General features: G+C 39.2%; 1 protein-coding gene across 2 annotated transcripts; it reads left to right on the plus strand.

Annotated features, from left to right (window-relative positions):
* The first annotated feature begins 7,382 nt into the window (after positions 1-7,382).
* Positions 7,383-96,524, plus strand: ARMC3 (armadillo repeat containing 3). 2 transcript variants are annotated; one of them, XM_068538630.1, is made up of 18 exons: positions 7,383-7,430; positions 15,790-15,907; positions 22,668-22,793; positions 33,944-34,012; positions 34,258-34,433; positions 36,809-37,003; positions 39,212-39,395; positions 45,085-45,237; positions 45,352-45,457; positions 68,487-68,736; positions 72,229-72,365; positions 73,192-73,360; positions 75,765-75,865; positions 76,561-76,662; positions 77,066-77,182; positions 90,454-90,654; positions 92,482-92,644; positions 96,315-96,524. In XM_068538630.1, exons 1-18 carry the CDS (start codon positions 7,383-7,385, stop codon positions 96,522-96,524), a joined length of 2,625 nt encoding a protein of 874 aa, XP_068394731.1. The 2 variants fall into 2 exon arrangements, with proteins under 2 accessions (XP_068394731.1, XP_068394737.1); XM_068538636.1 differs by having other exon boundaries at positions 77,087-77,182.
* The last annotated feature ends 26,401 nt before the right edge of the window (positions 96,525-122,925 follow it).

The raw sequence follows: 122,925 nt of genomic DNA on the forward strand, positions 1-122,925 counted from the left end.
GGTTTATAATGTGTGCTGAATTCAGAGCTTCACCAGGCTTCTGAGAAGGCCTAGAAGGAATGACCAACCCAGTAGCAATGAGCAACGCTAGTGTTTAGATTATGGTCTCTAAATTTCATTTTCCACTGTAATGAACCAGGTCCAAAAATATTTCCAAATTATATATATGATAAATGACCTGTATCCAGAATGTATAGCAAATTCTTGCAACTCAGTAATAAGACAAACAGCCCAATTAAAAGTAGGAAAAATATTTGAACAGATGCTTCACAAAAGAAGATGCAGAAATGGTTAACAAGCACAGAGAATCAGCTCATCATGATTAGTCATGAAGGAAATGCAAATTAAAACCAGAAGGAGATAGCACTACATACCCAATAGGAAGACTAAAATTAAAAGGCCTGACAATATCAAGTGTTGTAGGGCATATAAAGCAAATGGATGTCTGACTCATTGCTGATGGGAATGCAAATATAGTATATAGTTCCTTTGGAAAACAGTTTGGCAAGTTCTCATAACATCAAACATACACATGGCATAAGATCCAGAAATTACACTCTTGGGTATTTTCCCAAGGAAGGAGAAACATATGTTCACACAAAAACCTGTGTATAACTGTTTAGAGCAGATTTATTTATAACAGTCCAAAACTGCAAAGAACCCAAATGTCCATCAACCAGTGAATGGATGTTGTACATCCATGGAGTGCAACACTACTCAGCAATAGAGAGAAACAAGCTATTGACACATGCAGCACCATGGACAAATCTCGAAAGTATCTGCAAAGTTTAAGAAGTCAGACTGAAAAGGTAGTGTATTGTGTGGTTCCATATATAAGATGTTCATAAAAATGCAAAATTAAAGGGAGAAAAAACGGATCAGTTGTTCCCATGGAAGTGGGATGGAGAGAGAGATCTGACTTCAAAGGGGCATGAAGGAAATTGAGATGATGGAAATGTTCTATATCTTAATTGTGGTAGTGGTCACACAACTGTAAACATTTGCCAAAACTCATCCAACTGTATAAATAGGCTCTCAAAAAAATAGACATGTGCAGTAAAGACTAAGTCTGTGGGGAAAAACAGAATCAAAACAGCAGTTTTAATTATTTCATGAAAACCCTTTACAATTTGTTATAACACTGCATTTTCAGGATGGGCTGGTATGATGTATTGGCTCAGAACATGACTGACAGTCAAGCTGACCTCAGCTCAACTCCTGGCTCTGCCATTTATCGATAGAGTGACCTTATGTCAATTACTTCATTTGTATCTTACAGGGTTATGGTGGGGGTTTAATGCTGCATTCTAACCACTTTATAATTGCCTGGCTCATAATAAGTATTCAATAAATATGAGTTATTTGAAGAATATTTAGAAACAGCCAAGGTGGGGAGACACACACATTAACAAACGAATTACAGTATCATGTGAAAATAGCAGAAATAGAGCAGGTATAAGGTACAAAATGAGAAATGTTTATTATGTTTGGAGAATTAAGACTTTCTGGAGGAAATCATGACTAAAATAAATTTTGAAAGACAGATAGGTTTCAGGTTGATTAGGAGAGTTAAGGGCATAAAATGTCATGGTGTCCTTGAAGAATTGTGAGCAGTTTGCTATTTTTTTTTTTTTTTGAGTGATTAGAGAAGTTATTGCAGTAGGGAGGAGTCAGCCAGAACAAGGTCTTGAATGCAAATTTAGGAATCTTATTGCATCTCATCATGTATGTGGTGGAGTGACTGGGGACCAGCGAGGAGAGAGACAAATTACAAAGATTACCTGGGTCATCCTGGAGAAGATGGACTGAAGCCAGGAGAAAGTCAGAGGACGGGAGACGTGTCAGAAGGCTTGTTTGATGAAATCAAGCAAAGGATGGTGACACTCTGTACCCAGGCTATGGCAATGGAAAAGTGAGAATAAATTCAAGAGAATCCAAATAACTGCATATGAGGGAGAATAAGTCTAGAATGACTGTCAGACTTCATGCTTGGGTATCTAGGTGGGTGGTGGTACCCCCTGATAAATAGAAAAATGTTTATATTGGGAAAATAATGAGTTTAGGTGGTAAACACCTGTGGACATCCAGGTGGAGCTTTCCGTAAAAAGAAGGATACATGATATAAAATACAGGTAACCAACAAGGACCTACTGCACAGGGAATTATACTCAATATTTTGTAATAACCTATAAGGGAAAAGAATCTGAAAAAGAATACATACATGTATGCATATACATATATATGTGACTCTCTTTGCTGTACACCTGAAACTAACACAGCATTGTAAATCAACTATACTTCAATTTAAAAAAAAAAGGCTATATGAGCCTATAGCACAGTACTGGAGTCTGGTGGGGAGCTATGTATATGGCATTTGAAGTCACAAAAATAAGTAAAATCACCCTGAAAAAGCTATAATATAACAAGAGAACCAGGGACAGATCCTTGGGAAATATCAACATTTAAGGCTGTACAGAAAGGACCTTAAATAATGCTTATGAAACTAGGAGGATCAAGGAAACCCAGGAAGGTGTTTCAAGTATGAGGTATCATCAAGAGTGTTATTTGCAGCAGCGATGTCAAAAAAGATGAAGTCTAAGTAACAGACAATGGATTTGGGTAGTTGTAGTGGTAGGACCAAACCAGATCACTATGGTTTGAAGAGTGAATGTAGGTTAAAAATGTGGAAGTATCAAATGCAAGCTACTTTGGGGGAAATTCATGGTCAAGAAGAGAAAGAGAAAAACAGAATGATAGCTAGAAGGAGCTACAGGTTCAAAGGAGGCTTTTTGTTTTTTGTTTTTTGTATGAGGCAAATGAGAGACTTCACAGTATTCATATACTGAAGGGAAGAGAGAGAGAGGCTGAAGATACAGGAGTGTATTATTCAAGGTCCAATCAGGAGACGGAAATCACATGTTATTTGACCATACAAAATCTAATATAAAGAACTGTTAAATATGTATAAAGTTGTTTATCAGGTAATTGAAAAGGTAAGAAGAGGACATAAAGGGATAGGAAAGAAGCAATGGTAAGAAGCATCTAACACTCTTAGGACTGGGAGGCCAACGGAAACAGGTAGCAGATGGAGTTCAAAAAGCCTGAGGGGAATTCAGGAGAGGGAGAGATTTTTTGCTAAGATCAATCAAAGAGTATTTTATGAAGATGGCATTTGAGCTGGGCTTCATTATGCAGAAATGAAAGAATATTCCAGGAGTTGTGCAAGTTGCCCATGACCTCGCAAATGGTAGATGCTTAATAAATATTTGTTGAATAGATGAAATGATGAAGGAACAGAGTGAGCACAAATCTAAAGGAGAAAAGCATGGAAAAATTTGGGGGAACAGTAAGTTTGGCTGGGGCTTGTGTTTGGGACAGGGGTGGGCTGCACAGATAGAACGGGGGGGGCGGGGCAGATGGCTTTGAAGAGCAGGCTAACGAGCTTAGACTTTATTTTAGGAAGCCGCTCAAGTCTGAGTAGGGGAGTGACATGACTAGAGCAATAATTTCCGGAAGGTTGATCTGTGGTACCAAGAAAGCACTGGAAAGAGAAACCGAAACCATCACTTAGAAGGCAAAAAATGATGACCTGGATTGGGGTGACAGTAAAGATTTAAGAGAGGGAATAGACAGGGGACAAAAAGTGGAGGGCGGATTGATTTAAGTGCTCATTGGAGTTGGGGGTGGAGGGCGAAGAAGGGAAACTGAAGTTCCAGGCTATTGGGAGGAATGGCAGAAAGAGGAAACAGCTGTAAGAGGAGGTTCTGAATGGAAATGATACGTTCTGTGGGGACAGACTGGACACCCTCGTGCATGGAAAGTCAGCAATGCAGGTCGGCAGCTCGGCGGAGTCCGGGCAGCAGGTGGCGATTTGGAAGTCACCTCACAGAGACTCTGGCCGAGGCCTGTCGCTGGAAGAACGCATCCGCAACCGCACCTCAGAGTATGTGAAACCATAGCCAGTCCTCTGGCCAGCTGCTGAGGCGGCCCTGTCTCCCGATTTACACTTGTCACTAGGGCTGGCCCTCAACAACTGGAAGGAGAGGATTCCCAGTGTCTATCCTGCCCCGAAGCCCGGGACTTAGGAACAGAGGGCGCACACAGCTCCTCAGGTACCTACCTCTACCCGCGAAGGGGAAAGGGGCGCCGCGGGAAGCCGAGCGCGCGCTTCCACGGCCGAGGCGCACGCGGGCGCGGATTGCGCAGGCGCGGCCCGCTGTCGCCTAGCAACCAGGCACAACAGTGGACTAGAGACGCGAGCTGGCTGCAGCCGGTGCAGCTGGCCAGGTCTGAGAAGCCGCTGCCCGGCGGGATCTCCCTGCAGGTAAAGGCGGGAGGGCGGCTGCACCGCTACCCCTGCGGTTTGAAGAGAGGCCCAGGGTAGAGGCCCCAGCAAACTTTGGGGAAGGAGTTAGTGCCCCGCGTGTGGAGGGCATCTGGGGCAACTGAGGGAACACCTTCTAAGGACCTCTGGGTCCCTGCCTTACGCCCGCAGTGTTAGACTGTGGTTCCCGTGGATTTCATAAGCGTGCCGGCCGCCTCCTATCTAACAAATAGGTGACAAAACTGAGGCCCAGAGTGAGGATCTGAGGGTCTAAGATTCCGTTACTTGACTCTGAGCAACTCAAAAAGTGGGTCCCCAATTGCTCTAGCCCTTCTCCTCAAAATAAATCTCGTTAGAAAATGTTTAAGATCGCATAGGCTGAAAATTCACAAAAAAGATCAATAAATTCGTGAAAAAATGTGACTCCTTTCCAGTAACCAAGAAGATGCATATTCAAAACAGATTTGTTTTCATGTCCAATGCCGTGAAGTTCATACCTTTTCACCCAGTTATTTTACTACTAGGGATTTCTCCTAAAGAAACAGTTGCAGATGTAGATGAAAATTCTACTGTCTAAGGATGTTCATTTGCAACCTTGTCCATAATTCCAGAAAACTGGAAACAAATGCTCAACAACCGGGGACTGGCTAGATGGTGGATTTTAAAATATTATTTTAAATGACATGCTGATCCACTAATGATGATTGAAGCAATAAATGGAGAATGAGAGTTCATGAACTTGTCCATTAGTTTAAGAATTTAGTAAGAAAATGGTCCCAGGAAGGGAAGTTGAGAATAGCAGATAGAAATCCAGGTAAGATGGTAAAATCGCTATAGAAAATACACAAAACATGAGCTATATCCAAATAGTGCTGATCTCCCTAGACTTATTTCTGAGTGATTTTTTAAAAATTCCATATTCCCTTCCTTGTTTTCCAAATTCTCTGTAATGAAATGTTATACCTTTATAAGTGAACAGTAGACACAGAATTATACACTTAAAAATGGTTAAAATGGTAAATTTTATGTGATGTATATTTTAGCACAATAAAAAAAATCAATGGGCAGGTGGTAAAACAGTCAAGGAAAACAAGTTTAGTTTGCTCCAAAAAGTCAAAGAGATTTATTTTCTTAATTTGACGTCTCTGTAGCTTTAAAGGGAAATGAGTCTTTAAAGAATAAAATAAGGTAATTTAGTTGTATCACGTTGATTTTAAGTGAAATGTTTAACTTACAAATTAAAAAAAAACCTTAGGGTCATCTCTGGGGTTCACTGCCCCTGGACTATGTCAGCTGTGTATTTTCTCCCCTATTAAACTGTTATATCCAATACGGTAATAAAAAAAACAAACGAAATGCTTCCTACTTCACCATATTGCCGAGGACCAGTTCCATCTCTGTAATCCTGTATGTTTAGGCTATTCCAGCCTCTGTATTTTTCAGTATGCAATTACTCAAAACCACTATCCTGAAATGGGGAAAAATAAGTTCCTGAGTGAAAATCAGATGACTTCAAGTAACTTTCTACGGGTGTAATTTACTTGCTTCTTGAATGTTATTCATAAGGAATTCTTTTGTAAAGCAAAGGCTGCTATATCTTGGAATTGGTTATAAAGAGCTGTGAAATCTCTTTTTCCTAGAGAAATCATAGGTCAGATTTTCATCTGTCCAGAATAGTCTGTGTGTCTGCCTGAAACATTATAGGCACAAAGTCTAGGATCTCTGTGCTTTTCAAGTATCTGTGAAAGAAAGATATTTGGGATCTGAAAAAAAGCATTTGGTCTAAAATATGAAAAGAAAATTCAAAAATTAATATTAAGTGTTTTATTAATATTAAAATTACATTTGAAAACAATTTTCTTATTTTGCAAGAATTTCCAGGTGTACAAACTGATGAGTCATTTCAAATGCAAAATGTCAAATCTTTTTTATGATGAACATTATATTTAACAGGGGATGTGGGTGTATTTTAATGTTTTAACATATTAGGTATAGCATGAGGTAGTGCACAGCATAAGCTTGCCCAGGCCCTCAAGGATCTTGAAATTTATGTGACTTGAAGTTAGGGACCTGGAATAGATGTCTTTCAGAAGTCACTATGAGTTTCTATGAACATGTGGCTTTTTAACTTATGTGATCAATTCTTGGAGTTGCTTTTGTCCCTTGGCAAGCCATCTGAACTAACACTGACATTGTAGATTCTCTCCAAAGATTTCCTACTTCCCAAAATTTTCTTGAGACTATAGTAATTTCCTTGAGACTAGAATATACCATCTGAGATTGCCCTAATACCAAACATAACCCCACAAACTCTCATTGGAGAAAACATGAAAGATTTCTAGGGTTACTTTAACAGTCACCAGCATCTTGGAAAGTTCTCTGTACCCAGGTGGAGTTAGTAACCCCAATTTCCCTTGAATACATCTTTTGAGATTCTCAATTACTTTTTTATTGAGCTATGGAATACATTAGAGAAAACATTTTTTTATCTGGGAAAATGACACATATGTTCACTTGGTCTTGGTAGATCTTGGATATCATTCAGAAAATAATTACCCCCAGGAACAACAGAGTTAATGATTTTTATAAATGTCAAATGCCCAGTATGTACCAGACACTGTTCTAGGTGCTTGGGATAGATCAGTGCAAGAAAGCAGACAAAAATCCCTCCCTTTGTGGCAGAACATTCCTGCAGATCTCAAAAGTAATTTAGATTTGGTCTCCCAAGCCCTACACAAGTGAGCTATAATCATGGTAAACCATTACCTGTTATGTAAGTAAAATTTATGTCATTAATGTATTCTCCTTCTTTCCAAACTGGAAGCCAGGACTAATGCCCAACAATCTTATCAATAAGTTCCTTTAAAATTGTGACGTTTGGGATGTAGGTAACATATTTGTATATGTGCAATAATTTCTACATGTATTGCCTAGTTTCTTTTTAGGTAAAATTTAGAGGACGAAGTACATCTCCTCCTAGGAATGCAGGTAACTGAGAGATTTGTACATATACAATGTACAAATGACATTTTAACCATTTGTGGCATCTTTTTCCAGAATGGGTAAAAAGATAAAGAAGGAACCAGAGCCCCCTCCCAAGGATGTGGTAAGTTTCTGATTTGAATACTAGCAGCATGTTAACAACCAGTTTTAAAAATAAACTGTTGAAACAGTTTGGCATGTACCACTATATACATGAGTGCACGGTGGCAGAAGTCCAAAGTCTGACTAATGATAAGATTAGTCAGAGAAATCTAACATTATGTAAACAAACATTTACAACATTGTCATTACCTGATTAGCACAATTAGAGAGTAATTATTAGCTTTTCCAGTATGTGGATGGCATGTTTATAAGCCTAGTTAATGAACAAATAGTTTTGGTTTGTTCTTTCAAATACTTTAAATTGACATTTGCCAGTCTCTCATTAATGTTAATTATCCAAATGAATTTTAAAAAATGACTGGAAGTTATGCTATAGCTATTAAGTATGTATGTGAGGTTGTCTTAAGATGACTATTTGGATATTGGAAGTCCTGTATTTTCCAATTCTATGGAGAAAAAAATCTGTGTTCATCACCTTTTTCTCTTTCCAGTGCTTGAATAATGCATTCCCCACAACACAAAACCTTGTCTCTCCCTTTTAAAAGCAGGGTTCAACAATGTCCAATAGGTTGGTCATTTGGGACAAGGTGATCTTAGAAGTTGTAAAATAATTTAAAGTGATCATGGTAAATAAGCATGGATCATACAGAAAATTATTTCCATAGCGGTAGTGATTGTAGAAGTAAAAAATCAGAAGTAACAAAAATGTTTTATAATAAAAACTTAGTTAAATAAATTATTCCATTTTGATAAAATGATGTCACTGAATATTTGATAGCATGGGAATATGATCACAATATATGAATTAAAAAGCTATGATATAAAGAGAAAAGAAATTGAGTTATTTGTAGTGAGGTGGATGGACCTAGAGTCTGTCATACAGAGTGAGGTAAGTCAGAAAGAGAATAACGAATACCATATGCTAATGCATATATATGGAATCTAAAAAAATGGCACTGATGAACCTGGTGGCAGGGCAGGAATAAAGACGCAGACGTAGAGAACGGACTTGAGGACATGGGGGGGAAGGGGCAGCTGGGACGAAGTGAGAGAGTAGCACTGACATATATACACTACCAGATGTAAAATAGATAGCTAGTGGGAAGCAGCCGCATAGCACAGGGAGATCAGCTCGGTGCTTTGTGACCACTTAGAGGGGTGGGATAGGGAGGGAGGGAGGGCGACGCAAGAGGGAGGAGATATGGGAATATATGTATACATATAGCTGATTCACCTTTTTGTACAGCAGAAACTAACACAACATTGTAAAGCAATTATCCTCCAATAAAGATGTAAAAGAAGAAAAAGAACCCATCTGAAAAAAATGGAAACTCACCAATTTTTGGTTTCTGCTATGCTTACTGGGATACTGAGTTAATCAGTTTATAAGAAACTACTATTCTTGAATTGTAGTTGTTCTACAGAAAGTGGAGATACAGAACCTATTCTAATTACAAAAAAAAAAAAGCTATGATAAAAAATTAAAGCAGGGTTTTATTGTCTCTCTTTAAAGTTTATGAACTACTGATTATGTTAAAAATAGAAAATGTCCTCAATTTTCAATTTAAAAACATATTTTGAAACAGACATTTGGTGTGGTTGTCTTCAAATAAAATGTGAATGAGAAAAAATTGTGTATAGTCAAAAGACTCGCAGGATTTTACTGTTTGAAAGAATCTGAGGTTAGTGCAGGAATCTTCCCGACAACACTGGAACACTGTGGTTACAAATATGACCTTTGTCCCAGCTCTGCCTCTCATAAACTGTTATTTTGGTGAACTTGCCAAATTTGGCCAAGTTATTTCAGCTTTTTTTTTTTAATCTCTTAAATGAGAATTGTCATGTCCAAGTCATTTTGGTTGTTCTATCGATTACAATGAGAGTACATGAAGTTCACAGTGCCTAGCACGTAGAAAACACTCAGTAAATAAGACCTGTTGTCCTGCGAATCCTTTAGATTCTGCTACACACACACACACACACACACACACACACACACACACACACACACACATCCCTATATAACTCCTGTATGATCCTTCAATGCAGCTGGAAACAGAGGCTACAGAAGACCTGTCTGTCCAGGTCTAGGAAAGCTTTGCAGAGAAGGTCACTGTGGTCTCCTGATACAGTTCATCAGTCTGGCTGCTCTCCTTTGGACATACCCCTAAAATGTTCTAAATTCTCTTAATTTTTCATTGCATCTTATTTGCATTACCCTTCTTTTTGCTGCAGAATAGCATTATTGACATCCTATTACTACCAGAAAGTGGAGTCATGAACACAGTATTTGACGACAAACACTTTCTGATTAAAATTAGAATTAAGGAACTATTAAACAATAGATACATTTGTCTAATACACGCTCCATAATTTTATAATGTCTTGCTGGTGTTGTCCTCTGCACTCCAGTCCTTGAGGAGCACAATCAAGGACTGAGAAACAATTCCGATCCTCAAGTTAACAAAAATCTAGCTTTTGATTCCTTGGGTCACAGCAGTCTTGAGGGCAGCCAAAGGCATGTGTAACAGTGACCGTTGCTCTCTGACAATCCCGAGGATCCTTCCAACCTTCCCCTACTCTAATTTTATGTTAATAAAGCTGATAGAGTAGTATTAAAGTATCTAACTGCTGTTCTGTCTTATAAATTCTAATACTTCAAAACACTATAGCACAGTTTAAACTATCTGAACTTGGAATTTGTTCCGAGGTATACCTCTTCAAAGTCTGTGAAAGGTTTGTTGTACACATTAGAAATAAAAACCAGATTTAAAAGAGGGATATATAACTGCTTGAGAAAATAACCTTTTCTGTGTCAAGTCATGGCAATTTGCCATATATATCTCCTAAAACATTGTTTCCAAAGATTTTTATTTTTATTAGTCTTTCATCTACTGGTTAAAATGGGTAACGGGGACAGAAAAAAAGAGTTAACGGGGACAAAAAAAAAGGGTGTTTGGTGATAAGGTTAAAACAAAATGCTCCCTTTGCTTTTGTTAGTATTCTCATTGTCAAAGCATACACTAATATGTGCATTTATGGTTTATTGCTCTCCGTTTCTTCTCATAAAGGAGAACACTAGCTAAGAAGATGCCTGAATGGGGGGAAGATATGGCTTGAATAACCAACACAACTATATTATGCTTTCCCAAATCATTTCCAAGTCTGGCTGAAAGGTTGTTTGTGATGCTTTAACAAAAGGCAGACTTTTTCTGTGGACTGATTGCACGAAAGAATTATTAACAGAAACAACGTTAGTAGGCAATGTTTGGTATAAGGCATGATATTCGGTTACTGAGTATGGGCTCCAGGGTTATACTGTCAGAGTCTGAATCCTCACCTCATCACCCACCATCTGTGATCTGGGGCAAATCTCCTAACCTCGGTATTCCCCAGTGAGGATGTAATCATGTCCGCTGCATACCCACTCACAGCAGTGGGGCAAGGTTAGAGAAGTAAAAGATGCTTAGAACAGTGCCAGGCATTAGATAAGAACTTAGTAAATGTAATTATTAATGATGTAGTTGAGGGTGCTGTCCATCATTGTACAAAACTGTTGAAGTTTGCGTGAACTGTCCAAGGAGGCAGGGGTATCAGCTGTGAGAGCCCATCCGGCCACTGAAGTTCCCAGAGGCCTAGAGCACAGCCATCACGATTCATGGTCAGGTCTTCGAGTTTAAGAGCACAGAAATTTTATTCTCTTATGTTTCAGAGGCAGTTGAACTTTAGTGGGTAAATCCACAGTATTTAAACTCACAAGAGACTATGATTTGGCCTTGGAATCTTACTGGTTAAGTATCAAGTCAACTGAACATTTATGTTAATGGGTCAACGCCTTCCTGTTAGGTGCATACAGGGAACCAAGCATGGTGGGTGTTGAACCAGAGGAACGGGCAATAGTGGAAACTGCTCCCTCACCTGGACAACCAAACCCAGTTCCCTGGACGAGTGGGATGTCCCCAGGGTCTTGTTTTTCTGGAACCTTTTCATCAGCCTCAGAACTCAACCTCTAACTCTGTCATAGACTGCCAAAACTGCCATAGACTTTTTTTCTAGGAATGAAGCCTCTTAGGGACTTTATTTTCCTGTCTTTCTCCCTCGTCACAGATATATGTATAAATAACATACATATACAAAACTGTATAAATAAATATCGGCTTGCTCACCTTGCTCTAAAGATTTGCTATTTTGATTCAGGTTGTAAAGCAAATGAAAGGCCATTTTAGCGGTTTTCATTTTAACCTTTACCCTTTTGCAGATTTTAAGTGATGTCTAGAGAGTCTGTACTAAAAGTTCATGCTCGAGTGGTGCAGTCTACTTCCTGCTGTTTATCTATCTCCCTTTTCCTGTGCAATTGGCTCCTCGTGATCGGAGACCACTGACTTGGTAAACACATTCCAACAGAAATCAAAAAAGCCTTTTATTTGCACTTACCGGCAGCATAAAAATCACTCAACTCTCATGATTTATCTCTTTTCACTGAGTTCAGCTTTATAATTGTATGTTCTTTTAGACTTGTGCTGTCTAATACAGTAGCCACTGGCCACATGTGGTTATTTACATTTAAAATAACTAAAATTGTATTAATTAAAATCAACAATAAAAAATAAAATGAAAAATTCAGTTCCTCAGTCTCATCAGTTACACTTCAACTGCTCAGGAGCCACGTGGGGCTTGTGCCTGCCATATTGGACAATGCAGGATCAGAACATTTCATCGTTGCAGTTCTGTTGGGCAGCCTTATCCTAAATAGTCTTATTTCCTTAACAGAGGTAGAAAAGCATCTCTACACATATATGGCTTCTCTAATTGACTGGGTTTAAAACTCAAAGCTTAGCCAAAATGCTTCCCCTTTCCTTCATTCTCTTTGTAAATAATTTTGGTTCATCATTTATTCAGTACAGAGCACGAAATTATAATTTCACAACCAGCTTGTTGGTGACTGACTATGAGTTCTTCATGGGAAAGCAAATGGAATCTGTAATTACAGCACAGGATTATATATTTAGTCATGTGGCATTCTTTTATAGCTATCATTTTATTCTCGGCGCCCTTTTTAATGAAAAATTACTATAATGCCGCAGGCTCTGCAGGAGAAACACATGTCATGCCAAGTTTCTCCACTGTCTGCCAAACACTGGTATTTCTCCTCCTTTGACAGCTCTTACAGTGGTAACTCTCACGGTCTCAAACTTCCTCTTAAGCTTCTTGTACCCCCATCACCTTTTTCTTAAGGATGACCAGAAGATATGGCAAAATACCGAAGCATTTTCTGAACCACTGAAGGAGCATTAAAAGATACTTAAATGTATTTCCACCTACCCTGCTCCTTTGAGAATTGTAGCCATTCTGTGGAGATCACGACAAATCTATGCTTCAACATAGTTTACTCATTCACGTGCTCGTAAAATCAGCTTTAAAAATACTGAAATATCAGAGGTCTCTGAAGTGGAAGTTCTAAAATGGAAGGAAAGGTAACCAGCCAGGATGCTAGGGAAACTGACTTAAGTGGAAAAGGTGATCTAAGGCTTTGATTCTCAAGGGTTTGGTGGTGGGTCGGGGGCCTTACGAGGGTAGGATGGTGACTGTGGACTCTCTCCCTGTAGAATGCACACCAAAAGTTCTGCACACAATTTCAGAGAGACAAGCTGTCCCTGGAGCCCACTGATGGCTCCGTGAACCTCAGATTTGGAATCTTCTTTTCTGGCATCAACAGACAGTACAACAGTTAAGGCACTTCAAGGCCACATGTATAAAACAAGAAGTCTCCAGAGGCACTTTAATATATTCCTTTATAGACATTATAAGGATTCCTTTATAGACATTATTGAGGATTTCCATATATTGGGTGTTGTTCTAGGTAGTGAAGATAGAGAAATAACATAATCTTTTGTCTGAAGAAAGTCATTCATTTACTGGACAAATATTGAGTACATACCATATGCAAGTATTCCTTTACATCCTGGGCATATAGATCAGGCCTCAAGGCAATTTACATTCTAGTGGGGCAAACAGTCAATTAGCAATAAGGTAATTCAGGTAATGATAAGATCAATGAAATTTTACCTGAGTTTTGTTGAAAAAATCTAGAATTTTAATTCCAAATCAAATCATTATTAACTTTTTTTTCTTATTATGTCATTACTTCAGAAATCCCTTCTTAAGAATTACACTGTGATTCAGACCATCATTATCATCCAGTTTAAATGTCAATTTATCAATTTATTGATCCACCACTACTGTGTTTATATTTTGTCCTCCCCAATCTTGGCTGAAGTATTTGCCAAGTAATTTGTTTACGTGTACAGTTGGTATACTTGTTGAGTTTGTGAATGCCTGAACATGTCTTTTTCACGTATGAATGATAACTTAGCAAGGTATAAATTTCTAGAGTCACAATCCTTTCCTCTGAACTTTGTTGATTATCCCCAATAGAGGGCTGGTGAAGGGAAGGTCTAGGTCACTTGCTGAGGCCTCATCTTTCCTTATTTTTCAGTAATATTTCTGCTTCCTATTTCATATTTTCTATTCAGTCAAACTCCTATTTTACGCACCATAAATGCAGCATTCATTCCCATTTTAAACCTTCCTGGTGTCATTTTCCCCATTTGAATATCCTTCCTCCTTATCTCAGCCTACCCCATTGTATCCATTCTTCAAATCGCATCTAAAATTCTACCACCACCGCGGACTTTTCTCCATTTATCCCAGTTCAAATTAACTCCCCCTTCCGCATCACAACATTTATCGTCTCTGTCATATGTTTTTGTACTTCATAGAATCCTAGAATTTTATATCTGGAAGAGATCTGAGAGATATGATCCAACTCCCTAATTTTTCAGATTAAAAAAGACGTGGTTAGTGAGCTAGTGATGACTCCAAGTGCTCTGGCATTCTGGGGCTACCCCTTAATGCCTATCTAAGATGTTTCTCAAGCCTCAATCACCGGGTACTTTTAGAAGTTCTTCCTTCAAATTTCTCTGGATTTCCAGGCCCTTATGCTCTCCTGGTCAGTGTTGCAGACAGCATCCTAGCCATTGCTCTAGGCTCTGCTAGAGGCCATTTTTTCCCACTGGTTCATGTCACTGGAACCCGTAAGTGCCGCAAGACTGGTGCATATGGCAGACTTTTACTGAAGATTTGTCTCCCAAAAAGAATTTAAGAGGCTTGAGGCTTTGACAACTCTTTCAGCTTCTACTACAGAGCTAGACATGCACAAACAACAGCTTCAATTTGGATGTTAGATAATGCTGTCCTAAAATCCAACAGCCATTTTCCCTCCAAGAGGTATTTTTATCCCAGCCACGTCCTTTCGGGTCATTGCTTACTGCCATCTTCTCTGTTTTCACTCTTTTAACCGCACACAATTATATCTCCTTATTCAGAATAATCTATCTCTCCATCCCCTACCCAAAACTGAACATCAATTTTTGCTCTATCTCAAAACACATTAAGATGTGCATTTAGAAAGGGCCAACACAAAGAACCAGGTAAAGCTTTGAAATTCAAATTTTTTTCCTTTAACATAAGCAGAACCTCCTCCTCCATGGTCTCTGGAAATGGAAGAAAAATAGTGTAATAATTTGTTTTCTCCTTGACCAAACAAAACCCAGGGGGGTCATGCATTTGTTATTGTTCATTTCAAGTCCACATGAATTCTCAAGATCTCACAGCAAGATACAGGACTTCTTAGAGTCCTATACTTTTTCTTTATACTATATTACCTTTTCCCCTGTTCCAGATTTTATCCAGTTTTATATTTGGTGATATGCTGTTATCTTTTGCTTTTTAGTTGTTTCACATATGTAATTCCTGCTTTTCAAGAAAGGGTGTAGTGGTTAGAAAGCAAGTACTGATCACTGAGACTGTCAGGGCATCTAATACATACAGGTTCTCAAGGATTCTTGTGTATTGACTAAGAATTATACTAATATATGTTATTTAATGAGCATCTATTATGTGCCGGACAATGTGCTAAATAAGTGCTTTACATACATGATCTCTAATCCGCTTAATCCTTTGCAATAGGTATTATTATACCCATTATTCAGAGAAGGAAACTGAAATTCTAACAGCGTAAGTAACTAGTTTGGTTCCCCATGGCTAAAATGAGAGACTACACCTGCTGGATTCCAAAATACTTTGCTCTTCCCTCCATACTCCAGGAATTCCAAAGCCGCCAATGTTGACAACCGTGATGGTTTTTAAATAAAAAATTTACAATGCACTTTGTGGGCAGTAACCACATCCTTTTTGTAAGATTATGTTCTCTTTAAGTTTCAAGACACCACTCATGTTTTATGTGCTTTTAAAGCTCGCATGTGGCTCTGATATTTTTCTCTTTGATGGATCTCTTTCAGTTTGATCCATTAACAATTGAAAGCAAAAAAGCAGCAACCGTGGTGTTAATGCTTAATTCTCCAGAAGAAGAAATTTTGGCTAAAGCATGTGAGGCCATTTATAGATTTGCTTTAAAAGGTTTGGATTTTTTTCAGTTTATCTTTCTAGTTCATTAGTTTCTTAAAAATATTTGCTACATAATGGGCACTTTTCTCCCCAGTCTTTAACTTACTTCCTGTCTGATGAATTCTTTCAGACAATCAGAATATCATTTAATGCATCACCTGAAAGTAATATATCTCCCTATGTGCCTAACCTAGTCTTAAGGAGCAATTTAGTCAATTGGTAGAATAGTCATTTTGAAGGCTTTATTGCAGTTTAAAAAACTGTAAATGTCACAGGAGCTGAAAGAGCTCCTAAGGATCAAAGCTGGAATAATTTGAGCAACAAAATAAACAAAGTATTAGATTTATAGCCCTATAATTTATATTAAAGAAGAAAATAAATATCCATAAGTCTATACAGACAAATAAACGATTGAATAAGTAAATAAGTGGGAGAGAAAAGACCAATCTCCAATGCAGAAGAATCCCAATTTATGCAGATACTCTGCCCTTGAGGAGGTGGGATGCAACTTCCTATTCTTTAGGGGCTGTGCATAGTGACATCTTTCCAAAGAGTGCAAGATGGACACAGGGGGAAAAGAGTAAGTTTGTAGCAGAGAAACCCGACAAACACTACCTCTGCCAGGTGATCAAAATCAACATCAACAGAGATAAGTCATTTGATAATAAGTGCCCTTGACATGACATAATGAAAATGGCACTTCTATGTTATTTTCCCCCAAACCTATAGCCCCAGTCTAAATATGATTTTTTTTTTAAATAAAACAAATTCCAATTCAGGGACATCCTCCAATTACCTAACCAGTACTCTCAAAGCTGTCATAGCTATCAAAAACAAGGAAAGTCTGAGAAACTCTCATAGCCAACAGAAGCTAAGGACACACAATGACTAAATGTCATGGGGGACCTGGATAGGATGCTGGAACAGAAAAAGAAAAACTAACAGTAAGGAAATCTGAATAAACTGTGGAATTTCATTAGTAATAACATATCATTACTGGTTCATTAATTGCATCAAATGTCCTTACTAACGTAAAATGTAAAATGACAGGGAAACTGGGTGTGGGACACATGGGAAATATCTGTATTATCTTTGAAATTTTTCTGAAAAACTAAAACTGTTGTAAAATATAAAGTTTACTAAAATGTTGTAAATGTTACGAATTATATTCTATTGAAAGACTTGTTCATAGAGGATTTACAAACATAAGAGACAGTTACATTTTAGTTCATTCCAAGTGGTGATAAAATTAGACTTTTATTATACTATGTAACATTGAAATTGGAAATATTTGAAGAGTTTAGTGTAGCTTGGTATTTTTAACAAAACCTTCTTAAACTAAAATGGGAGCAATTTGATTTTAAAGAAATGGTACTTTAAAACATTGTTTGGGGGACTTATATGAGAGAACAACAAATCATTCAATTAGCAAATGGTAAAATACTCACCTAGCTAGTCATCACCATCACCTCACTCTAGGCATCACTGGGAATTCTGATAAAAACCAGAGTGGTTCTGGAAGGTATGGTTCATGAGTAGATTGTGTAGAATACTGGGTCAAATTTCAGGGAGACATTGGATCATGCTTCTATAGCACAGAGTCATCGCATGTCATCTCTTTTTATATTGTAAGTTCGATGTTCAGTACTAGCAGTATTTTCTGAAATATTTTCGTAAGTTAAATGATGGGACTTTGCCTTCTTGCCAAGATGAAGGGGCCAGATTTACCCTCCTTACCAGAACAAGTAAGAAAACAGAAAAATATACGAAGTAAGAGTTGGCAACACACTGTATATCAGGCCATGAAGGACAGCGACCATTGAGAAACAGGAAACAAAGGAAATTAGCCCTCTGATTGCCCCAGCCTATTGATTTCAGAGAGTTTCCAGGTCATAGCCCAGGAAGGGGTAACCTGTTCAGAGCCTGGTGGACTCTCTGAGTTGAGACGATAGACCTGAAAATCCAGGAAGATGAAGGCAGCAAGTTTTCAGGAAAGAGTAACAGAGAGGAAAGAGTTGCACAGAGAGAGAACTCAGGAGTTCTGTAAAGGGTCCCACTCAAGTGTTCAGCTTGATCCACATGTATATGTGTGGGGACTACTTGAAGTCAGACAAAGCACCCAACAGGCTTAGAGGTAACAGTGCCTAGCGCTCACACAGGGTCAGAAGTAGTGCCTGTTCGCATCAGCCAGACTGCAAAACCTCAAGATTCATGGAGAACTGTGCAAGTACACAGAAGGGTCTTGCCTCAATAGTTAGAAATAATTAGGCCTAGACTGAGCCCTGTTCTAGTACTATCAAATAAATATTTTAAAAGCAAACCCGAAAGGATCAAACTTTCTCCAGATAACTGTGTCCCAGAACAAACTTCAAGGTAACAACAATATCCATTGCCCAACTAGGTAAAATTCACTATGTCTGGCACCCAGTTAAAAAATTACCAAGTGTGACAAAAAGCAGGAAAATACAATGCATAATGAGGATATAAATCAATTTGTAAATCAAAACTGACCCAATGTATGTGTAACTTGAGTCTCTGAATAAAGGAGTGAGGAACAGAATAAGTATTTGAAAAAATAATTGTTAAAATTCCCCCCAATTTGATGAAAACTCTAAGCCCCCAGATACAGGAAGCTTAAAGAAACTGAAGCACGATGAATATGAAGAAAACTACACCAAGGCACATTATAATCAAATTTCTTGACAAGACTGATAAAGAGAAAATCTTAAAAGCATCCAGAGGAAAAAAATGTTACATTCAGAGGAACAAAAATAAGGATGACAACAGATTTATTATCACAAATGATGCAAGCAAGAAGTCAGTGGAGCAATATCTTTAAACTGAATCAGTTTTCTGTGCACCTGAAACTAACACAACATTGTAAATCAACTATATTACAGTAAAAGTTAAAAAAAATAAAAAAAGTACCAGAAAAAAAAATAAAACTTTCAACCTAGATTTCTACACCCTTCAAAAATATCTTTTGAAAACATAAGTGAAATAAAGTCTTTTTCAAACATTCAAAAACTGAAATAGTTCATTGCAAGCAGAACCACACTACTAATTGTATTAACTAGGTCCTTCAGGCAGAAAGAAAATGGCACCAGATGGAAATATGGATCTACACAAAAGAATAAATATAGAACACTAGAAATGGTAACATATAAGGTTTTTTTTGCTTAATGTTTAAATCACTTAAAAGGCAAATTGGTTATTTTAAACAAAACTAACAATCATATATTGTACAGTCTGAAACATATGTAAAAGTAAGATATATGACAACAGAACCAAGGTAGAAAGCTGAAAAATGGAAGTATACTATTATAAGTGTACTGTATGTGAAGTAGTATACTACCACTTGAAAGAAGACTGTGCTAGGACATATACTACAGACCCTAATGCAACCACAAAAATAACAAAGCAATGATATCAAATAAGCCAACAAAGGAACAAAATGGAATCATAAAAAATTCAATTCATACAAAGAAGGCAGAAATGAAGAAAAGAAAAACAACAATGAAACACATAAGAAATAAGTAACAAGATGGTATATTTAAACCTAACCATATCAATAATCAAATTAAATGTAAATGGTCTGAATACATCAATTAACAGGGAGAGAGTGTTTTATTAGAAAAAAAGCAAGACCAAACTGCATGATGCCTTCAAGAAATGCACGCAGAATATAATGACACAAATAACCTGAAAGTAAAAGGATGAAAAAGGATATCCTATGCTAGCACTAATCAAAAGAAAGCTGAAGTAGCTATATTAATATCACAAAAATAGACCAAAAAAAGAGTGGTGCCAGAGATAAAGATGGCCATTTTATAATAATAATAAAGGGGTCAATTAATGAAGATGCTACGAAAAATCCTAAACAATTAATGTACTTAATATCAGACTTTCAGATTACATGAAGCTAGAAATGCAAGGAGAAATAGACATCTACAATTATAGCTGAGGATCTTGATACTCTTCTCTCAATAAATGAAAGACCCAGTAGACAGTAAATCTGTAAGGATATAGAAGATTTGAACAGCAATATAAATTAATTTAACCTAATTTATATTTATAGAACACTCCAAGAACAGCAGAGTATACATTCTTTTCAAGTGCATACAGTACATTTATCAAAATGGATTATATTCTGGGCCATAAAACAAGCCTTAATAAATTTAAAAGAATTCCAGTCATACAAAATATATGCTATTCCATATTAGAATTAAATTAAAAATCAATAACACAAAGAACTCTGGACAATCACTAAATAGTCAGAAAGCAAATAACACACTTCTAAATAACCTGTGAGTAGGAGCTTCCCTGGTGGCGCAGTGGTTGAGAATCAGCCTGCCAATGCAGGGGACATGGGTTTGATCCCTGGTCCAGGAAGATCCCACATGCTGTGGAGCAACTAAGCCTGTGCGCCACAACTACTGAGCCCGCATGCCGCAACTACTGAAGCCCGCATGCCTAGAGCCCATGCTCCACAACAAGAGAAGCCACCGCAATGAGAAGCCCGCGAACTGCAATGAAGAGTAAACCCCGCTCACCCCAGCTAGAGAAAGCCCACGTGCAGCAACGAAGACCCAACACAGCCAAAAATAAATAAGTTACATAAATAAATTTTAAAAAATAATAATAAATAAATAACCTGTGAGTGAAAGTAGAAATCAGAAGGAAAATCCAAATTAAAATGAGAACACAGCATATAAAAATTTGCAGGGGGACTTCCCTGGTGGTCCAGTGGTTGAGACAATGCTCTTCCAATGCAGGGGGTGCAGGTTCGATCCCTGCTCAGGGAACTAAGATCCCACATGCCACATGGTGTGGCAAAAACAAAAACAGAACAAAAAAAAATTTGTAGGATGCTACTAAAAGAGTATTTAGAGAGAAATTTATTGCACCTGTTAGAAAACAAGAACGTCTCTCAAATCAATGACCTGAGCTTCCACTTTAAGAAAATAGAAAAACAAGAGCTAATTAAACCCAGGCATTAGCAATAAGGATATAATATATACCTGAGCAAAAATCAATGAAACAGAAAACAGAAAAACAGTGGACAAAAGCAGTGAAATGAAAATGTCTAGCCAGGTTGATAAATAAAAAGAGAGAAGACAAATTATTGATATGAGGAATGAGAGCATCACTACAGCTCCTATAGATATTAAAAGGATAATCTAAATGTTATGAACAATTTAATGCCAATAAATTCTACAACTTAGATAAATTGGGCAAATTCATTTTAAGACACAAACTCTCAAAGCTCATTAAAGAAAAATAGATAGCCTGAATAGCCCCTTATCTATTACAGAAATGGAAATCTGTAATTTAAAAATCTCACAAAGAAAACTTTAGGTCCAGATGTTTTCACTGCTGAACTCTGCCATACACTTATGGAAGAAATAATACCAGTTATACACAAACTCTTTTAGAAAACTGAAAAAGATGGAATATTTCTCTATTGATTCTATGAAGCCACCATTTATTTAAGTATCCTAAAATTTATCCTTAAATTAAAATTTATTTGGGACTTCCCTGGCGGTCCAGTGGTTAAGACTCCGTTCTTCCAATGTAGGGGGCGAGGGTTCCATCCCTGATCAGGGAACTAAGATCCCACATGCTGCGTGGCACAGCAAAAAAAAAAAAAAAAAAAAAATTTATTTGACAAAATATTTTCATCTAAGAAATCCACTTTTAGAACCCCAATAAAATGCAAATATTATGGAAGGTTTGAGAAGGACGTTTGTAATAGTCAACAATGCATATTTCAACAGATTCTTATCAAGTGACAGATTTAACCATTTAGATACAGGGCAGTTCCACAGGCTATAGGAAGGTACAGTCTGTGTTTAGAGAACTGAGTTATCAGAATGAACCTATAACTTCAAGTATAAAATATTTTAATTTTATGAGAAAACTGAGGCAAAATAGTTTAAAAGACTTTATTTTACTCAAATTAATTTTGAAAATGAAATATGCATTTTCATAGCTGGTGAAATTGAAAAGCTGAAATTAATCAGGACCTAAATATTATTCCAGACTTTGAAGAATGATATCCCACTTATTGGGGTAGGGATAAACTGCTTTTACAGTTAGGCCAGGTGCTGGCCTTCACTGACCTTCTGGTTCTGGGGCTTCTTGCCACAGTTAAGGAATCCCAGTAACCCCGGTGGCTCCGCTTTGTGTGTGTGCCTCCATGCTGGCTGCAGGCAAACCCACTGGGTGAAAAACGAGCACCCTAAACTCCACCACACTTGAATTTGAAGTGGGGACTCTGTGTGTTAATTTGTATAATTAATTATGCAAGTAAGTATTATTGAGTGCCCATTACATGCCTGGCACTGTGTTAGGCACGAAGTTATGAGAGAATAGAACAGAAAGGGTATCTGTCTTCATGGAAAGTTAAGTAACAGGGATGTAAGCGAACAATGCACGGAGATCGTTAAGTGGTATGAAGGAAATAAAGCAGGATAAAGAGATCAGAAAGACTGAGATGTAGTGATGACATTAGGTAGGGTGGTCAGAAGAGACCCCTCAGGAGGTTCGGTGTGAGCTAAGAACCAAATGAAGAAGCCAGCTTTGTAAACATCCAGGGAAGGGAGAGTAGCAAGTCCAGGATACCTGAGCTCTAAGGTTTATTCTGAACGAAATACGTGTGGAAACAGAGGAATGTGAAAGACAAATGGCAAATAAGAACTTGGAATGTCACAAAGAAGAATTTTGATGAGATTGCTATCCATGTCTGATTTTATTTTACCTGTGATGTCAGGTGAAGAAAATAAAGCAACCCTCCTTGAACTTGGAGCTGTGGAACCGTTAACTAAGCTGCTCAACCACGAAGACAAAATTGTGAGAAGAAACGCTACTATGATATTTGGAATTCTGGCTTCTAATAGTAAGTATCCGCTTTTAAAACTAATCAAATAATCTCACATGATGCATTATACTTTTAAATTTAACCTTAAGGGACTCACTTTAATTTTATTTAAGCTGACTTTAATGTTAACAAAAAAGTTAAATAAGTGTAATGTGCAACAAATGTATGATTTCATATTTTAAGTGATATTTTTAAATATAAAAATATGTGCACATATATCCATGGAAAAACTCTCAGAGTTGGTGATGTAGTATGTTCCAGTCTTACAAGTTAGGAGAACAATCATTGTCTCTTAAAATTAAAATAGTTTTTTTCTTGAGTTAGGATAATGTAATTTGAATGTCTGCCTGTACAAGTTACACTTCATGTGTATTTCATTGTAACTGAAGCCCAGAGTAAAAAGTTTTGATACACTTATTTTTTGAAGCCGCAAGCTATATTTTGCCAAAAAAAAATTTAGATACGTATTTACTCCTTAAATCAGACCTATTACTTGCTTTAATATTTTCACATATTTAATATGGTGGAATAACAGTATTACTTGAAATATGCTGTCACTTCTATTAGAATATCACTTTGACTAAAATCATGCAATACAGGCAGTCCCTGACTAGTGAACAGGACGTGTTTTCTGTTTGTAAGTCATTTTCATGTTATGGTGGTAGATTTTCGAGTTGGCCAACAAAAGCCTTGTTATTTATAATAAAAAATGACTTTCTTGGTGGAGACTGAATTCTGTCACGAAACTCGGGCTGATAGGAATAAACATGTCTCTATCATGGCACGTGGCTAAAATCATCCTACCTTCTCCTTTTTACCATTGTCTCAGCAAGCACACAAGCACAGATTCCTCCTCCAGCTTCCTGCACTGTCCCAGCTCACATACCCTGGACCCTCTGTGATGCAGTGGGGGCCCCTCATTCCATGGTGTCCAGCAGGGACTGTGGCCTTGGTGTCTTCAGAGACAGTTATGAGTGGAGGAAGGGGGAAGGGAGGGGAAGGAGAGCCTTCTCTGGCATCTGTGCCATCACAACCTCAGCTGCGGAGACCACATGAACAGCACCTGCAGTGTTATGGGGTTGGCGGGGGCACTTTGCAGTTAGTGGAAGGGTTTCTGGTGGAAACTCCAGGAGCTCTAGCGGTGGCTGTGCTGCAAGGCAGGGGCTCTGGGAGTATCTCCGGGAATGACAGCAGGATGAGGACAGTCAGCGGGCAGTGGATATTCCACCAACGTAGATTACAATAACACTAGTCAACACTTACAAAGTATTTACAATGTGCCAGGCACTGTCGTACATAGTATTTATATATTAAATCGCTTAATGAGGTTGGTGCTATTATTTCCTTTACATATGAGGTGACTGAGGCACAGAGAAGTTCAAGTAGTAATCATTTGTATTGTGGGGCCTTCATAAATCTGTCTCTGGGGTTGTCTGCAGACTAATTCTGCCATATTGAATGTGCCATATAGAATTATGTATAACCAAAACAGGGAAAATATTTAAATTTCTTCCGTTTTATTCTGCGTACATACCACAGAGTTTGAACACCAAAGGTGCTTAGTAACACCCCACGTGCAACTCCTTATTTTATTTATTTTAAATTATTTATTTATGTATTTATGTATTTATTTATTTTTGGCTGCGTTGGGTCTTGGTAGCTGCATGCAGGCTTTCTCTAGTTGTGGCGAGCGGGGGCTACTCTTTGTTGTGGTGCGCGTGCTTCTCATTGTGGTGGCTTCTCTTCTTGCAGAGCACGGGCTCTAGGTGCACAGGCTTCAGTAGTTGTGGCACGCAGGCTCAGTAGTTGTGGCTCGCAGGCTCTAGAGCGCAGGCTCAGTAGTTGTGGCGCACGGGCTTATTTGCTCCACAGCATGTGGGATCTTCCCAGACCAGGGCTCGAACCAGGTCCCCAGCATGGGCAGGTGGATTCTTAACCACTGCACCACCAGGGAAGTCCAACTCCTTATTTTAAACATAAGAAAGATCCCTTGAAGGATTGGGTTCCTTGCCCAAAGTCATGCAGGTGGCTAGTAGCAGAACTGAGATGAGAGCTAAATTACAACTTTACTCTCTGACTCATAGTTCAGTAGACCTTCTATTCACTAAATCTTTTATGATCCTTAACATTAGTGTCCATGCTAAGTCAGATTCTCCTTCTAAATGATTTAGAAAGGAGAGTTATAATTTCCTGTTTACATTTATATTTTCAATTTAATATCCAGGTCTCTATGATTTTTTTCCCTTTTTTATGTTCTTAATTTCTATTATTCATTTTATTTTGTATTTTCATCTTCTAATATATACGAGTTTATCATCTGTGAAACCCTACAATTAGTTTGCAAATTTTTCTGAGTAGGTTTTTAAGTTGAATTTCATGAGTTTCTAAAGGAATCTGTGGCCCCCAAATGTTAAGAATACTGTTACATTTGGGTGCTAAATGAGATGGCTCCCTTAGACCTGTCAAACCACAATCTGTAAGCTGGCTGGCTGGGCTGTAACCAGCGCTAGAACCAGTGCAGTCTGCAACTGCAAAGCTTAACCATGGAAAGAGCTTTGCTGTCTTCAAGGTCTCCACTGAGTGCTTGGGTCTCAAGTATACTGCATGAACTTATCAAATTTCTTTTGATTCTGTGAAGTGGGTGAAAAAAAATCAAACCATTATTGGGATTAACTTACCTGATTTTCTATTTGAACTATCTGATGACATGGATAAAACACATGGCATCCTCAACTGCTTGTGGAGCTCCTTTTTTGGTAAGAGAGCCAACACAATAGCTAGTGCTTCACTTTTCATACATGTCCAAGGAAACTTGGAATAAAAAATGAGCAACAAGTCATTTGACCTAAATGCAAAGTCATGTTTCCAGACTAATATGTAAATAAATGCACCTCTGAAGCTGCATGGTTAAATCATCATCTTTGGGCAGTCTTAAAATAACTGATGCTTCTTCAGAAATTTGTATTTTCATATGGTTTTCCACCACTATGCTCATAGTGGATGAACCAACAGGATGTTCCAACATTCCACGTGCTAAAGGATTGCTATGAGAACCATCTTTCCCTTTTGCAGTTGCAAATAAATTCTTTTTTTCTTTTTTTGCTAGAGTGATTGAGCTATGTGCTTGTGCTATGCCTGGGTCATTCAAGATAGGAATTTAAATTACTTTGTTAAACCTTTTTATCAAACGGGAGCTGCTATCTTCTTTCACCTTCCAGTTTGTATTTAGTTCAATGAGGCCATATCACAGAGACTCATTTAATGAAGAGAGAGAGTTCAGCTAAAGAGAGAGTTCATTAGGATCCTCGTGAGGAGAAGTAGCCTTGGAAGCCCAGACGTTACATTACTTAAGGCAGCGGTCCCCAACCTTTTTGGCACCAGGGACCAGTTTCGTGGAAGACAATTTTTCCACGACCAGGGTCGGTGGGAGGGCAGGGGATGGTTTTGGGATGATTCAAGAGCATTACGTTTATTGTGTACTTTATTTCTATTATTATTACGTTGTAATATATAATTAAATAATTATACAACTCACCATAATGCTGTCAGGAGGTAGAGCTCAGGTGGTAATGCGAATGATGGGGAGCGGCTGTAAATACAGATGAAGCTTTGCTCGCCCCCCACTCACCTCCTGCTGTGCAGCCCGGTTCCTAACAGGCCACGGATCGGTACCATTCTGTGGCCCGGGGGTTGGAGACGCCTGACTTAAGGCAATATGAAGAGCTTGCCATCTTAGGAAAAGGTTGATGTAAAAAGAGTATACAAGATCAAGAGTAAATTAGGTGGTCAATATTATGCAACAAAAAAATTGTGAATAAGAATTAATCCAAGAGCATGGGATATCTTTCCATTTCTTTTTTTAAAAATTTATTTACTTTATTTATTGTTGGGGGTCATCGTTGCTGCACGCAGGCTTTCTCTCTAGTTGCAGCGAGCAGGGGCTACTCTTTGTTGTGGTGCGCAGGCTTTTCTCATTGCAGTGGCTTCTCTTGTTGTGGAGCACAGGCTCTAGGAGCATGGGCTTCAGTAGTTGTGGCATGCAGCTCAATAGTTGTGGCACACGGGCTTAGCTGCTCCATGGCATGTGGGATCTTTCCGGAGCAAGGATCGAACCTGTGTCCCCTGCATTGGCAGGAGGACTCTTAACCACTGAGCCACCAGGGAAGTCCCTCCATTTCTTTGAATCATCTTCGGTTTCTTTTATTAATGTTTTATAGTTCTCAGCATATAAGTCTTTCACCTCCTTGGTCAAGTTTATTCCTAAGTACTTTATTTTTTGGATTTGATTTTAAAATGGATTGTTCTTTTTTTACATTCTCTTTCTGATATTTCATTGTTCGTGTAAACAAATGCCACCAATTTCTGTATGTTAATCTTGTATCCTGCTACCTTGCTGAATTCACTTATCGCTTAGTTCTAGTAGTTTTTTGTGTGGAGTCTTACAGATTATCATACTAAGGGAAGTAATTCAGAAAGAGAAAGACAAATATCATATGACTCCACTTACATGTGGAATCTAAAATATGACACAAATGAACTTATCTACGAAAGAGAAACAGACTCCCAGACATAGAGAACAGACTTGTGGTTGCCAAGGGGGAAGGGGGTGGGAGAGGGATGGATTGAGAGTTTCGGATTAGCAGACGCAGACTATTATGTATAGAATGGCTAAACAACAAGGTCCTACTGTATAGCACAGGGAACTGTATTCAATATCTTGTAATAAACCATAATGGAAAAAAATACGTATATATATGTGTAACTGAATCACTTTGCTGTGCAGCAGAAATTAACATAACATTGTAAGTCAACTATACTTCAATAAAATAATGTTTTTAAGAAAAGGATGCAGTTAAAACAGATGGCATGGGAACTACAATCCTGCAGCCTGTGGAACAAAAACCACATTCTCAGAAAGATAGACAAGATGGAAAGGCAGAGGGCTATGTACCAGATGAAGGAACAAGATAAAACCCCAGAAAAACAACTAAATGAAGTGGAGATAGGCAACCTTCCAGAAAAAGAATTCAGAATAATGATAGTGAAGATGATCCAGGACCTCGGAAAAAGAATGGAGGCAAAGATTGAGAAGATGCAAGAAATGTTTAACAAAGACCTAGAAGAATTAAAGAACAAACAAACAGAGATGAATAATACAATAACTGAAATGAAAACTACACTAGAAGGAATCAATAGCAGAATAACTGAGGCAGAAGAACGGATAAGTGACCTGGAAGACAGAATGGTGGAATTCACTGCTGCGGAACAGAATAAAGAAAAAAGAATGAAAAGAAATGAAGACAGCCTAAGAGACCTCTGGGACAACATTAAATGCAACAACATTTGCATTGTAGGGGTCCCAGAAGGAGAAGAGAAAGAGAAAGGACCAGAGAAAATATTTGAAGACATTATAGTCGAAAATTTCCCTAACATGGGAAAGGAAATAGCCACCCAAGTCCAGGAAGCGCAGAGAGTCCCATACAGGATAAACCCAAGGAGAAACACGCTGAGACACATAGTAATCAAAATGGCAAAAATTAAAGACAAAGAAAGATTATTGAAAGCAGCAAGGGAAAAATGACAAATAACATACTAGGGAACTCCCATAAGGTTAACAGCTGATTTCTCAGCAGAACCACTACAAGCCAGAAGGGAGTGGCATGATATACTTAAAGTGATGAAAGGGAAGAACCTACAACCAAGATTACTCTACCCGGCAAGGATCTCATTCAGATTCGATGGAGAAATCAAAAGCTTTACAGACAAGCAAAAGCTAAGAGAATTCAGCACCACCAAACCAGCTCTACAACAAATGCTAAAGGAACTTCTCTAAGTGGGAAACACAAGAGAAGAAAAGGACCTACAAAAACAAACCCAAAACGATTAGGAAAATGGTAATAGGAACATACATATCGATAATTACCTTAAACGTGAATGGATTAAATGCTCCAACTGAAAGACACAGGCTTGCTGAATGGATACAAAAACAAGACCCATATATATGCTGTCTACAAGAGACCCACTTCAGACCTAGGGACACATACAGATTGAAAGTGGGGGGATGGAAAAAGATATTCCATGCAAACGGAAATCAAAAGAAAGCTGGAGTAGCCATACTCATATCAGATAAAATAGACTTTAAAATAAAGAATGTTACAAGAGACAAGGAAGGACACTACATAATGATCAAGGGATCAATCCAAGGAGAAGATATAACAATTATAAATATATATGCACCCAACATAGGAGCACCTCAATACATAAGGCAACTGCTAACAGCTATAAAAGAGGAAATCGACAGTAACACAGTAATACTGGAGGACTTCAACACCTCACTTACACCAATGGACAGATCATCCAAAATGAAAATAAATAAGAAAACAGAAGCTTTAAATGACACAATAGACCAGATAGATTTAATGACATTTATAGGACATTCCATCCAAAAACAGCAGATTACACTTTCTTCTCAAGTGCGCACGGAACATTCTCCAGGATAGATCACATCTTGGGTCACAAATCAAGCCTCAGTAAATTTAAGAAAATTGAAATCATATCAAGCATCTTTTCTGACCACAACGCTATGAGGTTAGAAATGAATTACAGGGAAAAAAACATAAAAAACACAAACACATAGAGGCTAAACAATACGTTACAAAATAACCAAGAGATCACTGAAGAAATCAAAGAGGAAATCAAAAAATACCTAGAGACAAATGACAATGAAAACACGATGATCCAAAACTATGGGATGCAGCAAAAGCAGTTCTAAGAGGGAAGTTTATAGCTATACAAGCCTACCTCAAGAAACAAAAAAAAATCTCTAATAAACAATCTAACCTTACACCTGAAGGAACTAGAGAAAGAAGAACAAACAAAGCCCAAAGTTGGCAGAAGTAAAGAAATCATAAAGATCAGAGCAGAAATAAATGAAATAGAAACAAAGAAAACAATAGCAAAGATCAATAAAACTAAAAGCTGGTTCTTTGAGAAGATAAACAAAATTGATAAACCATTAGCCAGACTCATCAAGAAAAAGAGAGAGAGGACTCAAATCAATAAAATTAGAAATGAAAAAGGAGAAGTTACAACAGACACTGCAGAAATACAAAGCATTTTAAGAGACTACTACAAGCAACTCTATGCCAATAAAATGGACACCCTGGAAGAAATGGACAAATTCTTAGAAAGGTATAACCTTCCAAGAGTGAACCAGGAAGAAATAGAAAATATGAACAGACCAATCACAAGTAATGAAAATGAAACTGTGATTAAAATCTTCCAACAAACAAAAGTCCAGGACCAGATGGCTTCACAGGTGAATTCTATCAAACATTTAGAGAAGAGCTAGCATCCATCCTTCTCAAACTCTTCCAAAAAATTGCAGAGGAAGGAACACTCCCAAACTCATTCTATGAGGCCACCAGCACCCTGATACCAAAACCAGACAAAGATACTACAAAAAAAGAAAATTACAGATAAAAAATCTTAAAAAGACCCCGAATAGCCAAAGAAGTCTTGAGGGAAAAAAATGGAGCTGGAGGAATCAGACTCCCTGACTTCAGACTATACTACAGAGCTACAGTAATCAAGACATTATGGTACTGGCACAAAAACAGAAATATAGATCAATGGAACAAGATAGAAAGCCCAGAGATAAACCCACGCACCTATGGTTCAACTAATCTATGACAAAGGAGGCAAGGATATACAATGGAGAAAAGACAGTCTCTTCAGTAAGTGGTGCTGGGAAAACTGGACAGCTACATGTAAAAGAATGAAATTAGAACACTCCCTAACACCATACACAAAAATAAACTCAAAATGGATTCGAGGCCTAAATGTAAGACTGGACACTATAAAACTCTTAGAGGAAAACATAGGAAGAACACTCTTTGACATAAATCACAGCAAGATCTTTTTTGATCCACCTCCTACAGTAATGGAAATAAAAACAAAAATAAACAAATGGGACCTAATGAAACTTCAAAGCTTTTGCACAGCAAAGGAAACCATAAACAAGACGAAAAGACAACCCTCAGAATGGGAGAAAATATTTGCAAACAAATCAACGGACAAAGGATTAATCTCCAAAACATATAAACAGCTCATGCAGCTCAATATTAAAGAAACAAACAACCCAATCCAAAAATGGGCAGAAGACCTAAATAGACATTTCTCCAAAGAAGACATACACATGGCCAAGAAGCACATGAAAAGCTGCTCAACATCACTAATTATTAGAGAAATGCAAATCAAAACTACAATGAGGTATCACCTCACACCAGTTAGAATGGGCATCATCAGAAAATCTACAAACAACAAATGCTGGAGAGGGTGTGGAGAAAAGGGAACCCTCTTGCACTGTTGGCAGGAATGTAAATTGATGCAGCCACTATGGAGAACAGTATGGAGGTTCCTTAAAAAACTAAAAACAGAATTACCATATGATCCAGCAGTCCCACTACTGGGCATATACCCAGAGAAAACCATAATTCAAAACGACACATGCACCCCAATGTTCATTGCAGCACTATTTACAATAGCCAGGTCATGGAAGCAACCTAAATGCCCATCAACAGACGAATGGATAAAGAAGATGTGGTACATATACACAGTGGAATATTACTCAGCCATAAAAAGGGATGAAATTGGGTCATTTGTTGAAATGTGGATGGATCTAGACACTGTCATACAGATTGAAGTTAAGTCAGAAAGAGATAAACAAATATCATATATTAATGCATATATGTGGAACCTAGAAAAATGATACAGAGGAACCTGTTTGCAGGGCAGAATTTGAGACACAGATGTAGAGAACAAACATATGGACACCAAGCGGGGAAAGTGGCGGGTGGGTGGGGGTGGTGGTGTGATGAATTGGGCGATTGGGATTGAGATGTATACACTGATGTGTATAAAATTGATGACTTAAAAAAAAAAACAACAGATGTCATGAAGATACTCTGGGAAGGAAGGTGCTGGCAGTTCTGAAACAAGCTAGAATTGTAGGTGTCACACTGCTTGCCTAGAATGTGTTTATGTGGCCCAACCACAGGTCCAAGTTGCCATATCTGAGAGGGTTCTCTGCTGAGAAAGAAGGGGACAGAGACCAATATTATATTTAAAGTGACAGAAGTAGCAGGTTATCCATTATTTCTGCTGATTTAACCTCAAGAACAGAAGGATTATTTGAACAATCTGGTGTCAAATAGTTGAATAACAAATTAATCAGCTATGCCACCAATTTACAAGAACTGCCATTGAATCTGAATGATCCATTGAGCCTTAAGAAAGTGGTGTAGTGGACAAACCTACTAGATATGTTGTTGAACAGACCTGGGCTAAATTCATATGTAGAAGTGAATTTCGTGGCCCAGAGAATCCTCTGATGAAAACTTTTAACTTGTTTGGGCACACCAAGGGGTGGTGGCACATATAGGTGCAGCAAGGGGGCCTCTCCCTGTGGGAGCAGATGCTTCCTGCAAAGAAACACAAGGAGCAGAGAGTACACAGGGCCTGAATCATCCTGACCTCATGGTCAGCGTTGTAGCAGAAACTTTGAAGTAGATGGAAGATTATTTTGTATACTAAACGGAGAGTGTACTTGGAGATCTAAAAGCCCAGAAATGCTTTTCTTCAAGCATGTAAAAATAGGGAACTTTGGTACAGCCTTCCAAAAAATCATTGCAGACAACAGAGACTGGACTCATAAGAGTGAGAAGAGAATGACAGCATGCTTTTCCAGAGGGGGCACCTCTGCCTAGTTTACCAGGACACTTGGAAGGATCTGACTGTTATGCCATGGCTATTATTTCTTGACCTGTGGAGGTAATGTGTTTTTCAGAGGAGTTTCGACTGTAAAATGAAGTCCTACACTTCCCCAAAACTCAATTATTCTTTTGTGCTGAAAGCCTATCCATGTGCATATATAGCTAGCTGTAAGTTCGCTAGCCCTCTTTGAGCCATTCTGAACAGAACAGAAAGAAAGAAGTTTTGACAGGTTGAGGAACAGCCATATCCCTGAATCCCACAGGAAAAGGTGTCCAAGAAAAGGCAAACGTATCCAGCGGTTAATTCCTGAGACGATCTGCTTCAGCTGCTGCAAAGTGAATTTTTCCAAACTTCTGGTAAGACTAATTTTGGCTTACAGAAGAGAGAATCGACCAAGAAGAGAAACTGCAAAACTGAAGTAGCAGCTATGCCTTATTTCTCAGAAAAAGGGGGTTAAGGATGGCAAGAAAGAAGTAGGGGCATAGGGCTTCCCTGGTGGCGCAGTGGTTGAGAATCTGCCTGCCAATGCAGAGGACGCGGGTTCGGGCCCTGGTCTGGGAGGATCCCACATGCCGCGGAGCAACTACACCCGTGAGCCACAACTACTGAGCCTGCGCGTCTGGAGCCTGTGCTCCGCAACGAGAGAGGCCGCGATAGTGAGAGGTCCGCACACCGCGATGAAGAGTGGCCCCCGCTTGCCCCAACTGGAGAAAGCCCTCGCACAGAAGCGAAAACCCAACACAGCCAAAAAATAAAAATAAATAAATAAATAAAATTAAAAAAAAAAAATCCTACTTTAAAAAAAAAAAAAAAAGAAGTAGGGGCATAATTGTCTAGCTTTAATTAGGCTCCTATAAATAATACAAAAGTGAACTTTAAAAAATTAATATACTTATCTTTAAGCATTTTTGGCATTTCTGATAAGCAAATGGAACATATACAAGATGTATTTATGGGAAAAGGCTGAGGATAATTCTTATTTGCATTTTATACTAGTTTTATTAAAATCTAAATTTAAAAATATCCTCCCAACAAAACAAAACAAAACAAAAAAAAGAATTACTGTTATATCATAAGCAAGTGTAGGGCACAGTAACTCAACTTTACTGATGGTGTTCTAGGCACTTTCATGCATTTATGGTTATCTTTTCTAGTGTTTTGGAAGGTCGTACAGCTGAGCAATCAAGGAACATCGGCTAGAGTCTGTCTGGGGTCAGACAGACCTGGGTGTGAAACCCGTCCCCACCTCTTACTTGCTGTGTGATTGTGAACCTCAATTTCCTTATCTGTAAAATTAGGTAATCATAGAACCTATCTCATAAGGAACTATTCCACAGACATTGCCATTATTATTATAATTAATAAACATTAATATTCTGTTTCTTCTTTTGTAGATGATGTCAAAAAATTGTTAAGGGAGTTAGATGTCATGAATTCTGTGATTGCTCAGCTGGCTGCAGAAGGTAACTCTGCATCCTCCATCTATCAATATTTCAAAAATGGGGAATGGTTTATCTTTCACATCTGATTAAAGTACCGATTGAAAATAGTTTTTGAAACACCAATTTTGTATTGTCATTAAACTCTCTCAAACCAAGATGGGCTCCAACCAAGGTAAGATCTGTGGAGCTTTGGTTTTCACAGCGTGCTTTAACGTAATGGTTGAATAAGCCTTTACATACTTGTGTTATTTGTTTTTGATACACAGAGGAAGTAGTTATCCATGAGTTTGCTAGTCTTTGCCTAGCAAACATGTCTGCAGAGTATACCAGCAAAGTGCAAATATTTGAACAAGGTGGATTAGAGCCTCTCATCAGACTGCTAAGCAGCCCAGACCCAGACGTGAAGAAGAATTCTATCGAGTGCATTTACAACTTGGTCCAGGTGAGATTAATTTCTAACAATGAGTTTTGACAAAAGCTGGTTACAGAATTTATTTTCCCATTAAAAAAAGGACAAGGCTGCAAAAAAAGGTCCAGTTTTAATTAATCACTCCTTCTCAGTACTATTTAGTAGTTATCATTCAGAGGGGAAAAAAAAGGAAGTTTAGAGTCGATACCTTTCAGTTTTCACGTTTTGTAAGTAATTGTTCCCCATAAAAGGGCATTTAAAAAAATAGAATGGCTTGCAAATTAAGGCAGGATTATACTAGGTAAGTACTATTTCTTCCAAAACAGGAAATCTAATATTAGTGTTGAACTAGTTTTGACCTAGGCAGTTACCTGTTGATCTAATCTTGGTGATCCAATTGGTTGTATCATCTGCTTTACGCAATGTACCAAGATTTTGGATTCGGCTTCTTTGTTGGTGAAAAGTTGAGTTTTGCTGAACAGAACTCATCATTCACAGTTGCAAGATGCTACCTCACTGTGCTGCTTTCCTTCATAATGGAAGAAACACCCTACCCGCCCTTGCCCACAACCTGTCCTGTCCTCTGGCCCCTCCCCTCCAATCCCCAACCCAGCACACACACCCTCACACCCCCAGCAGGTCAGCTTGCTACCACTTTGGACAGCCTTCTCTGCTTCTTTTCCTGCTCAGGTTCCTGAACAATTCCCACACACGTTTGGTAAGCTTCAGATCAACTGGAAGTACAAGACACCATTTTAAGTAGCCGTCAAGAGAATGTGAAAGAAGAGATATGGAAGCAAAGGTGAAGGAGGGTTCATTGAGAAGCAAAGTATCTAGACAAAATATATAGAAAAAGAGGACAAAGGCACTCATGCCAAAAGGCACCCAAAGCATGCAACCCTGGCCCTGGCATGTCCTTGCCACGTAGCTGGGCCCCCACTGGTGTTACCTTTACTCTTCCTGAAGAGCAAGTGCAGCCATATCCCTTCTCTGGTGACTTTACTTCATCCTATAGGCCTAAATAATCCTGCAAACGTGTTTGTGTGTTTCATGCCAAGACTCCTCATTAAGTCTATTTCTCTATATTTTTTATCAAGTGGAAATGAAAAGACTTACCTCCACTATTCTTCATAACAGAAGGACTAGTTAATAACAGTGTATTCATTTCCTAAGGCTGCTGTAACAAAGTACCACAAACTGGCTAAAACAACAGGAACCTATTCCCTCACGGTTCTGGAGGCTGGACTTCTGACATCAAGGTGTCATCAGGGCCGTGCTCCGTCTGGGACTCTGGGTAGAATCCTCCCTTACCTCTTCCCAGCTTCTGGTGGTGGCTGTGAATCCTTGGCGGTCCCTGGTTTGCAGCCTCATCACTGCAATCTCTCCCTCTGTCGGCTCTCTCGCCTCCTGTTATAAAGACACCAATCTTATACGGACACCACTAATTACCCACCCTACTCCCCCATGACCTTAGCTTAACTAATTACATCTGCAACGATCCCATTTCCAAATAAGGTCACATTTTGAGGTACTGAGGACTAGGACTTCAACATATTTTGGGGGTGGGGGGTTACAATTCAACCCATAGCAAGCAGCAACCTACAGTTTTTATGTCTGAAGGAAGCTGACTACGAGAGGCCAGTTGAAGGACAGACAGAGGGAAGATAAGCTGGAAGTGGGGCCTTTTCTGTATTTAATTCCATTTTAAGTTTACCCTGTCTTGATTTAAAATGTCATGATTTAGTAGTCAGAGTTTGGGGGCTTTTCATGACTTTTTTGCTTTGTTTTCTCTGTCGCTCACCCCAACGACCCTCCCTCCACCACTCACCCAGGATTACAGGCACACCATGCAGAGCGACTTGTCTGTACTCTAATGACCCCTTGATCTTGTAAACGTCTTAAATTAAGGTCATGTGTCAGAACTAAACCTGATGTAAATTTGCATGCACAGGTCCTGCCAACAGCACTGCATGCAGATTAGCATTTTATAAACCATCCATTTGAATGACGATAATAAGGAATTGATACCATCATTTCATTTTATCGACTACTATTTGAAACAGGGTATAGCGTGTGAAAAGAATTTCATTATGCATAGATTTTATTGTGATGCTGTTTCTAGTAAGAAGAATTTGCTGTGTAATAAAGAAACAGTAGCTGCTGAGAAGTCATAGATCATGCCTATTTCCTACTATTGACAAGGTCTGTATAGTTAAAATGAATATTTTGGTGTTGTCAATCCAGGGTTTGCTTGTATTTGTTTGTGAGTATTTTGGAAGCAAATCCAGAATAAAAGATGGGAACATTATAACTTATAATGTTCTTTGTTAGAAAATAGAATCTCTCCATTCTTGAGACTGTATTTTGCTTTAAAAATCACTTATTTGAACATTTATATTTCCTGGCAGGATTTTCAGTGCCGAGCGACACTTCAAGAACTAAATGCAATCCCTCCTATATTAGATCTCTTGAAGTCAGAATATCCAATTATTCAGTTGTTGGCGCTCAAAACCTTAGGTGTTATTACAAATGATAAGGAGTGCCGGGCAATGCTAAGAGACAGTCAAGGAGTGGACCACCTTATTAAGATCCTAGAAACTAAGGTACCTGTAACATTCATTCAACTCTCTATGAGGAGATGTATCTCTCCTAAGTGTTGTTATAAAATACAAATTATAGAATATTTTTTTAATGAAATTTTATTATATTTAAGCATGATGCTAAGTAGAATGGACTAATCTGCTTATTGCTACATAGTTTACCAGCACAATTAAATCAGACTAATGGTAGAGGGCATTCTAAAATAATTTAATTTTTTAAAATCTTCTAATTTAGAAGATTTAAGATTTTTAAGTTTTTGTTTGTGAGCTTATGTTTTCTTGAAACACCTAGAATTAGTCTTTTAACCTTTGTCTGCCCCAGTTTTCTCTAGGGTAAAGCAAGAAGAGTCATTTACCACACATGATGGAGGGTAACCTGCTTTACTCAGTCTACTGATTTAAATATTAATTTCACCTAAAAAATGCCTTCACAGAAACATCTAGAATAATGTTTGACTAAATATCTGGATACTGTGGCCTAGCCAAGTTAAAACATAAATATTAACCATCACAAGTCCATCGCTAGTCAATCTGGCATCAGTACACAGCTCCTAAATCATTAATCTCCAAATAAAGACAAAAACAAGATCATACTTCCACTTAACATGGTCCAGCTGTCCTGTGTACAACCAAAAACACACTGTCCCCTTCCCCATAGGAGGATGCAAAGTCCTTGGATGATGTTTACTCTTCTCCTTGACATCCCATAAAGATGTAAAATTAACCGTACTTAAATACCATATTGTAAAGGCAGTACATCCCATGTTGCCTGAGGGGATAAGAGAGAGAAGAAAAGGATATTTCATACGCGCACACACACACACACACACACTCATAACAAAATAAGGAAGCAATACTCATGACAATTATAGTCCTCTTTTCTGTAACTGATCACATGGTTGTAGTTGGTATTTATAACTACCTTCTTCCGATACCCATTCCATATTCCCCTTGCCCTCAGCAAGCACCTCAGCTCATCTTGATTCTTTACTTGATGTGGTGACCCAAACCTTCATTCCTCAAGAGCCTGGACCATTAGTAGTGGTACCCAGATTGGGTCATTATAGTTTTCCATCAACCTTAATCACAGGGTATGGTATTACCAAGAGATGCCATAAGGGACCCCCTGTATTCCAGGCATAGTCTTCCTCACCTCTGTTGTGGAGTAGCAGTCCAATTTCCCTTGGATAGGTGGGCTCAATCACCCCAGTCAGCACAGTAACTCTTCTTTGCCTGTTGATTCGGAGCCATGAGGCTCCCAAAGAGGCCAGGTGGCAGTCTTAGCTTTCAGTTCTGTGGATTCATTGTTGTGTCTCCGGATGGAAGTATCCCTCCCTTTGGATCTAAGATTTCTAGATCAGCAGAGCATGAGGTTACAGGTACAGGAAACAAAATTTTTGCTACTGAATTGTCATGGGTAATAGTGAGTGGTGCCACTCCCACATCCACTCCTTGGTTCCTGGGAGTAACAGCAACATATATTGGATGCTGTTCCAGAGAATATATAGCCCTGCAAGTTATTGCCACTTAGCTAGCGCTGTCACTGTGTCTTCCGTAGGCCATTCTATCAAGCCAGCTGCTTCAGGATGGTAGGGAATATGGGAAAGCCAGTGATTTCTGTGACCATCTGCCCACTGCTGCATTTCTTTTGCTGTGAAGTGAGTTTCTTGATCAGAACCACTGCTGTGTAGAATACCATGGCAGTGGAGCATCCTTGCTGTGATTTCTACCTTAAATTTCTAACTGTTCAGAAAAGGCTTCAGTTTTCCACTGCTATGGGGATTCTGGAGATTCCTCAGGCAAGAAAGCTACACACTCACAATACCTCCCTCTACCAATTGGAGATTTTAAGGAATATACTTTCCTTCAGCTTCTGTCTGCTTTTTCAAAAAATATTTTCTTTAGATTTTAAACTTGTTGTCGGTGGAAGGCTGCTTGAGCAACAACACTTGGATACCATTACTGGAAGTTTCCAGCAACTATTTTTTATCTGTAAAATATGTTGGAATAGGGGAAATGAGAAGAGACGGGACTAATGGTCAGGGAGAGAGATGTCACGTTAATAGACAGAACTGTTTCCTTGGGCCTCTGTCACAACAAAATTAATTACATTATGTTCTGACTGACCTGAGTCCCTCTTGTAATAAAATTTGGAAAGTATGGATTGCTTTTATTACACTTTTCTAAAGTTGTGTTTGCTTTTATTGTTAGGAATTGAGTGACCTTCATATAGAAGCGCTTTCCGTGTTGGCCAATTGCCTTGAAGATATGGATACCATGGTGATGATTCAGCAGACAGGGGATCTTAAGAAGCTCCTGTCATTTGCAGAAAACTCTACAATTCCTGATATTCAAAAGAATGCAGCAAGAGCAATTACTAAAGCCGCTTATGATCGTATGTCTCAGTTTGTATAAACTAAGCATACCTATCTCCTCCTGTAGCCTTGATTTCAATTAGTACTAAAAAACGCTAGAGCATTTGTCTGCTTTTAGATGGTCATTTGAGGATAGTGCTATACTTACTATTTAAGATCAAAGTTCATCTCAATGCTAATAAGTAAAAGTAGAGATTGCTTTGTCAAGGATTTAATAAACTCAATATGATTTAACTTTAACCTTTTTTTTAAACAGTTCATTCCTAAATTAAGTTTTAAGCTTTTATTTCTCCTGATTTTGAAATTTTCCAGAATGTATGCACTCTTTGTGATACCGAAAACGTCATTTCAATAAATCCACATTTGGAATGATATCTATACAGTAATTTCGAGTTGCAGCTGGAGTCTAGCTGTTCCATGTTGTATAGCTGTGAAAAATAATATGCTCATACTATACACAAAATACAATTTTCATTTCACTGGCAAGCTATGTTGACATAAATCTGTAAAATATGAGAGATTAATTACATCATGAACACTGAAGATAAAATTATAGTTTCAATTTATGTATATTTGGAGTATTTTATTTAATAAAAGATGTGATTTTATTTTCCCCCTTCCACATCACCCCTCTTTATAAATGATGACAGCTTTGACTAGTTTAAGTGATTTATATTCTAAACATATATACTCACATCTGTATATATGTCTATGTGTATATTATGGGAAACATTTCCTTTTCAACCCATACTGGCTTTCTTCAAAGTTTTAGTGCAGTATGCCAAATTTCACCTCCTAGTACAAAGTCAGTAGAGAGGGGCCTCGTGACTTACATCACACAGGCCAAATCTAAAGACAGCCTGTAAAATTAATTTTGGCAAAATTGCTTAATTCAGAATTCTCCCAAAAGGAACTTAGGCCTTGTCATTACCTGGTCAGTTCTGTTCTCCACCTATCTCAGGCCTTCTTAGTTATTTGAGACCAGATGAGAGGGCAATGGAAAAACATGAGCAATGTCAAAACTAAAATTTTTACGTATCTCAACTTCTCTTTGGGTTTCGGCCCCTCTCGTGATACAAGTTTCGTGAGTTTATTACCCATCACGCGATACAGTAGTGAAAAGAGCACGGGGTGGAGAGCTCTTGCACTCTAGTTCTACTACTAATTACGCTACTGGCACTGCAGTGACCTACGGGTGTGTCTGTGAGTGAGCTACAGCCTATCTGGATCTGTTTATGAATTCATTTATTAATGTTTATTAAGCCCCCAGTTTGTATCAACAAACCCAGGACAGGAAAGTAAGCAGGCAGTCGCGATGCCGTGTTAAACGTGCCTGATGATGGGGGAACAGGATCCCCCAGGAGGGTCCACCTAATGCAGACTCGGGTCAGACAAGCCTTCCTGGAACAGGTGATTTACAGGCTCGGACCTAGAGAAGATGAGGGAAACTGGCTGGGCAAAGAAGGTCCTGGTGGGTTGGGGAGGCTCAGCAGTGCTCTGAGGAGAAGGGACAGTGTGTAATGGCCAGAGAGGGACAGAGCGTGGTGAGTTCCAGAGCCGAAAGTTTTCAGAATGGCCAGTGAATAGATTGCAGCAGAAAACTGAGAGTCAAGGCTGGAGAAGTAATGAGGCGCCACGTGCTAATGGGCATCACGAGCCAAGTTTAAGGGCTTTGGACTTTATTTTCATGGCAACAAAGCACCCCTCAAGTGACTTAGAGAGGGGAGGGAACCCTACAGATTTTCACTTTTTAGAGAAAGAGCACTCTTGCTGCAAAGTGGAGAAGAGATTAGACATGCGCAGGACCAGATGCAGGAAGACCGGGAAGGAGACTGCTGCGGTGATCTAGGTGAGAGGAGGAGGGGTCCTGAAACAGAGCCGAGGTGGTCGGGATGGACTCGGAGGCGTTTGCAAGGAGATCCAGCAGCACGGTGCTTGAGGGTCCATATGGGTTTGTTGAATGACTTTGTGGGTTGAGGGAAGAAGAAGGTGATGCCAAGGACAAGGCCTTCTGGCTTGGACAGCTGGACGTAGAATGGTGCCACTCACAGAAATGGGGAACTCAAGAAGAGCGGGTTTTGATTGAAGGAAAGGAGATGAGTTCTGTTCTTTTTTGAAAAATTGTAAAATACACATAGTATAAAATTCACCGACTTCACCATTTCTAAGCATACAGTTCAGTGGTATTAAATACATTCATGTTGTTGTGCTACCATCACCACCATCCAGCTGCAGGCCTCTTCGTCTCACAAGCCTAACCCTCTGTACCCATGAATAAATAACTCCCCCGTTCTCCCTCCCTGCAGTCCTTGGAAACCACCATTCTTTCTGTCTCTGTGAGTTTGACTACAAGTACTTATATAAGTGGAATCATACAATATTTGTCCTTTTGTGATTGGCTTATTTCACTCAGCATAATGTCCTCAAGGTTCATTCATGTTGTAGCATGTGTCAGGATGTCCTTCCTTTTTAACTCTGAAAAATATGCCATTGTATGATTATATCACATTTGTTGATCCTTTCATCCGCTAATAGACACCTGGATTGCTTCCACCTTTTGGGTACAGTGAATAATGCTGCTATGAACATAGATGTACAAATATCTCTTTAAGCCCCCACTTCCAATTCTTTAGGGTATATACCCAGAACTGGAATTGCTGAGTCATACAGTAATTCTACGTTTACTATTTTGAGGAACTGCCATACTGTTTTCCATAGCAGCTACACCATTTTACATTCCCATCAACAGGGCACAAGGGTTCCAATTTCTCCACATTCTTGCCAACACTTGGTATATTCTGTCTTTTTTTCTTTTTTTAATAGTAGCCATCCTAATGGGTGTGAAGTGGTATCTCTTTGTGTTTTGATTTGCATTTCCTTCATGTTTAGTGATGTTGAGCATCTTTTTCATGTGCTAAATGGCCATTTAAAAAATCTTCTTTGGAGAAATGCCTATTCAAATCCTTTGCCCATTTTTAAACTGGGTTTAAAGTTTTTTTGTTATTGAATTGTAGGAGTTTTTATATTTTCTAGATATTAACTCCTTATCTGATATCTGACTTGCAAATATTTTCTCCCATTCTGTGGGTTGCCTTTTAACTCTATTGATTGTGTCTTTTGATGCATAGACATTTTAAACTTTGATGTAGTCCAGTTTATATTTTCTTAACTCCATTCATAAGTAGGTTTTTACAAATGTTGCTCCTTATACTGTTCCGTATTCATTTATAACATTCTCTTTTTACTTTCCATCATCATAAAAAATTTTTTTGTAGGCTAGGGTTAGGGTTAGCATTGTCATTGCATGTCAAAAACACAGCTGAAACAAAAACACATAATATACACTCTTTAAGTTTTGTTTGCTGAGTAAAGTTTTAATATGCACCCCTAAATCTGTATGCCTTTGACCTGGCACCAGGAGGAGGAAGGTGTTAACTACCATGTTGCCATGAGGTTTATGAACTGGCATTAACATCTCAGCAGGAGCACAGGTGGCCCACTAGCAACTTCTGAGAATGGGTAACGAAAAGCATCATTACATACAGATTTATTTTCATATACAAAACCTCATGCTTTTAAATTTAGTGATACTGAACAAATGTTATTTTTAAAGGACATTATTCTATTAGTAGCATAATTACCTTGCCATCTTTATTTTCTGTGTAATTAACACGTAAATACTTCTCAGTGTAGCAATTCAATGAGGGTACTTGGTTAATATGTTAATTCATCTTTTAAATCCATTATAGCCACGCTGCAGTCAGCACTTTTGAGGTTTGGTGAACACAGCTGGATTTTGAGAACACTCCCAGCAGCGTTGAGAAACTAATTGCCCACAGTATTTAAATTATTTTTTTAAAATTATTCCAATAATTGTTTATACACTGTTTTTTTATTGTAACCATCACATACTCCAAAGTTAGTCTTTTCAAATTAATTCTTTTGGTCGATTTTCTTGATAGAATCCACTCAGAGTGTTCTGTTTAGGAAAGCTGATTGAGCATCATCTCGGAAGTCTTAATTATAAATCTGAGCATTTTAAGTCAGAGATTCTGGAAAAGTTTGAGATCTTGTTTATTCAGGGAAAACTAATAAGGACTACATATATTTTAAAACATTTTAGGGGCCATATACTTGAGATTTAAGTATTAATCGCAGCTTTTTAATGAAACAGTTATGGCCTGACTGAATTCCAGTTTTAAATGAAAGGAGCAGGGATTAAAATGATAGGATTACAGGACATGGTTCATGATTGGTTTAAGACGAATGAACAGAAGTGTTAGTGACTTAGCTTGTGCCAGTGATGGCCAGATTGCTCAGGCATACATCTGTGTATCAGAGGAACAAAGGCCAAAACAGTATTTGCAAAGGTGGTGACATCTGACCGTGATACCGCTTCTGTGAAAAAGGTAATTTTTAAAAATCATTGTTGAAAGAAGACAAAAATCAATAAAAGTGGAAACCTAGTTGCTATAATTTCTGAAGATATCTCTGGGAAAAAAGTTAATTAAAATATGTACAAGTAGTGAATTATTTCCACATGTCAATGTAATCTAAGGTAGTATCAGCAGTTTTTGCAGAGATCTTTATCCTAACAAAATATTCTTCTCTTGTATATCAACATCCTAAGAGCACATATCACACATTCTTCCATTTTAATCATTTACATTGACTTTATAAAGGTTAATTAACAAGAACCAAACCTATGACAAAATTTTCTTAAGAACTGTAAATAAATTAGCAAGGAATTATTTGTAAGCTGTTTCTTTTCCAACTTGTCTCTGGTTCTATTATAGCATTAAAACTGAGTTTGGTTTAATATAGATTTTTTCTAGTACATGCTTTTAATAAATAGTAATTTATTTAGAATTAACTGTAGAACACAAAACAAAAATTGTTTAATGTTCTAATTTAATTCAATGCAGTATTTGCTTTTGTATAGTGATGAGATTGTCATTTATTAAAAAATCAAACTAAATAGAGGAACATCGGGAACAAAAAGAACATTAAAAATACTTTGGTTTTGGTTTTAATTTCGTGTTTTATAGTGGGGTTAACATCATGGTATGTACTTAGAGTCATAACTTTGTTTTCAAACAGAGCTGTGCTATGTTTATGTTATTTTATGTTTATGGCAACTTAGCAATTAAGTAATTATTATAATTTTTGCTATGTCAGCATGTATTGTAACAAGATAAAAGATGATCATAAATTCCTTAAGACTTGGGATCATATCAATACTTTATTACTCATTTTGACTTTCTCCTCCTCTCCGCTCTGCTCTTGAGCATCCAGCTCACAGGTTTGTGCGTCTTAGGCATTCTTCAAATATAGGGCTTTGTATTTAAAATAAACATGTTTTTGTATTCAGTGAGAAGACAGCGCGTGTGAACACAGCACCATGACAGGCACATGATTGATGTTAAATAAGTTCTTGCTAAGTCTGAAGCTTGCCTCTTTCTTATTATAGAATTTTCTTTGCCATAGTATTGATATCATATGAGGGAATATGAAAAAAATGCAATGCCCATAATTCACTTTGCATAATCACTGTGTTCTAAAGGATAAATAGGTATATATTTTAGACTGTGACTAAAGCTAACAAATAGTTTGAATTCCTATCATATTTTGGATGGGGAAGTCTTTATACTTGCACAGTTTTTGCAGCAAAATTCTGATTTTTTTTTTTCCCCTTTTGGTTTATGAAAGCTGAAAATAGAAAACTTTTTCACGAACAAGAAGTTGAAAAATGCCTTGTAACCCTTTTGGGTTCTGAAAACGATGGAACTAAAATTGCCGCTTCCCAAGCTATTTCGGCAATGTGTGAGAATTCGGGCAGCAAAGAATTTTTCAATAATCAGGGTAAGCAAATTGGAAAAGGCCACTTTGAAAAATGGAAAAGGCCATTTTTAGGTTGCCATATTCTAGTTCACATGGAGGTCTGTAAAGTCACATTTTATCTTTCTTTTTCTGTAGGGATCCCACAGTTAATTCAGTTACTAAAAAGTGACAATGAAGAGGTAAGGGAAGCTTCGGCCCTTGCCCTGGCGAATCTGACCACTTGTAATCCCGCTAATGCAAAGTAAGTACAAAAAGACTCATTCAACAGGGACTTGTTTATGGGATATTTAACAGTCCAAGATGTGCTCACTGTAATCTCCTGGCTTTCAAGGCAGTTTACATATTCTTTCAGATGCTTCTATGTTGAGTTATTTATTCCTCAGGAACCCTTATGAAAATAAGAGTCAGCAGATAAGCCTGTTTTCCAAAGACATTACAAAATCTCGAGGGTTTCTGGGCTTGCTGGGAAAATGTGCAGGCCATTTGATGCAGGTAACAGGCTAACTCTTGTAGAAGGTTCCAGAACAAAGAAAACTGGCTAATGCTGGAAATATTAAAGACATTCTACAAATATTGGTAAATCAAGAAAAAATTTTTAAAGAACCAATTTTAAAAGGATATAAACATTAGATAAATCGAGAAACATTTTAAAAGTTCATTGAAAACAACATATATGGGTAAATACTTATGGAGAAGGGTTGAAAAGGAATGTCCTCCGTATTCCAAACACTGTGGCATGTGATTTATATTCATTTAAATTTTTAATTGTCTAGATACTCCATCTACTAATGAGGAAACTGAAGCTCTGCAAGTTTCCCTAATTTTCCTGGGTACACATATTCATTCAACTAGATGAGCTGGAAATTAAAGCCAGATCTCTTAGACCCCAAAGCCTTGCTATTTCCTCTACAGAAGATACGGTTGCCTTATGAAACAGTAAGAATTTTTAGAAGGCAACTTTCATAAATAAAATGATTATTGCCATTTGCGATAACATGGATGGGCCCTGAAGATATTATACTGAGTGAAGTAAGTCAGATGGAGAAAGACAAATATTCTATGATTTCACTCTTATGTGGAATATAAAAAACAAACCAACAAAATAAATGAACAAGCCCAACCAAACAAAAGCAAATGCATAGATACAAAGAACAGAGTAGTGATTACCAGAGGGGAAGGGGCGGGGCGGGGCGGGGGGGAGTGGGAAATGGGTAAAGGGGATCAACTGTATGGTAACGGATGGAAACTAAATTTTTGGTGGTGAGCACACCATAGTGTATACAGAAGTAGAAATATAATGTACATATGAACTTATATAATGTTACAGGCCAATGTAACCTCAATAAAAAATAAATCTAAATAAATAAAGAAGAGTAAAAAAATTCTATTTACCTTCCCTAAAATGGTATGAGTATTAGTCAGGGTTCTCTAGAGAAACAAAACCAATAGGAGATATATTTGTAAGATTTATTATAGGGATGGGCTCATGAGCTTATGAAGGCTGAGAAGTCCCACGATCTGCTGTCTGTGGCGTGGAGAACAAGGTTGTAAAGGTCAGTCCCAGTGTGAGAACCAGGAGCACTGATGTCCAAGGAAAGGAGAAGATGGCTGTCCCATCTCAAGCAGAGAGCAAATTCACCCTTCCTCCTCTGTTCTGTACAGTTCCTCAATGGATTAGATGATGCCCACCCACGTTGATAAGAGGGATCTTTATTCAGTCTACGGATTCAAACGCTGACCTCTTCCAGAAACACCCTCACAGACACACTCGGAAATAATGTTTCACCATTATTGACTGGGCATCCCTTAGCCCAGTCAAGGTGACACATAAAATTAACCATCTCAGTACGTTAGTTTTTAATACCCATTTATTATTGTTTTGTGGCATTGTGGCTAAAATGACCCCTTTCTTACTTGAAATAAATCCTCCTCCATCCCCATCATATAGTTCATCTGTCTCTTACCCTTTCTTTCTTTTTCTATACTCCCACACAAATATTTTATAAGACCTTAATGGAATGACTAAAAATCTAACAATGTCCAATAGAAACGTAGCTGAAATGCATAAGCATCAAAACAAAATTATGTTCCTTTAATAGCTACAATCTTTGACATGATAATTTCCTAAATTCAGGGCCATCATCATCTGTATGAAAGCACACACATTTCTAGAATATTGGGTCATAGTAAGTAGCAATTTGAAAACAACATATTCAGTGATTTTTCCAGTGTAGTCATGCCAGTGCAAAAATCTTATGACACAAGAACACTTCTATCTCCAGTGCATTTAGATTTATATATTATCTAACATACTCTAAAAGGCCTCCAGTGTATATAGCTCTCTTGATTTGATGAGAGTTTGCCTGGTTTACATCGTTTTATATAAAATCATAGAAAATTAGGATGGTAAGTAGTTCTAAAAGAAGCTGCCTTCAGATCTTCTCTCTCAATTATCTATTTATGAGATTTTTGTCTTCTGCCAATATAGTTCCATTTTGTCAACACAGGGAGGTCAATTAGGACTAAATGCTGCCTGACTTTTCCTCTATGACAATCAACCTTATTTTTGTAATTTTAATTTATTTTTTATAAATTTTAATTGCTGTTATTTCTTTAACCTATTATGTATCGTACATTGTGATTTCTTTTTTCCAACTTATGTTTGGTGAGGGAAATGGGACATGAGTGAAAGTGTTTTATGGATTTTTTTTGAGGTCTATATAGCTTTTACTTTGGACTTTTTGAGCTAAAAGATACTGAATATTAATGGTTTTGAGGAGGAAATAGAGTCAGGTTTGACCTGTTTGTGCCAAATGCTGAAAACTGGGGTTGAAAAAGATTTTATAGTCAATCAAAAGGAATGAACACAAACAAGCCCCATTGTCGATCCTTCTAGGGTGGTACTTACTGAAGCTAACCACAGCAGAAGAGACAACAAAGATGACTGGTTATTTGTAGTAAAAAAATGTTTCCTACTCAGATCATTTTTAAAAAATTATCTTAAACTCGGCATTGGTGCGTGTTTCCAGCATCGATTTTTAGAAGCAGTCCATTTCATCAGCTTTCCTAGCAAAGTACTAGCTATAGGAGCAAGGCTGAGTCCCTGCCTCTGCTGCTGGGTAGCTGGAGCTGGGGGTTAGAAATAGTTAGAAAGTTGCTTTTCCACCACACCTAAGTAGTAAGAGAAGAAGGCAAAAACCCAGAGCTATTGTCTTCCAGGTGCATTTGGTAGCTGTTTGGATACCTGATAATTGCTAGCCCTTTTTTTTTTTTTTAATGCAGTTAAGCCCTGAGAATTCTAATTTTCTTTGTTAAAATGTAACCCCTTCCCCTATACTTCTATCTCAAGTGCCTAAAATGGATTTCTAATTCTTACACTCAGGGTACCTTCTGGAGCTGGAGACTCATTTCATGAACTGAGTAATAACTGGCATGTTATGACAACATATAATGCTGGTATAATTTCCTTTATGTAACTGAGTTTTGCTTGGAAAGTTGTGGGTAAATCAGAATTTTCTGAAGTAAAGAAAAAAATCAACCAGAGGAAAGAGGAACATACTTTGCTGTGACTCTTTTTGCAAAACTGGCAAATGCTTTTTTAAGTCAAAGTATTTTTATAATCTGAAAACATAATTTTATAATATACATAAAATAATTTATAATCTAAAATACCTGGATTCAGATTTGCGCTCTTGGAAGAGAAAACAACCCAAATGTAATAAAATAGTACAATGATGAGAAATTTGGTAGCAATGATAAATAAATAACCAGGCCATCCATACCCCTTTGTGGAAGATTTTCAACTTGAATTATAAGTATCTCTTTAAGTGGTACCAAAAGATCTTGCCAAATTGTTATTTTCTGTGAATGAGGCTTCCTAGATAAAGTCTTCTAGATACTTGAAAATTTACTTCTATAATCAACAAAGCTTTTAAAAATTTGTAATGAGTTTGAATCAAAACTTTGCGGGGGTGGGGTATGGTTATCATTTTGAGTAAGTGGCTATCGGACGCTCCACGGTGCTGTCGTCAGGGTCCCTTAGGGAAAGTGCGTGCTTGCCTCCTCTCTGAGTATAGCCTCCAGGTGGGGTGCCTTTGGGGTTGGTGCATTTTATTGACTCCTACTGGCAGGCTGGCAGTGTTAATATTCACTGCTGTCTGTAGATCTGATTGGCAGGCACAACCCTGCCAAGGTTCTCTTCAGATCCCTTCCTTTCAGTCAGTGAAAAGCTTGGATACCAGGTAACCAAGCTTTATCAAAGTTTACATAAAAGCAATAAGGGAGGACCTGAGGCCACTGCTCTAAGGGGTGTTTTGGTCTTCACAGGCCATTTCTTTCTTCCTTTCTTTTTTTTCTGATAGTTCTCAAGTGTGTTCTGGATATGTGAAGTCTCCAGGTATTGAGTTATGGATAAGTGAAATTGTAGTTTAAAAAAATAGTTTAACAAACACAAATCCCTTTACTTACAAACAAGCCAATGTCAGAGAGTAAAATGATGAAGCATAAAATAGATAATAAAGTATGTTCTGAAAGTACATTCACCTCCCAGAAGTGTTTTGCTTTAGGCCTTTTGTATGACCATCCTCTCTGCGTGGAATGTTCTTCTACTCCAGGATGCCCACCGCTCAGTCCCTCACCCCCTCAGGTCTGCCCAAATGTCCCCTCAAGGAGGCCTGTGGTGACCACAGTGGTTACAACTGTACCACCCACACACATACTCCATCCTCCTTTCCTACTGCCCTTTTCTCATAACTCTTATCATTTTCTTACATACCATACAGCTCACTCATTATGTTCTCTGACCAGCACCCAACACCTTTGTCTGTTTAATTCACTGACACACACCAAGCATCTAGAGTAGTGACCATCCCATAGCAGGCTTTCCGGGGGAAATACAACCAAAACGAAAAGGACAGTGGAAAATAGAAGGTCTATCGGACAATGCCCATAACTTAAAACAGAAAGTGATCATCTGTATTGTGTTGTTTGTTTTCACATAATTTGGATCACAAAGTGGAGAGCAATTTAGCTCTAAGAGTCTTCTAGCAATACTTTTCGTTCTTTATTATCTGCAGAAAAAGGTCACTCAATGTGGACAAAAGGCAATGAATAAGAATAAAAATAACTATTTGAGGGTATAGGAAAAGAGGACAAGAATAGCCAGATTCACTTATTTAAAGTGACAGGGGGAAAACAAGTAATATCATTTTTAAGTGAATAAGTAAAAAGTGAGGTTAAAACAACCCCCATAGAAAGAAATAGATAAAAAAGGAAACCAAGAAGCAATAATGAATTTTATACAAAAATGTAATCCACTTAGTTAATTTGGACACCATTATGTTTTTTGGTTCACTGTTAATCTTTCTGACAATTCTCAATTTATAATACTTTTTGGAAAGGAGAAAGTTGTTCGCTTTTGAAAGAAGAAGTACTATTTCAGCTAAATTTCATGTTATATTTACCTTGCACTCTTTTATCCAAGTAGTCATATCAAAGTTTTATATTATTTATGCAAGTACTGAGAGAATTTATTCTTGGTTCACACTTTCTGAGGGGCAGAGTCTACATATTATAAGAATATTTTATACTATTAATTTATAACATCACTGCCATCTGTTGGATCTGATCAGAATTAGAGTTTTTAAGTTATTCCAAGAATGAAAAGAGTTCAGTGCTTTCCATTTCCCAGTGCCAACACTAAATAAATTTTGGCTATTGGTAAACAATGAAAAGATTAGAAAATAATACGATTGTTGACTAGGTATTTTTCAAAACATACAATTATTTTAATAAATAAAACACAATGAATAAAATTAAATTATAAAAAGTAATAACTACAATTGACACGTATACACTACTGTATATAAAATAGATAACTAATGAGAACCTACTGTATAGCACAGGGAGCTCTACTCAATGCTTTGTGGTGATCTAAATGGGAAGGAAATCCAAAAAAGAGTGTATATACATATACATATAACTGATTCACTTTGCTGAACAGCAGAAACTAACACAACATTGTAAAGCAACTATACGCCAATAAAAATTAATAAAAAAAAAAAGAAGTGGTATATATACATAATGGAATACTATTCAGCCATAAAAAAGAATGAAATTTTGCCGTTTGCAGCAACGTGGATGGACTTGGAGGGCATTATGCTAAGTGAAATAAGTCAGACAGAGAAAGACAAATACTGTATGATATCACTCATATGTGGAATCTAAAAAATATAACAGGCTAGTGAATAAAACAAAAAAGAAGCAGAGTCAAGCAGACTGAGGGAGGAACCAAGATGGCAGAGTAGAAGGACGTGCTCTCACTCCCTCTTGTGAGAACACCAGAGTCACAACTAGCTGCTGGACAATCATCAACAGGAAGACACTGGAACTCACCACAAAATATATCCCACATCCAAAGACAAAGGAGAAGCCACAATGAGACGGTAGGAGGGGCGCAATCACAGGAAAATCAACTCCCATAACTGCTGGATGAGTAACTCACAGACTGGAGAACACTTATATCACAAAAGTCCACCCACTGGAGTGAAGGTTCTGAGCCCCAGGTCAGGCTTCCCAACCTGGGGGTCTGGCAACGGGAGGAGGAATTCCTAGAGAATCAGAATTTGAAGCCTAGTGGGATTTGATTGCAGGACTTCGACAGGACTGGGGAAACAGAGACTCCACTCTTGGAGGGCACACACAAAGTAGTGTGCGCATCAGGACCCAGGGGAAGGGGCAGTGACCCCAAGGAAGACTGAATCAGACCTACCTGCTAGTGTTGGAGGGTCTCCTGCAGAGGCGGGGGGTGGCTGTGGCTCACTGTGGGGACAAGGACATGGGCAGCAGAAGTCCTGGGAAATACTCCTTGGCGTGAGCCCTCCCAGAGTCTGTCATTAGCCCCACCAAAGAGCCCAGGTAGGCTCCAGTGTTGGGTTGCCTCAGGCCAAACAACCAACAGGGAGGGAACCCAGCCCCACCCATCAGCAGACAACCGGATTATAGTTTTACTGAGCTCTTCCCACCAGAGCAACAGTCAGCTCTACCTACCACCAGTCCCTCCCATCAGGAAACTTACACAGGCCTCTTAGATAGCCTCATCCACCACAGGGCAGACGGCAGAAGCAAGAAGAACTACAGTCCTGCAGCCTGTGGAACAAAAACCACATTCACAGAAAGATAGACAAGATGAAAAGGCAGAGAGCTATGTACCAGATGAAGGAACAAGATAAAACCCCAGAAAAACAACTAATGAAGTGGAGATAGGCAACCTTCCAGAAAAAGAATTCAGAATAATGATAGTGAAGATGATCCAGGACCTCGGAAAAAGAATGCAGGCAAAGATCGAGAAGATGCAAGAAATGTTTAACAAAGACCTAGAAGAATTAAAGAACAAACAAACAGAGATGAACAATACAATAACTGAAATGAAAAATACACTAGAAGGAATCAATAGCAGAATAACTAAGGCAGAAGAACGGATAAGTGACCTGGAAGACAGAATGCTGGAATTCACTACTGCAGAAGAGAATAAAGAAAAAAGAATGAAAAGAAATGAAGACAGCCTAAGAGACCTCTGGGACAACGTTAAATGCAACAACATTCACATTGTAGGGGTCCCAGAAGGAGAAGAGTGAGAGAAAGGACCAGAGAAAATATTTGAAGACATTATAGTCGAAAATTTCCCTAACATGGGAAAAGAAATAGCCACCCAAGTCCAGGAAGCGCAGCGAGTCCCATACAGGATAAATCCAAGGAGAAACACGCCGAGACACATAGTAATCAAATTGGCAAAAATTAAAGACAAAGAAAAATTATTGAAAGCAGAAAGGGAAAAATGACAAATAACATACAAGGGAACTCCCATAAGGTTAACAGCTGATTTCTCAGCAGAAGCTCTACAAGCCAGAAGGGAGTGGCATGATATACTTAAAGTGATGAAAGGGAAGAACCTACAACCAAGATTACTCTACCCGGCAAGGATCTCATTCAGATTCGATGGAGAAATCAAAAGCTTTACAGACAAGCAAAAGCTAAGAGAATTCAGCACCACCAAACCAGCTTTACAACACATGCTAAAGGAAGGAACTTCTCTAAGTGGGAAACACAAGAGAAGAAAAGGACCAACAAAAACAAACCCAAAACAATTACGAAAATGGTAATAGGAACATACATATCGATAATTACCTTAAACGTGAATGGATTAAATGCTCCAACCAAAAGACACAGGCTCGCTGAATGGATACAAAAACAAGACCCATATATATGCTGTCTACAAGAGACCCACTTCAGACCTAGGGACACATACAGACTGAAAGTGAGGGGATGGAAAAAGATATTCCATGCAAATGGAAATCAAAAGAAAGCTGGAGTAGCAATACTCATATCAGATAAAATAGACTTTAAAATAAAGAATGTTACAAGAGACAAGGAAGGACACTACATAATGATCAAGGGATCAATCCAAGGAGAAGATATAACAATTATAAATATATATGCACCCAACATAGGAGCACCTCAATACATAAGGCAACTGCTAACAGCTATAAAAGAGGAAATCGACAGTAACACAGTAATACTGGAGGACTTCAACACCTCACTTACACCAATGGACAGATCATCCAAAATGAAAATAAATAAGGAAACAGAAGCTTTAAATGACACAATAGACCAGATAGATTTAATGACATTTATAGGACATTCCATCCAAAAACAGCAGATTACACTTTCTTCTCAAGTGCGCACGGAACATTCTCCAGGATAGATCACATCTTGGGTCACAAATCAAGCCTCAGTAAATTTAAGAAAATTGAAATCATATCAAACATCTTTTCTGATCACAACGCTATGAGATTAGAAATGAATAACAGGGAAAAAAACGTAAAAAACACAAACACATGGAGGCTAAGCAATACGTTACTATTATATAACCAAGAGATCACTGAAGAAATCAAAGAGGAAATCAAAAAGTACCTAGAGACAAATGACAATGAAAACACGACGACCCAAAACCTATGGGATGCAGCAAAAGCAGTTCTAAGAGGGAACTATATAGCTATACAAGCCTACCTCAAGAAACAAGAAAAATCTCAAATAAACAATCTAACCTTACACCTGAAGGAACTAGAGAAAGAAGAACAAACAAAGCCCAAAGTTGGCAGAAGGAAAGAAATCATAAAGATCAGAGCAGAAATAAATGAAATAGAAACAAAGAACACAATAGCAAAGATCAATAAAACTAAAAGCTGGTTCTTTGAGAAGGTAAACAAAATTGATAAACTATTAGCCAGACTCATCAAGAAAAAGAGGGAGAGGACTCAAATCAATAAAATTAGAAATGAAAAAGGAGAAGTTACAACAGACACTGCAGAAATACAAAGCATCCTAAGAGACTACTACAAGCAACTCTATGGCAATAAAATGGACACCCTGGAAGAAATGGACAAATTCTTAGAAAGGTATAACCTTCCAAGAGTGAACCAGGAAGAAATAGAAAATATGAACAGACCAATCACAAGTAATGAAATTGAAACTGTGATTAAAAATCTTCCAACAAACAAAAGTCCAGGTGAATTCTATCAAACATTTAGAGAAGAACTAACACCCCTCCTTCTCAAACTCCTCCAAAAAATTTCAGAGGACGGAACACTCCCAAACTCATTCTATGAGGCCACCATCATCCTGATACCAAAACCAGACAAAGATACTACAAAAAAAGAAAATTACAGACCAATATCACTGATGAATATAGATGCAAAAATCCTCAACAAAATACTAGCAAACAGAATCCAACAACACATTAAAAGGATCACACACCATGACCAAGTGGGATTTATCCCAGGGATGCAAGAATTCTTCAATATACGCAAATCAATCAATGTGATACACCATATTAACAAATTGAAGAATAAAAACCATATGATCATCTCAATAGATGCAGAAAAAGCTTTTGACAAAATTCAACACCCATTTATGATAAAAAAACTCTCCAGAAAGTGGGCACAGGGGGAACCTACCTCAACATAATAAAGGCCATATACGACAAACCCACAGCAAACATCATTCTCAATGGTGAAAAAATGAAAGCATTTCCTCTAAGATCAGGAGCAAGACAAGGATGTCCACTCTCACCACTATTATTCAACATAGTTTTGGAAGTCCTAGCCATGGCAATCAGAGAAGAAAAAGAAATAAAAGGAATACAAATTGGAAAAGAAGAAGTAAAACTGTCACTGTTGGCAGATGACATGATACTATACATAGAGAATCCTAAAAATGCCACCCGAAAACTACTAGACCTAATCAATGAACTTGGTAAAGCTGCAGGATACAAAATTAATGCACAGAAATCTCTTGCATTCCTATACACTAATGATGAAAAATCTGAAAGAGAAATTATGGAAACACTCCCATTTACCATTGCAACAAAAAGAATAAAATACTCAGGAATAAACCTACCTAGGGAGACAAAAGACCTGTATGCAGAAAACTATAAGACACTGATGAAAGAAATTAAAGATGATACCAACAGATGGAGAGATATACCATGTTCTTGGATTGGAAGAATCAATATTGTGAAAATGACTATACTACCCAAAGCAATCTACAGATTTAATGCAATCCCTATCAAATTACCAATGGCATTTTTTACAGAACTAGAACAAAAAATCTTAAAACTTTTATGGAGACACAAAAGACCCCGAATAGCCAAAGCAGTCTTGAGGGAAAAAAACGGAGCTGGAGGAATCAGACTCCCTGACTTCAGACTACACTACAAAGCTACAGTAATCAAGACAATATGGTACTGGCATAAAAACAGAAACACAGATCAATGGAACAAGATAGAAAGCCCAGAGATAAACCCATGCACCTATGGTTCAACTAATCTATGACAAAGGAGGCAAGGATATACAATGGAGAAAAGACAGTCTCTTCAATAAGTGGTGCTGGCAAAACTGGACAGCTACATGTAAAAGAATGAAATTAGAACACTCCCTAACACCATACACAAAAATAAAGTCAAAATGGATTCGAGACCTAAATGTAAGGCTGGACACTATAAAACTCTTAGAGGAAAACATAGCAAGAACACTCTTTGACATAAATCACAGCAAGATCTTTTTTGATCCACCTCCTACAGTAATGGAAATAAAAACAAAAATAAACAAATGGGACCTAATGAAACTTCAAAGCTTTTGCACAGCAAAGGAAACCATAAACAAGACAAAAAGACACCCCTCAGAATGGGAGAAAATATTTGCAAATGAATCAACGGACAAAGGATTAATCTCCAAAATATATAAACAGCTCATGCAGCTCAATATTAAAGAAACAAACAACCCAATCCAAAAATGGGCAGAAGGCCTAAATAGACATTTCTCCAAAGAAGATATACACATAGCCAAGAAGCACATGAAAAGCTGCTCAACATCACTAATTATTAGAGAAATGCAAATCAAAACTACAATGAGGTATCACCTCACACCAGTTAGAATGGGCATCATCAGAAAATCTACAAACAACAAATGCTGGAGAGGGTGTGGAGAAAAGGGAACCCTCTTGCACTGTTGGCGGGAATGTAAATTGATACAGCCACTATGGAGAACAGTATGGAGGTTCCTTAAAAAACTAAAAATAGAATTACCATATGACCTAGCAATCCCACTACTGGGCATATACCCAGAGAAAACCATAATTCAAAAAGACACATGCACCCCTATGTTCATTGCAGCACTATTTACAATAGCCAGGTCATGGAAGCAACCTAAATGCCCATCAACAGACGAATGGTTAAAGAAGATGTGGTACATATATACAATGGAATATTTCTCTGCCATAAAAAGGAATGAAATTGAGTCATTCGTTGAGACGTGGATGGATCTAGAGACTGTCATACAGAGTGAAGTAAGTCAGAAAGAGATAAATATCATATATTAACGCATGTACGTGGAACCTAGAAAAATGGTACAGATGAACCGGTTTGCAGGGCAGAAGTTGAGACACAGATGTAGAGAACAAACATATGGACACCAAGGGGGTAAAACCGCGGGGGGGTGGGGATGGTGGTGTGCTGAATTGGGCAATTGGGATTGACATGTATACACTGATGTGTATGAAATTGATGACTAATAAGAACCTGGTGTATAAAAAAAATTAAATAAAATTTAAAAATTTTTATAAATACCAAAAAAATTAAAAAGAAAAAAGAAGCAGACTCACAGATAAAAAGAACAAACTAGTGGTTACCACTTGTGGGCGTGGGCAATACAGGGGTGGGGAAAAAAGGGTTATCATGGGTTTATATGAAGTCACATGTGTGAAACTTTTGGAAATTGTAAAGCACTGTAAAATTTTTAAAATCTTTCATTCAATAAAAAATTATTTACAATACAAATATTTCAAGACCTATGGAGAAGTAAGTCAAAACTGTGATTTTGATATAGAAAGTAATCAGGTCTCTGTTGTCTACACATAGATCATACTAACTCACTCTGATTCTTCATACTTACTTCATGTTCTCTCCATAAAGAACTGGGCGATTTCCTTAAATCTGTTGTTATCTCCTCTTTCTTATTTTTTTACTTTTTGTTTTTAATACCCCTTCTTGACTTCCCACAACAGCAGTGACTCAAGGACGTTTTAAATGGCAGCACATATAGTGGTTACTTAAAAAAAAATTTTTTTGATTGATTGCTGGGCCACCGCTTGCTTCCACAATACCAGAGACAAAGAACTCTTCCCTAGGGACCATCCTGCTATCATGTAACCTACAGTCAGGACCACAATAAAGGAAATGAGGGAGATGAGTAAGGAGTACGCCCCAAGGGGACTCCAGAAAGAGACAGAATGCCCCCAAATTATATGGATGTGCATTTTGAGTGCTTTGGGAACTTTTCAGCGTCCTCATTCTACATGGATGACGTGTCATTTTGTATTATCAGTATTAATATTTCTCTTCACTAACATAGAAATAAAGTATTGACCGAATAATTTTAATACCTAGTAGAATTATTCATGGGGTACTATGCCTAAGAAAGCCATGTAATGTGTAGAGAAAATTTTTGAAAGATATTCCACATACAGAACTTCAAGAAAAGACAGCACTTCATTTATTCACAGTGACCCAACTCCCTATCCATTCAGTGTTGTTAGGGAAGGGTCTGACCTTGAGTGATTTCTTGGAATGTTAAATCTCTCTAGTGTGCATACAAAGCACTTTTCAAAGCTTTTTTAAATTCGCACCCCATTAAATAGAGTTAGTGGAAGTTAGTATACATGTATATTTATTTTTACAAATATTTTAATTTCTTTTATTCTGTAGACTTAAGTATAGACTAGTGCTATTCCTTAAAATTGCCTATATTTTCTTGTGTACTTGAGGCTGTAGTGCAGTGAATGATGATGGTCATTTTGAAGGAGGGAAAAAAACCACCTCTCAAAGCTGGCAAAACATCACAAGATTCACTTCCGCATCTCCGTTCCTCTACAGGAAGAGATGGGATACGTACCTCCCAGATGGCTAGAGATGTGTACCATCACCCTTTGAGAATAAACTTTAACATCCGTTCTAGATCATACTTCTTGGCCAATATGCACAGATTCACTTAGAGTAAGTGATCTTGTCACTTACAGTACTTTTTTTTTATCAAAGAAACATTGACCATAGAAATAATCCACTGTGATTTACAACATTAAAATGCAGTCTCGGGAAAAATGCAAACTCATGTTACAGACGTGATGTATGGGTTGGACTTGATAATGCTAAAGTTCCGCGGTTATTGTCTTTGTTAGGGTTTTTCACAGGGAAAATGTTTTCAGAATTCCATATTCCTTCTAACAGTGGAGGAACTGTGTCTTCATACTGACCCCTAGTGGCAGTTTAGGAAGAAGTTGGGGGAGGGGCAAAAAAAGGTGAAGGTTTGCTCTGTATTTTAGTGAAAACGCACACTAATTTAATTTGAAATACTCTTCAATATGTCTAAAATAATACTTTAAAACATTACTGAAAGATTGTGATCTGGAAAGCATTCCATTGTGGTGCTTTTAAAGAGATAGTATTCTACTGCTAACTGTGTGTTAATAGATGCTTGTCTTCGTCTCTTTTTAAGGTGAAGTCATTTCAGAATATTTTGACACATTAATTGTCCTGGTGACTGAATATTGGCTGTGCTATATAACCATATAGGATAAATATAATACACTTAACCGACATAAATTAATCTTGTTGCTAGGTACTTACTCTAGAATTGAATTTTTGCTCTTGACTTTATATAATAGAAAAGATTATTTTGTTTTAAAATTCTGACATCTTACTTTGTTGTCAGATGCTACCTCCTTTGAATTAGAATGCTCACAATATGAGAATCCTGCAAGAAAACTTGAGTTAGCTTCCTTTTAGAAAGTTCAGTTTTGTAGTAAGGATGTTTCAAACTTTTGTATTCAGGATGATACCTCAAAGAACTTTATTTAAAGTGTTCTTCACTATTTTAAAAGCCTTCTGAGTTAATAGATAAAATAGATGGGAAGCATCTTCGTGGTAAACTTAAGTATTATTCTTGCCTGATTTCCATCCAAGTTTACTGAGTGGATACTTTCCGTTTCTACCCCCCTTAGTGCCTAGATTCCTCCTTTGCTGTGTGTTGATAGATGCCTCTGATTTGAAGGAATATATAGAATGAAAAGCTGGATTTTGCAATAAAAACAAGTTGATTCCATACCCCCATTCTGTGTCAGTTGATGCGTAGTCGACCTTCACAAACAGTTTGAATTTTGTTAGTTACAAGTTTTGTGAGGCTAGGTGAATCCCATGAAATGTTCATTTAGAAACTTATCTATGCTGCTTTTATTACCTAGAGAGCAGAGACTAACATTTGCATAACCTTATTTTAAATTTGCTGCTACATCCTTCAGGTTTAATTTCCACTGTTACTGATTTTAAGAGGAAATTATCAAACAGTTTGGATACCTTTATATTGTGTGATTTTTCTCCTAAAATTTGAAGCAGTGCTTAAAACCTACATAAATTCCATTTTTACTCATCTTTGACTTTTCAATATTAATCCTTTTCCTTGATTTTTCTTCCCTCTGAAAATGGCCTTTATTACTCATCTGTTGCCTAAACAAAGAGACTTGGGTGGGATGCTTGAGGAAACTGCTTCTGCTCTAGCCCTACAGGGGTTGGAGATTTGACTGTCTAGCTGAAAAGTTGTCTGAAAATGAAAATTTCATACACACATGCAAATTTGGATATAGGATCCTATTTTCCCATGATCCAAGAAATGGAGACAGGATATAGGAAAATCTCTGCCCCTGTGGCTCACTGAGTATGCGTGGATGATGATGATGATGATGATGTTGATAGTGATGGTGAAGATGATGATGATAGTGATGATGATGATGATGATACCTGGCCTGTGTGGCCAGGCGTTGGGCTAAGTACTCCAAATGGAATTTATCACTAAATCCTTGAAGCAGTCCTGTGAGGTAGGAAATATTATCATCACATCCATTCTGCAGATGAGGAAATATAGGCACCGTCTTTGCTCAAGTTCACAGAGGTGGGATGGACACTTCACACCGAGGCAGTCAGCTATGTATATCCAGGGGGAGCTCGTGACTTTTCTCTCTCTCTGCCTCCTGCTCACTATCTCTGCAACTTTGAACTTCTCTATACCTTCCAACCAAATGTTTCCCTTTGCCTTCCTGGTCTTTTTGGATTCTTCCAGACTGCAGGCACCTTTGGAGAATTGAATTTCCATCCCCTCCTTTCCTTCCTTCCTCCTTTCTTCCAGGTTCCTTTCCCTGTTTTCCCTTCTCTTCCTCCTCTTCCTCCTCCTCCTCCTTAGTCTCTTTATAAGAGAATGAGAAAGAGGAAAAAATGTATCCAATGGTTAGTAAGAATTTCCCACTATGCTATACATCAAAATGGTCTCCCTTATTTCTCATTCCCTGAGGAATGATGAAGTGAACCAAATAGATTCTGGTTCTTTTTTTTCTAGAAAATACAGTACTTTTTAAAGCTTAAGAGACTGATAATTGTAAAAAAGATAGTGAACTAAAAGTCAGATCATCATGGTTTAATTCTGTGCCTGTTGACTGACTTGCTTCCTGAGCAAGTCTTACTCTCACTAAATATTATCTTTCTTAACTCTAAAAAAAGTGAATCTGGATTATCTATTATATTTTGTGTGTCTAAGTGATTACCCTTGATCCAGGATCACAGGGAGCCTGGAACATACCTTCCACTAGGAACTAGATGGGATCACTCCTCACCACTTTTGTCATTTTATCCCAGAGGCTAAGGAAGTTATTATCTGTGAATTTCGGTTTCTTGTGTAACTGTTTCACAGTTACTCGGGTGTTCTTTATGTGCCAGGTACTGCTCTAGGCTGTAGGGATCATGACAATGCTTCCATGAAACTGCTTTCATGAAGTCTACAGTTTGGACAGGGAGACAGACAACACACGAGTAATTTTAAGGTAATTTCAGAAGTGATAACAGTATAGATGAAATAAAACAGCACGAAGTCATAGAGAGGGGCATGCATGACACCAGTGTTGTGAAAGGGGTCACAGGAATGACACAGCTGGTCAATGACCGTCTCTCTGACACTCTCTCTGACATTAGAGCTGATGAGACGAGGGTAGTCCTGGCAAGGGGCAGGGGGTTTTATGTGCCGTCACACTAGAGATTTCAGCGTCCTTATTTTTTTTAGTTAAGAAAATCAACAACGTGGTATTTCTAATTACTTTGGGATTGTGGCCCTTGTCATATCCAGTTATGTAAATAGACTGCTTTCCAGGCTAAACAGAAACATTTGGTAACTGCAGAAGCCATTTATTATGAATGTTCTAACACCTTGACCATTATTCCTATTTTATCAGAAGACAAGTCAGCCATGTAAAATGAAGACAGTTGTTCTTTCCTGATGGCAGCTAGTTAATTATTGGCAGGCATTCCAGCTTTTTGAAACAGAAGGTGGCATGTAGGGAAGTGAAGTATCGTGACTGAACAGATAGGTCAGTAAGGATTCCATGTCACTTGTAAGAAAATTACATTTGATTTCCCTGCACCTTGATTGACTGCCTCGTAATTGGTAACAAAAACCCGCATGCTCTCTGTGGAGGTGCTGGGTTGGCGTGTGCTCATCTCTTTGCAACTAGCAGTTTTCTCTTGAAACATCATGATGCCACAGCAACTGTAGCATAAAAGCATGTTCTGGAAGTTCCCAAATCACGCCTGCTAGGACACATCGATATGATGGAAACAATTTGGTTCCACATACTTTTAAATATTTTTTTTTTTGCATTTTTTTCTTATTTTGCTATAGGATGCAAAACTTCCCACATCTGTTTCTATGTCTGGGTTTCACTTTAATAATAGAGTTACTTTACACTCTTCATTTTAAGCTTTTTGCCTGCAGTTAATTGTGATTCTCTGCCTTACTATGGATAAGCATCTTTAAATAATACTTTTTTCAAAGGAGACAATACTCTTGGATACTTTTGTCAATCCTGGGGTTCAGCCAGAGTTGGGGGGCACATATATTAGTCTTCTGCAACTGTGGGGCTGCTGCGGGGTGATGGTTCTTTGGGACTCAGAAACTGATCAATTTAATAAACACCCTCGACTTCTCGGGTCATTATCTTTGAAAAACTGTCTGGGATGAGAGTCAGGAATCCTGTTCACAGCATTCCAGATCCGGCTGTGATAACCAGGAGATCTGCTTATCATAACGGCCAGCACCCCACCCCCCTCGCACCTGTATAGACTCGCCGGGAGCCTGCAATTAAACTCGCCAACACTGAGTCACTGCTGCATATGCACCTCCCTTCACCACTTGCAGCGTGTCTGCCACCAATATGTCTTCCTTGGTGTGACAAACCTCACGGAGACATATGAAAAGCCGTGCTGGTAGGAATGGTTGTAATCACTGTTAACAAACAAGGTTCTGATTGCCAATATTACCATCTGTTCCAGCGGGTTCCACATACCCCCTGTATATGGGCTCTGTTAAACAGATTTTCTGTGTGGCCCAAGGTCACCCTTGATTCATGTAACCAGCCTTTGCAGATGAGTTAAATGTGAGTCTCCAAACAGCAGCAAGGATCAAAATCTGAGAGGTACCAAATCGTGTCCTCTGATGACACAACCCAAACAAACTGTGTTTGCAGAGAAAGAATATCCACATCCCTTGATACATGAGAGGGACAGATCCCAAAGGCATTGTCTAAAGTGCAAGATTTCATCTATTAAACTTCATATAAAAATGACTTCATGGGGGGACTTCCTTGGTGGCACAGTGGTTAAGAATCCACCTGCCAACGCAGGGGACACGGGTTCAAGCCCTGGTCCGGGAAGATCCCACATGCCACAGAGCAACTAAGCCCGTGCACCACAACTACTGAAGCCCGCGCTCTAGAGCCCGCGAGCCACAACTACTGAAGCCTGTGCACCTACAGCCCGTGCTCTGCAACAAGAGTAGCCACCGCAATGAGAAGCCCACGCACCGCAATGAAGAGTAACCCCTGTTCGCTGCAACTAGAGAAAGCCCGCGCGCAGCAACGAAGACCCAACACAGCCAAATAAATAAATAAATAAATAAATAAATAAATAAATAAATAAAATAGTAATTAAAAAAAATGACTTCACTATATAATCAGAGAAGCCTAGGCGTGAGGAGGAAATAAACTGCTTTTAAGAACAACTATAAGTGATACAAGCGGAGATCCCCATATTGTTGGATCCCACCCCTTCTTGCAACCTTCACACTGAGCTAAGTACTTTTCCCTCCCCGCTTCTGGATGCCAGCAGAGGTTTTCATCATTCCTCTTGAGTTGATTCAAGTCAATTAAAATATATCGATCTTCTCAGCACTGGGGATATAAAAAGACTCACATGCTGCCTAAGAAGTAGGCACCAGGCGTAGACGTGGCAGAGGAGGGGGTGATTAATAAGGAGGGGCAGTGATGGACGTGTATAACTTCACCGAGGAAGCGGTGAGTGAGCTGGTTTTGCAGGGCGAGCTAGGGGTCCTCAGGTAGAGGTTCGGGAGGGATTTGGGGACAAAGGGAGCATGAAATAGCATTGTATTTTCAGGGAAGCATAAATAGACGCTATTTGTGCAATTGAGTTTTTCCTTAGAGCTCTTAGTGCCCATGCTGTAACTGTGGGGCTTGGGGACTTAATATGAAAAACTATGTGCTGAATTCCTTTCCGTAACAGGTGCCGTAAAATAATATTTCGAGATTGTGACTCTTCTCTGACTGTGAACACTTGTGCCAAAACCTCATTTTTTAAAACAAAAGGAAATGTATACGTTTAGCAAACGAATGCTCTGAGGACATGTGAAAAAGAGACCTAACCTAGTTTTGGGGGTCAAGAAATGCTTCCTTGAGGAAGAGACATTTGTGCCGAACTTGGCAAGATGAATGGGAATTATCCGGGGGAAGGGACGTCCGGGAGTGAGACCAGAGTGTGGGCACACCCCGAGGTGAGACGGAGTCTGGCGTACGGCAGGTTGCCAGAAAGGCCTTGGACACGACAACAGGATGAGGTGGCGGGGTGCATGGGCTGGTGAGGGAGGTGCGGTCAGCTCATGCTTGGCCTCAGAGGCCACGTGAGAAATTTGGGGCTTTATCCTGAGCAATGGCAAACCCTGGTTTTTTTTGTTTTTGTTTTTGTTTTTTTTAATTTTATTTATTTATATATTTATTTTTGGCTGTGTTGGGTCTTCGTTTCTGTGCGAGGGCTTTCTCTAGTTGCGGCGAGCGGGGGCCTCTCACTATCGCGGCCTCTCTCGTTGCGGAGCACAGGCTCCAGACGCGCAGGCTCAGTAGTTCTGGCTCACGGGCTTAGTTGCTCCACGGCATGTGGGATCTTCCCAGACCAGGGCTCGAACCCGTGTCCCCTGCATCAGCAGGCAGATTCTTAACCACTGCGCCACCAGGGAAGCCCCGTGGAAGTTTTAAGTAGGGGAGAAATAAGATTATTTTTAAAAAATCACTTAAGCTATAAGATGGAGAAAGGATTGGAGGGGATGAGGGGAGACCTGTTAGGAGAGTACTTATATCAATCCACAAGATATAGGATGTTGAATTGGATTCAGTGGGAGAGATGGAGATGGAGAAAAGGAAGCGATCTGAGAAATATGGAGGAGAGAAATAGTCTGGACTTGCTAATAGACTGGATACACATGACATGTCGAACTTCACTTCTATTTACATATGTCAAATGACATAAACAGATGTTTTTATACATTCCCATATTTGGTTTGTAGTTTGGTTAATTTCTGTTTCAATTTACATTTTAAACTCTTAATTGATTAAACTCCTAATTGATTAAACTCCAGCCGGATGGAGACTAATGATAGTAAATATCAGAAAATAGTTTCAGATTGTTGTGATGATATATGGCCCTGTAATTCTGGATTTTGTAACAAAGCAGTTTGACTTCTGTCCTATTCATTTGGATAATGCTCTACCATCTAGGAGACTAAAATGTGTCTTAAAAATAGGACAGGCTTCAGCTTGTGTATATGTTAGACTTGGGGAAAAATAAGACAGAATGTCTTGCGTTTGAAAGCACAAAATTAATGCAATTCTTTTTTTTAAAAAAAGTACAAATTCTGCACTCTGTTTCTATGACTGAAATTAGTTTTTTTTTTTTAAGTAAGACTAATAGCTTGATTTTCATATCATAAGTTAATCTCAATTATGCTTTTTGCACTTAGAGCTGCACGTAGCAAATTATGGGCAGATGTGTACATATAATATACGTTGCTCTCCCAGCTGTGCCTGTATGATTTGTCTTTCGGTGCTGGCAGTTATGCTCACTTCAGTAAAAGCTATATTCCACTGTGTACTAGAATCTTTGGTTTTTTTAAACAGCCAGGTTTTTATGTGCTTCCCTTCACTGCCTCCATAAAAAGCAAAGAAAAAGCAGAAGGTAGAGTATAAATGAACCAGGGCCAGACATGCCTTCGTACAGGAGAAAGGGAGAAGCAAACTCCAAGCAGAAAGGCTGAGAGCAGAGACATACCTGATGAAAATCCCTGAGTCTCCATGACCCAGGTTTGTTTGTTTGTTTTTACATAAACTAGAGAAACTAAAACGATTGAGTATGATCCTACATACTTACTTAAATTTTCCCTAAACTCCCTGATACACACACAAAAGATAAAACCTTTCCGAATTTACTAGTATGCATTTCCCTAAAGCATTTCTGGCTTCTATCGTGGATGCTGTTGAAGTGCCTCCATTGTGTGCTCTTTCTTTACTCTCCAAGATGTGTTAAAAAATGAACACTGTCAAAGATAAAAACCACTAAGTGACAAAGGAATCGTGCATTTTAGCCAAGGTGTGTTTATAATGATTAAAAAAAACGCAGAGTATTTGGTTTAAGGAACTGATTGTATCAAGTGCATGAAAAATAATTCAAAGGAAACAATTTTTTTTGAGAAGGTTTAAGCTTATGTTAATTAATTAGAATATATGCATAATTTAAAATTCTTCCTGGCATTTTTTTAAAATTCAGTGTTGAGTATGAGAAGTTCCTGGTGAACTAATATATTAGAGCCTCCAAATTTTCCCTTATTCATAAAATCAAATGACCACCGTGTCAGTTAATAATAGGAGAGAGACGTAAATGTGAGATTATCTTAAGAGTGTTTATTTTATCCTCTAGGAAAGGAAATTAAATGCTGTTCCTCAGGCTGCCATAGTGAGATGCAGGGCCTTCCTCTCAATATTTTTCTTGGGCTTCCTCCCAAATTTTGGTCACATGTCATCTCACCAAATTTTAGTTTTAAGGGACGCCATCCCAGAGAAAGACTAGATGCCACAGAGGGTTAAATAGACACCAGGAACTGGAGGAGGGGAAACACGGAACTGAGTGCTGACTTTAACTTGGTATCAATCAGTAGGGTGTGTTTTCTGGATGGGTGTATATAAACCGGGGGTAGGAGGTGCGTTCATGGTCAACACCAAGGAGCCCTTCGTTCTCCAGAGATGTTGCCTCTAGTCATTCCATTCCTGCCCGGTGGCTGCGGTTAAGTCTCCTTCAGAGCTGGTTTGTGCCTGATTCACAGCTTCCTTTCACCTAAAGCTAGCAGTCTCCTTATTGAGGTTGTGTTTGTATTCTGCTCTCTGATGAATAATTGTGATACCTTCTGTTCTTGACACTGTCAGTTCTCCTTCACAACCAGCAAATTCAAGTGACAGAACCAAACTGAACTCATCAGAATACAGTGATGGGCTAAACTGCATAGCCTCACTTCTTTTTTTCAATGTTGGTTATTACTGTGATCCTAAATTTTTTTTAAAGTGGCAAATATAAACTGGAAAAAGATGTTTGTATTATTGAAGTCTCAAGTGTATTTTTATTGTCTTGATTAACTCTATTTCTATGATGATTTAAATGGATTTTTAACATAATTTGGGGTTTTCCTTTAAAACCAGGATGCTCTATATATCTTACTGCTTGAAACATCTCTTATTTGAAGCAATTCCAAACATTAAAGAACATAATTAAATCAACTTCCACTCTTTAAAATGATCTCTTTTTTTAATTTTTACTATTTTATGAGCTTTTTGAGTGATTACAAAGCAAGGACTATAGAAAGCATAGTGTTTTTAAAAGGAGGTTTAGGACTTCTAATTGTGGGAAAACGTTTTTATACTAGAAATAGGAAATTTAACAACTGAATATGCCTACATTACTAAAATTATTCTTGTCAGTATCATGACTTTGATCTTGATGTTTAATTTGTAAAAGCAACATCCACCCCCAGAATGATCTGCTGCCTTCAAACGTGTTAACATCTGCCTACAGTTAACAGCCTCACTTACAAAAAGGGAAGATGAGCTGGAGAATTTTAAATTCCCATGCTCACTCATTCCTCCCATTTAAACCTTTGTTTTCTTACTGGTTAGGAATATTTTAATAGACTTACTTTGAACAGAATTTCCTGGTCTTATAAGTATCACTGAGTTAAAAAATGAATAGCTGTAGTAGGGTTTCTAAGAAGCAGTCATGCATTTTCGTATAACCCAAAGCTGCAGATGTAGGGAAAGGATTATTTAAATTCATTCATAACCCCCGAGACTCCATTTAAATCCCCAGAGCCTCAATTCCAGGTTCATCGCCCAGGTAAATTAATTTCTTTCTGAAATTGTCTGTAGGCACTCGTTTGTTTTATAAGCTTAGTTGTATGTTCCAAAGATCATTTCTTGAACAGGGGTGAACGGCATTCATTTCTCCTTCATTGACCCAGCGCTGCTGCCGAAGGTGATGGTATCGATGCGTTAATCAATGCCCTGTCCAGCAAACGAGATGGAGCCATAGCCAACGCCGCCACGGTGCTGACGAACATGGCCATGCAGGAGCCCCTGCGTCTGAACATCCAGAGCCACGACGTCATGCACGCCCTGCTCAGCCCACTGCACTCTGCCAACACTGTCGTGCAGAGCAAAGCCGCTCTCACCGTTGCTGCAACCGCGTGTGATGTCGAGGCCCGGACAGAGGTGAGCATTTGCATCACTTTCCTTTTCTCTTTCTTCTGGTCCGTACCTACTGGTGCATTAATTTGAAACATTTTCAAGTATTTGAACCTACCCATCATTTAAGTCCCTCAAAATTGGTGCAACACGTTGGAAAACAAATTAGCATCACCCAGCAAAGAAGGTGAGTGTACCCTATAATGTGGCAATTCTAGGTATATACCGAAGACACTCTCTTGTCTCTGTGCACCAGGAAGCATTGTTTATAACATCTCAACAGCTGGAAACAAACCAACTGTCCAGTTGTTAAGAGAATGGATACATAAATTTGTGGTATATTCATAAAATAGAATCTTGCATCAGTGAAAATGGATGAACTGTAGCTACAGACATCAACAGAGAAGAATCTCAACCAGCATAATGCTGAGCAAAGTCAAGTTCAGAAGAAAACAGATGTGTGAATTCTATTTATATAACGTTCAAAAATATGCAAAGCAAAGCAATATGTTGTTTAAGCACATACATATAAAACTATAAAGAAAAGTGAGAGAATGATTGACCCCAAATTTAAGAAATTGGTTGCCTCTTGGGGGATCAAGGGGGTCGATGTGTTTGAAGAGGAGCACACAGGGGTTCAAGGTCATTGAAATGCACCATTTCTTAAGCTGAGTGGGGGACACTCAGGTGTGCCTTTTACTATGATGCTTGAAATTATAAATATGGGTTACTCACACTCTTCCGTTTCTCTTGTATTTCAAAAATTTAAAACATGGAATTGTATTTTTTACAAGTCCACCATATAAAAGTGTGTTTGGCCCATTTCATAAAGACTTGATATAAACCTACAAACGTACCTTTTTCTCTTGCTTTTTTCCTGTTTGCTTGTCGCGTGGCACTCATTCAAACAGCCTAGGACTGTTCCTCTCTCCCCAGTAAAAATAACAATATGGAGCACTTATTATGCACAGCCAGTGTGCTAAGCACTTAACATGCATTTAAGCCTCACATGAAATAGGTATGTTTGTCACTACTTCGAAAAGATACATGCACCTCAATGTACATAGCAGCATTAGTCACAATAGCCAAGATATGGAAGCAACCTAAATGCCCATTGATGGATGAATGGATAAAGCAGATGTGGTATTTATACACAATGGAATATTACTCAGCCAGAAACAGAATGAAATTCTGCCATTTGCAACAATGTGGTTGAACCTAGAGGTTATTATGCTCAGTGAAATAAGTCAGACACAGAAAGACAAATACTGTTATCATTTACATGTGGAATTTTAAAAATAAAACGAATGAATATAACAAAGCAAACAGACTCACAGATATAGAGAACAAACCAGTGGTTACCAGGGACAGGGAAGAAGGGAGGGGCAAGATAGGGACAGGGGAGTAAGAGGTGCAAACTACTAGGCATAAAATAAATAAGCAACAAAGACATATTGCACAGCACAGGGAAATATAGCCATTATTTTGTAATAACTTTAAAGGGAGTATAATCTATAAAAATATTGAATCACTATGTTGTACACCTGAAACTAATATAATAAACCAACTATATGTAATCTATGTAGCATGTAAACCAACTACACTTCAATTTTAAAAAAAGAAATAGGTACATTTGCAATCCCCATTTTATAGAGGAGGAAAATGAGGCTTAAAGAAATAATGTGCTGAAAGCAGAGTTGATGGGTCGGGAAATCAGGGACGGCGAACACACCTTTCTGAGTCCAGAGCCCCTGTCCTCACACTGTGCTGTCTGCTCAGACAACTAACAAATCTCTTCTGTCTCTTAGATATTTTTTCTACCCCCTTCTTTGTTCCTGTTGACTCAGTTCATTTGTATTCATCCATTAAGGTAGTAAGATAGTCACCAAATATTTTTTTTACCAGCTACCACGTGCCAGGTGCTGCAGTAGGCAGCGGCAACACAGTGATAAACAACACTGTGTTAGTTGGTCATTCCTCCATGCGGCTCACTGAGCAGTCCATCCGTTTCCTGGAATACTGCAACTGACTCTACGGCCCTCCCTACCCCTGTCACCTCCTATTCCCCAAACTGCCTCCAGACTGATCTTTCAAATGTATGACCCTCATCACATCATTGCAAGTCCCCAGGCGTGTGCCACTGCCCCATGGGAACAGCTAAGCTGCTTAGTGTGCTACGCAGGGGCTCGCAATGATCCACCCCTACCTGCCTAAGCCTGAACTCGCTTCCCAGGTGTAACTCTACACTCCAGAAATACCATACGATTTGAATTCTAAAATTCTCTTATTTACACCTCCTTGATTTCTCTGCTTGGAAAGCTGGTCTCACCTTTGTTCACCTGATAAATGCCTGTCTCTCCTTCAACACCCAGCTCAGCCATCCTGTCCTCCATGACGGCTTTCTTTAGTCTTCAAACGTGGACTCAAACGTCCTGCTCTGGGCTCACACCACCCCCTATGCATGCTTCCCTTGAGCTCTGTTTTGCATTAGTTTTTGTATGAAAGACCATAAGCTCCCTGAGGCTTTAGGGAAGGGAACTGAGGTTTTCCTTCCCTGAGTCCATGTCATTGATCTATACCTGGCACACAGTATATGCTTAATAAACAGTTGTTGAATGAATGAGTGAGTGAATGAATGGAGGAATGAGTGGAGAAATTAATAAATGAATTAGATATTTGCCGAAAGAACACGTGGAGTCAGATTGCTATCTTATACTCAGATATAAAGATGTTCAGAAATTTGGCTTGCTAAGCATCAGATGCTTCAAGTAACCTTTTCCAAGCTTGCCCAGGTCACGTGTGCTAATGTGTAATCCCCGTTAGAGTCCCTGTGTTTGAGCAGAACATGATTGGAAGTGGATCGTATCTCACAAGGGCTCCTGTCTTCAGATACTACACAGAGAGACCTGTAGGATATTCTTTTTTGTCCTCCGGGCTCAGATAATACAGCATTACATTTCAAACAGTGAGACAAGAGCTCTGTCGAATCTTCTTTTTTTTTTTTTCCCTGATTGGAACAATTTTATACGTGTGATTTCTTTTAATAGTGTAATTAATGTAGTTCTCCCCGATTCTCTTCTTGTTCTTTTTCTTCTCTTTTTCACTCCTTGAAGCAGTATGAGGGACAAGGGCATCTCTGGGGGCCCGTGATTCTGTCCTCCACAGGCCAGATGGACACGCAGTGGTGAGCAGCAGAGTGAATGAACGTGGGGCATCCCGCTTGTAGAGGGGAGAGGACAGGCTCTTTGCCCTGCACCCACCCCATGTAAACTCACAGTGACCTCCCTCAGTTACTTTACTGCGGCCTCTTCTTGACTTTGAACAGAACATCGCGCTCCTGTCTGTAAGGTTTCTGCAATTGATTCCCCCTGAATTTAATAAATCTAAACATGGACACATCCTAAAATGTTTTTACATAATCAAAACCCTTTCAACAATCAAAAAATGAGATTTTTTTTTAAAGCATGAATGTTTATGTTCTGTACTCTTAATGTGTAAAATTTTGGCTTCCATTTCTAGCTGAGACATTCAGGTGGGCTGGAGCCGCTGGTAGAGCTCCTGCGTTCCAAGGACGACGAGGTCCGACGGCACGCCAGCTGGGCCGTAATGGTCTGTGCCAGTGATGAGCCCACGGCCGCTGAGTTGTGCAGGCTCGGGTGAGTGGAGCGGTCTGGAGAGTCTGGCTCAGATGAAGGACACACAGTCTTCAGGCCAAGGAAGGTCGAGCAGAGTCTCCACGCCCACTCTCAGGCCGCGGGGCGTTCAGACGCTCTGCGGGTCGCAGTCCCTCCGAAGGGACCGCCTGCAGAAGCGTGATCCTCCCCGCTCCTCCCCCGAGAGATCTCCCCCGCCACCGCCACAAAATCATCTTCCATGTTTCCTTTTCCACTTTTTCATCCTGATAAACGCTTCTCTTTCACTTTCCTCTGCTTTGCTAAACACAATCCTATTTGTCGCTCAGCTATCAAGGTTAAATTAAAACGGGCAAGCCATGACTGCCATCTCTGTTTTCTCCCCCACAAACCGTTCCACCACAATGACGCCTTTAACCAACCTCACCACATCGGTTCCCTTACCAACAGCCTATGAGTCAGCTGCCTTGAGCAACTCAGCCAAGAGGGTTTCAAGATTCCACAGACAGATTTACCCTGTTTCTAACCATTTTTGTTCTTTGCATATGTCACCTGGTTAGCTGAAAAAATTGGAGTCCGATACTAATTTTGCTTTAAATGAAGAACTTTTTCTTCCTAAAGTGTCCTTTTCAACTGTTTGATCATGAGTTTCTACATGGCATGTATGTTCTCAAAAAGGGCTGATTCGTCTTCATAATTCTGTCAGGATTAGGTTACCTAAAAGGGTGGGATGGTTTTAACCTTTCCATCTCAATTCTTCATTCAGGATCTTAGTGAGGTGTATGAATGGGAACTTACTGTTGGATTGCTTATATAAGGCAAATAATGTCTTTTTTGCTTTTATTGACAGGGCTTTAGATATCCTTGAAGAAATTAATCTATCAGTAAGTCGAAAAAACAAATTCAGTGAGGCAGCTCATAACAAATTGCTCAACCACCACCTGTCTCTGAAATACAGCCAGACTGGCTATTTGTCATCAAGTAACATAATTACTGATGGAGTCTATGATTATGGTCGGGTAAGTGGCAGCACTAATTTGTATTTTAGTATGTGTGATCAGTTCTTCTTGCATCGTGATGCCATTACGTTGCAATTTTATAACTGCCTAACATAATTTATATTTTTATAGGCAGAAACTTGGGAATCAGAACTTCATCCTTAAACTTTGTCTGGCTATAAGATTTTGCATCTGTGTACAGTTTTAACTAGAATCTGATGACCTGAACTTAAATTAGTTTGCTGTTGCTACTCTCAAGTTTCAGAGAAGATATAAAGCAATCGGCTTTTATATTACTTCTAGGGCTCAGTGTTAATGATAATGATAATGTCAATAATAGAAGTATAAGTTTTTATCTATTAATTATAATCTAATTGAAATTAACCAAATTGTAATACTGAATTTTAAAATGTAATGTAGAAGAATATTATTTTACTTAGCTGCGTTTGTGATTACGATTTTAAAACAACTTACAGTGTAATTCAGTGTTAATGTTAAGAGAAATGGGAAGCTAAACATGAGAGTCTTGAGGGCTTTTTGACATTACTGTCTAAGTCAGCATGTTCTACTTCTTCTGGAAACCAAAAGCAATAAGGAGAATGGGGAAATTTTTTTTAAAACCTACAAATCCCATTTTAGGCAGAAGTAGGAAATTGGTATGATCTGCAGACTTCAAAAATATTTAAAAGTCCCTGGGATCAGGCAGAAGTTACACAGGAGGAAGAATGAAAAGGGAAAAAAAGCACAGAGAGGGACAAGAGTGGTAGCAGATCTCAGAAAGCACCATCAAAAGTCTATACTTCCCGAGGGGGTGGAGAACTCAGACATACAAAAGCTATATGCTTGGTTCGCAAGGGGGTAGGTGGGCAGGACCCCAGGAACTGGGGTGAGCAGGGCTGGCAGCAGAAACCCTCTTGGACGAATCTGGTTCAAAGAAGCAGAGGCGACAGGGCCATAAAAGAATCACAGCTAAGCCGTATTTGCAGGAAACACTGTATCGTGGTAACAGAATTAGAGACATGTTGAATAACCAAAACCGCCAGCCTAAAACTTTTTCTCTTCCTTCTGCTTCTGCCAGCCACTGCCACCACCATACCCTCCATAACAGACACACACAAACCACCGAGAAATTACTGCTCTCGTTCAATGATGAGTAATTTTAAAAGAACAGGTGCCACATTATTAGCACAAAGACGCTTTAAGAAAAATGAGGAAAAGAGCAGAAAAACCACCAAAGAGTACTTACCAGAGCACTTATCTGTTGCCATGGAACAGATAAAACTGTGACAAAATGTATTTGTTCATGAGTTTTTTTAAAAAAAACTTAATGAGACAATTTCCTTATGAAGGAGAACTCTCTGATTCACTCTAAATATTTTCTAATATTTCAGGCTTTAAATGTGTCAGTGAACAAAAGAGACAAAGATCTCTACTCCCATGGTACCAGTGAGAGGAAACAGACAATAAACAATAAATCTCACCAATACATTCTATCACGTGATCGAAATGACAAGCGCTGCAGTGGGTGGGGAGGAGAGCAGAGAAGGATAAAGGGGCTGAGGACACTGGAGTTGATGTGGTCAGGTAGCCCCACTGAAAGGGTAATATCTGAGCAAAAAATTTGAAGGAGGTGAAGGACTTCTTAGCCTTGGGGATAGTGGAGAAGGAGCTTTCTAGATGGAGGAAAGAGCTAGTGCAGAAACCGTGAGTAAATGTGGTTGGCACACTCAAGGAACAGCAAAGTCGGTTTAGCTAGAACTGAGTCAACCAGGGGCGGAATAACAGACCAAATCAGAGCAGGTAAGAGCAAGCAGCTCATGGAAGTCTTCTAGACCACTGGAAGGATTTGGGCCTTTACTCTAAATGAAGTGGGAAAACACGTCAGGGTTCTGGGCAGAAGAATGACACGCTCTGTCTTACTTTAAAAGAACCATGAAAAGTATCTTGGATGAGAGAAGGATCTATTACTTGATTGGAAAAAGAGCTCACAGGGTGATCTGGTCTAACCCTCTTCACCAGGCTGATAAAATTGCTAGTATAGGGCTTTGTCTAGCTTGTTGGTAGTTATCCTCACAACATTTTTAGTGATCTGTTTAGCAATTAGTTACTCCTACAAACGATAAGCTCTTCCTTATGTATATGGATAGATTTTCAAACTCAAATACTTCCAGGGGCCAAGCTGATAATTATGGTATGAAACAGTTGAGTATCAAGTTACAGAGACTGGGGGGGTGGGGGGAGGGGGAATTGGAGGGTGTATCTTGCCCAAAGGCAAGACATCCACAAGCTTCAGTTTCCTATTTTTAAGTGTGTGTGTGTGTGAAATTAGATACCTCAAACAGTTAAGAACCTATTCTATCAGTATTCATTAAAAAAATATATAATGCATGCAGATATTACTTTTCAATTCTTAAATTATCTACAGATAAATCCTGGCACCAAACTTTTGCCTTTGAAGGATCTCTGCTTACAAGAACCAAGTGACCAACGTGCTATACTCTTAGTTAACAGTAAATCTTCTGATGCGTGAGTCTTTGCGGGGAGGAGGAATGAAGGGAAGCAAATAATTTTTTTGTTTGTCCATCATCATGTGAATACATAAAGGTTCCCAGTATGGTATCTTTTCATACTTCCTGTATCTAGCACCACCATGAAAGTAAACACTGGTCCATAAACTCATAGCCTGACATAGTAAAGAACACAGAATAGTCACCACTGTGGTTTTTCCTTCGACTCTATCTTACCAGTCAATTCCATGGGTATTTCTGCAATCAGGGCTTATTACCCTTCCGGTAACATGAAGTAACTGAAGAAAGTATAAACAGATAGGAGCAAACCAAGATGAATTATGTTTACAAATCTCCAGAACTAAATCCAGGAATACCACTGCTGTCCAATATTTTTAATAAAATAAGGAGAAAATAGTAGAGCTAAAAATGAAAGCTTCAACAGCCATTAAAATGGTCTTGTATTCCTATATATCTATATAATACATTTTATGTGACACATTTTATAAAACTATTTCCAGTTCTAGCTCATGAAAAGCTTTATAATATTCATTTTATCTTATCTTAACCTCTTTATGCTTTTAAAATAATGTGTCACTGTTAAAAGTCAGCTCTAAATATGATTTTTCAGAAAAAAAATCTATTTTGTAGGACAAAGTCAATATTGACAAATTATTTTAATTTGTACATAATTTCAAATATGTAAACTTTTAGTTCTCCACCTCCATCTACGGAAGATAAGTCATCAGACGTTGGTTATGGACGAAGTATTTCTTCTTCATCTTCTTTAAGAAGAGCAAGTAAAGAAAAGACCAAGTAAGAAAATGATGTTTTGTCTACACTCAAATAATTCTCTCCCTTAATTTGGGAGTAAAAAAGAAATTTAGATTTTAGGTTTTGGCAACTTAAATTTTATTCTTCTCACAGTCACACAATTTCAGGATGAAAGCCAGGAAACCTGGTTTGACATTCTGTCTTCTGTGAACCCAGAGTGAGATCTTGAGCCCCTGCCCCTGACTAGTGCACTGTCCATGATCAGGCTTCGTGTCCTTATCTGTAGATGGAATAATGCCTGGTGCCCTGCTTCTTCTCGGTGGCTGGAATCAAAACATATAATGGAAGTGAAAATGCCTTATAAATTATAAAATGCCTTGCAAATGTAGTGCATTGTTATTTTCTGTATGATTGAAATTGGTTGTGGTTTTTTTCAAATGACAAGAGAAAACAGTTATCATTTTAGTGCTGGATTTGCATCTCCCACCGAAGAGAAATCAGAATCTACTTCGGGACGCAATACTGCTCTTAGCAAAAGCGCCACTAAAGAGAAAGGATCCAGGTAGAAACTTCCTTACTGTATTCTTCTCCTAACTGTAATCCCGTCAAGTTTTAATTACCCACAGAGTTGGTGAAAGGGAGGGGTGGCTTTTAACTAGGAAGCTCTTCTTATGGAATCAGAAGTAGGACTAAACAGGACTCATGAAGTATAATTAAAATTACCTTTATTTGTGTCTCTTGTTGTCTCTTTAAAACTTACCCAGAGGGAATTTCTTCTCCTGCCTCTGGGTGAGAACTCAGGGTACTTTGCTCACTGTAAAGTCCTACAGTCACTTTAATTCAGAGACAACGGAAACAGCAGTCTCCAGTCAGCCCTTTAAAAGTCCAGCCATGTGCAGGAATCAACTTAAAATGAACTGTTCTGCCCTCCCCTGGTGGCTGCCTCTGCAGCTGAAGAGCAGCACCGGCCGGAGTGTGAGCCTTCCCTCTTCGCTGCCTCTGGCTTCCACGTCCCCTCCCCATCTTGCTCACGGAAACCCCTGGCCCTTCAGGAAGCAATGAGAAGAGGAAAGGGAAACAGGACCACATTCTGAATTTGGCTGGAACCATTATAATGTCGTTCCACGCTTTTTAGCCTGGCATATTTTAAAACACTGTCTACATGTTTACATATTTTTAAACATATTCTTTCTCTTGTGAGCACTTTCCTGGATTCTTCAAAAAACCACTCAGACCTCCTGCCCCGCTCCATGACCCGTCAATTATTGTTGACTTAAGCCCTTGAAAAACACTGGGGTGCTGGAGGCTATTTGGCACACATGTATACAATTGAGCATCTACCTTCTAAACCGAGACTGTCTCCTAAGGTCTCCTAAGGAGTGGTCTGCCCTCCTCCGCAGACCTCAGAGCTGTGTATTTTCTATTTCTGACTTTATTTTCTCCTGTCAGTCTCTGTTGCTCACTGTTCTGATCTCTGCTTCTGATCAGCCCTCATCCTTTCTGCCCTCCTGCCCCTCCTCACCTCTTCCCTTCCCCTTCTCTCCTCACTTGGCTTCTCTCGTTTCTCCTCCTCTGGACTGAGAGTGCCTTGAGGACAAGAACACGTTCTGACTCGAATAGTTTCTCTTTTCATCCCCAGCATTTAGCACAGTGCTTGGCTGGCATACATAAGGCATTTGTGTTTATTCAAGAGAATAGAAATCTCAACTTTTTGCAGGAAAAGGTTATTTTCAACAAGATCCACACTTATAAACTGTGTCTCTTGAGCAAATAGGTTACCTTCTCTTTGGCTGAGTTCACTTATCAGTAAAATGCAAAACAAAACAAAACCGTAGTCTGTTCCTCACAGTGTCTTGAGAAGATTAAATAAGTTAATGAATGAAAAGGGCTTAGAGCAGGGCCTGGCCCAGAGTAAACATTCAACAAATGTTAGTACTACTGGACGAAACAGTTGCAGGGAGCCCAAACCCCACTCCAGCCTTGCAGGGATGCAGAAGAATCCCCAGAATCCAGCGCACGACAGGAGCTGGGAGTAAAGTAGATAAACCATTAGTCTGCTTGCCTCTCTCCCTCTCTCTTTTTCTCTCTCCACCTGCACAGTGTCTGTTTACAATTGCTTTGTTACCTTCCCTGACTTTCTTTTGGTTATCCCCTCACCCATAACTGTAGCTTGTATGTGACTTTGACTTGCCATGGGACCAAATCCGGCCCCAATTCCAAGGCAGTCTTTCAGTTCTAAAGCCCAACAATAATCAAGTACAATCTGCGTCTCTTGTGCATATTTGTGGAGACCATCTTATCTTCACATGCTTGACAGGACATTTGGCTGGCTCGGAGGCAGGTGTCTCCCTGTGGTCTCCTCAACTCCTCAGCTTCCTGGGGAAGAATCCACCTGGCTTATTTAAGTGATCAGTGTGGCCAGGTTCTTTCCCCTTCTTAGCCCGTGGTCCACTGGGGGATAGATTGGTCATAATCTCGTTTTCCTGTTGTTTATCTTTTGGTCAACCTTTCTTGTGACTGTTAAAACTTTGGACCCCTGAACATAGAGTAAAATATTTTAACTCTACTCATCTGAAAATGTCACGGAGAATGTTTAATGTTGACCAAAAAAAGTACTGAGCAATACTGACAAAGAATAATGAGACACCTAGAACCACAAAGTGGCTGAATTTTTGAAAGGGAGAGGAGAGATGGGAGACAAGTCAGTCAACTGTGTGTGAGGTACCAGGCAAGGAAAGTGAAAGTACGGACTTCTGTCTTTTTCCTGATGAATATTATTACCATATACCATGTAAATTAAAATCATTGAGCAAGAGGCTCTCATTAGGTGACCAGCCACCATCTTATCTCTGTTTTTGAAGGTTTTAATTGCACTTTCTTTTATGGCACAGCACTCAAAGGAGAGGTGATTAATTTATATTTTGTTTATCCAGACACCTTCTTGATACTTCCCTAGGCTTCACAGAAACCAACATGTCTAATGCTCTCTAAAGCTTTTCCTTGTAAAGAGCATTCTCCTTACAATAAACATTTACTATACCCATTCGTGAAAGGAATTACAAGTTCTATCTATACCATCTTTTTTATTCAGACTAGTTTTCATAAATATTTAAGTTGATTGCACATGAGTTTATTACACACACTTAAAAGTGTGTTTTTCTGTCCCCAAATAGGAGGATATGAAATACATATCCTTCCAGTCTGTTCATCTTTGGAGACTTTTAGATCTTTACAACATATACTTTAACATTTCTGCTACTTAGGTCATCTTGATAGCATCACAACGACTTCCTAAAACATTTTTGTTTTTAAAATGATTTTCCTCAGAAAACTGGACAGCCACATGCATAAGAATGAAACTAGACCACTATCTTATACCATAAACAAAAATTAACTCAAAATGTGAGACCTGAAGCCATAAAACTCCTAGAAGAAAACTTAGATGATAAGCTGTTTACTTCAGTCTTGGCAATCAATTTTTGGATCTGACTCCAAAAGCAAAGACAACAAAAGCAAAAAAAAAAATAACTGGGACTACATCAAACTAAAAAGCTTCTGCACAGCAAAGGAAACCACCAACAAAATGAAAAGACAACCTACTGAATGGGAGAAAATATTTGCAAATCATATATCCAATAAAAGGTTAATATCCAAAATATAAGAATTCATAAAACTCAGTAACAAAACAAAGCAATCTGATTTTTAAAGGGCAGAGGATCTGAATAAACATTTTTTCAAAAAAAGACATGCAGATGGCTAACAGGCACATAAAAAGATGCTCAACATCACTAATCATCAGGGAAATGCAAATCAATACCACAGTGAGATATCACCTCACACCTGGTAGACTGGCTATCAGGAAGACAAGAGATAGCAAGTGTTGGCCAGCATGTGGAGAAAAGAGAACCCTCGTGCACTGTTGATGGGAATGTAAATTGGTGCAGGCTTTATGGAAAACAGTATGGAGGGTCCTCAAAAAATTAAAAATTAAAATGATCCAGCAATTCCCCCTCTGGGTATTTATCTGATGAAAATGAAAGCACTAATTTGAAAATTTTCTACACCCCCACGTTCATTGCAGCATTATTTAACACAGCCAAGATATGGAAACAACCTAAGTGTCCATCAGTGGATGACTGGATAAAGAAGAAGTGGTATATGTATACGATAGAATACCACCAGCCATAAAAAAGAATGAAATCTTGCCATCTGAGATAACATGGATGAACCTTGAAGGAATTATGCTAAGCGAAGTATCAGACAGAGAAAGACAAATACTGTACAATTTCACTTATATGTGGAATCTAAAAAACAAAACAAATGAACAAACAAAACAAAAATCATAGATAAAGAGAAGAGAATGGTGGTTGCCAGAGGGAAGGGGGGTTGAGTGGGAGAAATGGGTGAAGGGGGTCAAGAGGTCAAACTTCCAGTTATAAAATAAAGTCATGGGAATGTAATGTACAGCATGGTGACTATAGTCAATAATATAGAACATATTTAAATGTTGCCAAGAGAGTGAATCCTAAAAGTTCACTTTGTATGGTGACGGATGGTAACTAGACTTACTCTGGTGATCATTTCACAATGTATAGAAATATCGAATCATTGTGTTGTACACCTGAAACCAATATAATGTTACATGTTAATTATACCTCAATTTAAAAAATTTAATTAAAATTTAAAAAATAAAAGAATTTCTCTCAAACCCTCTTTTTACCCATACCTTACCTTTTTTTTTTTTCCCTTCCCTTAAATCTTGACTTCAAAAGTCTTCCAAAAACACATATTGTCTCTTGGTCACATTTAAATACCTTCTGACCTTCTTTTCTTGAATTTATTCATTCATTCAACAAATATTTACTGAGCACTTAGATGCCAGGAATTATTCTAGTATTGGAAGTATAGCAGTGAACAAATACCTCTGTCCTAATAGAACGTACATCCTAGTGAAACAAACAAAATAAACTACAGACACACACACACACATCACACACACACACACACACACGATGTACCTTCCTAAGACCAGAATAAATCATATCTCCACTTTGTACAATACTCCCTTCTCATCCTTTTGGAATAGATTGGGTAGAACAGGACACCTAACTGGAATAGATTTTGTTCAATGTTGAACTGCTTGAGTTTCTAATTTTTATTCCTTGTGGAATTTATTGAATGCTACATGGTATTGTGATTATTTTTCACATACCAAAATCTTCTCACCTAAATTGAAACCACAAGGGAGCCAGATTCATGACTTACATCTCTCCCACCAGCTCTGCTCTATAATTTATATATTCAAATAGTTGGCACTTCCCTGGTGGTGCAGTGGTTAAGAATCCGCCTGCCAATGCAGGGGACACGGGTTTGAGCCCTGGTCCGGGAAGATCCCACATGCCATGAAGCAACTAAGCCCGTGCGCCACAACTACTGAGCCTGCACTCCAGAGCCTGCAAGCCACAACTACTGAAGCCCGCGGGCCTAGAGCCCATGCTCCACAACAAAGAGAAGCCACCACAATGAAAAGCCTGTGCACCGCAACGAAGAGTAGCCCCTGCTCACCACAACTAGAGAAAGCCCGTGCACGGCAACAAAGAACCAATGTAGCCATAAATAAATAAATAAATAAATAAATAAATAAATAAATAAATAAATAAATAAATAAATTTTAAAAAATAGTTGAAGGGATCAGAAGGAGCAAGTGATTAAACTTTGATGATGTCAATACACAGTTTTGAGCCAATTATCTCTCTCTACTTGCCTATCTACCTACTCATCCACCTGTGAACACAGAAAATATCCTTATTGTTTTGGGCTCTCACAGTAAATCTCTGTTGTCTGAGGTAGTTTTGCTAAAGTTTCTGCAAGAAACCTAGAATTTCTTATATCTTTACTCATAAATTGATGTTCTTTCTGGAGATTAATTTTACAGGAGTTAATTTTGTAATTTCCAAGCTCTTGTTTCCATGTTTATCTAGAAATGAAATTCATTTAAGTACTGAAGCCCTTATTTACACCACTTGGCAGCCTTCATGGGAAAGAAGTCCAAGTGAAATACTTCTATTTATAGCAGCAGGAAATTACAATTCAGGGGTTCCCATAAATTATCTCTTTTTAATCACTCAGTCAGATTTCCCTCTCTGATGCGCTTAGCCCAGGATACCGGACGTCATCTTCTCACACCAAATGATTCTTCTCACTTCAGGCAGCATGCTCAGGGAGAACTACACCTGCTTTGTTTCATAGGTGGCTCTGAGTAATCACAGGGTCGAGATCTCCAATCTTACAAAGCTACCCTGTAATTTTAGAAAACAGGTAAACCTATTTATGCTTTCTTGCCATTCTAATTGACCTTCCCAGCATTAGTTCCTAATTTACTAACATCTGACTATGCATGTTAAGATGTTCAGTTTATTTATCTTACAAAAAAGGAAAAGGGTTAAGATGATATAGCTGGAAAATAGTAATTTTTGCTTGGAGATTTTATCACAATATATGGTTAGAGCATTTAATGCATGATTAGACTCTTTCCTTGGCTGTAGTAAATAGAATATTGGATTAGAAAATATAAAACTTTTTTTTTTTAGTATTTGTTATGATTATAGAGTTTTGTGTAATTCTCCAATAGCAGCTGATTGGATTATTTTTGTATTTTTTTCTCTAAATTAAAGGGAAAACTCAAATGGACTTTAGTTGATCCTCCTCCCACACCATGCTTCAAATAATACTTAAAGATAATTCCCACCCCTAATTTACTGCTAGTGGAACAGAATGCTCCATACTTGTAAATACATAATTTGGGAGATTTACCTGCCTACACTAGCCTAGTCCCATTTTGGGGCTTTCAAATATATAATCACGGCTAAGATTTATTATAGCAAAAGATACAATGCAAGATCAGCAGGCAAAAGATACACATAAGCAAAGGCGAAAGAAGTCACACACAGGCTTCCTAGTCCTCCCTCTCTCTCTGCTAGCATAGCATAGAATGCTTCTCATAAGAGATTGCTCCACCCAAGAAAGCCCACCTGAGTCATGGGATCCAGACTTCATAAAGGTGTAAATTCCAATTACCTATAGGGAAACACCAATTTGAATGACAGTAGATTTCTCTCAGACCAGAAGGAAATGGTACACCATTTTTCAAGTGCTAAAAGAATCAACCATGTGTTCTCTATCTGATGCATCTATCCTTCAGCAATAAAGAGGGAGAAATAGACATTCCCAGATGAGGGAAAACAATTTATTGCTAGCTAGCCTACCCTTACAGATTGGCTAGCTAAAGGAAGTTCTTCCAACGAAAAGAAAATAATGAAAGAATCTGGAAGGATCGGGAAGAAAGAAGGAAGGGCTGAAATATGGGTATATACAATAGACTATTTCCTCGTGAGCTTTATACATCATATTTGATGATTGAAACAAAAATTATAAAAACATCTGATACTCAAGACGATGGTATTTAAAAGTGGAGACGGTAAAGAGACCTCCATGGGTGTGAGGTTTCCATATTTCTCTCAAAGTGGTAAAACGTGGACACCAGCAGACTGTGATAAGCAATATATGTATATTATAATACCTACAGTATTACACTCAAAAGCAATGTAAATAAATCAAGATGGATAAATAAGAAATGTTCAAGTAACCCACAGGAAGGCAAGAAAAGAAAAACGAAGGAAAAGAACCAATCAAAAGGCAGAGATTGGCAGAGTGGATTAAAAATTTATGATTCAACTATATGCTGTTTAAAGAAACTCAAATGTATCAATATAGGTGGGTTGAAAATGAAAGGATGGAAGAAGATACCATGTAAACATTAATTTTTTAAAAAGCAGGAGTGGCTTTTTAAATATGTACTAAGGTAGACTTCAGAGCAAAGAAAAATTCTAGAGACAAAGAGGGACATTACATATGATAAAATGAATCAATCCATGAAGAAGACATAATGATCCAATGTATATGCCCCAAACAACAGAGCCTCAAAATACATGAGGCAAAAACTGATAGAGCAGAAAGGAGAAATAGAAAAATCCAAAATTATAGTTGAGGACTTCAACATGCCCCTCTGAGCAACTGATAGAACTACTTGACCTAAAATCAGCAAGGATATAAAAGAGTTGAACAACACCAGAAATAAATAGGATTTAATTGACATATTATGGAACATTCCATCACCAGCAACAGAATACACATTTTTTCAGCTGCATTTGGAACATTTACAATACCCTGGGTCATAAAACAAGGCTCAGCAAATTTAAAATAATTGAAATCATACAGATTATGTTCTCTGACCATAATAGAATCAAACTAGAAATTAATGACAGAAAGACAAGAAGAAAATCTTTAAGCATATGGAAATTGAATGATACACTTCTAAATAATCTCTGGGACAAAAGGAAGCCTCAAAGGACTTAAAATATACAAAGAACTGAATGAAAATGAAAATACAACTTTCAAAATTTGTGGGATGCAGCCAAAGCAATGCTGAGAGGGAGATTTATTTTACTAAAATGTATTAGATAGAGAGGTCATAAATCAATAATCTAACCTCAAGAATCTAGAAAAAGAAACCTAATACAATTAGAAGGAAGAAAATAATAAAAACAGAAATCAGTGAAATTTAAAACAGAAAAACAGCAGAGAAAGTCAATGAAATCAAAAGCTGGTTCTTTAAAAATGTCAATAACTATGTCAATAGTACTATGAGAACTTTAATTCAGCACCTTAGATGAAATGGACCAATTCATCAAAAACTGCAAACTATCAAAACTCACCAAAGATGAAACAGATGCCCAAATCATCATTTAACTATTAAAGAAGTTGATTTCATAAAACCCTTCAAAAGAGAAATCTCCTGACCCAGATGATTTCATTAGTGAATTCTGCCAAACATTTCAAGAATTAACACCAACTCTAAACAATCTTTTCCAGAAAATAGAAAAGAGAATGTTTCCCAACTCATGTTATGATACCAGCATTATCCTAATGTCAATACCAGACAAGGACATTATAAGAAAAGAAAATTACACCTCAAAATCCATCATGAACATAGATGAAAAAAAACCTTTCTGAAATATTAGCACATCAAAGCAATATATAAAGAGAATAATTCATCTCAGAGGAGTTTATCCCAGGAATGCAAGGCTGGTTCAATATTTGAAAATCAATCAATGTAATCCATATTAACAGTATAAAGAAGAAAAAGCATATAATCATATTAATTGATGCAGAAAATCAGTTGACAAAATTCAACATCTATTCACGATAAAAAATAAAACTGTCAGCAAAATAGAAATATAAGGGAACTTCCTCAACCTGATAAAAGGCATCCACAAAAATGACACCATACTTAATGGTGAAAGACTGGATGCTTTCCTGCAAAGATCATGAACAAGACAAGTGAGGAGAGAAAAACTGTTCCTATTTGCAGACAACATGATTGTCTAAATAGAAAATCCTTAAGGAATCCACTTAAAAAAAAACAAAACTCCTAGAACTAATAGGTGAGTTTAGCAACATGTCAGGATATAAGTTCAACACAGAAAAATCAATTATATTTTTATATACCAGCAATGAAAAACTGAAAACCAAAAATTTTTAATACCATTTTAATATTAATAGGGCTGAAAAATGAAATATGAAATTAAAGTGAAAGAGAAAATGAAACAAAACATGTATAGAACTTATATATTGAGAACTGTAAAACACAAAGGAAATCAAAGAATCACTAAATATGTGAAGAGATATACCATGTTCATGTGTTGGAAAACTCAACATAGTGAAAATGTCAGTTTTCCCTGAGTTGATCTAAATTTGATACAATTCTATCGAAATTCCAGCAGCATTTTTGGTAGATAGAGATATGCTAATTCTAAAACTTTTATGGAAAGGTAAATAAATTATAATAGTGAAAAATCATTTTGAAAAAGAATAAAATTGAATCATTCTACCTGATTTTATGACTTACTGTAAAGCTACAGTAACCAAAATAGTTTGGTACTGATGAAAGGATAGACCGGGACATGAATGAACAGAATAGAGTCCAATAATAGATGACAGAAGCCTGGTCAATGGATCTTTTAATTGAAAATATTATGATATAATTGTAAATTTACATGCTATTGTAAGAAATAACATAGAGTGAGCCCATATACCCTTAACCCAGTTTCCCCCAATGATAACATTTTCAAAACTATAGTACAGTATCACAACCAGGATAATTATGAACACAATCCAATGATTTTATTCAGGTTCCCCCAGTTTTACTCCTACGTGTGTGTGTTTGTGTGTGTATTAACTTCTATACAATTTTCTCACATGGGTAGGTTCATGTTAAGATAATCAATAGTTCTATCACAAGGATCATTCATGTCTAACTGCTCAGCACCATTTGCTGAAAAGTCTATACTTCTTCCATTGAATTGCTTTTGCACCTTTGTCAAAAATAGTTGAGCATATTTGTGTGGGTCTGGGTCTTCTGTTCTGTTACATTAATTTGTGTGTCTGTCCCTCCACCAGTATCATTCCATCTGGATTACTGTAGCTACACAGTAAGATTTGATATCAAGCAAAGTGATTCTTCCCACTTTATTCTTCTTTGTCAAGTTTGATTTCGCTATTCTAGCACCTGTGCCTTTCCATATAAATCTTAGAATAAGATATTCTATTCTACAAAAAAACTTTGCTTGGATTTTGATAGGAATTACATTAAACCTAGAGATCATTTGGGGAGAATTACATCTTTAATATGTTGCATCTTTAAATCTATGGACACAGGATGTCTCATCATGTATTTACACCTTCTTTGATTGCTTTTGACAGCACTTTTTAATATTCAGCACACAAATCCTGCACATGTTTTTTAGAAGTTTATACCTAAGGATTTAATTTTCTTGGCATAATTGTAAGTGCTCCAAATTTTTTTTGGTTTTTAATTTTGGTTTCCACCTGTTCATTGTAACTATATAGAAACATAATTGATTTTGTATGTTGTTCTTATATCTTCAGATCTTGATGAACTCAATGCTTAGTTCTGGGAGTTTTTTCAGTAGATTCCTTGGGATTTTCTACATAGGCAATCACGTCATCTGCTTTGTCTTTAGTTTTCAATAGTTTGATTTCAACGTGTCTGGAGTGCATTTCTTTGGGTGTACCTTATTGACATTCACTGAAATTCTTTTTTATTTTTTTAATAAATATTTATTTATTTATTTATTTATGGCTGTGTTGGGTCTTCGTTGCTGCGCATTGGCTTTCTCTAGTTGCAGTGAGCGGGGGCTAGTCTTCATTGCAGTGCATGGGCTTCTCATTGCGGTGGCTTCTCTTGTTGCGTAGCATGGGCTCTAGGCGTGCAGGCTTCAGTAGTTGTGGCACACAGGCTCAGCAGTTGTGGCTCAAGGGCTCTAGCGCGCAGGCTCAGTAGTTGTGGTGCACGGGCTTAGTTGCTCCGCAGCATGTGGGATCTTCCCGGACCAGGGCTCGAATCTGTGTCCCCTGCATTAGCAGGCAGATTCTTAACCACTGTGCCACCAGGGAAGTCCCTGAAATTCTTGACTATGTAGATTTATGTCTTTAACCAAATTGAGGAAACCATTTCAGCCCTAATTTACTCAATTTTTTTTTCTGTGCTTCATTCTTTCTCCTCTTCTTCTGAGTCTACGATGACACCAATATTAGCTCTTTTTTATTGCACCACAAGTCCCTGAGACTCTGTCAGTTGCTTTTTCAATCTTTTGTTGTCCAGATTGGATCATTTTTATTGATTTATCTTCAAGTTCACAGATTGTTTCTTCTGTTATCTCCATTCTGCTATTAAACCTATTCAGGGAATTGTGTTTTTTAAGTTTTGGTTATTGTATTTTTCAGCTGCAAATTCTATTTTTTTATCTTCTATTTCTTTCTAAGACTTTGTAACTCCCTGTCATTTCAAGAGTGTTTGACCTACTTGTTGGAACAGTTAACAGCTGAGTCATCTCAGCATTGATGTGTTTTGATTGTCTTTTCCCATATGAGGTGAGATTTTCCTGGTTCTTCACATGTTGAGTAATTATATAGATTGTGATATTATGTTATGAGTCCTTCAGTTCTTATTTATGGGTCTTACACATATTCTAAGAAGAATGTTTCTTTTGTGTGTGTGTTTTAGCAGTCAATTGGCCCAGTTGCTTTCAGTCTTCAAATTTCAACCAGTGTTTTGCGGGTTGTCATTCCACCATTAGTCCCATTTTCAAAGGCTTTGCGGCGCTATTTGGATCAGCCCTGCATGTGTGCCAAATAGTGTCCAGTATGAGACTTGGGCGGTAGTTTATACCATAGTTGCATCTTCAAAATCTACGTATGTGCCGTTCAGGATCAGAACTATGCACACACAGCTTGGAAGTAAGCCTAGGAATATATAAACAATTTTATAGGGTTGCTTTCCTGAGCTCCTCCCTCTCCATGATCTCCCTTGTCTTTTTTGGTTCCTTGGAGCTTCCCTTTTGGTCCTCAAGCCAAAAAAACCTTTATTTACCCTGCGCTGCTACACTCTTGCCGTGACTGTATCCATGTCCACAGCCAAACAGCAGGAGGACTGAGCAAGTATAAGGCAGTTTTAGACTCTTAGGGACCTTAATGTCACCGCTGCCACCACCGTCACAAGCTTCCTTAGAAGATGGGGCACAAGATAATGGATAAAAATAAGAAAAAAAATCAAAAAAAGGGCTTTCCTCCACTGTCTCTCTTTCCTGTTTCTCAATCGGGCTTCTCCTTGGACTCTCTCTGTGCTGATGCCCGCTTCCAGACTTGGGGCTATGTTTAGTTCAGCTTGGAGAATAGTGGAGGAAAATTAAAATATAAGCTCACCGTCAGTTCTGTAGTCATTCAAATGTCAGTCTTCTCTGATCTTCCTGCTATGAATTATTTTTCCGAGTTTTCAAATAGCTATTGCATGCACCCTGTCCAGGTTTTATGACTGTATTCAGTAGGAGACACAGGGTGAAGTGTGCTTACTCCCTGTTACCTGGAATGAGAACCCCTGTCATTGTTTTGTTCCACTCATGAGAGAATTAGTAAGATATTAATACTGGTTCAAAGATCATTTGAGAATATATGCATTTATATCCAATTTAATTACGGAATGTTAGAAAAAGATTTTAACCTTTGGGAGTATCTTTTTCCACTGAAAAGAAATAATTTGCATCTCTACTAAACAAAAATCTACATGTTAACTAGTAACTTCTCTAAGTCTGGAAATTTTCATTAAGAGTATCTTTTAGTTAAACAGTATCTTTACTGTTTACTAAGTACATTCTATTTTCCCTAAGTACAGAACTAAATACGTTTCCCTAGATAAACTTTGCATGAGTCTTTGCTCCTGCATGACATGGAAATTCCATGCCATCCTTATTTTGTTTTTGTCTTTTTCCATGTTTTGGATAATTGTTCTTAAAAGTGGGATCCAAATTCTTTTTGCAGAAGGTCTCAACTGAAGCAAGAGATGATATGAGACTGGCATAGACTCTCTGAGGAGGCAACCTATTTTTTCCCAATTCCATAAATATTTATTACATATCTACAATGTACCAAATATCTTGATAAGCAATGGTACAGAAAAGCAATGATTTTCATAATATGTATCAGTCATGTAGTAATCTCTTGAAAAATAATTTCTCCGGCAAAATATACAGACTATAAAACTCTATCACTGTCACGGAAAATTTGAAAACTCTGTATGGTATGGTTGCTGAGGCATATATAAAATACTGTATTTCTGCGATGCTCTTCAGATCAACTCAGAGCACAGTTAGTGCTTATTCACTCTGTGATTTTGATTGCTATTGTTTACTCTCTAAGGAAAGGCAGAGGAAAAAAAGAAGAGGAAAAAGTGAAGGAGGAGGAAGAGGTTGCAGTAGCACCAAAACTGCCTGGAGAAGGAAGCCCTGATAAAGAATGGCTCCCTCCCTCTGATCCTGACTTCTGTGTTTATGTGTATGAAGTGACCAGATCCATACTTCCCATCACCAGTATAAAGGAACAGATTGAGGTTCTTGCAAAGTAAGCGTCTATATATACATACACATTTTCAATTTCTGAAAAATGTTTTTGATGTTACTGATTTGCACTTTTTAGCCAATTTTCAAACAACTACACCATAATAAAACCGAACTTGTATAGCACCCTGCCTCTGACTCTGAAGCAGAAACACAATGAATTGGAAATAAATCCTCCATTTCTATTTTAGATCATATTTTTGCCAAGAATCAGAGCTAGGAGCTGGAAATTACTTAAAGAAAAATGCCTAGGTCATTTTCTCCAGCTAAACCAGGAAAAGCATCTTCCAGGGTGATCCTAAAGAAGTTATGAATGAAGGAATCCTATTTTGAATTATTTGTAAACTCACAAGTTGTTTTCTAATACAAATAGCCATCCCTTATTTTTATGTTATATGTCTGATATTTTGTGTTTCACGGTGCTCCAAAGTGGGATTGTGGGTATTCTAAGAGATGGTTCGGCACTCTGTATAAGCCAGTGAGGTAGCCTCCTAAATGAGAGCATTTAATCTGATTCCGCTAAGAGAAGGCTGAGAACCTGACTTTATGACTGACAGGAAATCACTAGAAATGGAGGCTCGCCTTCATGACTGACACCAGCCAGTTGTGAGCCCCTGGCTTGTGCAACAGCTGCAATCTCCGTGGGAGCTTGTATCTTCTCCAAATAGAAGTGAATTGCAGGCACCAAACCTGGATGTGACAACTGCAAGAAACACAGCCGCCAGATCACTGACTTCTTGTCAGGCGACTCTGGAAGAGAGCGTTTTTGGCTACCGAAGTTTTCCTTGGTGTCCCTGAGAAATGATGACTCAAGCAGAACTCTGACTTAGCTCATTTCAACACTTGTCAAATTTCCTCATGCTTTGTTCCTATCAGAAATAGTTTTCATCATTCCCAAATAATTGTTTTTTTAACCTGAACCCACACCAAGAGAGCGATACAGAGATGTGTCCCCATGCCTTTGGCTCCTAGCGGCTGTTACAGGACACCTGGCTGGCACTGAGGGTCAGTTTTCTGCCTAATCCTTTCTCTTGGTTTTCACCATTGTTCTTCTTCACTTGGTTCCACGTACAGCAAGAGGAAATTCTTTCTTTACAATGGGCAATCCTGCCTTTACTCCATGATGTAGCAGCCTCAGTTGACAGAGGATTTTTGCAGGTGTGCTTACTGACATCTTCAGTGAGAGCCTAATCTTAGGAGAAACTCACAGGCAAAGTACACCCCCGTACCTCACCTCCTCGCCTAACTGTTAGTAATTTTTCCCTTTTTGCCTCTTCCTCTCTCCTCTAACTTCAGTGTTACGTAAATGCCATGTCTTTCTCTAAATTTAAAAAAAAAGATAAAATTTAAAAGAAAAAGATGATAAAAACTTGAAAAGATTTGTGAACCTCAGGGTTCACAATGGTCCTATATGTTTGTCTTTGTCTCTGAGTTTAAATTCCTTAAAAGAAGGACCACATGTCAGGACAATGCCTTGGATTTCAGATTCAAACATTTGAAAATACTTTCCAAGAGTAAGATAACATTTAAAAACTGTGTTGATACAAATGTAGTGTGACATTGATTTGTATCTTGCTATAAATATTGGGAAAATTAGCATTCATTTCTTTCTTCCTGCTGAATGAAATTGTTGGAATTTCAGTTTATGTAAGATAGTTTAAATATAGTAAGCATAATGTTAACTTATAGTAAATACATTTTTTAAAGTAAAGCAAACAAAAATCAGAGGGAAAGTATCTTTTACAAGTATAATTACACAGATATTTATACTCAAAGCATCCAAAGTGAGATATTAAACTTGATTGATTCAATCTCACTGTAATTGACACAGGTACGTGGCAGAAAAAATGGGCGGTAAAATTCCAAAAGAAAAACTACATGATTTCAGCTGGGAACTTCATATAAGTGAACTAAAGTTTCAACTTAAGTCCAATGTTGTACCAATTGGACTGATCAAAAAAGGAATCTTCTACCATCGAGCTTTGCTTTTCAAGGTATTTAAGATGTTTTGCTCATTTCCCACTACGTAAAAATGTTTTGTCTTTATCATTGTGGAGTGAGCCAGTGGCTAACAATTAACTGGATGATATTAATCCTATCATTTAGATGTACTTATATTTGGCATGTATATGTATGTGTATATACATACACACACGTATATTCACCAGACTATTGGAAACATATTCATTCAACGTTTATCACACACCTACTCTAGGCCAGGGCCTCTTCCAAGGTCTGGGAATATACGGTTACTAAAGTGAGAGTCTCTGCATTCAAGGGGGACCTAAGCCAGACTTGCGGGTTCTCAGGTGACGTCAGGGAAAGTTTCAAGGGAGGAAGTGATATGTGGCCTCAGAATTAGAGGCTACATAGGATTTCAGCAGGTAAAGAAGGAAGACAAGGGTGTTCTAAACAATACAAATATTTTATTTAAAATAACAGGTATGAGAGTCAGTGGTCCATTTGAGGGATGTAGAGTAGTTGGTCTGGATCCAGAAAAGCGGGGAGGGGTTGGATGAGGCTAGAGCACCAGACAGTAAAGCACCATGTGAGTTTGTACTTGATCTTAAAATCTGTGAGTAACCACTGAAAGTTAAGGGGAAAGTGATTTTGAAAGACCACTCAGGCAACAGAATGGGGAATGAACTAGAACGGGGGAAAGACTGGAGACGGGAAGGCCAACTGGAAGGTCACCGGAGCAAGAAGTACAGGTGCCTGATACTAAAGCCATGGTGGAGGCTGTGAATGAGAGGTGAGTTTGGCGGGAGATGTAGGAGATAAAACTGAAAGGAGCTGTTGACTGCCTAGCGGTGGTGTGAGAGACTGCATGAGAAGAAGAAAATGATTTCCAGGATTTGGGCAGGGTAACTGGAAATGATGGCATCATTCACAGAGATGTGGACACTAGAGCAGGATCAGGTTTAAGGGAGGGGGTGATCTTTTTTTTTTTCCTCCATTGTATCCAGTGTCTGGAGTATAACAGGAGCTGAGAAAATTGTTTCAGAGCCATAGACATAAATGTATAAACTTCCTACCCTCTCCTGAATACCTATAAACCTCATTGCATCTTACCTCCAGTTCCAAGCCAATTCTATTTATAATCCAAATGCCAGTCTTTCCTATTTCCTTGGATTTCTTGCTCTATCAATTCTTCTCTCCCATCTTAAATCTCTTTCTCTCTACTAGCTGTTTTACCTTTAAAATCTAAACTTAAGTCCAAAACATTTAAAGAGAAAACGTAAATCTTTTCTCATTATATCTACAACTACTCCTATAAGCGCCTATCACCATGACCACCATCATTTTGAGCTTATGTGCCAGGCACTTAATAAATATAATTGTGAAGAGTCTCAAATATGCCAAACGTTGAAATTACTATCTTTGTTTTAAAGATAAGAAAACTGATACTTAGAGAAGGAATTTACCCAAGGACAACCAGAGATACAGCTGGAATTTGAACCCATGCCTATCTGAGCCAAAACCTACCATACTGCTTCTGTCTGAAGATACTTCTCATTCTCGGTCAAAATTCTGAGTCATCTCAACTCCTAGTCACTCCTTGACCTCAGTTTCATACTCAACTCCCTGCAGTCTGGCCCTTGTTCCCTCCCAAGAAGGATCACAGTGATCTGTTTTCTGTCTTGCTTGATATGTCAAAGAATTTGTCACTGATCCTTCTCTTTCTTTAACACCACTTTTAGTAACTTCCGTCCTCTCTTGCCATTTCATCTCAGTCTCCTTTGGAGACCTCTTTTCCTCCACCCTTGTCTTAAGTGTTGGGGTCCTGACCCAGAACTCAAGTTCTGTCCCAGGCTCTTCTCTTTTCTCCCTTTACATACTTCATTTGGTGAGGTCATCCTCCTACATCACCTTAAATACGACTTACATGCCTCAGGTTTCCAGATCATTTCCTCTGTCCCATAAGCCGCTCCTGATTCCAGGTCTATCTGTCTGTTTACCCTGTAGCTAGCTGCCCTTCTGTGTCTTGTAGGCACTGCATTAGTCTTCTCAGGCCACTATAACCAAGTACCACAGATGGGGTGGCTTAAACAATAAACAGTTATTTCTCACAGTTCTGGAGGCTGAGAAGTCCAAGATCAAGGTGCCAGGAGATTCAGTGTCTGGTGAGGGCCCACTTCTTGGTCGGCAGTTGCCGCTTTCGTACCATATCCTTATATTTCAGAGTGCGGGGAGGGCCCTTCCTCCTCTTATAAGGGCACAATTCCCATCATGGGGGCTTCACCCTCATGACCGCCTCTTAAGGGACCCACCTTCAGAAAGAAAACAGGAATCTCAAGGGGAAACATTTCAGTTCATAACGTGACAGCAGACTGAATTCATTACCCTCACACCTCACCTGAGTCATGCAGTTAATCACCCAGGTCTTGCCTACCACTGAATCCTGAACACCAACACTCACTGGTAAAACGTGTTATCCTTCCATTCCTCCCAAAGCGTTCACTCCCCCTACATATACTCTTCATCTCCCCGTTTTCTTCCAGCTCCTTTCCTCCACGGCAGCCTAGATAAATCGTCCACAGACCGTATAACCTGCTCACTGATTTCCCTCGTCTTCGTGCCCCCATCCTTCCGCCCCTCCGCCTTGCCTGCCCACACTGGACCAATCCTACTGCCTGCCCTTCCCACAATGACACTCGGGCTGCAGAACGCGACAGTGGGATGTGCCACAGCCAATTCAGGGTCCAAGGTGGTGGGTGTACGTGCTGCCTGGCCATCTTTTCCAGCTCCTGGCCACAGGCTTCTCCTATTTTCCTCAGCATCTGTGCCCCACATCTGCCTTCTTTCCTAAGCCTTTTCATCTTCACCTCTTCCTATGACGCAGATGACCTTGTTTCCCACTTCACAAAGAAAATAGACACTTCCAGATTCAACTCAGCTGAGGTTAAGAACTCAGACTCTGGGAATTCCCTGGCAGTCCAGTGGTTAGGACTTGGCGTGGTCACTGCTGGAGCCCTGGGTTCAATCCCTGGTTGGGGATAACTAAGGTCCCACAAGCCAGCTCTCTTATCCACTATGATGTGGCTAGGAAGTTTCCAGATTATTTTAAAAGTGCTTTTAAAATCAGGACAAATTGAAGAGACAGCTTCTGAGGAACATAAGCAACCCCTGAGGACAGGGCATCAGGCAGCCCAAGAAGGACCAACCGCTCACAATTCTGCCCCTCCGGCTCCATAACACCTGTCTACACCACACAGAACAAATGGGCTAGAAACAGGTCCCCACCATTCCAATCCTGCCATTCAATCCCACTGCATATCACACCCAAGGAGCAGCCCAGGAGCGTGGAAAGATTGATAGATGCAGTAGAGCTGAAAGCCCAGGGAACAGCTTTTCTCCAATTACGTTATCAATCTTGTGCTGATACAATGCAGCGCAACTGCCTGAAAAATGTCCCTTCCCAGCAGGACCTACACAGAGATTTTGAGTCCACAGAATCTTGAGCAACAGGGGAACTTATCACATTTTACCAACTCCTATCACAACACTCCACATTTTTTCCAGCCTCCTTTCTAAGCACTTTGTTGTTGTTCTTCTGCAAGAGTGTATATTTCACCTTCGACCAAGGTGGGTCTTTCAACCAAGGCTTTTTCTCCGCCCCTCCCCCTCCTCACTCTTGGTTGATCTCGCGTTTTCTCCCCCCAGGCTCTGGCTGACAGAATTGGCATCGGCTGCTCTCTGGTTCGCGGGGAGTACGGCAGAGCCTGGAATGAAGTCAAGCTGATGAATGAATCCCGAAAGGGGGTGACTGGGGCTCTCCCTCCCCCGGAAACTTACATAGTTGACCTCATGTTCCATCCAGGGGCACTGATAAAGTTAAGAAGCCGAGAGGCAGATCTTTACAGATTTCTCTAAACTTCCAAATGAACACAAAAGGTGTTCAAACAAGAAATTCATTATATACCCTTTCTATGAAGTTCACCGGTAGATTTTATCAATATTTCTTTAAATAAAAATATTAGAAATGCTCTCCCTGTGTAGAAATGAGGTCACTAGGATTGGACTTCGTCGTGCTTCTGAGTTCAGGCTTTTGGCAAGCATTCAGTCTGATGAGATCAGATTACACTTGTGTAAAGCTTATTATTCTCGAAATTAATCCACCCCGCTGTTTCCTAAGGAGCATCTCCGCCCTTTGGGAATCATGTGTAAAAGCACCCAGCTACTGTTCCCAGGACAGTGCCCTATGACTGTCATTCTTCATGTTCCGGATGCTCCAGGAAGACTTGGTTAAATCAAGTCCATGGTTTTTTGTGTCTTCAGTCGCCTTGTCTCACTCCCATAAAGTAAGAATATTGATATTTTGAATATTTGTAGATCTATTTTAGTATCACAAATTCCTTTCTAAAATTTTTTGTTCATATTTTCCCAAATTTATCATTAAGAACATTTAGTTTAGTATACTTCACTGAACTAAAAATATTTCTAAAAACTATTTCCATACACTGCACTTGTCTATATTGACTTGGAAACATACCTTCAGTTAAAAACAATTCTGATTTGCTTTTGCACGTTTCAATGCTGGGTCACAAAAATGTGACTTCATATTTACATAACTTAAAAGTTCTTTTCTGGAAAAATTTGAAATGTAAGTATAAAGTAAATCTTTGCTGAGGAATTGTGTTTTCAGTATTGAGCACAAAATGGGGAGCAAGCACCCATTTCAAATGGCAAGAGAAAATGAATCTCATGAAGTATACATTTTCCTAGCCAGGCTTTAAGTCTAAAGTTGACCCGTCTAATCATTTTGCTAGAAGGTTTCCAAAAGTGAGTTTGATTTTAGAAATTAAGGTGAAGATTATTCTGTATGAACCAATGTGTAATTTCAAAGAATGTGTAATTCTTTATTTCAAAATAAAGTCCCTTACATCAAATGGTGTGGTAATTATATTTATCACCCAGTTTCATGAAGAGAGCACAGATTATAGGATACATATCCATCTAAGCATTTCCAAGTCTCTCTTGATCCAGAAAGCATTCAAAGTGGATTACAAAGATATGTAAGATGTAACAAGATAAAAATAAATGAAAAACAGGCATAAGTGTAGGAAAGAAAGTTTGACAAGGCCAGGAATAAGCTTAGAATTCAAAACGCAGTCCATGAAAATCCTGCGTATTTGTTAGAGGTAAGTGAAAATCTGACTCAAACTTTCTAGCAGCCAGCGCAGAGGGGAATGCTATCAGTTACATGATTGGTAACAGGGTCCACTAGATAAAAGCACAAAGCAGCTTCCCAAGAGGAACAAAGACCAGGGGAATTTTTCTTTGGGAGCTTCATACAGATGACAAATGTAATACAGAAAATAACATCTTTGAAAAACAACCTCCTGGCAAGTTCTGGAAATAGTTTTCATAGGCCAATGGCCAAAACGTCAAAATGGAATGAGGGAAAAGTTCCATGCAGAGCCACTAAGATGTTGTTCAGGTAGACACCACATTTTTTAGTCTGGTGCAGACCAAAGAGACATTTTTTTTTCATCTTAGAGATGATTTTTTGTATAGTGTCTCTCTTGCTTAGGTTCTAGGTAATAATTGCCCTCCACTTTTAGTAAGTACACATCAGATTGCACATGTATTATTTCCTTGTCAAAGAAGCAGCATTGTCACTCATGGAAAATATTTTCTAGAAGCTCAAAATAATATGTCAAATCAAATGGATATTGACTTTTCGTTTTTATTGACATGAAGTTCTTTAAATAGTCACGTTTCTCAGCAAGATTTCCCCATACTATCCCTCTGCCAAAGGCAGTAATCTGGAGATAAGAGATAGGGGATTTCTGGGCTTCCCTGGTGGCGCAGTGGTTGAGAGTCTGCCTGCCAATGCAGGGGACACGGGTTCGAGCCCTGGTCTGGGAAGATCCCACATGCCGCGGAGCAACTAGGCCCTTGAGCCACAACTACTGAGCCTGCGCGTCTGGAGCCTGTGCTCCGCAATGAGAGAGGCCGCGGTAGTAAGAGGCCCGCGCACCGCGATGAAGAGTGGCCCCCGCTCGCCGCAACTTGAGAAAGCCCTCGCACAGAAAGGAAGACCCAACACAGCCAAAAATAAAAAATAAATAAATAAACTCCAATCTCTTTAAAAAAAAAAAAGAGAGAGAGATAGGGGGTTTCAGGAGACAGTACATTTTCCCTTAGAACCATTCCCAGAAAGGCTATAAACCAGTTACTGGTGGGGTTTTTTTTTTATTTTTTATTTTTTAGCTCAGTTGAATAATAAGGGTAAGATAAACGGACAATATGAAAACTATTTGGAACATATCACCAGTTTGGGTATATTTTTAGAGCAATACAATAGTATCAAATCACTTATCTAGAGTTTAGTATTTAAAAGTACTATTCTTAATTTAAAATTACCTTATTATTATATAGATCACTAGCAAAAACTTTGCTTAGGCGTATGCTCTTAAAGCCAGAAACATCATTAGTTTAATAATAAAAGTAGACTTGACTTTAAAGGACAACTATCGAGTGTCAGGCATGAATATATTAATATAGTGAATTCAAGTAAGACCCTGTGGAACTCACACAGTACAAAAGACCTGTAGGATATGCCAATAAGCCACAAATCACAATTTGAAAAATAGAAAGCATTGTTGGAAAAGGTAAAGAAATTTTATTGTGGTGATTTTACTTATACACTTAATAAGCCTTTATTATTGACAAGCAATACAATAATAGTGGCAAAAAGCCCAGATTTGTGAGTCAGAGCTGAGATTAAGTTCTGCATCTACCTTTTTCTACTTACGTGATTTTGAGAAAATTACTCAACCTCTCTGTCCCTCAATTTACTCATCTGGAAAATGGAGATAAATGATAACAAATAGTTACATGTTGTTTACTATGTGTCAGAGGCTATATTCTACACCTTCATTTAATCCTTCCAGTAACCCTATGATGTATAGGTAATATTACCCATGTTTAGCAAGTGAGGCACAGAGAAGTTAAGTAACTTACCCCAAAGTCACTCAGCTAGTAACTTGCAAATCTTTAAATTTAAACCTAGTTTTTCTGTAGAGGTGATGCTCCTAATCTATATGCCTAATAAAGTTGCTACAAGGATGAAGTAAGACCGTGCATGTAAATGACAGGTGTGGGTGTACACGGAGGAGCGGGTTGTACATGCCTATATGTGAGTACGCGTGTGTGTTTATAGCTTTCTTTTCTATTCTCACATAATGTTCTGTTCATACCTTGGCCTCTAGCATGTTTTGAGGGAATTCTTTATTCTTCATGTATCTGTCTCTTCTTTTAGATCAGAGGTTAGCAAATATTTTCCTTAAAGAGTCAGAGAGTAGGGACTTCCTTGGTGGTCCAGACTCCATGCTCCTAATGCAGGGGGCCCGGGTTCGATCCCTGGTCAGGGAACTAGATCCTGCATGCCGCAACTAAGAGCCCACATGCCGCAACTAAGACCTGGCGCAGCCAAATAAATAAATAAATAAATAAATATTTTTAAAAAAATACTCTAAAAAAAGAGTCAGATAGTAAATATTTTAGGCTTTGCAAGCCATACAGTCTCTACTGCGACCACTCAACTCCGCTATTGCATCACAGAAGCAGCAGTAGATGCTGCTAGACAATAAACTTTATTTAATAAAACAGGTGTGGGCCAGATTTGGCTCACGGGCCAGCTTGCCAACCCTTGCTTTAGATGATGAGCACTTTGAGGGTATGGACATGGAGAGGGCTGTACTTAGCCTAGTCCCCGGGCACCTTGACTAAGCATCGAAGGGAGACTCTCACAAGGGCATTTTGTCTTCCTTGGTTTCTCTGGGTTCTAAGATCGATCTACTTGATATTAATCCAATGGATGCCAAAGCAGATGCATTATTTTTCACTAAGGATGAGGACAAATTTGACCTCTCTAAAAAAGAAAATTTTCCTATCTTCTGAAGCATGAATGGTCTGAGATTTCACCCCAGTTGTAAGCTAACTGCCACTGTTTCATGGTTGCTGGCGTAAGACACAAGATACCTGGGTCAGAGACAAAGGACTTTACTCCTCACTGCACAGCAAGCAGCATGAGACAGCATATTGTGTCAGGTCCCCTTGTTCCCAAGTCTCACGGGGGCAACGTGGACAGACCCAGATGGATGCCTGCAAGCATGATGGGTTGTGCTCCAGCAGAGGAACACTGAGCTCAGAGAACCTAGCTTTTACAACACATAGGCAGGAAGCATCTGCCCTTTTCACTATATCTTCCTGGGCTGTTCACTAACATCCTTGAAGAGATAGTCTAGAGCAAAGGGCAGTCAGGAAGCCTTTGTTTATAAGACATGCAGAAAAGAGGGAGATCCATGGAGAATTATCTCCCAATAGCTTCATCAATTCTTACAGTATATGAGGCTTTATGGAATTTCTCATCTATAAAATAGAGACGATTGATATATTTTGACACAAAATTTATAAAATGTTAAAAGTATATATATAATTAATTATAATTATATAAGAAAGGTGACAGTAGATCAACTCAGTGATTCATGAGGCCAACTTTCGTTCTCTGGCAGCACCAAAGGAGCATTAGTGAGAAAGTATGGTAGTTATCCTCAATATCATCCTACTAATATTTGGTCTACAAGTTCAAATCCAAATTCAGATTAAGCCTCACCTTCTTCCCTGAGCTTCCTCAAGATGCTTTTTGCTCTTCTGGTGACCTTCCATGACACTGCCTTTGGCACTCATCTCAACATTTTCCCACATGCTTACTGCCTGGCACTGCCCCTTTCCTCATGAACATGGATACCATGTAGTAGTGCAGACCATGCATGGTCTTTGGGGTCAGAGAGACTTGGGTGTGAGAATCCTGCTTCTGCTATTCTTAACGGTGAGATGTTGAGCAAATAGCTTGGTGTCCTTGTCTCTAAAATGGGCATGTAGCTATAATAATGACCTCATAAGGCTGCTCTGAGGAACAAATAAGATAGTGGTTGTATACGCTCAGTACAGTGCTAAAATAGTAAGCATCTGACAACTGTTAGCAATTATGCTTTGATCTCTCCCAGTGAGATGGAAAGCTATTTCAGGTCTGGCATCCACCTTACAGGCAGAGTGACCAGCACAGGGAAAGCCTGAACAATATTTGTTGACTGTCTTTGTGCCATAAACGAACTGACCTTAAAGACTACAATGGGATTCTTATTTTCATGTGGATCCTTTTAAAAGTAGTTGTGTGGTAAAGAAAATCATTCCCATCTCTGACTTCCTTTTGCCTTTCAGTGTAGAGGGTACAATGATGGCACAGCTACTTTTGAACTTGCTCTACAGGAAGTGAAAACACAGAAATGCTCAATGTCTTTGAAGCTCATAGTTGAAATCATTCCCCATTTTGCCTCTCTTTCTTTTGATTCCATAGTCTTTACTTTGAGAAGAACTTTGAAAAACCCAGATGAATCCATTTATATCTGTACTATCAAGTCATTTATCTGCTAAATCATTATCCTGCATACACAATTTTCTAATTGTGAAGTCATGCCCCCATCACCAACACCTTGCCTACGCCCAGGGTGTGACCTGTGTGTGGCTGCTTCATTGGAAAAGGACATAGTATTACTTCCATGGTTTGATGATTTCTTATTGCTGCTTTGTCCAGCTTGTCTGTGATTTTGAAAGACTCATCTTGTATATTTACCTTTGAAGGTACTATCAGTTTGTATGGTTAAGACTACTTAGGTTCTTTTTAACTTGCTAACCACGCATAAGGCTCCCGACTGGCTCAGACCTTTCCACCAAGCAGAACCTGCACGTGGGGCAGGCCCTTGATTTACAAGCCCCCAGTAACAAGCATCTGCTTTAGGAATATATTTCAGTCACAGGAGTCTGGGTCTGATCTCATCAGGATCAGCTAAGAGCCATCCATTTCCTTTTCTAACTCGCAGGTATCAGCTCTCAAACCCTGCAGACAGTCCCACTCTGATTATCTTGAGAAAGTCCCAGTTTGTTTTACACAAGAACAGCTGGCACACAAATGGAATCAAGCACTTTAAAGTAGTCATTAATCATATTGATGAGAACAGCTGAAACAAACATTGTTCTCTGAGTACTTACATATCTGACATACAAATCGAGTGATAGCCCAATTAGTCTATTTATAGGTTCCTTTCTTTGAAAAGTCTGAGTTAGTGCCTTTCTTTTCTTGCCATAGTCTTTACTTTTAGAAAAACTTTGAAAACCCAGATGAATGTATTTGTACCTGTATTATCAAGTCACGTATCTGCCAAATCACTGATAGTCATTATCCTGCATACAGAATTGTCTAGCTGTGTGATTTCATTTATTTGGCTTTCTAGAAAAAAATTTTAGTATCTTTTTATTAATACAAATCAAAGAGGTACAGACAGAAAGAAAGATAAATATGCTGGTCCCTTAGACTCACAGAATAGAAAGCTTGGCTTGTATCCTTTGTATGCAATTATTTACTTCTTTGAGAATTAGGATGAAAGGGATAAAATGAACTGCTGCATGAGATGGGGAGACTTTCCTTGTGCAGTTTTTATTTTCCCTAGCTAATAGGAGAATAAAAAAATAAATAAAAAGGAAGATAAGAATTGCTAGAAATGGACTTTAGTCCCCCACTCAGAAGTAATATTATTACTTTAAGGAATGGCACAAAATTTCACAACAGGAAAACCATCTCCATGCCCAGGATCCATGATTGCTGCATAAACGTTATTGGTGAGTTAAAAACATTTACAGGATAACTCAAATGCTCCCTTCTGATGCATGTTCTTTATGAAATGAGTGCCCTGAGACTCAGGATTGCTGAGTCTAACACTGCTACACCATCAAATTCAGAGGATATGCTCACAAATATGAAATCCCACAGAAAGGAAATGAAGAAATGAGGAAGGTCATGGAAAATCTCTTAATACAGACCATCTGCTTCCTTTTAGGCTTAGTTTCAGGCTCACCATTGAGTCATTGGCACAGTCCCGAAGGCCTGGGCTGGGCAGGGGGATGGCGTCTGTCTGGGAACCTAGTCCAGAGCCTTAATGTAAGTCACTCCAGGAGAGAAGCCAAATCTCGCTTCAGCCTGTCACTGGCTGAACTTCAGAGCCCTTGGAGTCAGAGGTCTTGAAAAGTGGCTCCTCCAAGGACATGTCCTGTTATCATTTTTCATGTACAGTTGGCATCACTGTCAAAGACACCGTGTAGGAAGGATGCAAAAGCACACAGAGTTCAACTATGAACTAGAAACTTCCACAGAGAAGGTCGGAGTCAATCTTTGGTGAGTACTCCAAAGTGTTCCTTCAGCTCACTTTTCACATTCATGGTTAAGTGTGGTTATTAAGACCGTAATCCAAGCAGAGATTTGCAAATAACTGTTCTTCAAACTTAAAAAAAAAAAAATTGGAACCAAACTTTTGTTTTAATGTGTGTTCATGTCTATAAAAAGCCAATTAAAAAATACATGAAATAAACTGTCTAGGAAATTTGAGACCCACGTTGTATTGAACGTCTTGGTTGCGAATGCCTTCAGCTTTAGAAAGTTTTCTTATTTCACCTTCATTGTTTGCTGATGGCAGGGCTGAGAACACACTACTCCAAAATATGGCAACTTGGAAAACTGAATATTTTTTGCTGAACGAATTTGAGAAACGGCAGGTGCAGGCGGGTCTCCCTGAACCGGGTCGAGAGACCCCCATGTGAGAGGCAACCTCCTTATATATACCAGGAGGAAAGGAACATCCTTATCTCCGAAGACCAAGGGGCTCTGAGGGGCATCTGAACAAACAGGCCTTGCTAACTTTTCCTCAATTTACTGCAATTAACACATATCCTTTTGCCCCATCACGTTTTTTTCCACAACTTTCCACTCTTCATCAAACCTAGTATAAAAACCCTCAGGTTTTACCTGCCTTGGGATATTCATTTCCTTACGAAGGCTCCTGTGTCATGTAAATCTTAAATTAAATAAATGTGTAGGAAAGATTAAAAACTAACTATGCCACAAGTTCCATACTTTAGGCCAGGGGTTGACAACATTTATCGCAAATTTGAGAAAACAGGTACCCAAATATTAATTGGGGAGCGTCTCTTAGATTTCCCAAGGCATTAAAAGCTGAAAAAAATTCCTTGCAGTTTTTCAATTTTGTATTAACGGATCTTTCATGTTGTTAGAAAGGTCTTGTAGACTATGGATGATTGTTTGCTGGCTTAATTGAAAATCTACCACTTTTTGTAAAATATCACTTATAGTAGTTTCCTCATAAGTTTCTTTAAAACATTCATAAGTAAAATAATAATTCATTTTATTATCTATCAAAAAATGGTTCTGTACATGTGTGTGTAAGAATCTAAGTCATTTCATAGCTGGCCAAAATTACAAGCTCAGATTCTGTTAAAAATCTTTAAAGTTTTTATTGATCGATGTTTAATTCCGATATCAGGTGACTAATTTAGTCGATTATTTTTTTTTTGAATTTTTGAATTTTATTTTATTTCTATTTTTATACAGCAGGTTCTTATCAGTTATCCATTTTATACATATTAGTGTATATACATCAATCCCAATCTCCCAATTCATCCCACCACCACCTCCCCCACCACTTTCCCCCCTTGGTGTCCATACATTTGTTCTCTACATCTGTGTCTCTATTTCTGCCCTGCAAACCGGTTCATCTGTACCATTTTTCTAGGTTCCACATACATGCATTAATATACGATATTTGTTTTTCTCTTTCTGACTTACTTCACTCTGTAGGACAGTCTCTAGGTCCATCCACGTCTCCACAAATGACCCAATTTCATTTGTTTTTATGGATGAGTAATATTCCATTGTATATATGTACCACTTCTTCTTTATCCATTCGTCTGTCAGTGGGTATTTAGGTTGCTTCCATGTTCTGGCTACTGTAAATAGTGCTGCAATGAACATTGGGGTGCATGTGTCTTCTTGAATTATGGATTTCTCTGGGTATATGCCCAGTAGCGGGATTGCTGGGTCATATGGTAATTCTATTATTAGTTTTTTAAGGAACCTCCATACTGTTCTCCATAGTGGCTGTATCAATTTACATTCCCACCAACAGTGCAAGAGGGTTCCCTTTTCTCCACACCCTCTCCAGCATTTGTTGTTTGTAGATTTTCTGATGATGCGCCTTCTAATTGGTGTGAGGTGATACCTCATTGTAGTTTTGATTTGCATTTCTCTAATAATAATTTCTCTAATAATGCTGAGCAGCTTTTCATGTGCTTCTTGGCCATCTGTATGTCTTCTTGGAGAAATGTCTATTTAGGTCTTCTGCCCATTTTTTTTTTAAATTATTTATTTATTTATTTATGGCTGTATTGGGTCTTCGTTTCTGTGCGAGGGCTTTCTCTAGTTGTGGCAAGTGGGGGCCACTCTTCATCGCGGTGTGCGGGCTTCTCACTATCGTGGCCTCTCTTGTTGCGGAGCACAGGCTCCAGATGCGCATGCTCAGTAATTGTGGCTCACGGGCCTAGTTGCTCCACGGCATGTGGGATCTTCCCAGACCAGGGCTCGAACCCGTGTCCCCTGCATTGGCAGGCAGATTCTCAACCACTGCGCCACCAGGGAACCCCTTCTGCCCATTTTTGGGTTGTTTATTTTTTTAATATTGAGCTGCATGAGCTGTTCATATACTTTGGAGATCAATCCTTTGTACGTTGATTCAACTGCAAATATTTTCTCCCATTCTGAGGCTTGTCTTTTCGTCTTGTTTGTAGCTTCCTTTGCTGTGCAAAAGCTTTTAAGTTTCATTCGGTCCCTTTTTGTTTGTTTGTTTTTATTTCCATTACTCTAGGAGGTGGATCAAAAAAGATCTTGCTGTGATTTATGTCAAAGAGTGTTCTGCCTATGTTTTCCTCTAAGAGTTTTATAATGTCCAGTCTTAAATTTAGGTCTCTAATCCTTTTTGAATTTATTTTTGTGTAGGGTGTTAGGGAGTGTTCTAATTTCATTCTTTTACATGTAGCTGTCCAGTTTTCCCAGCACCACTTATTGAAGAGACTGTCTTTTCTCCATTGTATATCCTTGCCTCCTTTGTCATAGATTAGTTGACCTTAGGTGCGTGGGTTTATCTCTGGGCTTGCTATCCTGTTCCATTGATCTATATTTCTGTTTTTGTGCCAGTACCATATTGTCTGGATTATTGTAGCTTTGTAGTATAGTCTGAAGTCAGGGAGTCTGATTCCTCCAGCTCCGTTTTTTTCCCTCAAGACTGCTTTGGCTATTCAGGGTCTTTTGTATCTCCATACAAATTTTAAGATTTTTTGTTCTAATTCTGTAAAAAATGCCATTAGTAATTTCATAGGGATTGCACTGAATCTGTAGATTGCTTTGGGTAGTATAGTCATTATCACAATATTGATTCTTCCAATCCAAGAACATGGTATATCTCTCCATCTGTGGTTATAATCTTTAATTTCTTTCATCAGTGTCTTATAGTTTTCTGCATACAGGTCTTTTGTCTCCCTAGGTAGGTTTATTCCTAGATATTTTATTCTTTTTGTTGCAGTGGTAAATGGGAGTGTTTCCCTAATTTCTCTTTCGGATTTTTCATCATTAGTGTATAGGAATGCAAGAGATTTCTGTGCATAAATTTTGTATCCTGCAACTTTACCAAATTCATTCATTAGCTCTAGTAGTTCTCTGGTGGCATCTTTAGGATTCTCTATGTATAGTATCATGTCATCTGCAAACACTGACAGTTTTACTTCTTCTTTTCCAATTTGTATTCCTTTTATTTCTTTTTCTTCTCTGATTGCCGTGGCTAGGACTTCCAAAACGATGTTGAATAACAGTGGTGAGAGTTGACATCCTTGTCTTGCTCCTGATCTTAGAGGAAATGCTTTCAGTTTTCACCATTGAGAATGATGTTTGCTGTGGGTTTGTCGTATATGGCCTTTATTATGTTGAGGTAGGTTCCCTCTATGCCCACTTTCTGGAGTGTTTTTATCATAAATGGGTGTTGAATTTTGTCAAAAGCTTTTTCTGCATCTATTGAGATGATCATATGGTTTTTATTCTTCAGTTTGTTAATATGATGTATCACATTGATTGATTTGCATATATTGAAGAATCCTTGCATCCCTCGGATAATTCCCACTTGATCATGGTGCACGATGCTTTTAATGTGTTGTTGGATTCTGTTTGCTAGATTTAGTTGAGGATTTTTGCATCTATATTCATCAGTGATATTGGTCTGTAATTTTCTTTTTGTGTAGTATCTTTGTCTGGTTTTGGTATCAGGGTGATGGTGGCCACATAGAATGAGTTTGGGAGTGTTCCTTCCTCTGCAATTTTTTTGAATAGTTTGAGAAGGATGGGTGTAGCTCTTCTCTAAATGTTTGATAGAATTCACCTGTGAAGCCATCTGGTCCTGGACTTTTGTTTGTTTGAAGATTTTTAATCACAGTTTCAATTTCATTACTTGTGATTGGTCTGTTCATATTTTCTATTTCTTCCTGGTTCAGTCTGGAAGGTTATACCTTTCTAAGAATTTGTCCATTTCTTCCAGGTTGTCCATTTTATTGGCATAGAGTTGCTTGTAGTAGTCTCTTAGGATGCTTTGTATATCTGTGGTGTCAGTTGTAACTTCTCCTTTTTCATTTCTAATTTTATTGATTTGAGTCCTCTCCTTCTTTTTCTTGATGAGTCTGGCTAATGGTTTATCAATTTTATTTATCTTCTCAAAGAACCAGCTTTTAGTTTTTTTGATCTTTGCTATTGTTTTCTTTGTTTCTATTTTATTTATTTCTGCTCTGATCTTTATGATTTCTTTCCTTCTGCTAACTTTGGGTTTTGTTTGTTCTTCCTTCTCAAGTTCCTTTAGGTGTAAGGTTAGATTGTTTATTTGAGATATTTCTTGTTTCTTGAGGTAGGCTTGTATAGCTATAAACTTCCCTCTTAGAACTGCTTTTGCTGCATCCCATAGGTTTTGGATCGTCGTGTTTTCATTGTCATTTGTCTCTAGGTATTTTTGGATTTCCTCTTTGATTTCTTCAGTGATCTCTTAGTTATATAGTAACGTATTGTTTAGCCTCCATGTGTTTGTGTTTTTTACGTTATTTTCCCTGTAATTGATTTCTAATCTCATAGCGTTGTCAGAAAAGATGCTTGATATGATTTCAATTTTCTTAAATTTACTGAGGCTTGATTTGTGACCCAAGATGTGATCTATCCTGGAGAATGTTCCATGCGCACTTGAGAAGAAAGTGTAATCTGCTGTTTTTGGATGGATGTCCTATAAATATCAATTAAATCTCTCTGGTCTATTGTGTCATTTAAAGCTTCTGTTTCCTTATTAATTTTCTATTTGTATGATCTGTCCATTGGTGTGAGGTGTTAAAGTCCCCCACTATTATTGTGTTACTGTCGATTTCCTCTTTTATAGCTGTTAGCAGTTGCCTTATGTATTGAGGTGCTCCTATGTTGGGTGCATATATATTTATAATTGGCTTATCTTCTTCTTAGGTTGATCCCTTGATCATTATGTAGTGTCCTTCCTTGTCTCCTGTAACATTCTTTATTTTAAAGTCTATTTTTTTCTGATATGAGTATTGCTACTCCAGCTTTCTTTTGATTTCCATTTGCATGGAATATCTTTTTCCATCCCCTCACTTTCAGTCTGTATGTGTCCCTAGGTCTGAAGTAGGTCTCTTGTAGACAGCATATATACGGGTCTTGTTTGTGTATCCATTCAGCGAGCCTGTGTCTTTTGGTTGGCGCATTTAATCCATGCACGTTTAAGGTAATTATCGATATGTATGTTCCTATTACCATTTTCTTAATTGTTATGGGTTTGCTTTTGTAGGTCTTTTTCTTCTCTTGTGTTTCCCACTTAGAGAAGTTCCTTTAGCATTGTTGTAGAGCTGGTTTGGTGGTGCTGAATTCTCTTAGCTTTTGCTTGTCTGTAAAGCTTTTGATTTCTCTGTCGAATCTGAATGAGATCCTTGACGGGTAATCTTGGTTGTAGGTTCTTCCCTTTCATCACTTTAAATATACCATGCCACTCCCTTCTGGCTTGTAGAGGTTCTGCTGAGAAATCAGCTGTTAACCTTATGGAAGTTCCCTTGTATGTTATTTGTCGTTTTTCCCTTGCTGCTTTCAATAATTTTTCTTTGTCTTTAATTTTTGCCATTTTGATTACTATGTGTCTCGGCATGTTTCTCCTTGGGTTTATCCTGTATGGGACTCGCTGCGCTTCCTGGACTTGGGTGGCTATTTCCTTTCCCATGTTAGGGAAGTTTTCGACTATAATCTCTTCAAGTATTTTCTCGGGTCCTTTCTCTCTCTCTTCTCCTTCTGGGTCCCCTATAATGTGAATGTTGTTGCGTTTAATGTTGTCCCAGAGGTCTCTTAGGCTGTCTTCATTTCTTTTCATTCTTTTTTCTTTATTCTGTTCCGCAGCAGTGAATTCCACCATTCTGTCTTCCAGGTCACTTATCCGTTCTTCTGCCTCAGTTATTCTGCTATTGATTCCTTCTAGTGTAGTTTTCATTTCAGTTATTGTATTGTTCATCTGTTTGTTTGTTCTTTAATTCTTCTAGGTCTTTGTTAAACATTTCTTGCATCTTCTCAATCTTTGCCTCCATTCTTTTTCCGAGGTCCTGGATCATCTTCCCTATCATTATTCTGAATTCTTTTTCTGGAAAGTTGCCTATCTCCACTTCATTTAGTTGTTTTTCTGGGGTTTTATCTTGTTCCTTCTTCTGGTACATAGCCCTCTGCCTTTTCATCTTGTCTATCTTTCTGTGAATGTGGTTTTTTATTCCACAGGCTGCAGGATTGTAGTTCTTCTTGCTTCTGCTGTCTGCCCTCTGGTGGATAAGGCTATCTAAGAGGCTTGTGCAAGTCTCCTGATGGGAGGGACTGGTGGTGGGTAGAGCTGGATGTTGCTCTGGTGGGCAGAGCTCAGTAAAACTTTAACCCACTTGTCTGCTGATGGGTGGGGCTGGGTTCCCTCCCTGTTGGTTGTTTGGCCTGAGGTGACCCAACAGTGGAGCCTACCCGCACTCTTTGGTGGGGCTAATGGCAGACTCTGGGAAGACTCTCGCCAAGGAGTACTTCCCAGAACTTCTACTGCCAGTGTCCTTGTCCCCACAGTGAGCCACAGCCACCCCCCGCCTCTGCAGGAGACCCTCCAACACTAGCAGGTAGGTCTGGTTCAGTCTCCTATGGGGTCACTGCTCCTTCCTCTGGGTCCCGATGCGCACACTACTTTGTATGTGCCCTCCAGGAGTGGAGTCTCTGTTTCCCCCAGTCCTATCAAAGTCCTGCAATCAAATCCTGCTAGACTTCAAAGTCTGATTCTCTAGGAATTTCTCCTCCTGCTGCCGGACCCCAGGTTGGGAAGCCTGACGTGGGGCTCAGAACCTTCACTCCAGTGGGTGGACTTCTGTGGTATAAGCGTTCTCCAGTTTGTGAATCACCCACCCAGCAGCTACGGGATTTGATTTTATTGTGATTGCACCCCTCCTATCATCTCATTGTGACTTCTCCTTTGTCTTTGGATGTGGGGTATCTTTTTTGGTGTGTTCCAGTGTCTTCCTTTTGATGATTGTTCAGCAGTTAGTTGTGATTCTGGTGCTGTCACAAGATGGAGTGAGAGCACGTCCTTCTACTCTGCCATCTTGAACCAATCTCCTAGTCGATTATTTTTTGACTGTTGAGAAGAAACTTCTTATCAAATTCATCACATTTGCTATAAATGTCTCTAATGTTTGTTTGTTTGTTTTTTTAACAAAACAGAAATCTTCTCTGTTTTATTCTGGGGTAAATTGCAATTGTCATTCACAGTAAAGTTTAAAATATTTTTCTTCCAGTCTCTTCTTTTCTATTCTGATCATAGTATTAGTTTTGCCATCTCCACTCAATTCTGCATCAGTAGTTTGCTGTTGTTTTAAATTTTAAAAATTTGTCCATACTTATTTTTGTACTAAAATATAATTTCATTGTATTAGAATTAAAATATTAGCAAGTATTTCAATGTAATTATCAATTAAGATTTACATAGTTGTCACAGTAACTGGAGGTGTCAGAATAAAGTATTCCAAGAAACACACACACACAAAAATAAATTAAAAATAAAATAAATAAGTAAATAAATAAATGTGCATGTCTTTCCTTTGTTAATCTGAATTTTGTCAGTCCAATTTATAGGGTCCCTGCCAGAAAACCTAGGAAGGTAGTGTAAAAACACTTTTTCCTCCCTTGCACTGAACTGGGCTGACTTAAGTGGGTTTGCCCACCTTCTTGTCTTTATAGATTCATGCCATTGGGATATTTAATCACTAAAATCCTTAGACGTTGAAAATATTTAGATGACGGGCTTCCATTGGGCACCAGTATTCATTGGTATGCTATTTTTATTCTTGCGATTTGGGAATATGGTTTCCACAGGGAGTCATATTTGTACCTTACCTTCTCAAGCAACAGAATCCCTCACTCCCCAGTCTCCTAATTACGGATGTAAATTGTTAGCACGTTATAATTAGCATAATGCCTGGAAAGGTATTCCATTATAATTATTTTTTAAGACTTCTACACACAGATGTAAGCAAAATTTGAAATGACCACTTGCAGACACCACGGTGGGAGACGTTGTGTGTCGTGGTCATAACTGAAGGCCATCACCGAACACCCAGGTGTGTACCCTGGCCCTGCTACTCACTGACTGAGTGGTCTCAGGCAAGTGACTCCCTGGCCCCCAGTTTCTTTGCCTGGAAAATGGCAATGACAATGGCTCCCTTCTCACTGGGTTGCAGAGAGAATTAAGTGGATGAATAAACGTAAAGCAGTTAAAAGAGTGCCTGGCACAGAGGAAGCACCCGATAAACGTTTACCCTCCTCGGCTCATTCGTGCCATGCCCTGGGACCCAGATTTTCAGACATAAACAACATAAAGGGGAATGTGTGGATAGAAACAATTCACAGCCTCCTTTCATTCAGTGAGGGCTGCCCTGGATATAACGAGAACAGTCCATCAAACCACCTCCCAGACCAACCGGAAATCCTCCTTTCTCCCCTCAAGGAGGCTTGTAAGGGTGAGTTGGGGTGGGGACAGGTATGCCCTCTTGCTTTTGCATCTAAAAACGAGACTAGCAAAACCTGCTCAAATGGTTTCTGACAGCCCCAGGAGTATGATAAAAGGTGTCTTTTTTCTTAAAAGAAAAATCACTTTTAATCACTCAGGGTCAGGAGCTGGGACTCTCTGTTGTCAAACACCTGGAGACTCTGGCTTCCTTTTTTCCCCCCTGCAGAATAAGGACAGGAGAGGGTGAGAACCTCGACAGAACCCTTGAAGCTCGAGGGCAAGGGGGGTTGGCCAGAAAGTCCAGTGTTTCCTGATCTCTAGGGTTCCAGACAACAGCCGGGCTTCCCAGGAATTCAGCCTTGCAAAGGGGGGCATGTCCTCACATTTGTACTTAAGATTCCCAGGTGCACCCCTGGCAAACCCTGTGGTGGGCAAAGCTGGTTTCCTTCCACTCTTTTCTCCTAGCCCCCCAGCCCTCACCCCTCATCAGAGCCTGCCCATCAATTCCAAAGTCTTCTTTCTAGAAGAATGAACTCCTCAGCCAGGCTGTAAAAGATATCTTCTAGAGAATCTGCATTTTAAAAGCATAAAAAACTTGAAGCTAAATGAATGACTCTTTAATTGTGGAATTTCAAGTATTGGTGAATACATACAAAATGTATCATTTTGTTTTTAAGAGATATGCTCTCGGGACTTCCTGGTGGCGCAGTGGTTAAGAATCTGCCTGTCTATGCTGGGGACACGGGTTTGAGCCCTGGTCCAGGAAGATCTCACATGCCGCGGGGCAACTAAGCCCGTGCACCACAACCACTGAGCCTGCACCCTAGAGCCGACTAGCCACAACTACTGAGCCTGTGCGCCACAACTACTGAAGCCCACTCACCGAGAGCCCATGCTCCACAACAAGAGAAGCCACCGCAATGAGAAGCCCATGCACCGCAACAAAGAGTAGACCCTGCTCATCGCAACTAGAGAAAGCCCACGCGCAGCAAGGAAGACCCAACACAGCCAAAAATCAATAAATAAATTTATTTTTTTAAAAAGTGATATGCGCTCATTCTAGACAGTATGGAAACTATTGCAAAGAAGAAAGCATTTTTTTTATCAACCAGAGTATTTGTGCTTCGATATATTTCTTTCCAGTCTATGCAGATTTTGTTCCTACCCCCCCCAACACAGAACACACTTATTTAGGAAGGATATTGGGGAGCAGGGCGGGGACAAGAGAGATCCTCCCAGCAGCAGGCAGTGTGGCATCCAGAAGTCCCGCTAGGATCCGCAGCTCCCTGACCTGGATGCAGCCGCTGTCCCTCCCCCTACTCAAGGGAGCGCTGAGCAGGAAGAAGCAAAGTGGGGAGAAAAGAACTTGAAAGTGGGGCTTCCCTGGTGGCGCAGTGGTTGAGAATCTGACTGCTAATGCAGGGGACACGGGTTCGAGCCCTGGTCTGGGAAGATCCCACATGCCGCGGAGCAACTGGGCCCGTGAGCCACAACTACTGAGCCTGCGCGTCTGGAGCCTGTGCCCTGCAATGGGAGGGGCGGCGATAGTGAAAGGCCCGTGCACCGCGATGAAGAGCGGCCCCCGCACCGCGATGAAGAGTGGCCCCCGCTTGCCGCAACTAGAGAAAGCCCTTGCACGAAACGAAGACCCAACACAGCCATAAATAAATAAATAAAGTAGCTATTAATTTAAAAAAAAAGAACTTGAAAGTGTTACATTTCCTAAGTCCTCTTCCTGTGCTTTCAGTCACTGGCCCCTTCTCAAAGGCCTTGGCTTTATGGAATAGCAGCCACAACCTGTGACAAGCTGGGTGACAAACAGGATATTGATGGGCAATTACCTGACACCAAATAGCTCTATAAATCAATGTGCTAGAAGCTGGTACCCCAGTCAAGGGCAGCTCTCAGCGAAGGCGGGCCCCGCAGCCCTGTAGGTGAGGCTGGGGAGCAGAGGTGGCCTTCTGAGCACCTTGCGGAGGATGGGAGATTTGCTTGGTGGGGAGCAGACGGCCCCATCCCTGGATGCTGCAGTGTCAGTGTGTGGGGAGTCAAGGGCAGGGTCCAGCCCTAATGGGGCTGCACTCCTGCCTTGGTGCCTTCCTGCAATTACCAGCTCCATCATACCTCCTGACCTCCTCCAGGATGGGGAGCTTTAAAAATAATTACTGTTTTAGGATTCTGAGAGTAATACCTTCTCATTGCAGAGAACTTTTAAAATGTGGACAAATACATAAAGAAGCAACTGTCAGCCACAGTCCCACAACCAGAGGTAACTAATCACTCTTAGCAGGTTGTCTGTCCCCTTATAGGCTTTTTAAAAAATGATGTACCTGTCATCCTCGATGCTAAGAAGTGGTACATTTTCATCCTCTGCCCCCCTCCGCCAAGGACACCCACTCAAGGACAAAGCCTCTCCCCCGACCTGGAGCCAATGCAGCTTTTCCTTGCTCCAAAAGCAGGGAGCTCAATTTCAGGCAGCCACTTTCTTGCTAAAAGAGGGCCCAGAAGCTTCTAGCTTCTACCCTGATGCCTAAGAGGCTAAATCCTCCCTACTCAGTCTTATTCAGGTACGACAGGATGTGTCATCCCAGCCACAGAATATCCCCCCGACAGGAAATATATATTCCCACAAACAAAAACCAAACAGCTTGGAAATCTGGTCTTAAAGGTATACATTTTAGAAGCTCCAAGCAGAACTGTTTACAGAAGAGAATGTCGCCAGAGAAAACCTAGACAGACCTGTCTCCAGTGAACCTCCTTCTGGGTACGAAAAGAAGACAGAACAAAGGCCTGATTCCCTCGCTCCCATGGGAACCATATTTAGAAATAATAAATGAAGTACGATTGTATGATTTAATAAAGTCCCCTAGTACAGTTATTTTGCAGATAATCACTGAAGGTTTTTTTAAATTCCTTTACAACAATATTTTAAACACATGAAAAGCAGGAATTGCCCCAGATGAACATTCCTTGAGAAGCCCACATCTTCCAGCCAGTCTATGTTAGACCAATACAGAGCACAGATATTTTGACTTGCTGTGGGGCAAGAGCTCATTTCTCATAAGGTTCCTTCCCAATTACAGCTGAGATGGAATTTACCCCTTGTGTTGATAGTCACGCAAGCATGTCTTAATGAAAAACACACCTTCTCGGGCCCTCTAACAAAATCAGTCCCTCAGCAGGAGAGTGAGAGCTTGTCTCCAATCCTGCATGGAAATTCACATTTGCATGCTAATTACCCAAAAAGCTCCTCCAATTCACTGAGGTGTTATAGAAATGCTAGGTCAGAATTCTAGAAGTCCCCATTTTGCCATCCACGTCCACGGAGAGGAACAGGAACTGAGGATGGTTTAGGTGGAAGCAACTGGGACACAGTTTATTTTTAGTCATTTAAAAAATCCACATTAGCTGAATTAATCATGTCCAGATTAAGCAGAGAACCCTCTCTTGGAGTTACTCTGATTGTGGATCAGAGCAAACAGCTTATTTTTTTCCCATCATTTACAGCTTAAGGAGGCCCTTTCACTCTGAGCCCGAATACAAGAAAATACAATTGTCAAAACTGGCAGACCGCTCCACAGAACCACTTGATCACGGCTCCAAAAGCTCTGTTCAATGGCTAAAAATACGTTGTTTTCAAATTGGGTTATAATCGAAAAGAAATATTTTTCGATGGAATAAAATGAAGCTGCATCTCTGCAGCAAAGTCAATCTGTGAATACAATTTGGAAACTGCCTTCTTTCGAGGAAAACAAGGAAAAGATGGGGGACCTATTTTTACTCACGCATATAAATGAGAAGTAAAAGGCTCTTTGGTCTTCTTTTCTTCATCCTCTATATTTGCAGGTGTTGGGCAACATGTTTTCCTTTTTTTCCTTTTCAAAAAGATGCTGTTACTTTTGTTCTCCATTTTTCTGTTTTGCTTCCAGAAGGCTTTGCAACCCTGAGAATGCCAAAGGGAAATGGACATTTTTCATACTGTTTCTTAGACTTTGACCATTGGTGATTTATGTTCTGACTTCTTTCCATTTGTGCCAACCTTTCTTCTGTTCTAAATGCTCTTTCACCCACTTGTGAGCCCCATGATTCGGTGCCTCTCAGAGCAGTGTTCCCATATTAAACAGAAATTCCTGGAAGGCAGAGCCAGTGTGCCTGCCTTCTCATCCTTATTGAATCCCAAACCAGCCTGACTCAAGCCCCTGGGGCCAGAGGCCTGGATGGAGGGCACAGGAAATAACAGATATCTGCTTTACTGACCCCTAAGTTCAAAATCTTTCTCACAAAATTGTCTGCATTTTCAAATCTTGAATTAAAATAGTGGATTAAAGTCCAGGAAAACATGTTCCCCTTTTTGAACTGTTTCATAGACAGTATCACTGAGCTCCCAAAACCAAGGATCCTAAGTATACATGGGGATGGAGCAGTAACGAAGAGAGCAGGGTTTAGAAGCATACAGTGTAGACAGTGTGATATGTGTCTATACTGTGATATTCACTTAGCACTTTCTGAACACCAGTCAACAGTTCACAGGGTTATTCAAACTTGTTTCCCCTAAAAAACGGTGGAACCGTGAGCAAGACAATAAATATTCTGACAGTTGTCTTTACATAGTAAACATTATGTAATGGCAGCTATTTTTCATAGAAGTGTAGGGTTTGGCCTGGTCTAGGGGGTTGAGTCAGATGTAGTTTCACCCCAAGTCATGTAATCCAAGATTCCAAGCCACCTGCAAATATGAATGCTCATCAAACTGGTGATCTGAGGATTGTGTCTCATTAACCAAAGAGGAACCTATCCTTCCACTAAACCCTTGTCCCCTCCTCCATCATTTAATTTATTTGTAAAACAACTATGGAGAACTTATTATTGGATAATTATATGAAAAATTCACCTTAAAAAAGACTATGCTGTCCTAGAAATTAGATTATTTCTTCCCACTGACAAAGATTCTTTCCTTGACCAAACTTGAGCCTAGTCTAGTTGTAGCAAAAGTCCTAAGTAAGTTTAGCAAGAACCCCCCACCCTTGATTCATCTCCTCTTAAGTGATCCATTGACCCACTCAATCTGCTACTTAACTGTAACTCCTCAGCAGTCTTTACTGTATTGGGAGTTAAGCCCAATCTTTCTCTTCTATTGCAATTGTCCTGAATAAAGTCTTCCTTACCCCTTTAACAACTGTCAAAATAATTTTTTCCTAGCACCTCCCAAATACTCTTAGAGCACACCTTTATGAATTATCCATTGATATTTCAGTGTTTTTACTTTTTCAGAAAGAACTTTTACGTATTATCTTCCTCACTGCACATAAACCACCATTAAAGATGGAAATGACATCCATAATATGCTTAGAGTAATCAAAGGGTCCCAGAGCAAATGTGTTTCAGATCTACAGTTAATAAATCAAAGACCGTTGCCCTAATTAAGTTCAATAAGATTATAACAATAGAGTTTTAAAGCTTGAAGAATTCCTAGAGACCACCTTGTTCAAACTTCTCATTTGATAGCAGAGAATAACTGAGGACCAGGGAAGCAAAGTGATTTGCCCAAAGTTTTTAATAAGTTCCTGGCAATGCTGATTTTGAATACAGGTCTCAGTAACGCTGTAATCAGAAACAGCATCTTCTTTTTGGTGGCCTCCACCAGAGCCTGTTCCCCTACACACCAAGCCCCTCCCCCAGGAGTCAGCACCATTCTGGGTGCTGTGAGGGTGTCTGCTACATCCTGAGTGAGGTGGTGAGACCTGGGACCAAGTGCAAGACTGAGGCTCTCGTCTGAGCACTGCAGGGGACTGATTTCCTCACTGATGCGATAAAAGGGCTGGCACACACGCCTGCAGGTGCTTTCTGGTTTACCAAGCTCTGTCACCTTGGGATTCACGTGATGGTTACAGAGACCTGGGGGGCAGAGCAGATGCTGCTCATCCCCATCCACACCTAAGAGAAGTAAGGCTCAGCGAGTTTGTCACCCGCCCTGTTTTCCATAACCACTGGGTGCCAGGAGCACAACAGCCCTTGACTCCAAACCATTTGTTCTTTCCTTTCTCCCATGTGGATACCACTCCAGGTGATTTCCAAGGTCTTCTAGTGCTAGAGACAGAAGATAGAGGAGGACGAGGGGTAGGCGAAAGAGGAGGAAAGAAAAGGGGATCGAATCTACGGCTTTGTGTGCGCACGTAACTCTCTACGTCTCCTTACTAAGACGATTTATGAGAAACCCTCCTTATTTCATCACTGGCACAGTTGAAAGAAAATAATTTATAGTGATCCTAGTTAGACTCACGGCACTGTGTCTGCATTATATATTTCCCCAAGGAGTTCATATAATCCGGAAATCATGGCAGACGACTGGCCTTGAGCAGTAACCACAGTGGCTGGCCTCCTCTACTGAGCAGAATATCATGGGGTGTGTCCTGGGGCCCAGCTCCTCTTCCTTGGTACCTTCATAGAAATTCTCCCACAGTCCAGCCAAATCAGAAACTGGCTGGTGTGAGGGAACTCTCTTAAGCCAGGGAGAGCGCAATTTCTCTCTGCCTGGAGTGTGTAAAACATGAACAACATAGCATACGGCAGCTCTTAAATCACTTATATTTCCCCTTCTTATGACGCCACTGCAAATTAGCTATTCCTTGCGTTTGTAATTAGAGGCTAGAACAGATAGGGAGGCCGCAGTTCAGGGAGAAAAATCTACAGGCGCGCAATGGCTGTGCAGGACCTCCTCCCTGCAATTCACCCAGTGCTGCCTCCGGTGAATCCCTTGCAGCCCCACCCCTCCCAGTCGGGGAGAGTCCTGCCTGCCAATGAGAGCACCTTCCCAGCTGCCCAGCGGGGGCCTCCAAAGCAGAAGCTGCATTTCTCACAAAGCCCTTCCCCTCTCAACTTGATTTGGAGCAAGTCCCAAGAACTCTATCCATCACACGTAAACCCGGGACGTTGGTTTGAAAGTCACAAAACTAAGCATTTTCGAACAAGAGCTGATCATAAGTCAAGAAGCACTGGGGAAGGAAGTAGGGATCACTGCTCTTGTCTCCAATGTCTGGTTTTTCCTGGAAAACGAATTCTAAGGAAATAATGCAAACAGCTCCTGAGTGTCTTGTGTGGCTTCGTGTCTGCCACACAGGGGCGTCCTTAATAAATACTCGTGAAAGGATGCTTGGCTGGGGAGATAAAATATATAGGAGCTGAAAGGTCCTTTTGTTGTGCAAGGCTCTTCCTGGAGAATCCAATCAGCCCAGGGATTCTTCCCCCGTCTTGGGCTGAGACCTGGGCCCCGTGACCTACCCCAGAGCTGGGAGCCAGGCAGGGGCACACTATCCCAGGAAGGCTCCCACTCCCACTGCCCCCAGCTGGACTGGCCACCCCGTTTCTTTCTCAGGCTATCTCCTCTGCCCTGAGAGCTCGTCCAGCTGCAACCAAGAAATTGGAAAGCCTCAGAAAATGAAAGGTAAACTTTCCAAAAGCCTCAGCCCCTTTTTCAACCCCGCAGGAAGCAGTTTACGTCTGGGATATTGGATGGCAGTTTGGGCCCAGTTAACACATCTCTCCCACCACAAATCACCCAGCCGCATTCTCAGATGACACTGGCCAAATAAACTCTGGGATCATAAGGCACTGCTGCCTTTTGTTGAAATGTAAAACGAGGGAGGGGAAACTGGATATAGGACACTGGCTTGAGAATCAGAAACTGTTCCGAAATCCACTTGGAATCCCTTTCCTGTTCTCTCTGCCGTGAAAATGCAATTTTGGTTACACAGCATATGGGTGATACCACTCTGCCCTCCATTACAATCGGTCCTGTCCAACTTAAGCCAGCCTGCAAAGAGTTGCTGACAGCCAACAGCTGAAGGAAGACGTTTTAACTGGTAGCGGTGAGCAAATGTTTGCATGCTGAGGTCTTGGATGGGTTATGGCATTTTAGGCTTGCTTTGCAAACTAAAACCCCCCATGTGTTACCATTTGGAGAAAACAGTATTATAAAGAAGGGAGTTCTAAGGAAGAATAAACTATGCTCAGGAATTGGTTTAAACTTTTTTTAGTTTTTAAATTGAAATATAGTTGACGTGTGGCTTAAACTTTTTATTGGCCGCCCCTGCGCCTTGTGGAATCTCAGTTCCCCGACCAGGGATCGAACCTGAGCCCTCAGCAGTGAAAGCACGGACCCTAACCACTGGACTGCCAGGGAATTCCCTGACTTAAAAGTTCTTAAGAGCACTCTCCACAATACCCAGAGTAGCAAGGAGAAAACTTAAGATTTGCCACTGTGGTTTGATATTTCTTCGAGGGTGATCCAGCATCTTTAGGATCATCTTTTGGCATCTTTCAGGCTCAAGGTGGCAAATTTCTGCCCTGCATTGCCTCCCACCCCATTTCTCCCCAAGATGGCATCTGGGTGGTCACAGGTCTGCAGAGCCACTGGGCCCTCTGAGGGGACCACTGTTGGGGAGCTGCTGGCATCTAGCTTTATTTTAAGGAGGGAGGGAATATTAGCACCATGGTCCCAGCTATTTGACTCTGGTCACAAATTCCACATGTTCTCTGGTTTCTCTGTTCTAACCTGTCTTCCATCAGCCCACTGACCTCTTCAGCTCCTTGCTGGGGCATGCAGTTAAGTTCCAGATTCCTGTCAAACACTTATGAAGACTGGGAGAGCCAGGAGCACCACGTGCCATGGCCACTGGCCCAGACACCTCCCTCTGCCAAAGCTGGATGATGGCTCCCTGGTGTCCTGTATGACAGACTCCTTCATGCTATACCCAGGAAAATTGGCCACTGAGTCCTGATGTTCTCAGGTTTTCCAAAATCCACAGGATGTTCCTCACCTTTCCAAACCCTGATACTCAAGAACAAGGAGAAAATAAGAAGCTTGACATTGACCTCCCCACCTTACTTCTCTGACTCCCCACATTCAACCAATGGAGGGAACAGGCTTTTCTTTTACTGTCATACCTGCCTGCTTCCTTACTCCAGCCTCATGATGGGTGAGTGTATCTGTTAGCTATTGCTGTGTAACAAACAACTGTGTATCTTAGGGGCATCTAACTTGTGAGCATTTATTTAGCTCACATGTTTGTGGGCATGCTGGATGTTGGCTGATCTATGTGTCTCTCACTCTCCTTCTCAGACCAGAGGGCCTGCCTGAGCCATGTTCTCAAGGAAATGGTCGAATCACAAGAGAGCAAGTGAAAACACACAAGTCTTCTTAAGACCCAGGTACAGAACTTGCGCCCTTTTACTTGCACCTTATTCTTTTGGCCAAGGCAAGTCATGTGGCTAAACACAAGGTCATAGGTTTGGGAAATACACTCTGTCCCTTTGGTGGGAGAAATTGCAAAGCCACAGGGCAAATGGAGTGAATAGAGAGAGGAGAAAAGGTCTGGGAGCAATGATAGACTCTACCACGGTGCAGTAAGGGGGAGAAACTGGCTTGCTAACAATGGAATATAATTTGGGAATTCTTTCAAAAATATTAGATCCATTACATTCATCTGTACACTGGTGCCAAAAATACATGGTTACTTGACCTACTAGGTAGATTAATTTATCCTTGGGAAACATTTTTGCTTTTTCCTCATCTTGCTGGCAGGTTACAAGTGGGAATCTTCACCAGCCTGCCAAGGTGCACAATTGTTTATGAAAAGTGGTCCACTCCCCCAGCACTGTCCATTACAAAGAGAAGACCGCTTCTCCACAGTGGTGTCCTCCTGGCCTTTGCCTCTTGTTGCCCACCCTTAGAGGATTTCCAGCCTCCAGACTGTGAAGGAGGCTGCTCATGAAGCTAGACTGTGCACCATTAACTTGTCCATTTAACGGACATGCAGTGATAAGTGCCCACCCCTTCCTCACACAGAGATCATGTATTCTAACCTCACCTCTATATGATAGAACACTAACAGGAGAAATACAGATCTTTTTCTGCCTAACCTGAGGATCCACAACATCTATGTCTTTATCAGAGACTCTGGTATGGAAAGAAAACTGCAAATGATAATACTTAGAATAGACATCATGATCTTCTAGAATTACATATTATACCAGGATGGGTGTTACCTCTGTCTCCAGAATTGCCTAATTATTTAAGATTAAACATACCAACATACAACAAATATTAAAGCCAAAATGAGCATATGATTTAATAGGGAATATATAGGGTGCCAGGAATCATTTAACATGGTGATAATACTAACATTTTGAATACTTACATTCCAGATACTATTCTAGGCATTTGTATACATTCCTCATTTAATCATCACTATAATTATTTGAAG

This window comes from Eschrichtius robustus, chromosome 1, assembly GCF_028021215.1.
Source record: "Eschrichtius robustus isolate mEscRob2 chromosome 1, mEscRob2.pri, whole genome shotgun sequence".
Classification (NCBI taxonomy): Eukaryota; Metazoa; Chordata; class Mammalia; order Artiodactyla; family Eschrichtiidae; genus Eschrichtius; species Eschrichtius robustus.

Bases quoted from the DNA above. Each gene is read 5' to 3' on its own strand.
- ARMC3 (XM_068538630.1), top strand. From the start codon at position 7,383: ATGGGTAAAAAGATAAAGAAGGAACCAGAGCCCCCTCCCAAGGATGTG. The intron at 37,004-39,211 runs GTACCTGTAACA...TTTTATTGTTAG, and splicing joins TTAAGATCCTAGAAACTAAG to GAATTGAGTGACCTTCATAT. The intron at 45,458-68,486 runs GTAAGTACAAAA...TCATTGACCCAG, and splicing joins TGTAATCCCGCTAATGCAAA to CGCTGCTGCCGAAGGTGATG.